This window comes from Rosa rugosa, chromosome 1 (genome assembly GCF_958449725.1).
Source record: "Rosa rugosa chromosome 1, drRosRugo1.1, whole genome shotgun sequence".
Lineage (NCBI taxonomy): Eukaryota > Viridiplantae > Streptophyta > Magnoliopsida > Rosales > Rosaceae > Rosa > Rosa rugosa.
The window spans coordinates 38,081,255-38,206,713 of record NC_084820.1 but is presented as its reverse complement, the minus strand read 5'-3'; the positions used below and the strand labels follow the sequence as shown (position 1 = coordinate 38,206,713).

The window sequence follows — 125,459 nt, the reverse complement described above, 5'->3', positions numbered from 1 at the left end:
GATGCTGGATCGATTGGAGGTAGTGGTGTAGTGAGATGGTGGCCGGAGCTGGAGTCTCCGGTGGTTGCAGAGAGGGAAGACGAGAAAGAGAGAGGTTGATGCATGGTTTAGATTTTTCTTGGGTTTGGGTCGGATTCAGGAGCTGCGTTGATTGGTGGTGGCGGTTTTGCGAGATGGTGGTCGGAGACGTGCTTTCCGGCAAAGGCACAGAGAAGGAGAGATTGTGCGAGAAAGAGAGGTCGGGGAGAGAGAGAGGACGCGGCCGAGAGTGAGGGAGAGAGTGTTTTGGAATTTTAGGGCTTTTTGTTCCTATTTATACTTGTACATGTGAAATGACAAGTCTACCCCTGCGACGAATTCGACCAATAATTGAGTCGGGTTTTGAGCTCGCTTCTTTATTCGTTTTTCATCACTAATGTTCTTAGTCGACTCCGTCGTATGCCCAAAACTCGAATTACTAAAAATTCAATTTGTATCTTTTCATAATAATCCCGACAATCTTTTGCTTCAATAAACCTTAGTAATTCTTTAGGCCCAATTGGAAGGACATTGACCCAAACTTTAATTTTCAGCCCAAACTTAATTCAAATAGCCCAATTGGTAGTCTCGATACCTAAAAATGTCCAAAATCGATTCCTTCACTAAAATCACCTTGTGCAAAAATCTTATTTTCGAAAAATTACCTTCTAAAAATTAAACAAAATTTTCGGGGGCTCACACGGACGGCGAGTGTGTGGCTATCAGATCCAGTTGTACTGTGAAAGGTATCGCAGCGTCTTTTGGGGGTGGTGATATCTCAAAATTCTTCGGGTCTGCCGACTCTCGTGTTCTACCGGCGACGACGAAGTCTAGGTGCATGGGTCTGGTGCTTGTGGAGCGTATTACTTTGAGATTGATCCTGAGTGATCAGAATTTGGCACTGACCTGGGTGCCGTTCGATCCTGGCAATGGTGTAGTTTTTAGGGTTGCGACCCACGACGATGGTGGCGGCAGCTTGCACGGCTGCAATGGATTGTTTGGGGTGCCCTTAGCAATTTCGCCCTACTGGGCCAGCTGGGCCTGGCGCTGGTTGGAGGGCCTGTTGTATGGCTGGATGTGGGTGGGCTGGGTCCTACGACTTTTTAGGGCCTGGTCTGCCTTTGGAATGGGGGTTGAGGGTAACTTTTCCCTTTCTATTTCCCCTATGGATTGGGTCCCTACGACCCATAGTATTGTTTAATTTTTGTTTGGATCACAAAAACCAATGCCTTAGTTGGAAACTTTTTATGTAAGCTTCGAGGTTTCTAGGTTTTTGTTAGAATAATAGTGCGTGAATTTACCAAAAGTTGGGTGTACTCAGGATTTCTTGGGATTTTATTCTTCTAGAATAGGGTTTCATAAGGTTCTAAGGAACGATTCTTTCTGTCGACCCCATAGGGGTGTTTCGTTTTTGTACTGCTTGCTGAACTTAATGAAATGGCTGACCTATTTCTGTAAAAAAAAGAGGGTTGTTGAATTCTTTTTCTATTTTCAATTTCTAGCGAGGGTTAAGGCTTCTATGTCCCCCCTTGACTAAGTGTACTATTTCGTTTCATTAGGTAGTAGAAATTTTCCTCGCACCGTCGAGGTTCCCTAAATAAAATGCAGAAACCCAACCTCAAAATAGTTGCAACATAAACAGTAATCTTCAAAAAAAAATTGTAAATAAATAGCAGCTTATTAATATAGAAACATAATAACAATTGAAAAACAAGACAAGCGCACGCGCAAGGCGCGTGCAGGAAGGCTAGTATATGTTATTGGAATTGCTTGTTTAAACTTTTAAATGGTTTCACTGTTTGCAGCCTGAGCCTACCAAACTGGAGGATTTTATTTAATGTGATACATGTGGATTTATGGATCGGCCTGAATCTGCACTCCCACTCCAGGAGTCCAGTGGTGAATGATTATTAGTCAACTTTGGCATCCTGGCCTCCTTATCCCTACTGCTCTACCGGTACTCCAAATATGCCAAGATTGCTTGCAGCATTTTTAAAATCGGAATCTGTCCTTGTCCAGGTCGAGCACACCAAAATCAAGAATATTATCACAAAAACAAAATCAAGAATGCCATATTTACACACTTGGTTTTTTCTCTTTTTGTATAGCAATCTCATCTTGCATTGTTTTGGCTATTGGGTACGTAGGAGGACATTCTCTCTCTCTCTCTCTGTGTGCGTGTCTATTTTGCTCTATCTAGTCCTTTCAATATGAACATGGACGGACAGAGTGTGAGACAAAACAAACTTCAATGGGTGCTCACTTCTGGCTTTTCTTATTCATTAAAGTTGCTATATCCGCTAAGATCCGGTTTGGAATAGTATAGCTTTTTTTTTTTTTTTTTTTTGAAAAGAAGAGGTCAACTTTTATTAAGAATAATAAGAATTACATATGGTCTTGCTCAGCTGCAATAACAGCAAGCAGAAAGGGAGGAGGAGAAAAATAAAAACATTCTCGAGATAACGAACTAGCAGATGCAGCCATCAGATGCGCTGCTTAATTTATTAGCACCTCTTCTAGTATAAACTACCTTCAAATTAGAGTGAGCTCTCAAGGTGGAGCCCAAATCATCATAAAGCCGCCCAAGTTGTGAGAAATTACTCCTCTCAGACTGGCACAATTGCTGCTGCACAAGATGAGAGTCAGTCTCCACTATGGCCGGTACCAAAACCTGATCCAAGACAAAATCAAAAGCTAGTTTACATGCCAATGCTTCGGCATGTTCAGCTGAAAGCAAACCACATAGCGGTTTCCCTCCACCTGCTATCATGGTGCCATTGCAATCCCGCACCACAAAACCAGCGCTACCTTTTCTTGAAACATGATCAAAACTGCCATCCACATTAATTTTATAGATCCCCACTGATGGAGCCCGCCACCGAGCCAATCTTGAGCTGCTAGTCTCCCTCAATGTCTGCCTAGTATTATGAACACGAAAATCCTGTAATCTTGTAGTAGCCTTAAGCAGAACATCCCAAGGTTGACCTTTCTTATCATCCCATACTCTACTATTTCTTTCCTTCCACACACTCCACAAAAGAAACAGAAGATCCCCCAAATCCTTTAACGATAAAGCCTGAACACAGATGCTCAACCACCCTAGCAAGTCACAATTCAAAGCTTGTGGACTGAAACAAGTGTGAACCAACACACCATTACCCTGTAAAACCTGTTTTGTAAAAGGACAATCACGACAAATGTGCAAAGATGTCTCAGTTGCACTTTCACAAAGAACACAAACCTGTGTTTCCAAAGGCACTCTTCTAGACAGTAACCTGTCCTTTGAAGGGAGAATGTTATGACAAACCCTCCAAATATGAATCTTCGCTGAACTAGGCATCACAACCTTCCATAATTTCTTCCAAAAATCGACACCAACAAAGAGTTCAAATGGACTTCTAGAATTAGAATGAGAAAAAGAGAATCGACAAGCAGTTTTTACCGAATACTTACCGTCCCTCTCCAACTTCCATACCAATCTATCTTCTACATTCCTTGAGCTTAGTGGTATGCTCAATATCGCTTCTGCTTCCTCCACAGAAAAAAGCCTATTAATTAGCTTAACATTCCAACTTCCAGGATTGGAGATCAGATCCTGTACCCCGACCACCTCCTCCAAGGCCGTTGCATTCACATTGGGTTTCCCACTTGGTAAGCTAGGCACCCACGAGTCCGACCAAATGTTTACCTGCGTCCCATTACCAATCTGCCAATAAACACTTTCTTGTAAAAGTTCCCTGGTAGAGAAAATACTTCTCCATGAATAAGAAGGAGAGGTATGTAATTCTGCTGTCCAAAAGGACTCTGTAGGGTAGTACTTTGCTTTATAAAGACGAGCAATAAGAGAGTTGGGGTTAGAAATCACCCTCCACGCCTGCTTAGCAAGCATTGCTGAATTGAAGTTTGAAAGGCTACGAAAGCCAAGACCCCCCTCTTCCTTCGGATTACACAAGGCATTCCATGTTTTCCAATGTATTTTCCTCTTGTCATTAGTGCTTCCCCACCAAAATCGGGCACACATCTGCTCAAGATCCAGACAAAAGTTCTGTGTTAACTGAAACACACTCATTGCATAGGTAGGTAAAGCTTGCGCCACTACTCTGATCAATATATCTTTTCCTGCTCCGCTCAACAGCTTCCCTTGCCAACAAGAAAGCTTCTTAGTTAGATTGTCCTTAATAAATTGAAAGGTAGCTGTTTTCTTCCTCCCCACATAAGTAGGCAGCCCTAGATAACGTTCATGAGATTCAACCACCTCAACACCTAGTAGACTTGACACTTCATCTTGCATAAAGTCTGACACATTCTTACTGAAAACCACTGAACTCTTATCGAAATTAACAAGTTGTCCAGAAGCTCTCCCATAAGTTTCAATAACATCCTGAATCTGGTAACAGTCCTCCAATGAAGCATGAGCATATAACATACTATCATCCGCGAATAAAAGATGATTGACGGCTGGAGCATCATGACATACCTCAATACCTGGGAGAAAACCCATCTCCTGTTTCTGTCTTAGCAAAGCAGAAAAACCTTCAATGCCAAGCAGAAATAGAGGGGATAGTGGATCCCCTTGTCTCGATCCTCTACTTAGAATAACTAAACCTCGGGGTTTTCCACGCACCAAAAAAGAGTATCTCACTGAACTAATGCACTGCATCACCATCTCAATCCAACCATGATTAAAACCAAACCGGTCCAGAACCTTTCTTAGAAAAGTCCATTCGATTCGATCATATGCTTTACTGAGATCGAGCTTCAATGCCATAAAACCTTCCCCTCCCTCTCTCTTATTATGAACAAAGTGGGCAATCTCATTAGCTACCAGAATGTTATCAGTGATCAACCTCCCAGGAACAAAAGCACTCTGATAAGGGGAAATCAGAGAGGGTAGAACCTGCTTCAACCTGTTAGCAATTACCTTTGAACAAATTTTGTAAATCACATTACAGAGAGCAATTGGCCGCAAATCCGACATGTGTTCCGGATTATTTACTTTGGGAATCAAGCAAATATGAGTAAAGTTGATTTGAGGAAGTAGTTGACCTGAATGCAGAAAATCCTGAACTGCCTCTGTAACATCTGCTCCAATAGTTTCCCAATAGTGTTGGAAAAAAATGGGAGGCATGCCATCCGGTCCCGGAGATTTAGTAGGATACATCTGGAATAATGCATCCTTCACTTCCTCTTGAGAATACGATGCACAAAGCTTCTCATTCATACCATGCGTGACACAAGGCTGTATAACTGCAAGAGTAGTCGCTACAGCGTCCAGATCAATGTTTGATGCAGTAAACATTTTTGTGAAGTAGTCAGTGACAACCTTTTCCATTCCATCATCATCATCACACCATTGACCTTGTTCATCATACAAACCCGAAATCGAATTCTTCCTCCTTCGATTTGCAGCTTTTCGGTGGAAATAGCTAGTATTCCTATCCCCCTCCTTTAACCAAGAAACCTTTGATCTTTGTCGCCAAAACAACTCTTCCTGTGACAGAAGTGACTGTAGACGACCCATCAAATCTTTCTTCTCATTTTGAGCACCCATCGTAAACGGTACCCCTAACAACTCCTCTAGACGTGCCCTTATGCCTAGCATCTCCTGCTGACGAGCCTTAAAAGTCTGCCTCTGCCAGACATTGAGTCGCAGGCGAGTGTGCTCAATTTTCTTAACAACATAATACATAGGGCTACCAACAACGTCAGTAGCCCATGCACTCTTCACTACCCCATCACACTCACCATGCTGAAGCCAAAACGCTTCGAATTTGAAGCGATGCCGACGTGACTGCTGGGGCAACTGAACTGCACTAGCCTGCAGCAATATTGGGACGTGATCTGAATCACTCGGCGGTAAATGTCGGACTCGAGCACAACCAAAGATATCGTACCAACAAGGGGTGCAGACCGCACGATCCAGTCTGAGTCTTGTCTCAGAATTCCACCACGTAGACATCACTCCTTGAAACCCTAGATCAAGAAGGTCCCCATATCCTAGGGCTTCACGAAACCCACGCATTTGTCGCTCTGCTCTTGGAGGTCCATCCAACTTCTCGCTATTATTAAGAATTTCATTGAAATCCCCAATAACAACCCAAGGCAAGGAATCCAGATCACGGAGGTCTCTGAGTAATTGCCAAGACTTATCTCTCTCCGCCGTTGTAGGATACCCATAAAACCCAGTTAGCCTCCATCTCGGATCTCCCGGACCACCACCAATCTCCAGATCAATATGGTGGGCAGAAAAAGTACGAACCTGCACATTAACTTCATCATTCCAGAACATCCCTAACCCTCCTGATTGCCCAACACTCAACACCTCCTTTGAGTGTGGAAATCCTAGCGCATGATGTAGATCACGGAAGCCAGAAACGCTACTGATTTTTGTCTCACAGAGAAAGACGATCTGAGGATGATTCTGAACGATTAAATCCTTCAACGCCCTCCTTGTTGTGTCATTGCAGATCCCCCTGCAATTCCAACTAAGTATATCCATGTCGAAGATAGACCAGAAACTTGCTTTCTAGAGCCCTAGAAAGTAAACCCTAGCAGAGCGCTAGGTCGTTATACTAATGTATTTTAGATGTTTCTCTGTTGTTGGAATAGTATAGCTTAAATCATAAGTAGTTGTAGTTTTTTAGTTTATAAAAGTTGTTTCATATCAATTTATATAAGCAACAACTTAATGGTTGTTATAGAGAAACTGAAATTGAGAGGAATTTGCTGTATATTCTCATTGATAATAGGGGCCTCTTTATATAGAGGATTACAATGCATAGAATCTCAATCATACAAGGAAAGTAATTCTACATTGATTAGGATTCTAGATCCTTCTAATTAAATCCTATTACCACTAGGTCAAGTAACCTAGAGTTTGAGCCAAAACACAAATAGAGATATCCTTAAACACTCCCCCTTGTGTTGTCCAAACGCGGTGCTTCTCTCGTTGCCTCGTTAAAAACCTTGCCGAGTAACAAAAACCCAGTGGGACAAAAATAACCTCGGTCGAAGGGGAAAAAGAGCAAAACACACCCTTCACGTTTCGAGGTGAACATGTAGACATCTCCCCCTGATGTCTGCGCCTCCCCCTGATGACTACGATCATGGGAGTTCAAATAATTTCCGCAAGCCAATTCTTGCCACATGTTTCTCGAACGTGGATTTGGGCAATGACTTAGTAAACAAGTCTGCCTCATTGTCCTCAGATCGAACCTGGTTCACTTTGATCTTGAGGAGTTTCTGTTGTTGCTAATTGTAGAAGAATTTGGGCGATATATGCTTGGTGTTGTCGCCTTTGATGTAGCCTTGCTTCATTTGTTCAATGCAAGCAGCATTATCCTCATAAATGCTCGTTGGCTCATCTGTGGTAGACTTCAAACCACAATTGCTTCGAATATGCGTAACTATGGATCGAAGCCATATACATTCACGAACTGCTTCGTGAAGAGCAATAATCTCTGCATGATTCGAAGAAGTAGCGACTAAGGTCTGTTTTGTAGACCTCCAAGATATCGCGGTTTTTCCCATGGTGAAAACATAACCAGTTTGGGAGCGACCTTTGTGTGGGTCAGAGAGGTACCCAGCATCAGCAAAACCTTCCAAAACACTTATATCGTTTTGGGATGGGGATAGGGGACGCAGTCCACCATGTGTGGCGTCCCTGCCACTTGATGGGTCCGAATCCATCTTCTCTCTGTAGGGATAGAACAAGCCCATATCGATCGTACCACTTAGGTATCGAAAGATATCTTTAACACTAGTCCAATGGCGTCGTGTAGGCGCAGAGCTATATCTAGCTAGCAAGTTCACAGCGAATGAGATATCCGGTCTTGTGCATTGTGCTAAGTACAATAATGCGCCTATTGCACTTAGGTAGGGCACTTCTGCCTCTAGCACTTCTTCATCGTCATCTTTTGGAAGAAATTGATCCTTCCTTGGATCAAGACTACGGACGACCATTGGGGTGTTTGAAGGCTTAATCTTGTCAGTGTTGAAACGCCTAAGCATCTTTTGGGTATAAGCTGATTGATGAATCAGGATACCATCTCTACGGTGCTCAAGTTCTAAACCGAGGCAAAACCGTGTTTTCCCAAGATCTTTCATCTCAAACTCGGATTTCAAGTGTTCAGCGGTTTCCCTTAACTCTTTAAGGGTGCCAATTATGTTCATGTCATCGACATAAACCGCTACTATTGCAAATCCGGAACTTGTCCTTTTTATGAACACACATGGGCATAGTTCATTGTTGACATATCCCTTTCCAATCAAGTAGTCACTTAGACGGTTATACCACATCTGTCCGGATTGTTTCAATCCATATAGTGAGCGTTTCAATCTAATCGCAAACGCGCTCCGTGGTTTAGAGCCACTTGATTTGGGTAACTGAATTCCGTCTGGAATCTTCATGTATATTTCCGTATCTAGATCCCCATATAGATACGCAGTAACCACATCCATAAGCTGCATGTTCAGTTTTTCGGAAACTACCAAACTGACAAGGTAGCGGAACGTTATGACGTCCATTACGGGAGAATAGGTCTCCTCGTAGTCGATTCCAGGGCGTTGTGAGAAACCTTGTGCCACAAGGCGAGCTTTGTACCTTACAATCTCGTTTTTCTCATTACGCTTTCTAACGAATACCCATTTGTGACCAACTGGTTTGGTGTTGGGCGGTATTGGCACAACTGGTCCGAATACCTTTCTTTTCGCTAGAGAATCAAGTTCTGCTTGGATCGCATCTTTCCACTTTGGCCAATCAGCTCTACGTTGGCATTCATCAACGGAGCGTGGTTCGATGTCATTGGTCTCAATAATCTCACGCGCCACTGAATACGCGAATACATCATCAATGATGATGGAGTTTCTTTCCCATGTCCCATGTACACTAGTGTAATTAACAGAGATCTCTACGTTCTCAGGGATAGGTTCTGACATTGAGGCGTCCCCCAATGATGTCTCTTGGACATAACCATAATCCGGAACATTCTCATGGGACGGATTTTGAGTATCGATCATCAAAGGATTTGTTTGTGCCTCATTCGCTCTCTTTCTAGGGCGAGTATCCTTCGAACCAATCGGTCTACCGCGCTTTCTTGCGGGACCTGCGGCCATAGATGCCACATCATTGCCTTGTTGGGCAATGAGGCCATCTCCTGGTGTCACAGGAGAGGCGTGATGTCCAGTATTTGGGACATCGATCCTTGCAGGCACGTTTGCAGCAGGTATGTGTGATCTCGTCACTTTGGCAACATCAGAAAATGCATCAGGCAGAGTGTCTACTACGTTCTGGAGCTCGATTATTCTTCGCACTTCAAGTTCGGACTGTGCGGTACGGGGATCGAGATGAGACATAGTGGGGACAGACCACGAAAATTCCTGTCGTTCCTGTTGAACATATGTGTTCTTATCTCCCCCTAACGAGGGGAAGACTGTCTCATCAAAGTGACAATCCGCAAATCTAGCGGTAAAGAGATCGCCTGTCAAGGGTTCAAGGTAGCGGACGATCGTTGGAGATTCATATCCAACATAAATGCCCATCCGTCGTTGTGGACCCATCTTAGTACGCTGTGGCGGCGTAATAGGCACATAAATGGCACACCCAAAAATGCGTAAGTGCGAGATATCGGGCTCGTACCCAGTCACTAGCTGTAACGCAGAGTAAGATTGGGTGGCAGTGGGTCGTAGACGAATTAGCGTCGCTGCATGCAATATTGCATATCCCCAAGCAGAAACAGGGAGGTTGGTGCGCATAACCAATGTCCGTGCTATCATCTGTAGTCGTTTGATAGCGGCTTCTGCGAGACCATTTTGGGTATGAACATGGGGAACTGGATTCTCTACATCAATCCCCAGTGATATGCAATAGTCATCGAATGTTTTCGATGTAAACTCCCCAGCATTATCAAGTCGAATTGACTTAATAGGATGGTCAGGGTAGTGAGCCCGTAGACGGATAATCTGGGTGAGGAGTTTAGCATAAGCAGCATTTCGAGTGGACAGTAGCGCGACATGTGACCAGCGTGTCGTCGCATCAACCAAAACCATAAAGTATTTAAAAGGTCCGCATGGTGGTTGAATGGGTCCACAGATATCCCCTTGGATTCTCTGTAAGAACGGAATGAGTATTTTGGGATCCTTTGCGTAGGACGGTCTCGGTCCTAATTTCCCGAAGGAACAGGCATTGCAGAAAGAGCGAGGGGCCTTAGAAGCAACCAATGAAGATGTTGGTTGGGTCTGAGCGTCTGTAGCGCTATTAGAAGCAAAGTGTGTGACTACATCTCCCATTATGGCGTTAGAGCCATGGAAATTGGTGTGTGTGGCGTCATGACCACTAGGAGGAACAACCATGGCGTCATGCTCATGGTTGGCGCCATTAATGGCGTCATCACATGGGACTTGGGCGGCCCTATGGCGCCCCAAGACGGTTGCAGCTCCAGATGCTGCAATTGTTGCGGTCTTGCTAAGTCCTGGAATCAATTTTCGATTCTTGCTTCTTCTCACTCTGAAGAATGGATGTCCGTGTGAAGTCTTTAGTATACGGAGCATCATATCACGACCAGGATGTCCTAGTCGGTCATGCCAAAGCCAATATGTGTCTGAATCCAAGAGATCTTCTCTTATGACATTGTGGGATTCAATTGGTCGAATTGTAGTGACATAAAGTCCACTAGATTGACACATAAGCTGCTCTAAGATGCGCTTTCTTCCGCAATCATTAGAGGTAATGCAAAGGAATTCTATCCCGTTCTCACTATGCGTTTCCGCATGGAATCCGTTGGCTCTAATATCTTTAAAGCTCAATAAGGTTCGATTTGCCTTAGGAGCGAAGAGAGCTTCAGTGACTTTAATCAAGGTGCCATTAGGCAAAAGGAATTGGGCCATTCCATGTCCTTGAACTAAACCTGATGGCCCAGCCATCGTAGTCACAGATGAATATGTAGGCAACATCTCCAAGAATAATTGCCTATGTCGTAGAAAGGTGTGCGTAGTCGCACTATCCGCAAGACATTGAAGTTCATCCATTCCTTGAAAAGAAAAACTCGTAATTAAAAAAAAGAGTCATAAAGAGAAGAACTCAACTTTTATTAATAAGCCAACGGAATTACATCATCGTTTCTTTAACCAAAGAAAATCTAATCCAATAAACTAGTTAATGCAAAACAATGGTAGTGTCTAACTCCTTTCGGTAATTCCAATGTAAATGTGACCAGGTGAGTAGAGAGATGTCGGTGGAGCGAGGCTTACTTAAGTACCACTTATCTCAAAACCTTCCTAGACATCACACTCACATTGAGTACGCCTACTTTGAAGAAAGATTAATAGCATTGGCATCTACTATAAAAATAATATGGCAATTGCCTACATCTCTTGGAAATAAAAAGACTTAATCAAAATCGCCAGTTTCTGGGTCTTGATCCTTGTAGTCTTCCACCCTTAGATCGAGATCTCCATCTTGATCTTCTTGTTCCATGTAATTTGCCTCCATTGCATCACGATACATCTTGTACGCGTTTGCAACGTTCTGGGATGCAGTACACTTCTTTGCCCAATGTCCACTTGATCCACATCTGAGACAAGCATCATTATGGTCAGGTTCCCTTGATCGAGGCGCTCTGGGAGCGTTTTGTTGACGGTTATTGCCTTTGGTGGCGGTACCACCATAACCGGAGGCTTGGCCTCTCTTTCTCTTCACACGTTTACCTCCACGGTTCCGTGCACGCCTATCTTGGCGATTTCCTTCCTCTTTAGGGCGAGAATATGGACCAGAACGTCCAGAATTATCCCTACTCTTAGGGTTTCGCTCCTTGCGTCCTCCCTTGGAGGCGCGACTATAATTAGACTCCGGAATTGACTTGGTTCCCACGGGTCTGGAGTTATAGTTCTTCACAAGTATGTTGTCGTGCTTTTCAGCTACGTTCAAGGCACCAATTAGCTCATGAAATCTTGTGATGCGTCTGGCATTGACATCAATCCGATAGTTTTTGGCTATCATCAATGCAGAGACGGGGAAGGTGGAGAGAGTTTTCTCGATCAACATCGTATCAGTGATGTTCTGTCCACAGAATTCCATCATAGACTTGATACGAAGTGCTTCTGAATTGTAGTCAAGTACAGACTTGAAATCACAGAAGCGGAGGCTAGACCATCTCACTTCTAAGTCTGGAAGCAGGGAATCACAGACATTGCCAAAACGGTGCTCGAGTTCTACCCATAGTCTTCTTGGGTCTTCCTCATTGAGGTACTCATTTTGGAGCGCGTCATTCATGTGCCTTGTCATGAGGATGATGGCTTTAGCTTCATTCGCCTCTCTCGTAGCTCTATTTGCTTCAAAAGCAGCAGCTTGTTGAGGAGTACGCACGTCCTGACTTGGCTCTTGGATCGTACTCAGGATCCCATCAGCCTTAAGATGCTGGCGCACATCACGGACCCACTTGTGGTATCCAGCGCCTGTTGTCTCTAGTGGAGCGAAGCTCAACTTGTTCAGGTTACTCATCCTGAAAAACAACAAGAAAATAGGGTTAGTTTCGGAGCGAAGAAGGCTACCACGAAAAACTATAAAATTTCTGAGCGTAGTCGCTTCCAAGAAATTAGGGATTTTCTGAGCGTAGTCGCTTTCAAGAAAATCCGATTCCAAGAGGGGTTTTGGATTAGATCGAAACGACGATGTATGTGGTCGATCGTTTTCTTCTCAACAAACTCTAAGTTTGGAGGACTCTACAAGCTCCAAGCTTGGAGTGAGCACGAACCCCCACAGTTCGGCTATTGGTCTCCCCTATGAAGAAGAAAGGGGGGTAGAAGAAGGGATGTTGGAAGTCCCTGAGAAAAAGAAGAAGAAATTGAAAAACTTCAAAAACGGGAACTTTTAGAAAAGTTTACCTTGAAAAGATGCCGGAATTCTTGACCGGAAAAAATGTTGGTTGGGCTGTGCAGTGATACTGCAGGGTCGCTGCGAGGATGTTGCGAGGACGCTACGGAGATGTCGCGAGGACTGTTGCGGGGATGCGACTGCTGCGGGGATGTCGCGAGGCCGCGAGGATAGTTGCGGGGATGCTGTGGAGATGCCGCGAGGCCGCTAGTGAGTCGCGGTCGCGAGGGCAGGCGAGCGCGCGCGAAGGTAGAAGGCAAGCAGTGCTTGCGGGTGCTACAGGGGCAGCGAGGCTAACCTGGTAGGGTTAGCGATGAGTTGCGACGCGGGGGCTGCAGGGGCAGTAGTAGCGTAGGCAAGAAAAATCTGGTGGAGCTTGATCAATTTCTGGGGTTTTGGTTCCTAAAGCTAGGGTTAGGGCTCGTGCTGATAACGTGTTATAGAGAAACTGAAATTGAGAGGAATTTGCTGTATATTCTCATTGATAATAGGGGCCTCTTTATATAGAGGATTACAATGCATAGAATCTCAATCATACAAGGAAAGTAATTCTACCTTGATTAGGATTCTAGATCCTTCTAATTAAATCCTATTACCACTAGGTCAAGTAACCTAGAGTTTGGGCCAAAACACAAATAGAGATATCCTTAAACAATGGTCTAATTTTTAAAATAAGTTGCGTTATTTAATTTTATCAAACAACTTTGGCTGCTTAACGTATAAGTTAGGCAGCTTTTTGCATAACATAAACGATGCCAAACTAGGTCTAAGCCATCTTATTAATTAAGAAATTGCCACTCATAAATTAAGTTTAGTGGTGAAATCAAACACCGTGTGATTGATTTGTTGAAAAGAAAAAGATTTTATATTAAATAAGTGACAAAAGATAATATAATTTAAAAATAAGTGACTCACACTCAATTGTACCGAGGTTTTTGAGTTAAAACCCGATATGAACAATATTAGCACAATAATGGACCTCAGGTCACACTTGTCATCGTTTAACATGATTAAGACGGATGAATTGGCCCAAGCCAATTTTGAGTTCGAATCTTCCCATTCCCGACCGAAGCCAAAGCCCAAGCGAGTTTTGTGTGTCTGGTAAGCGGCAACAAACACTGGAGAAGCGAAAGCAGGAGCAGGAATGTGGAGAGACAAGCCCCCCGGTTTGAAGATTCTGTGGGTCTGGACCCTTGGCACCGCCGCTGGTACTGTATTAACTCTACTCTTACCTCCGTCTCTTCTACACTCATATTTCATATCCTAATCAGGTGTTTGGTGTTGTTAGTTTTGGTTGCCAATGTGGTCAGGACCAGGGTGAGAGACATGGACACCCTTATGAACAACACTGAGGAGCATCATCAACAACAACAACAACAACAACAGGAGACCGCCGCCGACACGGAGACACTTTTGTTGCCTGAATCCGATCAAGTGATTCGGGAAGAAAAATCCTCTTAGCTAGCTAGCTAGGTAATTTGGCATCATTCCCAGTTTTGTATCTACCACTCTACCCTTCTCTACTATTGAAGAAGATGTCTTCAAATATCACGTTTGTGTGTCAGTTTGGATAAACGGTTTTACGGGCTTTTGACAAAGATTTTGTGTAATGTGTTTGTCGTACTGACATGACCTATTTCAAGATTTCATTTTGATTATGTTGACATGCTTCTTTACTGCAATGTTATTGTTGATAAGTTGCTTAGTGCTGGGAATGGGTCCAGTTAAGGATTCAGACTCAAATTCATAGTCTGGCTGTTCCCAAAAACTAATTACTCCTGCTATGTGAGCTGCTTCCTGTTGAGACTGGAGACAAGTCAATTAGGTGGATAAATTTAGAGCTGCCTGCTAAATTGGAATATGAATGAATGATTTTAGATTGTAGCAATTGTACTAGGTGGTGCTCTCACTTCACTTTATGTGCGAGTCCTCTCATTGTTTTTATGTTTATGAATAGAATAGTACATCAATTCAAGCATTAGTTGGATTGCATAGTGGTAGACTCACTAACTGTTTGTAAATCATGTGCTGGTTTGAATATCTTGTTCGGTTAGCAAGTCTTTAGCTTTAGTACTCAAATCTTATTCTAAAAGCAAAATTCATGTTGCCATGCTCTAGTGAAGAAATCTTCGTACTACTGAATTATTATATGCCACTGCTGTATAGAGTCAAGTTGGTGAATGCCAGCATAATTCTTAATCTTCTGTGTCAAAAACATATGCTTTTTCATTATTCTGGTTTTCCTGCCGTGGTAGTTTTTCATTAAGAGACTCTACAGAACGACTCAGATTTGATGAAATCCTAGATATTTAGCCAATTGCTCCATGTCTTTGTTTCTAGTATTCTATTGATTGCTCTATGTTAACATAGCGAACCCTTTATGTTAACATATTAGAGGAGAATCACCATCAATCACTCTATGTTAACTGTTAACATATAAGAGGAGACCTGAATTCCTCCATGCCTTTACAATGATTCATCTTGAGGGCTAGTCCTGAATCCACCTGGTAGTTTAGAGGCAGAGTAGAACCGTAGAACATCTTCCTTCGCTGAGTTCTTCCTTTTTGGTTCCTTTGCTTCCAACTGTGTGTTCTTGAATGCTTACTGACCAATGATACTGTATGACTTTTCATCCAGTATTATGCCAGACTTCAATGTGATTTATGTTTCCTGCAATTTGGGTGGTAATTGCTCATATTGGTTTGTGTGATTAATGTCTGACCCTAAGTCATGCTAGCTAAAGTAAAGAACTTACATTTGCTAGCTGGAAAATACAGCCTCTTGTCAGAAGTAGGGAAACCAACTTTTATAAGTAGACTGCAATTACGATCTCTTGTCATGGTTACTCAAAGGCATTGGTTGACACTTGACAGTGGAAAAGAGCCGGAGCACCAACATCCCAGCTCTATGTTTGATCAATGATTATCTTTCTCTAATCCTGAGAAAACATCTTCCTCTTCCCTGAATTTAGTTTTTTTTTTTTACATTTGAATGATTCCATTGAATTTTCTTGAATGTTATTGTATGATTCTTCGTCACATATTACAATCTGAAATTGTTGCTTAGTGAGCCTATTTTGATCTGCAGACTTCACCAACCAAATAAAACAGATGGTGAAATCTCAGCACACGTCATGAGAGATTCATGACTATCAAATTCAATGTTCTAAAAAACGGCCTAGGCGGCGTCTAGGCGCTAGGGGGTAAGGAACCGATCGGATTTTGGCCTAGGCGTTGCCCTTAGGCGTTGGGCTACTAGGCGTCCGCCTAGGCGGGGACTAGGCGCCCTAAACCCTAATTTATTCTATATTTTGACTATTTTTATATTTATAATTAATTTTTAGACTTTAAATATTTTTATTTATATTATTATAGGTCATAAAAATAATTTAAAAATAAAAAAAAATAAAAATCGCCTAGTCCCCGCCAAGGCCCCTAGGCTCTAGTCCCCGGGTCACCGCCCGACTAGCGCCTAGCGTTTTTTAAAACCTTGACCAAATTATAAAATCATGTTGCATAGATAACCCGATTTGGTTTCAACTTTGACACACTACTCAACTAAATGCATACAGAGAATTGAACGAATGGAAGAATTGTATGGTTACAGACAATTAGAGAGCAGTGTTTTTAGCCACTAGTTACAGAGCGATTACAAAGCACAAACATCCAAATATTACAAGCAAAAACGTGATATTAGATATATTTCTAATCATATAATAATTAATAAACGACTCAGTGTTGAATTTAAAATCTCTCACATTCTTATTTAAAAATGAGAGGTTTATGCCCGCTAGACCGATTATTATTGGGCTGTTTATATAAATTTTTAACCCCACCGAAAGTAACTCAACCATTTACTTACCCTCATTGCTCATACCAAAAAGGCAAAAAGAAAAAGAGAGAGAACTTTGGAGAAAAGCAAAAACATGGTGTTTTTACTAGCAAAATTGTTTTTAGGCCCTTACTTTTAAAAGGTTTTATGAAAATTTTATTTTCTGTCTAGTATTTATATGAGTTTAAATGCTACTATTCCATTTTTGGATGTCTGTTTTGATGGCCAGTTTGTCACCCATATTTTTTTGGGTGATAAATTGGCTATCTTATTAACATTCAAGACAATCAAATATAGAACCTCATTCAATATCGTAAATTATATCATTGAACCTATTAGATCTTAATTCTTTTGAAAATGAGATTTCAAGATAAATTTTTATTTCGATAAAAAAAGAAAGAAAGAAAATTTTCTATATTTATTTATTTATACGGTTAAGGTTAGTCCACCGTAAGCACAATCTTGATTGCAGAATAAAAACAAAGGATTGCCAAAAAAGGCAAGGTACAACACGTACAGTAACCCTTTATTTATTTTTCTGATTTAATTTTAGCATAATTCTTGGCTACGCCGGGCGTAGCGTACGCCCCAAACGATCCTTAATGGAAGGGCAAAAAAGTCATTCTAATTTACATAAACGACAAACGAGATGAAGTGGGTGAAAAATTTTAACTGAGGCAACCTCCTTCTCACGTGCCATTTCTCTAGCCTCTACTTGCAGTATTTTCTGAACAACCTCTTAACACTGATGCAGAACCACTTGGAGGCAATGAGCATGACAATGAACTCAGAAAGTTTCAAGCCCATTGCAGATATTAGATGCTCAAAAGAAACGAAGAATAAAATCCAAAGAGAAAGCGCAAAACTGAGATCGTCTTTGATTAAGAATATATGGTTTAGGACTTAAATGTTCGATCGAATTTTATGGGTGAACAGATGGACGGATTGACTTGAGATTATGATTTTGGATGAGATCAAACGACTGTAAACCATCTCCACTCTGCGATCAGCCGATCACTACAAAACCCAATTTTGATATGCTTCTCTGAATCTCTGTTTCTGCAACTGAAAATTATAATTCGAAAGACAAAATTGATCAAACTATACAAGTTTTCCGATAAAGATCAAAGTAATCAGACTTAAAGAAACACAAAGCATAGAACAAGAACCTGAAACTGAAAGAATCATTTTGTTTCTGAACTTCAATTTTGATTTGAAGGAGGAGATCTACTCTTGCATGTTTACAAATTTGAAGAACTGGGCTCAATTAATTTGGTTGTAACCTTAACCCCAGGCCCGGCCCTGGCCCAGGGCAGGCAGGGCGATAGCCCAGGGCCCCAAATGAGGCAGTAGATGAAAAAAAACAAAAAATCAAATTTGTATCTCTAAAATGCATCTCTCATACTTTCTGTTGTGAATCAAACTAAGAGAAAAAAAAGGAAAATGGAATTAATCTATACGCATGCAATGATTCTTTGGCTTGTATGTACAATTATACATATGCACACACACATAAATATAAAATATGTTTTTTTCCGGTTGTATCATATTTTTTTCATCAATATAAAATATGTTTGAATTTTTTTTATATAAAGGGCCCAATTTTATTTTCTGCCCCGGCTTGAATTTCTCAGGGCCGGGCCTGCTTATCCCATATTTGATTTCGAAAAGAAGAAAAAAGAAGGATGAGATCAAAGAAGAGCAAGAAGATACCCAGTTCATTGGGTTAGGGCAAGGGACTTGGCTTCTCTGCTATAACTATAGGGCAAGGCCTTTGGATGCAATCAAATAGAACAGCTTTATTTAATTGAAGACAGTTCGCATTGACTGGTCTGCAAAGGTGATGCTTTGGCTTAAGGCACGTAGCATTGATGGTGGTAGCATGGGATCGAGCCACCTTATGCCCTTTTGTTGTTTTTATCTTCTTCTTTTTTTATCTTTTTTTTTTGTATTTTTTGTTTTGCTCATTCCTTTTTGTTGTTTTTATCTTTTATTTTCTGTTTTTTTAATGTTTTGGTTTTTTGTTCTAATTTATAACAAACTGAACTTGTCACTTTATTTTATTTTTTTTTGTTTTTTTAACTTTATAATAAACTGAATTTGTTAGTTTTGTTTAAGGAAAATTAAATTGGGAGAGAATTGAATCGTGATTTCATTAATAATAGGGGCCTCTTTATATAGAGGATTACAAGACATAGAATCAGAGTTGTACAAGGAAAGTTAATCGTACAATTAATCGGATATCTCCGAGAATATCTCTAATTCCTAACCCTATTACAACTAGGTCAAGTATCCTAGAGTTTGGGCTAGACACATATTCTGGATTTACTTGAACACTCCCCCTTGTGTCGCCCAACCGTGGTACTCATCTCGTTGGCTCATTAAAAACCTTGCCGAGTAACAAAAATCCAGTGGGACAAAAATAACCTCGATCGAAGGGGAAAAAGAGCACAACACACCCTTCACGTTTCGAGACCATTCATGTAGACATCTCCCCCTGATGTCTGCATCTCCCCCTGATGACTACGGTCATGGGAGTTCGGATAACTTCCGCAAACGATGCTACCAATATGTTTCTCGAAAGTGGAATTTAGGCAATGACTTAGTGAGCAAGTCTGCCACACTGTCCTCAGATCAAACCTAGTTCACTTTGATCTTGAGGAGAGTCTGTTATTGCTGATTATACTTGGTGTGGTCGCTTTTGATGTAGCCTTGCTTCAAAACAAGCAACATTATCCTATATGCTCGTAGGCTTATCTGTGGTGGACTTCAAACCACAATTGTTCGAACATGCGTAATTATGGATCCAATCCATATACATTCACGAACCACTTCGTGAAGAGTAATAATCTCTGCATTGTTCGAAGATATAGCGACTAGGGTCTATTTTGTAGACCTCCAAGATATCACGGTCTTTACCCATGGTGAACACTTAACTAGTCTGGGAATGACCTTTGTGTGGGTTAGAGAGATACCCAATATCAGCAAAAACCTTCCAAAACGCTTGTCGTTTTGGGATGGGGATAGTGGACGCAGGCCAGTGTTGGCGGCGTTCCTGATGCGTGATGGGTCCGAATCCATCATCTCTCTGTAGGGATAGAACAAGCCCATATCAATCGTACATCTCAAGTATCGAAAGATATTTTTACACCAATCTAATGGCGTCGCGTTGGCGCAGAGCTATACTCTAGCTAACAAGTTCATTGCAAATGAGATGTCCGGTCTTGTGCATTGAGCTAAGTACAATAATGTGCCTATTATACTTAACTAGGGCATTTCAGCCCCTAGCGCATCTTCATCATCATCCTTCGGACGAAGAGGATCCTTTTCAGGATCAAGACTACGGATGATCATGGAGGTGCTTGAAGGTTTGACCTTGTCAAAATGCCTAAGCATATATCAACACGATGCTCAAGTTCCAAACCGAGACATAATCGTGTTCTCCCAAAATCCTTCATCTCAAACTCGGATTTCAAGTGTTCAGCGGTTTCCCTTAACTCTTTAAGGGCTTCTAATGAAGATCATGTCCAACATGAACCGCGATAGAATCTGAAACTTGTTATGGAAACGCACGGGCATATCCCTTCCCAATCAAGTAGTCACTTTAGTGAGCGTTTCAACCGTGCTCCGTGGTCTAGAGCCACTTGACTTGGGTAAATGAAGTTCACCATGAACCTTCATGTATATTCCGTATCTAGATCCCCATAGAGATACGTAGTGACCACATTCGTAAGCTGCATGATCAGTTATTCGGAAACTACCAAACTGACAGGGTAGTGGAGTGCAGTACGTGACATCCATTACGAGAGAATATGTCACATCGTAGTCGATTTCAGGGCATTTTGTGAGAAGACTTGCGCCATAAGGCGAGATTGCTATCTCTTTTTCTCATCACGCTTTCTAACGAAGACCCATTAGCCAATAGGTTTTATGTTAGGAGGTGTTGGCATCATTGGCTCGGAAACCTTCCTCTTCGTTAGAGAATTCAACTTAACATGGATCGCATCTTTCCATTTAGGCCAAATTTCTCTACGTTGGCATTTATTCATCAACGGAGCGTGGTTCGATATCATCGGACTCAACAAACTCATGCGCAACGAAATGGGCAACTACATCATCAATTATGATGGAGTTTCCATCCCACGTCTCATGTACACTAGTGTAAGTTTCATAGAGCTCTATATTCTCAGGAATATGTTCTGACGTTGAGGCGTCCCCCAACGTTAACCATAATCCGGAAGATTCTCATGAGACGGATTTTGAGTCTTGATGATTAAAGGATTGGAATGTGCCAAAGTATCCTTCGAACGCACGGGCCTCTCATGCATCCTTGCTGGGGCCATGGCCTATAATGCTAGAATGCCACTCTCTTTGGCGTTAGCGCCATGCCTACCTCCGTGTAGGGTGGCGCAACGTCCTCTCGTAGGGACGTCCTTCCTTGCAGGCATATTTAGGGTTTAGGGAAAACTAAATTGCAACATCAGTCCAACATCAGTCCCATTGCAATATCCATCGAAAGTCTTCGATGTAAACTCTCTAGTATAGTCAAATCTAATTGACTGAATAGGATGATCTAGGGAGTGAGCCCGTTGTCATATGATATGTGCTAGGAGTGTAGCATAAGCAGCATTACAAGTGGACAATGGCACAACACGTGACCAGCGTGTTTGCTTGTCAACTAACATCATGAGATATTTAAACGTCCGCAAGTTGGTTGAACTAGTCCACAGAATCCCCATGGATTCTATGTAAGAACAGAATGAGTATGTTCATTTCCTTTGCATAGGATGGTCTCAGTCCTAATTTCCCCAAGGAACAGGCTTTGTAAATTGAGCGATAGGCCCTAGAAGCAACCAATGAGGACTGTGGTTGGGCCTGAGCATCTGAAATGCTATTTGAAGTAAAGTCAGTGATTGTAGCATCACCTGGGGCGCCATCACTATGATGGACGCCATCCATGGCGTTATGGATAGGGACTATCCCAGCCCTAGGCTGGTGGTGGACGGCGGCAGTGCCAGAGGCAGCGGCGGCGATCACACTTAATCCAGGAATCAACTTTTGATTCATGCTTCATTTCGCTCGAGAGAAAGGATGTCCATGTGAAGTCTTTTGTAGACGGACCATCATATCATGACTAAGATGATATATCCTGTCGTGACAAAGCCAATATGCGTCGAAATCCAAGAGATCTTATCTCATAACTTTTATTGGATTAATAGCTCGAATAGTGACATAGAGTCTACTAGAGAGACACATAAACTTCTCTAAGATGCTTCTTTGTTCGCAATCATTAGAGGCATTGCAAGGGAACTCATTTTCGTTCTCTACATGCGCTTTCGCATGGAATCCGTTGGCTATTCATAGGTGCAATTTGTCCTAGAAGCGTAGAGAGTTTCTGTGACAGTAATCAAGGTGCCATTTGGCAAGGGGAACTTAGGCTATTCCATGTCCTTGAATTAATACTGATGGCCCAGCCATCGTAGTCATAAAGTCATTGTTTGGACCCAAAATGAACATTTTGGCCTGACAAGGCATGTGTTGGAGAAATTGAGCCAATGTCAGTGGCTCAAGCTATATATTGTCGACAAGCTCGAAATATATATTTAGAGGCTAAATAAAGCCTACTATGGAAGTATGACAATTCAACTTTAGCATATTTTCCTACTTCGGCTAGGAAAAACCGAGCTAGACAAGGAAGGAGGGATGGCAGACTAACCAAATGAAATCTAAATGTGCTGAAACTTTCCAGATCCATTCTAGAAAGCCCAAGGATCATTTCTTATGAAGAGTGCAAGAGCTTTTTTTGAGTGGAAGGCCTTCAAACAATCAGCCCAATTTTCTACAGAAGCAAAACTGGAAAACTGGACCTGTAAGAGGTCCAGCAGCATTTTCGGCCCAACCACATGGAATAAAAATCTGAAAATTTGTCAGGATGATCTACACTCATAGTGGAACATTTCATATGAAGAAGTCGAAGGCATATAATGAAGTCTTGTTGGAGAAATAATTGAAGGAATAAAGGGGCAGAAACTGACCTAAAACCAGCTCAATATTCACATGTTCATGTTTCCTACCCACATGAAGAAAGCTAGATGCTTTTCTTTTTTTCCTTGGATATATTTTTCTACAACAATCTCTTTAATAGATCATTATCACTTCCATGTTTTTGCACCTTCATGCCTTGCTTTCATTTCATCATTTCTCTATCTTTTCCATATTTTACAAATCACTTTCATACTCCACTTTCATTATTTTTCTTCCACTCATCATTTCACTCTTCTTTTTCTTCCCTATATAAACACCTTCTCCTCTCATTCTAACACACACATTCACATACAACAACAACATCTCTAAGATGATCTAAGTTCTCTCTAGAGCAAACCTCTCTAAGAGCAACTCCTTTCCTTCTCTTTCTCTTAGCGGTGATCACACTCCTAGTCCTAGTCTTCTCAGAAGCCGACTTTCAGTGCCACCAAACCCTCTGTCAACGTGCTTCAGTCCTAGTCTCCTCAGGAGCCGACGGTAGTGCCGCGACCACAACGGTTACAGAACCAGCCAAGCAAGGGTAACGCCCTAGCAACCCAGCCAAGCTAAAGTCACGCTTTAGCAAGATCTCAACATTTCCCGGTGATGTCACTCTGCTCGATCTACAATATTGAGTATCGATTGTGTTAACAAGAAGAAACTTCAGCAAAATCCTCACCACGAGGCAGAAAGAATCCCCACGACGAGGTTGGTGCTCTCCTCGTCCACAATTGCTTGAAAGAAGTCAGGTCAAGGGACACCCCCAACGACCGCACCCGAACGGTGCTGGCATGCCCGCGCAGAAAAGAGACTGTTGACCAGCTGCAGCAAAATTGGAGCCAAACAGTCATATGCTCAGAATCAAAATGGAGTCATAATGAAAAAAACTAGAAATTTTATTCATAAGCCAATGGAGTTACATCATCGTCTCTTTTACCAAAGAAAATCCAATCCAAAATGCTAGCTAATGCAAAACAATGGTAGTCGTCTAACTTCTTTCGGTAATTCCAAAATAAATGTGACCAGGTGAGTAGAGAGATGTCGGTGGAGCAAGGCTCGCTTAAGTACCACTAATCTCAGAACCTTCCTAGACATCACATTTACTTTGGGTGAGCCTACTTTGAAGAAAGACTAAACCATTGGCATTTACTACAAAAATATATGGCAATTGCCTATCACATCTCTTGAAAAATAAAGACTTAAACAGAATTGGCGATCTATTGATCCCAGCCAGATTTGTAGTCTTCAACCCTTCACTCTAGATCATCTTCCTGTTCCACATCGTGAGCTTCTCTTGCTTCACAATATGATTTGTATGTGGTGACAATTTCTTCACGAGCTCTACAAATGTGTGCCCAATGACCTGATACTCCACATCGAGAACATGCATCTCTTTGCTCAGACTCCATTGATTGAGGCGCTTTGAAAGCATCATTTAAATGGCTCTTAGTGTTGGTGGCGCCACCAACATGGCTAGAGGCGTTGCCTCCCTCTCTCTTTCCACGTTTACCTCTTCGGTTCCGTCTTCGCTTATTTTGGCGGTTACCATCCCAAGTAGAGCGATTATATGGACCAGAACATCTAGAAGTATCCCTAAGATTAGGGTTTCGCTCTTGGCGCCCTTTCTTAGGGTTTAGGGGCGCAACTATAATTGGATTCCGGAATATGCTTTGTTTCCACAGATCTCGAATTATAGTTCTTCACAAGGATGTTGTCATGCTTTTCAGCAACATTCATAGCTCCAATGAGCTCATGAAACCTTGTGATCCGTCCTACAGTAACATCGATTCGATAGTTCTTAACAACCATCAATGCAGAGACAAGGAAGGTAGAGAGAGTCTTCTCAATCAACATCGCATTTGTGATCTCTTTACCACAGAATTCCATTAAGGATTTAATGCGAAGGGCTTCCTAGTTGTAGTCAAGAACTGACTTGAAATCACAGAAGCGGAGGCTATGCCATCTCACTTCTAGGTCAGGAAGCAGGGAGTCACGGACGTTGCCAAATCTTTCTTCGAGTGAGACCTACAGCCTTCTGGGGTCTTCTTCATTCATACACTCGTACTGGAGCGAATCATCCATATGACGAGTCATTAGGATGATGGTTTTCGCCTTATTTGCCTCTAAGACTGCTCTATTTGCTTCCAAAGCTTGAGCTTGCTCAACAGTTAGCATGCCCTAGCTAGGCTCGAGAATCGTATCCAGGATTCCATCGGTCTTGAGATGCTGGCGGACATCACGAACCCACCTGTGATATCCAGAGCCAGTTGTTCCCAATGGAGCAAAGTCCAATTTGTTCAGGTTACTCATCCTGAAAGAGAACAAGAACAAGGGTTAGTTTCGGAGCGGAAAAAGCTACCACGAAACATATAATATTTCTGAGCGTAGTCGCTTCCAAGAAATTCGATTCCAAGAGGAGTTGGATTAGATCGAAACAATGATGTTTGTGGTCGATCGTTTTATCTCAACAAACTCTCAGTTTGGAGGACTCTACAAGCTCCAAGCTTGGAGTGAGCACGAAACCCCACAGTTCGGCTTAATTTGGTCTCCCCTATGATGGAGAAAGGGGGGGGGGGTAGAAGAAGGGAGGTTGCAAGTCCCCGAGAAAAAGAAGAGAAAAAGAGGAAAAATTCAAAAACGGGAACTTTTAGTAAAACATACCTCTTAGGATTGCAGAACGTATTTGGTCCTTGTCGTAGGATTGGAGACGAGCTTCAGTCCTAGTGCAAGAAAGCAGAGTTGTAGGATTGCAGAGTGGTCGCGGAGTAGTGGAGTCGCGGGGTCGCAGAGTCGCGAGGTCGCGAGGTCACGGAATCGCGGAGTCGAGGGGTCGCGGAGTCGCGAGACAGGGGGTCGCGAGGTCTCTGCGAGGGCAGCGAGCGAGAGTGCGTGAGGACAGGCGAATGTTCGCGGGGGAAGGTGAGCATTTGCGGGGAAAGGCGAGCGTGCGTGGGGAAAAGCGAGTGTTTGCGAGGGCAGAAGGCAAGCAAGGCTTGTGGGCGCTGTAGGAGCAGCGAGGCTAACCTGGTAGGGTTAGCGTTGAGTTGCGATGCGATGCGGGGGCTGTGGGGGCAGTGGCAGTGCCGGGGAGGCTAATCCGGTGAAGAATTCTTCGATTTTTAGGGTTTTGGTTTTTAAGGCTAGGGTTAGGACTCGTGCTGATAACGTGTTTAAGGAAAACTGAATTGGGAGAGAATTGAATCGTGCTTTCATTGATAATAGGGGCCTCTTTATATAGAGGATTACAAGACATAGAATCAGAGTTGTACAAGGAAAGTTAATCGTACAATTAATCGGATATCTCCGAGAATATCTCTAATTCCTAACCCTATTACAACTAGGTCAAGTAACCTAGAGTTTGGGGCAGACACATATTCTGGATTTACTTGAACAAGTTTAAATTTATTGATTATTGTTCACTTTTCAACGACATTACTGAAAATCTACATATTTGACATTATCATGTATTTATCGCGTATCAATAGGTACTGTTTGGCTCCAATTTTGCTGCAGCTGGTCAACAGTCTCTTTTCTGCGCGGGCGTGCCAGCACAGTTCGGGTGCGGTCGTCGGGGATATCCCTTGACCTGACTTCTTTTCAAGCGATTGTAGACGAGGAGAGCACCAACCTCGTCATGGGGATTCTTTCTGCCTCGTGGTGAGGACTTTGCTGAAGTTTCTTCTTGTTAACACAATCGATACTCAATATTGTAGATCGAGCAGAGCAACATCACCGGGAAATGTTGAGATCTTGCTAAAGCGTAACTTTAGCTTGGCTGGGTTGCTAGGGCGTTACCCTTGCTTGGCTGGTTCTGTAACCGTTGTGGTCGCGGCACTACCGTCGGCTCCTGAGGAGACTAGGACCGAAGCACGTTGACAGAGGGTTTGGTGGCACTGAAAGTCGGCTTCTGAGAAGACTAGGACTAGGAGTGTGATCACCGGTAAGAGAAAGAGAAAGAGAGGGAGAGGAGTTGCTCTTAGAGAGGTTTGCTCTAGAGAGAACTTAGATCATCTTAGAGATGTTGTTGTTGAATGTGAATGTGTTGTGAATGTTTGGTCGTGGTACTACAATCGGCTCTCTAGGAGACTAGGACCGAAGTACGTTGACAGAGGGTTTAGTGGCACTGAAAGTCGGCTTCTGAGAAGACTAGGACTAGAGTGTGATCACCGGTAAGAGAAAGAGAAGGAGAGGAGTTGCTCTTAGAGAGGTTGCTCTAGAGAGAACTTAGATCATCTTAGAGATGTTTTGATGTTGTTGATTGTGAATGTGTGTTTTTTAGAATGAGAGGAGAAGGTGTTTATATAGGGAAGAAAAAGAAGAGTGAAATGATGAGTAGAAGAAAAATAATGAAAGTGGAGTATGAAAGTGATTTGTAAAATATGGAAAAGATAGAGAAATGATGAAATGAAAGCAAGGCATGAAGGTGCAAAAACATGGAAGTGATGATGATCTATTAAAGAGATTGTAGTAGGAAAATATATCCAAGGAAAAAAAGAAAAGCATCTAGCTTTCTTCATGTGGGTAGGAAACATGAACATGTGAATATTGAGCTGGTTTTAGGTCAGTTTCTGCCCCTTTATTCCTTCAATTATTTCTCCAACAAGCCTTCAGAATGAGCCTTCGACTTCTTCATAAAAAATGTTCCACTATGAGTGTAGATCATTCTGACAAATTTTCAGATCTTTATTCCATGCGGTTGGGCTGGAAATGCTGCTGGACCTCTTACAGGTCCAGTTTTCCAGTTTTGCTTCTGTAGAAAATTGGACTGATTGTTTGAAGACCTTCCACTCAAATCTAGCTCTGGAACTCTGCATAAGAAATGATCCTTAGGCTTTCTATAATTAATCTGGAAAGTTTTAGCTCATTTAGATTTTATTTGGTTAGTCTGCCGCCCCTCCTTCCTTATTTAGCTCGGTTTCTCATAGCCGAAGTAGGAAAATGTGCTAAAGTTGACTTTTCATGTTTCCATGCTTCCATAGTGGGCTTTATTTAGCCTCTAAATATATATTTTGAACTTGTCGACAATATATAGCTTGAGCCACTGACATTGGCTCAATTTCTCCAAGACACGCCTTGTCAGGCCAAAATGCTTATTTTGGGTCCAAACAGGTACCATGTAAAAAAAAAATTAACTCTATTAGCATTCGTTTATGTATCAGTCAAAGGGGTCAACTCAATATATGCTCATGCTTTCCTAAGAGGAGCCAAATCAAGGAGAGATAAACGTCCTGATTTTTTTACATGTATATACACCTCGTCCCCACTAGCGTGTGAGCGCTGACGGATCGAGAAAAGAAGTTTCGAGGGAGTGGTTACGAACGTTTTAGTTTGATGGTTATTTAGAGTTTAGGATTGACTACGTGGATGAAGACTAAATCGATGATGAAAACATGTAAATTTTTTACCAAAACCCATATTTCGCCGCCTTGATCACATCCAACCGTCGAATTTGCGGAATTTCATTTCCTCCATCTTGTTCATTTTGGAAGGTAAATTTTTCCCTACAACCAATAAAAAATGCTAGACAACTTAAGTAAGCATATAAGGATTTTGGGTGATCCAAATAATCAAAATTGAAAGTTGATAGATTTGGCATTACCCATGTATCTAAAGAGTCATTACCCATGTATTGAAAGAGTATTATTAGGTATGTAAAAAAATTGACCATGTTGCCATTTGTGTTTCATATCAGTCAAAGGGGTCAACTCGATAAATGCTCATACTTTCCTAAAGGGAGCCAAATCAAGGAAATAAAAGTTCCTAATTTTTTACATGCGTTGATACATCTCATCCCCACGAGCGTGTGATCGAGCGTTGACATATTGAGAAAAGAAGTTGTGAGGGAGTGGTTACGAGCGTTTTAGTTTGATAGCTATTTAGAGTTTATGGTTGACCATGTGAATCGAGGCTGAAATGATGATGAAAACATGTACATTTTTCACCATAGCCATATTTCCCCACCTTGATCACATGCAACGGCCGAATTTGTCAAATTCTATTTCTTTCACCTTGTTCATCTTGGAAGGTATGTTTTTCCCTACAACCAATAAACATGTTATACAACATTAGTAGACATATAAAGATTTTGTATGATCCAAATAATACAAATTGGAAATCGATCGATTTGGCATTACCCATGTATGTAACACGTATTAATAGGTAATTGGCATGTAAAAAAACACTAACTTGGTGGACCTTCGTTTTCATATTGGTCAAAGGGGTCAACCCAATATACGCTTATGCTTTCCTAAGGGGAGCCGAATCACGGGAAGATAAATGTCATGAATTTTTTACAAGGGCTGATATACCTCGTCCCCGCGAGAGTGTGAGCGCAGATAGATCGAGAAAAGGAGTTGCGAGGGAGTGGGTACGAGCGTTTTAGTTTGATGAGTATTTAGACTTTAGAATTGACCTTGTGCATCGAGGCTGAAATTATAACGAAAAATGCCAATTTTTTACTATAGACATATTTCACATCCAATGGTCGAATTTGTCAAATTCTATTTCTTTCACCTTGTTCATCTTGGAAGGTATACTTTTCCCTGCAAGCAACTAATAAACATGCTAGACTGCATTAATAGGCTATAAGGTTTTGACGTTTTGTGCAATCCAAAATTTTAGGACATTTATCTCATTGTGATTCATCTCTCTTTATGAAAGTATAAGCTTTATAGGGTTGGTCGCTTTAGGCGAAGTCGAAACGACGATGGACTGCGTTAATATTTTACGTATACATATTACTATGCAATAAACACATAATTTTTTTTTAATTTATCGATTTTTAATTTCATTTTTTCTTTGAATTTTACATTATATGGAAAAATATGCCTAATATGGAAAAAGTCCATCTCAACTATTGAAATAAAAATGTTGGTTATAAAAATAATTATGCATTTTAATATAATGCAAGTAATATGTAATTTATTATAATTTACTATAATTTTCTATAAAAAATGTCTATAAATTTTTTTGGAAAGTTTTTGGGGCTAATTATTATGAATTTATAAAACTTAAAAATTATGTAAATTCATTATAAATAAAAGAAAATTCGCAGTGCTATCTGGACCATTAACTCCAATCACTGTCTAATCTAAACCATTGATCCCAGGTATATAGTGACTTGATCTATTTCAAAAAAAAAAAAAAAAGGGCTTGATACGGATGAAAGTCTTAAACCTCCCAGATACTCGATCCGTTTCTTGTTGTCCAACTCAGGACACCCAACCTCGCTTCGTCTGGGTCTTCCAGCTGCGCCGCTCAATTTCGCCATTGAAGCTCGTCGCAGGTACTCTCCCTTCCAATCTCAATCTGCGCCAGTTTGTAATGTCGTAAATTTTTGTTTTTTTTTTTTCAATCTCGGTTCGATTTGCATGTTTTTTTTTTCAGTTTTGGTAGTCACTGATTTTGAGATTTTTTCTTTTTGTGTTTATGAATTAGGGAGTTCATACTTGGGGCGATTTGGATGAAGGCTTCGGGTTTCAGCTGATCCGTGAGAATCTGCATTGTTGAATTGTGGATGAAGAAAAAGATGAATGTTTAGCCCAGCCCAGACGCACCCATTTTAATTCTTCAATAAATATCAGTGAGCAAAGCACCACAGTAAGGCTTTTCCCCATTCTTTCTCTCTCTGTCTAATCAAAAAGGGGTTCTCAAACGCGCCGAGCCTTCCTCACCGCCTCCGACTCTCCGATCCCTCTTCGACTTGGTTTATGAGGTACCCTTTCTTTCTCTGTATCTGCTTTGCGATCTCTTTGCCTTTGCTTCCTTTTCTCTTCTGTAAAGTTTGCTGCTTTTGATTACATGTTATTGGGTCACAGATCTGGTTCTTTATCTAATTGGATTCTTTCAACTATTTCGAGAGAAATATTGATTCTTTTGGTTGTTTTTCTTGATGGGTTTTGCTTGTATCAGGTTATTAGTTCAATTTATTGAACTTATCTTGCTGTTTCCTATCTAATTTAGCTCTGTTAGGTTGAAGTTGATTTGGGTATATCTGGATTTAAAGAAAGGACACATCTTTGATTCTTTGAAACTTAATTTGAGCCGAAGATGGGACATTTTAAATGTCGTTGGTTGTTGTTTGTTCCCTTCTTCATTCTGATCCAGTTTATTGTGGTATGAAATTGAAATTGGATTTGAATTATGGATTAGAGTTTACATCTGATGGTTCTTCCAAGTATTTTGTCAATCATTGGTGTAGTTGTTTGTTGTTCTTCCTTTTCCGTTAAAGAACTTTATTTGGGTTGTGAAAGTTGTAGCTTATATATATACAAGTTTTGGCTATGCACTGATGAGTTTGGATGTGTTTTTGTATTCTCAGCTCGAAGGAGAGACCCACTCTCGGGTGAGTCTTGCTACATTTTTATGTTTTTGGGATATATACGTTAACTCATGACAATATTGTATCTTAAATTGTATAGCAATCTGGTTTCCCATCTATCCAAAAAAATATATAAATTGAAGCTTCGGTTGAGATGATGAAGTATATGCTTTATCATCAACAGTCCAAAACCGAAATCGCCATAACAAACCGAATGACAATGTCGGCTTTGGACTCTGGTTGCCCCAACCCTTGGTTATGAAAATTTCTTTGGCTCTAAGCCACAAAGCTCAATGGGCCAAGGGTACCTTCAAAACTCAACCCATTGGAACCAAAATGTTTAAATTCTCATCCAAAATTCACTAAACACCACCACCACCCATTGCAGGCCATCGGAGACTGCAGATCACTACACAAACAGCAACAGGTAGCAGTTTGAATCCCTCAAACTTTCCATTTTTATTTTTTCTGCAACAATTACTTAATCCATGGACGACATATTCGGAGAGTCTCTGAACTTCGAAGAGATCCACATCAAGCAAGGCTTCGACGAAGGCCACAAAGACGGCCTGATAGCCGGAAAAGAGGAGGCCAGGCAAGTGGGCCTCAAGGTGGGCTTCGAGGTCGGCAAGGAGCTCGGGTTCTACAAGGGCTGCGTGGAGGTATGGAACTCTGCGGTCCGGGTCGACCCAACCCGGTTCTCGACCCGGGTCCAGAAGGGCGTGAAGCAGATGGAGGAGTTGGTGGAGAGGTACCCAGTTATGGAACCCGAGAATGAGAGCGTGCAGGAGATAATGGAGGATTTGAGGTTGAAATTTAAGGCAGTTTGTGCTTCTTTGGGTGTGAAATTGGAGTACAAAGGGTACCCGAGAGCTTCTTCTTCTGGGGCTAAAGACGTTGCTTTTTGAGTTGAATATATGTTGTTGTTGTAAAAGCTTAGAGGGTTAGTTTGAAATTGAGGTTTTGGTAGCTAAAGTTGAAAGCTTTAGTTATGGGATGTGAGTTAGCTTTTGGGTTGTGGGTGTTCATTACTGGTTTAACTCACTCATTTTCTCCAGTTCTACATTTTTGTTTGCTCAATAGTTTCAAATTTCGGTCTAAAGTAAAGTGACCAGTAATGTACACATCTTGCATCGTTTTCTTTGGCTATTGGGGTAAGTAGGAGGACATTCTCTCTCTCTCTCTCTCTCTCTCTCTCTCTCTCTCTATTTTGCTCTATTTAGTCCTTTCAACATGAACATGGATGGACAGGGTGTGAGACAAAACAAACTTCAATGGTGCATTAGTGCTCGCTTCTGGCTTTTCTTATTCACTAAAGTTGCTATATCCACGAAGATATGGTTTTGGAATAGTATAGCTTAAATCGTAAGTAGTTGTAGGTTTTTAGCTTATAAAAGTTGTTTTTTTTTTTTATTTTTTATTTTTATCAATTTATATGAGCAATAACTCAATGGTCTAATTTTTAAAGTAAGTTGTCTTATTTAATTTTACCAAACACTTTTAGCTACTTAGTTTATAAGTTAAGCAGCTTTTGCACTGCATAAGCGATGTCAAACTGGGCCTAAGCCATCTTATTAATTAAGAAATGACCACTCATTAATTAAGTTTAGTGGCGAGATCAACACTGTATGATTGATTTGTTGAAAAGAAAAAGATATTACATTAAATAAGTGGCAAAAGGTAATATAATTTAAAAGTAGGTGATTCACACTCAATTGTACCGAGGTTTTTATAAGTTAAAACTCAAGGGAAAAGTTCACCAACGGTGTCTGGACACTTAGGGGACTTTCAGAATGATACCTAAACTTACAAAGTTATCAATGTGATACCTGGACTCATTTTTTCGTATCAACATCGTACCTATGACCAATTTCCGTAACGGGTCCGTGACGGAAATTGGCCTTAGGTATCACATTGATACGAAAAAATGAGTCCAGGTATCACATTGATAACTTTGTAAGTTCAGGTATCATTCTGAAAGTCCCTCAGTGTCCAGACACCGTTGGTGAACTTTTCCCAATTTTGCATGTGCGATGCACGTGAGTCACTTAATGAAGACAAAAGGACCGATTTACCCTCAAATTCTTTCTTTTCTTTTCTTTTCTTTTCTTTCTTTCTTTCCTTCTTCTTCTTCTTTTTTGGTTTCTTCTTCCCCTGATTTGAATCATCAAGATTCAAATCATCTTGCTCGTCCGATTCCCACCGCCGATCGCCGATCAAACACCGCCGTTGCGTCTCAATCCACCTTCATGCACCACAGATGTTTCTGGTTACTTCAAATCCTATATCAAATTGAAATTGTGCATTGAGGCTTCACCGCTCACTCCGAGTTCATCCCCGCCGCCACCGCCAATGACTTGACCACCACCACTCTCGTTCTCTCCTCCGACCCCCTTTTATACATCATTGATCAGAAACTCAGACCCCGCCAGCCCTCCACTCTCAAATCACAGCTCCAATCCCACCCCTCCATCTTCTCCTTCGTTCCCGACATGCAACACCACCTCCACACCATCCTCACCTGCAATTTCATCGGTTTAGCCGACAACTTCGGCCTCTAGCCCAACTTCGATCAGAGGCAATTTTAGGCAGACAAAGATTAACAACTTCGGCCTCCACACCATCCTCACCTGCAAAAAATTCGAGCTATTCTTATTCACCAGCTTCGCCACTCCGCTACTACCCACCATTGTGCCTCGCCGATTAGTAGACAAAGAACTCGGAGCCTCCACCATCGAGAAATTGAGGCTCACGTTCTGCGTGTCCTGCGCGGCGGATATCGGCATCGTCGGAGAAAATGTTGTATGAACATAAATTTAGTTTGGGTTCCACGGTGGCAGCTAGTCGAGCTCGTTGATTTCGGCCTTGGCTTTCTTGATTAGCCAATCGACGACCTTGCTAGGCTGGTCGTATCCAAGCCAGTCCTGCATGTCGTAGAATTGAATGGCGGTGTGGGCGACGAGCCTGATACTGCGGTCCCTGGGGCCTTTGGTGGTGCAAACCTTGCTGTGGCGGTCCTTCCGGCCGGTGCTCCTTAGAATGTGGCCTTGAGCCTCCACGATTTCGCTAGCGGTGGAGGAAGAAGCAGTCCTTATCCCCAAACCCAATCGAGAAGCAGCGGAGGACGACGTTGTTGTGCGGTGGTGGAGGTTGTTGTGGTCAAGTCATTGGCGACGGCGGCGGGGACAAACTAGGAGTGAGCGGTGAAGCCTCAATGCACAATTTCAATTTGCTATAGGATTTGAAGTTGGGGGAACCAGAAACATCTGTGGTGCATGAAGGTGGATTCAGACGCAGCGGCGGTGTTTGATCGGCGATCGGCGGTGGGAATCGGACGAGCAAGATGATTTGAATCTTGATGATTCAAATAAGGGGAAGAAGAAACCAGAAAAGAAGAAGAAGAAAGAAAGAAAGAAAGAAAGAAAGAAAGAAGAATAAAGAAAAAAAGAAAAGAAAAGAAAGAAAGAATTTGAGGGTAAATCGGTCCTTTTGTCTTCATTAAGTGACTCACGTGCATCGCACGTGCAAAATTGGGAAAAATTCACCAACGGTGTCTGGACACTTAGAGACTTTCAGAATGATACCTGAACTTATAAAGTTATCAATGTGATACCTGGACTCATTTTTTCGTATCAATGTGATACCTACGGCCAATTTCCGTCACGGAGCCGTTACAGAAATTGGTCATAGGTACGACGTTGATACGAAAAAATGAGTCCAGGTATCACATTGATAACTTTGTAAGTTCAGGTATCATTCTGAAAGTCCCCTAAGTGTCCAGACACCGTTGGTGAATTTTTCCCAAAACTCAATATAGACAATATCAATCATACGATTGTGGTCGTTTAACATGACTAAGACGGATGAACTGGCCAAAGCCCAAGCGAGTTTATTGAAAGCGTTGTGTGTCTGGTAAGCGGCAACAAACAGTAGAGAAGCAAAAGCAGGAGGAAGAATGTGGAGAGACAAGCCCCCCGGGTTGAAGATTCTGTGGGTCTGGACCCTTGGCACCGCCGCTGGTACTGTATTAACTCTACTCTAACCTCCATCTCTTCTACACTCATCTTCATATTCATATCCTACTCAGGTGTCTGGTGTTGTTAGTTTTGGTTGCCAATGTGGTCAGGACCAGGGTGAGAGACATGGACACACTTATGAACAACACTGAGGAGCATCATCAACAACAACAACAACAACACAGCGCTGCCGCCGACTCCGAGACACTTTTGGTGCCTGAATCCGATAAAGTGATCCGGGAAGAGAAATCCTCGTAGCTAGCTAGGTAGGTAAAATATTGGCATCATTCCCAGTTTTGTATTTGACACTCTACCCTTCTCTACTATTGAAGAAGATGTCTTCAAATATCACCTTTGTTTGTCAGTTTGGATAAACGGTTTTACGGGCTTTTGACAAAGATTGCGTGTAATGTGTTTGTCATACTAACATGACCTATTTCAAGATTTCATTTTGATTATGTTGACATATGCTGCTTTACTGCAATGTTATTGTTGATAAGTTGCTTAGTGCTGGGAATGGGTCCAGTCAATGATTCAGACTCAAATTCATAATCTGGCTATTCCCTAAAACTAATTACTCCTGCTATATGAGCTGCTTACTGTCGAGACTTGAGACAAGTCAATTAGGTGGATAAATTAGAGCTGCCCGCTAAATTGGAATATGAATGAATGATTTTAGATTGTAGCAATTGTACTAGGTGGTGTTCTCACTTCACTTTCTGTGTGAGTCCTCTCATTGTTTTCATGTTTATGAATAGAATAGTTCATCAATTCAAGCATAAGTTGGATGTGCATAGTGGAAGACTCACTAACTGTTTGTAAATCATGTGCTGGTTTGAATTATATTGTTTGGTTAGCAAGTCTTTAGCTTTAGTACTCAAAACTTATTCTAAAAGCAAAATTCATGTTGTCATGCTCTAATGAAGAAATCTTCATACTAATGAATTATTATATGCCACTGCTGTATAGAATCAAGTCGGTGAATGCCAGCATAATTCTTAATCTTCTGTGTCAAAAATATATGCTGTTTCATTATTCTGGTTTTCCTGCCCTGGTAGTTTTTCATTAAGAGACCCTACAGAACGACTCAGATTTGATGGAATCCTAGATATTTAGTCAAATGCTCCTTGTCTTTGTTTATGGAATTCTATTGATTGCTATATGTTAAAAATAGCGAACCCTTTATGTTAACATATTAGAGGAGGAGCACCATCAATCACTCTATGTTAACTGTTAACTTATAAGAGGAGGAGACCTGAATTCCTCCATGCTTTTACAATGATTCATCTTGAGCGCTAGTCCTGAATCCTCCTGGTAGTTTAGAGGCAGAGTAGAACCATAGAACATCTTCCTGCACTGAATTTAGTTCTTCCTTTTTGGTTCCTATGCTTCCAACTGTGTGTTCTTGAATGATTACTGATCAATGATACTGTATGAATTTTCATCTAGTATTATGCCAGAATTCAAGGGAATGTGATTTATGTTTCCTGCAATTTGGGTAGTAATTGCTCTTATTGGTTTGTGTGATAAATGTTCACCCCTAAGTAATGCTAGCTAAAGTAAAGAACTTACAGTTGCTAGCTGGAAAATAGAGTCTCTTGTCAGAAGTAGGGAAACCAACGTTTTTAAGTATAGACTGCAATTACAATCTCTTGTCATGGTTACTCAAACGCATTGGTTGACACTTGACAGTGGAAAAGAGCCGGCGCACCAACATCCCAGCTCTATGTTATAATCACTTTCTTGAATCCTGAGAAAACATCTTCCTCTTCCCTGAATTTATTTATTTATTTAATTTTTTTTTTTTTTTTTTTTTTTGACATTTGAATGATTCCATTGAATTTTCGTTGATGTTATTGTATGATTCTTCGTCACATGTTACAAATTCATATATCATATTGTTGTTTAGTGAGCCTATTTTGATCTCAGACTTCACCAACCAAATAAAACAGATAGTAAAATCTCAGCACACGTCATGAGAGATTCATGACTATCAAATTATAAGATCATGTCGCATAGATAACCCGATATGGTTTCAACTTTGACACGAGTGTATTGTTCTCTCAACTAAATGCGTACAGAGAATTGAACGAAATGGAAAAATTGTTTGGTTACAGGCAATTAGAGATTTAGATAGGCAGATAGCAGTGGCTTTAGCCACTAGTTACACTGTTACTGAGTGATTAAAAAGCACAGACAGGTTCTAAATTCCGAGTAGAGGTAGAAGAAAACGACGGCGAGCCTGTGAGAAGAAAACGAGCGTTTCATCCCTGTCCGGCGGCGAGCCCCGTCGCCGTCGTCGGACGGGCTATTGTCGACTCCGTGTGAGTCTCTGTGAGGCCGGGTTCCTCGATCAGGGGAGATCGCAGTGGCTGTTTACGAGGTGAGGGAGGAGGAGATTGCGGCAGTTGGTTGGTTTTGGTCCGATCCTTGTTGGCCAGGTCGGCGGATTGGATCGCATGTTCGATGGCGGCTGTTCAGAGTGGCACGGCTTGGGACTGATCGAATCGATCAGATCTGGATTGGCTATTTTGGAGCAAATATGGGATGGCAGTTTATGGCGCTTCTCCATGGTGCGACGGAGACGGCGACAGCGCTTATCCACGGCTTGGATCCGATCTGGGGTGACGCTCCTCCTTGGCTCGATGGAGGTGGCGGTTCGGCGATGGAGCCGGGGCGGTGCAGTGGAGGGTCCGTCGGCGGTGGCTAGGGTGGTTTTGGGCCAGATTCGGCAGGCAGCTTGCTGTCTTCCTCTTCCCTGGATGTTTGCTTGGGCTTGGGCTCTCTTTTTGGGCCCAGCCTGGGCTATCTATTTTATTTATGTTTTCTGTTTTAATTACTTTAGTTATTTAGTTTTGTCGCGTCTTTGGCGTGTAATAAGTCTCTGCATGATTATTATAGGGCTAGTTTGGCTAAATGCCTGTGTGTGCACTCTAAGTGCCTTGTCTGGCCTAGCGAGGCGCCGATCCATGATTAAATGGGCGCAACCTCCTAGTGCCAAGATGAAACTAAGTGTCCCTGGATTTATTTTCCAGTGGCAACATAGTGGGAAAGCTGATTTTATTAGTAATCTATGGCTTCAAGAAGCTGTTACTTTCCGGTATGTCACCATTCTTGTAAAGCGAATAGAGTAGCCAGAAATGCACTCTTCGCTAATTGGTGCAGTTTAGAATACATATTCTTAATTGAGACGCCTGGTATTATCTCGGGCGATTCTCTTGGTGCTTACTGTTATTTGGGGTTTAGGCACTATGTCCCCCCATGTATTCTATGGTTTCATTAATGATCATGGCCTAAGGGTAGCCTGTTCTGGCCCTTCCTTCAAAAAAAAAAAAAAAAAAAAAAAGCACAGACATCCTAATATTAGAAGCAAAAATGTGATATTAGCAATATTTCTAATCATATAACAACTTATAAACGACTCCGTATTAAATATAAGATCTCTGACATTCTTACTTAAAAATGAGAAATTTATTCCCGCTATACTGATTGTTATTGGGCTGTTTATATAAATTTTTAACCCCACCAAAAGTAACTCAACCAACTACTTACCCTCATTGCTCATACCAAAAAGGCAAAAAAAAAAAAAAAAAAAATGAGAGAACTTTGTAGAAAAGCAAAAACATGGTGTTTTTACTGGCAAAATTGTTTTTTGGCCCTAACTTTTGAAAGGTTTTATGAAATTTTTTATTTTTCTGTCTAGTATTTATAGGAGTCTAAATGCTACTATTCCATTTTTAGATGTCTGTTTTGATGGCCAGTTTGTCACCCATATTTTTTTGGGTGATAAATTGGCTATCTTATTAACATTCAAGACAACCAAATATAGAACCTCATTCAATATCGTAAATTATATCATTGAACATATTAGATCTCAGTATCGTAAATTCTTTCGAAAATGAGATCTCAAGATAAATTTCTATATGTCCAAGACTCATGGTAAAGCAACCAAACATTAGAGAGAAAACAGAAGTAAACCCTAGAAACCCTAGTTTTTTCTCCATACTTTCTTAGCACCCCCGCCGCCTTAACGATGGTCGACAACGTTTCTGCATGCCTTGTCTCTGCTCTTACAATCTCCGACAAGGGTCGGGTGTCATTTGGGGAGGCCGGAAAGTCGACTCTATCCTCCCACCACTATGTTGTTGGCTGTCTTTTGGGTATGAAGAGGGTTGATCCAAAGGCTTTCATGGGAACCATGTCCACTATTTAGGGGCTCAAACAACGCTTGTCTATTAGGGATCATGGCAACCGCTTCTTCCTGCGTTTCACTAAGATGGAGGAGAGAGACAAGATCGTTTCCGGCGGCCCGTGGTTTTTTGGCAAAGCGATCAGGGATCATGGTAACCGCTTCGTCCTGCGTTTCACTAAGATGGAGGATAGAGACAAGATCGTTTCCGGCGGCTTGTGGTTTTTTGGCAAAGCGATGTTTGCTCTGTCAGACTATGATGGGTTGGGTGACGCTCTCTAGGTTCCCATTCTTTCATTCCCCACCTGGGTTGAGATTCTTGGATTTCCACCGGCCTTAATGACTGAGAAGGCGGTGGCTATAGTGGGTGCTGCACTGGGGAAAATTCTGCATATGGATAAGATGGGGATTCGACGTGGGACGAAGGCTAGTGCCCGGATCACCCATGCGCTCACTGATCCCATCAAGCAGGCCTACCCTCCGCTAGTTTTCGATTTTGACGGAGGAGTTTCAGCAACACTCAGGTTCAAATATGAACGTGTGGTGGGATTCTGTAGGGTTTGTGGAATGTTAGAACACCCAAAGGAGGGCTGTGCTGGACCTCTGGATGTCTTTGCGGCGGTAGTTTTCATGGAGGGAAAGGGTGAACCTAACCCTAGCCCTTTGGCTTCAGGGCTCTCTCTTTTGTCTCATGGTGCAGGCCCGAGCCGGGTTTTTGGTGTGGGGAGTAGCTCGGGTGTAGGACAAGTTCCATTTATGCTCAAGCCATCCTCTTTGTTGGGTTCAATGTCAAGGCAGTAGTGCGCCAGGTTGAGCGTCCGGTTGTGGGCGTCGGCTAAGGTGATGACGACTGGTCCACAACTCCAGGAGTCCAGCATTACCGGTGTGAAGCGTACTGCCTCTATGGCTATGGTGACTTACAACAAGCGGTCCAAACAACTAGCTCCTGTTGAGCTGGATTTTTAGCCACTTTTGGATCTTCTCCAGAAGGAGGGAACTTTGTTGGTGTCTCCCATGAAGAAGAGGAAGGTGGGCAGGCCAGCTGGGAGTTGCAACAAGCCCAAGATGGAAGATGAGAAGCCTTGGAAGGTGATAAAAGCTAGCTCAGGGTCTGACAATCCACCTTGGAAGAAGGGGGTGCCCAAACCTCTAGTGGGTGAGGTGAAGCGAGCTTTGGAGCTTGTTGATGATGATCTCCTCGATAAGGAGACCATGGATATTGAAGGAAATTAAGGTTCTACAACAAGAGGCGGTGGTAGTTGTTGGGGTGGAGATGGGGTCTTCCCCCACTAGGTTTTTTTTACAGTTTCTTGTAGAATAATGCAGGGTGCATTGTCTTCGGATTGCAACCCTATTTGCCTGGTTACTTTATTGGTGTTTATTCTTAGAGTGACATTCATCTAGACTAGTTTAGTCTAGGCAATGATTTAATATTGACGTAGCTCTTATGGGGTAGGTCATTGTCCAGAATTTTCTCAATAGAACATTTCACACATGGTTTAAAAAATGTGTGAGTATATTATTTACGATAAAAATATAAGTTTGACCAAGTATTAGTTATAATTTTATTTTATATTAATGATTGTTATATAGGTTCAGACACAACGACGAACTTTTAATACAGTATTTTCTGACGAAATCAACATTTTGGCTAATGGTCCTCATAAGGAGGCTCGAAGGTTCAAAGGATATTTTATCAATGGCTTTCGATTTCGTACAAAGAGTAGAGAGAAAAAAAAGGCCACCCAAAATTCTGGTATTATGATGGATGCTGACACTATGAGTTTTGCTAGTGCAAGAGATAGGAATCCTCGAGAAAGTGAGGAGAGATTCTATGGGGTATTAACAGATGTGCTTGAAATCCGCTATACCAATGACATGAAATTTGTCTTATTCAAGGGTGATTGGGTCAACAATCGAATGGGATTGAAAAAAGATGAGTTTAAATTCACACTTGTGAATTTTAATCATCTTATGTACAAAAACAATGTAGTAGGGGATGAACCTTTTATTTTCGCAGAACAAGCAAGACAAGTTTGTTATGTGCAGGACCCCTCTGATCCTAATTGGCATGTTGCATGTTCTTCACATGACTGTTAGAGATCTGTTTGATATGTATTCGAAGGATTCTTCTCGTCGTCCAATAGAAGTGCCTCAAGTTGAATTATACGCACAACAACAGTTGGATGAAACTGTATATCAAAATGATGCGGATGTTAGTTGGGTGAGAGAAGGAGTTGATGGAATAGAGGTGGATGCAAATGAACAAAGCATTGATGATGAAATGGAAGAATGCGATTGACCGATGTTTACTACGAACTTTTATTTGACATTATTTTTTTCTTAAGATAATATTGTGGTATAGTATTTTACATTATTGAATATTATTTGGCAGCGGACCTTTTCTTAGTGTTTCACATTGTGATTTATTGTATTTGGCTGCATATCATTTATTATTCTTATTTTTGTTCTTTTCGATTTAATGGTATTAATTTCATTTTTCATATATAAATTTGGTTAATTGCAATGTATTGTAATTGCTATTATTTAAAGTTTTATTGCAGACATCTTATGGCTAGAACAAGAGGTAAATCTATGGAGGAGTTGATTCCACCTACACCTGTGAAACCGAGAAAGACAAAACGTGGGTCTACTTCTGGTCCATTCAAACGACCTCGGCCTAACATATCTACTCAAAATCAACTAGAAATGGCACCTGTGAGACATAGAGTTGTTCAATCAGAGACACAATCACATCAGCATCATGAGTCAGGATCTAGACATGACTCCACTAGTCATGAGGAGACTCTGCCAACCCAATCAAATGAGCCAGGTTTAGTTTTAATAAAATTAGTTTGTTTTCTTTGTTTTCCTTGTCTAGTTACTTACTTTAAATAAATTGGAGTAGACCAAACTGAAATCCAAGGAGTTAAGAAAGGTCGGGGTGCTGCTTGTGAAATGGAAGAGTGGGGGACTGGAAAAATAATACATATTGAATTTGGTGCTAATTGGATGCCTATTAATGAAGATGGAAAGAGGTTTAGTTCCCAACTTGGAGTCTTGGCTCGAGATGGGCAGAAGGTTCCTCTAACATATACTTCATGGAGTGGCATGCCTCCTGATGTATTAAATGGCATTTGGAAAGATGTCAAGGTACAAAAACACTTCAAACAATTTGGTTTTGAACTTATATTTATACATTTATCTTTACTAATGGTTTGCATCTAAATGATTGTAGGACAACACCGATGTCCCAGATGAATATAAACATAGTTGCTTGAAGGTGGTTGGTAACAGATGGAGGGATTGGAAGAGTCGAGTCAAGACACGATGGTATGATAAATATGAAACTGATGAGGAACGACTAGCAATCACGCCTAATCAGGTTGTTAGAGATCAATGGATACTATTAGTAAAGTATTGGGGTCTTCCGGATGTACAGGTAAAGCGACTAACTTGCAAATTTTCATTATTATATAAATTCAGGAAAAAAATTATTATATTTAACTGTAGGAGCTGTGTGAGACAAATAAACTTAGCCGTGCACAAGGAGGAGCCCCTCATAGAACTGGTCGAAAATCTTTTGCTAGAATACGGAAAGAGGTATGTTTTATACCAATGAATTATATTTGAGTGTGTGTAATCTGATTTGTTGGATTTTTTTTTTGTTGACGACGTGCAATTGAATATTGATGATTGAGTTTAGGTGGAGAATATCGGTGGAGCTTAATTAATCTTAAATGTTTTTGTTGTTTTCTGATGGAAATATATAGATATCGAGGAAACTCAAAAAAGTGCTTTGGTAGGTTGTTGACATTAAGAAAACTGAGATAGAGTACTATATATATATAAAGTGCTAGAGAGTAAATTAAGGCCAGCTAGCTAAGGTTTATAATTATGTGTTGGTCATTTGCTCTTTTCAGCAACTTTCAGTTGGTAATTGGAGCATGCATAAATGCTTACCTTTGTTCAAACCTTGAATTTTTGAAACGGAAAATGTAAATTCTGGGAAAAGATGAAAGTAGGAATATTTTACCAACTCAGTCATTACTACATATATAGTAAACCAGGTTCACTATTGGTTGAGGCAAGAACTAGAAAACTTGATTTCACAGTTGCCTAGCTATATGTATATGCATGAATATGAACTTTCATGATTAAATTTTGTATTATTGATGCTAGCTCCATAGCTAATCTCTCTGCAACCATACTTTTCCTCTCTAGAACAAATTTAGATTATTATAAAACCTCACAAGCTGACAACATTTTCTTCAATTGTATGTACTTCCATTTTCAGTTTTGTTTCCTCAACGACATCTAATGAAATACTAAAGTGCTGACAACATTTTATTGCTATTAAGATGATGGATAGAGGAGAGAAAACTGATCGCTTGACCATGTTTATGAAAACACGAGCAAAAAAGACAAAGAATAATGAAGGCCAACAAGTCACTACTAGAGAAAACTCATTTTGGGACGAAATCAGTTTGTCTCTAAAAACTAAGAATTTGTCCCAAAAAAAAGTTCGGGACAAAATCATTTTGTGGCTAAAGTCGTCTCCTAATGCTCGTCCCTAATTATTAAAGACGACGGTTGATAAATTCTGTCTCCTAATACATTTGGAGAAGAAATTAAAACTGTCCCCTAATCAACAAAATTTCATCCCCGATTTTCATTCAGGTTGGCGGGAAAATTAACTATAAATGGCGCCAATCAAATGAATAAGGGACGAAACTCATTCCGTCTCCTTTTATTTTCAAATTTAGTGGCGCCTATCAGACGAATAGGGGACGATAAAATAGGCAAATATTGAATTTGACACAGATTCAGATACAAATGAGCAAAGACAAACCCCAATTCCATTATTATAGACGGAAAAAGTTCAAACAATAATAGGATAGCGTCATAGTTTAAGATAAGACCTTCTAAAGCACAACACACTAGCAACTTAATACAATGTTTATCTAAAATGCATATCTAACTCGAGTACAATATTGCAGCATATGCAAAACTTGAGGTATCACAACCATTTATTCTTGGCAGTGAAGAGGGCCCCCCACTTATGCTCTCCAGAGTTGGTCCTAACCAGCTTTGCCTTCCATCCACCATGTCATTGTAGTCGTCCTGAACATATTTTGATTGCAAAGAATCAGAATTTCATGAATGCATAGAACTGTAATAACATATCAAATGCCCAAACAAAACGAGGAAGAAACTCACCTTAGAAAAGTCCTCAACTAATGCATCCTTATCCTTCTCAACGACATTTAATTCCCACTGCAGAACTTTTATGAATTACCTGTGCCAGAAAACAATTAGACATGAGTTCAGCACGCTCAAAATCATGTACATAAACAAAAAAAACAAAAAACAAAAATATCAGAACTAGCATATTGTCTCCAGTACTTTTCCATCGCCAAAACACCAGCAACAACTCACTGATTAATATCCATATATAACTACTAGGAAACACTCATTATATTCACCTAAAGCATTCTTACCTAAGTCATCTCCAAGATGTCTACAATCACAGCCAAAAAATAGGAGATACTCAGGGATACCAGATACTCTAACCTGCAAATACAGAAAGGCCAAAAATAGGAAGCTAAGTTAAGCATTTTCTCATGTCAAATGGCCATTATCGAAAACAACTATTATACGCGAATTCATTTTGAAATCTAAATGACGCAGCAAAAATATCTTGTATAGTACCAAACTGCAGTGTAAGCTTGTCAAACAAATATATTTAATTTGTACCAGTAATAATCAGAGTTTTACATTATTATTACCTTATTAAAGAAAGACAACTCATAGACTCTGTTAATCCTGCATGAAGCAAACATGTATAATACTGTTAATACACCAGAGAAAAGAATCTACCTGAGAAAAAAAAATAATAAAATTAAATGGCAAGAGACCAATTTAAAGAACATAAATTATGCATATAACAATTAAAAGGGAAGTTACCCCCAATTTTCTCCTCAGTTCGCAAATATTACTGAAATCTCCGATAAGAGACCAAGGTTCATTGTTTTGAGAAACAGCCTCACTGTAGGCTTCAAAAAGAACTCTTGATGACTATTAGAAATACCAAAACACTTATCATAAACTAGAGGACTAGAACAGTACTATAGACTAGATGAAGACTGGAAGAACTCTGGAAATTTAAGAAGATGAGGTGCAAACCATTTCCCTAATATTCATGTCCATATCCTTTCAAGTCTCGCTCTCCATCGAACTCCAGCTCCTTTCAGAAGATGAAGTGCAAACCAGTTCCCTAATATATATCAAACATAATAATCAATTTATTATCATTCCACGGTTTCATACAATCATAATCATTTTTTTACATAACCACAGTTTCACTAGTGTAGTATTGTATAAATGGTTTCAAGAAGACAATGAAAACTAAGCATTCTGCATCCACACATTTTTGTTTCTTTGATTCATTAATCATTACCAAAACATTATCCCCATTATCCCAAGTACAGGACCTACTCGACTACTCCATCACAAGACAGAAGCTAATATGAATATTTGATATTACTCATATTAGTATTAGACATTTATAGTATTACAGCCTAACCCTCAATTGGTATCTCTGAGAAAAGTTATCACAATCTAATATTATGCTTCAATTTTTTATACCTTCGAATCGAACCAAAATGATATTCAAACAATAACATTCCATTCAATTTGAATCAGATAATCAACAGAAACGGGGAATAATAATCAACTATTCATTCAATTTGAAAAGACCCAGAAACATATAGTTATAAATGATTAAATAATGAATAGAAACGCCGGCAGACATATCAGAGGTTTGAGAGAAAGAGAAAGAGACTTACTTCCGAGTCTTCACCGACCTAAGGACAGATTGGAGGAGAGACAGATGGCGAGAGAGAAGAAATATGTCTGGGTTGAAAATATTATAAATCGACGCCCAGTGCCGAGCCCGCCTAGGCGGCCGCCGAAACCTAGAACGATTTCCTCCATCGCCTAAGCACTGTTGTTTTGTTTTGCCTGCAGAGATTTCTATCTTCATTACCTTAAATAAAATTTCTCAAAAAAAAAACAAAAAAATCACCTTTAATAAAAAATCAAAATATATCTTCTTTTTTTCTCATTTGTAATTTTACTTGTTTGTCCTTTTTTCATTGACATGGTTTTCATAGTATCTTTATAAGGGGTATTTACGTAAAAATAATTTAGCTGATAAATACTTAATTTCTAATAGATAAAATAATTAAAACAAAAGAATCCTACTACGCTAAACTCTTTTCATATAAAAGATGATCTAAAATTTGGATTTCCAAAAAAGTTCTCTTAGATTGTTAGTGGCAGTCAGCAATGCAATTCTCTTCTAGTCGAGCCACTAACCTTACTACGACATCAACAAACAAAGATTAGCAAAACCAAAACTTAAAAAAAGATTGAAATTCTGCAACATTGAAAACCCTAATTAGAGATTTACGGTACTAAATGAAGAGAAGAGAAACTAAGAGAGTCGAGATAGATGAGAGGGATTGCATGACAGAGACTTTGCTGCTAGGAGATATAGGTGTTTGGAGGTTTGTATGGGGAAGTCGCAGAGCAGTGATCGTCGAATAGTTCAAAGAACTAAGATCAATGGAGAGGCTAAATATATGTGAGATTGAAACTACATTGTTTCAATCCTAGTCAATTGCTATACACTTTGTTTTTGCCAAACCCTATCTAGATGAATATATATATATATATATATACAGTCCGGCTACACTAAGGATGTCCTTAGTTTTTCTTAGGTACGAATTTCCGGTTTTCACCCACTTTCCGATCAAATTTTCACATCTTAACCGTTCAGTTTTTAGGTCCTAATGTATAGATCACCTCTGCAAAATTTCAGCCAAATTGGTGATCATTAAGACATCCAAAACTGCAAATTACAACAATGTAAACGAACGGTTCCGGTTCGACAGATTCGGTTTGTTCGTGTAAATTGCAGTTTTGGACGCCTTAACGATCACCAAATTGGCTGAAATTTTACAGAGGTGATCCATACATTAGGACCTAAAAACTGAACGGTTAAGATGTGAAAATGTGATCGGAAAGTGGGCGAAAACAGTAAATCCGTTCCATAAGAAAAACTAAGGGCATCCTTACCTGAGAAAAATCATATATATATATATATATATATATATATATATATATATATATATATATATATATATATATATTCCGTTAACAAAAATTAGGGACGAAATTTTTCCCCTAACTCTTTTCGTCCAAAATTTGAAATTTGGTGAACCTAACCACTTAAATTTTACCAATTATTTGTAAAATCTAAAACGTATAGGGGACAAAATTAAATTTCGTCCCCAATTAAATTTCAAGACAAATATTTTTTGTCTCTAATTGAAACTTATTTGTCTCTAAATAGCGTCAGTGGAGAGTTTTGAAAAACAAAACTTTTAGGGACAAAATAAATTTTTTTGTCTCTAATCATGTGTTTGGGGGACGAAAAATTGGTCCGTCGCGAAAAGATTTGTCTCCAAAAGGGTTTTCTCTAGTAGTGAGTTGAGAGTTTTGATGAGGAGGCTGCTGCTATTATAGTAAGTAATTACCAAGTACAATATAATTTATACATATATATTATGTATTTATACATTCATATTAGTTTATTACCTTTTCTTTAACCAAATTAATTATTATTGACAGAGTCAATTCAATGATTATTTAGAGGAGAGGCCTGCAGATGAAGAAGATGATTCATTTCGAGAGGAGGTATTTACTAAAGTGATGGGAGAAGATACACATGGAAGTGTCCGCATGTACGGGACAGGAGTAACTCCATCTCAAATATTTGGTCAAACTTCGACAACTTCTGGAATTAATGAAAAAAGAACATTGGAGGACATGGAAAGAAACTATGAGTCCAAGCTAAATGATCTTAAAAGTGGCTATGAATCTCAACTGGGAGAGATGAAATCAAAGTATGATGATATGAAATCAAAGTATGATGATGTATCGTCACGATTGGATCTTTTAATGGCTCATGTGGGCATCCAAGTGAACTCAAGTGGCACTAGAAGTGATCAGGTACTTTCACCTTGTTTTTTGGTTATGTTTCAATCTTTATTCTTGTCTGGTCATGTGTAGAGTTTGCTAGTTCTTATTTTTACTTAAATTTAAATATATCCTTTGTCACTGTAATAGATTCCAGATGGCCAATTAGATAGAGAAGGGCAGCAACAAATGTCTTTGTCAACTTCAACATAAAAGAACAAGGTGTGCAATAAAATACATTCTTATAATAGAATTTGAACCATTAATTTCATGACTTTAATGAATATTTTTTTTTTTTCACTCTTGTTCATTCAGGTCAGGGGTGGCCTATTATTGGGTTATGCAAAAGGATGTGATCAAGATAATTCCATCAATTCATATGCTACTCTGTACTCATTAGATATTTAAAGATTTTCAGTGTTATTGCATTTGACTATTTGAATATGTATGACTAGAAAAATGTGTTATGAATCAATGGTTGTTTGCTTTTAATAATAATTCAATTGCGTAAATACATACCATATGACATGAAAGATGTCACAAATGATATTAGCGACGATTAAAAATAGATAATAGTATGTGTACAATTTTACATGCGACATTTGATGAATGTGTGAAATGAATTCAGGTAAAATATGACTTTTTACGTCAGAAACACCAAATGTCGTAAAAAGATGTCAGCCGAAATATGACCTTTTACGACGCTAACTAAACGTCGTAAAAAAAAAAATTAGATAAAATATGACTTTTTACGACGCTAACTAAACGTCATAAAAAATGTCAGATAAAATATGACTTTTTACGACACCAACCAAACGTCGTAAAAGTAATTTTTTGCGACGGGAAAAAATGTCGCAACATAGTGTAGCAAAAAAATTATGATATCCGACACCACTTTTTATGACGGACAACGTACGTCGCAATAACTTTATTACGACGAAAGCCAAACGTCGCAAATGCCTCTAGAGTATTTGCTACGCGTTTTTTGCCGACGCTTTGTTATCCGTCGCAATGCCGTCGCAAAAAAGCTTTTGCGACGGATTTTGTATTATTTGCGACGTTTTTGTACCGTCGCAAAAGATCTCTTTTTTTGTAGTGTTGCTTACCGTTTCATTATAATGGATTAACGCCCTCCCTTTAAAAAAAAAAAGAAAAAAGATAATTTCTATATAGATAAAAAAAAAATCTATATTTATTTATTTATACGGTTAAGCCTTAAGGGTAGTCCACCGTAAGCACAATCTTGATTGCAGGATAAAAACAAAGTATTGCCAAAAAAGGCAAGGTACAACACGTACAGTAACCCTTTATTTATATTTCTGATTTACATGTTATTGGTTCACAGATCTGGTTCTTTATCTAATTGGATTCTTTCAACTATTTCGAGAGAAATATTGATTCTTTTGGTTGTTTTTCTTGATGGGTTTTGCTTGTATCAGGTTATTAGTTCAATTTATTGATCTTATCTTGCTGTTTCCTATCTAATTTAGCTCTGTTAGGTTGAAGTTTGATTTGGGTATATCTGGATTTAAAGAAAGGACACATCTTTGATTCTTTGAAACGTAATTTGAGCTGAAGATGGAACATTTTAAATGTCTTTGGTTGTTGTATGTTCCTTTCTTCATTCTGATCCAGTTTATTGTGGTATGAAATTGAAATTGGATTTGAATTATGGTTAAAAGTCCCACCTAAAGTCTCTAACCCTAGTCAGCTCTTCCTTGTTCTCCACACATGTTCTCGGCCGGAAATGTCCGGAATCCGGCGTTGACCACCGTTGACCCCTTTTTTGTCCGTTTGCACACTTTCTTCTCCTTTCTTCCTTCAATTGAATCTCCACCAAGAGTTCGGAATTGGCCTTTGATTTATTCATACCAAATGTTTCTCCATGAGTGTAGATCATCCTGGTAAAATTTCAAAGCTTAGTTCACTGTGGTTTGGTCTGAAATGCTGCCGGAATTCGTACAGGTCCGGTTTTGCAGTTTTCATCTTTTAGTCAGAAACTTGGGCCTATCGTTTGAAGGCCTTCCACTCCGAACTAGCTCTTACACTCTTCATAACAAATGATCCTTAGGATGTCTAAAATGGATCCGGAAAGTTTCAACTTATTTGGAGTTCATTTGGTCAGTCTACCCCTCCTTTTTCCTTGCCTAGCTCGGTTTCTCCTAGACGGAGTAGGAAAATGTGCTAAAATTGACTTTTTAGTGCATTTCCAAGATTCTCAATCAATAAGAAAATCAAGTCTCATCTAGAAAATAAAAGAAAGAATATTCTCGAGACTCTCTTTTAAACTACATACTTATGAGTCTCCAGCAACCTCGACCGTTACCCCCATAAGCTATAATGGCAGATAGAATAGAGCTCTAACTGATCGTAACCACTCGCCCGACCAAAGGCGTGATTCCCGATTTCTTGCCTTGGTCACCATCTGCGACCTGTCACCATCTGTGACATATGATTTCCAGACCCCTTCTGGTCTTAGAATCAAACGTTAAGTAAGTAGTCAAACAGAACCAAGAAACAAAGGAATTTTAGGGTTTTCTGATATGTGTTATTTATCTTCTCCAAGAATGGAGTATATATACAAGATACAACGTGTCAGTGTCCTATTAGGAAACAAATAGAAGAGAATATTCCTAATAATACACAAGATATACAACCCTAATAATACACGGTATAACTCACATCAACACTCCCCCTCAAGTTGGTGCATACAGATCACGGATGCCCAACTTGTCGAGTGAGTCATTAAACCTTCGCAGCTTAGGGCATTGATTCATGAAATGTCCAGCTTCCTTGCAGTAGTTGCAAGTCATTTGGTTATAATTCTGATTCTGCTGATATCCCTGAGTCCGTGGTTGATACTGATTCTGAGACGGAACTAGGGTAGATGGGGATGTAGCATGGATTGCTAAACTAGAAATTTCAGTATGAAGGTTCTGAGCGGCAGCCTTGTTACCTTCATCTCTTCGGATATAAGCAAAAGCTTGCTCCAACGTAGGTGGAGTTGTAAGACGCAATAACTCATTCTTTGCCCCTTCAAAGTGAGGGTCCAGGCCAGCAAGAAAAATATGGACACGCATCTTGTCCTGCTCATTCCGATAGGAATTAATATCCGCTTCACAAGTCATAGGATTAGGGTTCCTCTGATCAAGCTCCTGCCAAATTGTCTTCAAATTTGCATAAAAGGTTGCAACAGGCTGTCCACTCTGAGTTATTTTGAAGGCTTTGACATTCAATTCATGAACACGAGCAAAATCACTCCCATCATAATATGTAGCAGCAACAGAATCCCAAATTGCTTTGGGAGAATCATAGTTAGCAAATAATCTCATCACCTCCGGAGTCATAGCTTTGAGAAGAATTCCCATCACATTATTATTTGCCGTATCCCATTCATCAGCCTTTGGACCTGCAATAGGTCTTGTGGCACTACCGGTAACATAACTCCACTTTCCAATTCCCTGAATATGGATCTTCATAAGTCTCTGCCATAACTGATAATTGGTACCATCAAGTTTGACACCAAAACTTGAGTTATCTGTAACATTCTGAACAGTTACTACTTCACGGGCCACAGAACTTGTTTCTCCCGACTCACTTTTGCCGTCAGTGATCTTCAAGTCCACCATCTCTTTCTTCCATAAATGCTAGATAAAGTTGTAATAAGACAAAGACACTGACCAATGAATATTCAAAGAAACAATGCGGTTGGCTTTATTAAAGTTGATCTTCTCCAAGAAACCACAGTGTCCAGCAATAATCAAGGCCAAATAGGGGGACCACCAATTAACAACCACAAACTAGAGTCAGCAATAATCAAGATCAAATAGGGGAGGGGGCCACCAATCAACACCACGAACTAGAGGTACTAGATGGACAAATTAATTCCCAAAAGAACAAGGACCACCAATCTCAAACCAAGCGGACCAAAAGAACCAGTAACCAAATCCAAAGAAAAGGGCCGAGAGACAAAAGATCAAAAAACAAACAACTTTTCTCGCAGCGGAAACTGAATAGCACAACCGAGTCCGAATGGATCTCGGCTCTGATACCAAGTCAAACAGAACCAAGAAACAAAGGAATTTTAGGGTTTTCTGATATGTGTTATTTATCTTCTCCAAGAATGGAGTATATATACAAGATACAACTTGTCAGTGTCCTATTAGGAAACAAATAGAAGAGAATATTCCTAATAATACACAAGATATACAACCCTAATAATACACGGTATAACTCACATCAACATAAGTCGCATCCGACCTAAAAACGTTACATAAATCTAATAGAAGATTTCCCCATCCCTGCTCACCATCTGTGACTCTTGGTACAAAGACCAATACATTTAAAATAAGTCACGCTTGACTCATAAATGTAACATAAAACTCAACACTTTTCAAACAATAGAAAACATCTTTTTCCACAATATTGTTTCCCGAAAAGTCACCTTCAACAATAATATGAACACAATCATGCATATTATTCATCACACATCACTCACAAGAATATATATATTTCACTTAGTTATTCACTCAGGAATGCCTACTAATACCAACTATAGTTTACAGTTAAATAAATAACACCCAAAACAATAATGGTAACTCCGTTCGTAAATGAACATTGTGAGATTACTCAGCTCTGAATCCTGCTGCGTCTTCAATATAGAACAAAGCAACACAACCACAAAATATCCGTCCAAGAGTACTTCGTCAAGTACCTAATCACATACGATCTCAACTTAGTATATAAATCACAAGCGATTTAAGTTCGAAACCCCCATTTTGAAATAAAATCCCCAACATTACGCCAATCGAGGCGAAACAACATCCGAGACTACCCAAAGTCTCCGGAATATTTCTACTATCGATATGACAAAACCACAAGTCTATTGAACGCTCGAATCCTCAAGGATAGAATCATCGAACGGTCTGAAACCGTAAAAATCATAACATATTCATACGATCTCCAAAAATTACGTATTATATATCAAAACGCTCGTATCGACAAGTTGGATCTAAGCCTGGATTGGTCTAGATCGTCTTAGATCAACCTTGCAAGATCGACCAATCGCTGCCGTCTGATCAAGCTGTGCCCCGTTGATTTTCAAACCTTGATCTTTCACTCCACAAGCAAAATTGTCCTTCAAGGCGGGTATGGGGATGATCAAGAGGAGGAGGAGATTCCAAAACCGAGAAGGATCGGTCGAGGAGTCGCTGGAAATTAGGAAAATCCGGCCGGATCCGATTGCGTTGATTGTGGCTGCTCCAATCTCCACTTTCCAAAGGTTGTCGTCGCCATCGGGCACCAGAGGGAGGACGGCGAGATTGCGGCGACCACGTCTGCGTTGGTCTCGTCGTCGGTAGACGTCGGGAATGGCTGGAAAACGCGGATCAAGTCACCGGGTTTGGGTCGGGTCGCGCGGGGGGTGAGGAGAGAGAACGGAGAGAAATCTGGGGAGGAAAATGAGAAAAGGAAATTTATGAGGTTTTATGAAAAAATCTCGGAAATTTTCCTATTTATAGAATTTTCCCAAATTTTCCCTCGCTCATAACTTTCTCATACGAACTCCGATTTCCACGTTCCACATGTCCACTAACTCATATCGACGCGCTCTACGACTTTTGTGAAGAAAGTTTTCGGAGAATCTCAACGTATAAAAAGTCAACATTTGCACCCCCCCCCCCCTAAAACCACACTTTTCGAATAATTATTCGTCCGAAAATAATTTCAATTCACATAAGACATATGAATAAAGCAAAATAACAATAATTCGTACAATTGGTCCCTTATTAATTACTAAAATTAAATAACGAAAATCCAGGTTATCACAAATACCAAGGTCAGATCCCACAGCTAGATAGAAGAATCCAGACTAGTTGTTACACCCCGTATGTAGAATTACAAGTTTTACAGGCCATTTGGATGGTAAACAATAATTTTTTTTTACTTTTACATTCATTTCGAGTTTTTAGGGGGCTCCAAAAAGTTTACTTTTCTTCTGTTTGTCTATTGAGAAAACTTCTCTCACGAAAATTGTAGCGGCCGTTAAACCGAGCGTGTAGACATGTAGCAGGGTAAAATCGGAGTCCATTTGAGTAAGTTATGATCTACAGACGTTAAATTTCTATTTTTGAAGAATTTACAGGGGCAAAACTGACATTTCACATGATTTATATAAATAGGAGGTGACCCTAGCAGTTTAAGGCACCCCCCTTTCTCTCACTCGGGCCGTAAACCAAGAGAGCCACGACCTGACCTGAAGAATTAACCTAGCAAGTCCACCGTCGTCCGGCCACTTCAGGCCACCGCACTGGTCACGTTGGAACCGCCTTTCCACGCCAGCCCGTCCTCTGCCCACCATTCGCCTTGATTGGTAGCTACAAAGGAGAATCCACGCAGTTTTGCTCGCAACAGTCTGTGAAACTCAACCCAGTTGCTCCGCCGTGCTCCGGCCGTTTCAGATGGTTCCACTTCATGGGTGTTGAAACTCTTGCCATGCTAAGTTCACTGGTACCAACCGTGAAGCTCGATTTGTGCGGAGAAAGGTGAATCGAAGAATTTTAGTTTCGGATTTCAAAATTATCGAGGTAAATTCCAACTCCCTTTATTGGAATTTCAACTTTCTTAACTATCACAAGTTGTTGTTGTTTTTGCAAGGAACATTATGATGTAGGTTTCGTTACCCGATTTGGGGGTTGAACCCCATGCGCCGCCACTTTTAGTAGTATGTGGCAGCACATGTCGCCATTTCTAGCCTCGTATTTTAGCCTGTTAGATAGAGCTTAACCTTATGAGCATGTTGATATAACTTTTGTTGAATTTGGTAATCGATCGGCAATTCTGAAATTTCGATTTGTGACGATCTGACTGTTGGATCGTCATGATTTGTCATGAGAATGTTAGAAAAGTTTACGGAACCATTGAAGTTTCCGACAATTCTCATGTAAGATTGGATTTTCAAATTACGAAACCCTTGAAGTTTCAGAAAATTCTTATGACGAAATTATCAATGGCGTTTTAGAGCTTCTTATAGAATTCAAATTTATTGTTTACAGTTTATTTCCGATAGGAATGTCGGATTTGAGTACTATTTATGATTTGAGAAATAAGTGTATTTTTGGGCGAGTACTAAATTGAATTCCGACATAAGTTGCGGATTTGATTTCCATTATAAATTTGGTTTTCGATAAATATTCTGAAAATGAGGTATGAGTAAGGTGTGAGAAATACTGAACATGTGATGTGGATTATAATCATAGTTCTCCCCTTGAGACGTAAGGGATTAGTTGTGGAGAGTTGATAATTCAGGCTGATGGTTGAATGTTATTAAGGAGGTTAATTATCATCAAGTGCATGCATGCCTTACCTGGTCAGCAGTATCTTCCAGGTAATATTCTGGTCGGCAGTACCCTCTAGAATATTCGTCTGGTCAGCAGTATCTTTCGATGCGTCATCTGGTCAGTAGTACCTTCCAGATGGCAGGAAACGGTTATTGACAGTACCCTCTAACCATTACCTCCTAGTAATCCAGTCGGCAGTACTCTCTAAATGACATGAGATAGTTAGTCAGTAGTACCCTCTAGCCATCGCCTCCTCGTATTCTGGTCGGCAGTACCTACCGATGCGTCATATGGTCGGCAGTACTCTCCAAATTGCACAAGATGTTAGTCAGCAGTAAATTATAGATATTTTCAGCTAAAGTGAGTAGTTGTATAGTGTAATCCGTCTTTCCGACATCTCCCATTTAGTGGTGGCCTAGTGAGTACTACTGGCGAACTGATCTTAGTAGCCGCCGGGTGAGTGCTACTTGTGACATGATCCTAATGGTGGTGAGTGCAACGAGTGAGATAACTCAGCTAGTAACTACTTAGTGAGTGCTACGGGTGAAGACAGACGTTTTCGAAGCAATCCTCTTTGGTGGTGTCAATGGCAATAAATGACTAACCAAAGGATCGATGTTCCTTATATTCCTCCTTTACTAGAACAAATTAAGAAACTATATAAAGCACTTATTTCCTAATAGTGCCAAGGTGATACACTGACGAAAGTGCTCGATCATTAAGAGACCAATGAATAAGTAGGGATACAGTCCCTTACAAGTACAGAGCAGAAACACACCTCCACCCACAAAGAACAGCAAAACTCGAAGTGATTATGTACAAGACGTACACCCTCCATAACAATTCAAGCCGCAGCAGATCCACTCAATTACCAGTGACTAATCCAAAAAAAAATTACCAGTGACTAATCCAGTATATATTGCACTTTAATCATGTATATACATACAAAACTTGCCTCCATTTAGATTAGCTGGAAAGTGCATGCTCTGCGAAATTAGAAACAGAAAGTTGGTAGTCAAATTAACCCTAGAAAAAATGATAACCCCTAGTTAGGTAGACGACAGCAACAACTTTGTGTAAGTCTCATTCAACTGTTTTACTGTTATTATTATTGAAATAAGGGAAAATATCATAAATGATTACTCAATTTTTACCTATTCGATACTTTGGTCACTCACCTTTTAAATATAGAGAAAAGTTCAGCTACCGTCCCCAAACTATTCTGCCAAGGCCAATTTAATACCCGAACTCTCAAAAGTATCAATGTGATACCCAAAGACCTAAATTGGCATCAACGTGATACTTCCGTCCAAAATTTCTGACGGCGTCTTTGTTTGTTGACGTGGCAAGCACGTGGGTAAAAAAAAAAAAAGGCAAAATCGACTTTTTACTCTTTTCTTGTTAATTTTCATTTTTTTTTTTGAAAAAATTTCAGCTACCATTCCCAAACTATGGTGCCAAGGCCAATTTGATACTTGAACTCTCAAAAGTATCAATGTGATACCCAAAGACGTATTTTGACATCAACGTGATACTTCCGTCAAAAATCTCTAACGGCGCAATCTGTTTACAGACGTGGCAAGCACGTGGGCCCTTAAAAAAAGTGAAATGACCAATTTACTCTTCTTTTTTTTGTTAATTCTTTTTTTTTTTCTTTTCATTTATTTTTCTTCTTCTTGTTCTTGTTCTTCTGGGATATTGTTCTAGCCAAACCGCCGCAAGCTCTGCTCCTTCTCCTCCACCCAAGAATCAAAGAAAAATGGCTTATGCTTCTTCTTCAACCTCAGTCCTCTTCTTCTTCTCTCGCCTCCTCCTCTCTCTCATCTCCTTCCCCTCCGCCCAAACCATCACCAACACTGCCATCATCCTCTCCAATTCCTGCTACAAATTCATGTTCTTCGCACTCAACTCCCAGCGGACGGACCCAAAACCAAAGTTGGGTGACACGATTAACAAAAAAAAAAAATCAAATCTTTCTGCACCTAGAAAACTGCTCTGGGCACCCAGAGACGCCCATGTCTTCTTCTCTGCCAAAACCGATTTCATTTTTCTCCGCCTAGCAACTTTCCTCTTTCGGGACAACCAACTGGGAAACTGGTTCGCTGCACACCAAATTCTGGTGAACCTTAGCTCCACCAACCATCTTCTTTCTTCGCAAAGACCGTCACCCATTCGCTAATAGAACCTCCATTCATCAAACGCCCTCCTCCACCGCCACAACCTCAACGTCATCTTCCTCCACCGCCACCGTCATTTTAGTAACAACAGATATCAGATACTCCGATTAAAATCACAATCACAAGGTCAAAGCAACATACAACTATGAATTCATGTATACAAGAACTAAAAACAAACCCAGCATAAACCAAAAAAGCAAAACCAACCCAGATAGCATTTGAGCACAATTAGATCAAGAAAAAGACTTGGCAGCTGGTACTTGGTATCTTTGGCTTCTCCCACACACTGTCAATTGCTCGATTTGGGTAAATGGGTCATTTCACATTTTTTTTTGGACCCACGTGCTTGCCACGTCAACAACACAAACGGGGCCGTCAGAAATTTTAGACGGAAGTATCACGTTGATGCCAATTTAGGTCTTTGGGTATCATATTGATACTTTTGAGAGTTCGGGTATCAAATTGGCATTGGCAGAATAGTTTGGGGACGATAGCTTAATTTTTCTCCAAAAAAAAGAAGGAGAAATGGGTCATTTCACTTTTTTTTTTTTTACCCACGTGTTTGCCACGTCAGCAAACAAACGGCGCCGTAAAAATTTTTGGACGGAAGTATCACGTTGATGTTAATTTAGGTCTTTGGGTATCACATTGATACTTTTGAGAGTTCGGGTATCAAATTGACCTTGACAGAATAGTTTGGGGACAGTAGCTGAATTTTTCTCTTAAATATATCACTTTGGTCACTCAACTTTAACTCTGTTATTCACTTTAGTCGATTACTCAATTTTTACCTATTCGATACTTTGGTCACTCACCTTTTAAATATATCACTTTGGTCACTCAACTTTAACTTTGTTATTCACTTTAGTCACTTCGTTAATTTTTTCATTAAAAAAAAATTATTTGCCACAATATTAATGATATTTCATCAAACCAATTGTGAAAAATTGAGAAATCTGTATTAGAATGATTGGGAGAAGTGATTAAAGTGAGATAAAATGCCCCTTAATTGGATGACTGAAGTGATTGACAGAGTAATAGTTGAGTGACCAAAGTGATATATTTGAAAATTGAGTGACCAAAGTGTCGAATGAGTCATAGTTGAGTGACCATTTGTGAAATTATCCCTTAAAATAATTCAAACCCCTTTTGATTTTACCTTGCTAGATGAGCACCAAATTTCTTGGTTGCTTGATGGTGACCAATAAAACAGATCGGAGCCCATATCTATAATACTACCAAACCACCTGCGTACTCTTCGCCACCTATAATATATATGTAAGAAGCTTGATATATATATATATATATATATATATATATATATATATATATATATATATATATATATATATATATATGCATTACTTTGATGCAAGGCAAAAGCTTCTTCTCCACATATATTTTCAGTTCCATTTGGTCCAGTGCCCTTAAAATATCATTTCCCATATTAATTGACAAGTCAGCATAGAACTCCATTCCTTGTTCCTATTATAGCAAGCCCAAGTTTACCATGCATGACATTAATTTGATAATTTCAAACTCCATTCGTTTATCTCATGATGGACTCGTTAAACATAAACCGAATACTAGTCGAAATTAATTATAGCCCTAGCTTTTTTCTGATAAATTTAATCCAAACTTTCTGTTACAGATGCATAACCAGCCGAGAACAGCCATCAAAGCTGAAGCCTTAATTGGCTAATTTTGTTGTAGAGTATACCATTACCACCTTCTACACGATATATTCTTTCTTAATTACGGCTATTGATGTAAGAGTAAAAAAAAACAAAAATCTGAAGAATAAATCATGAATTCATGATTTACCTCAACATTATGATATTTCAGTCCTGCCCGTGAGGCAATCAAATGTGACAAAATTGTAATGTAAAGACAATTTATATATATAACTCTTTCCTTTGATTGATTGTTAGAGCATCTAGCATCTCCATCCATCCATTCCAACCATGAAGAATCGTCGCTAGCTTTATAACTGTATTTCAATGGATATGTCTGGACTGTCGTCCTGTAACTAGTACATAGCCTTCACATCAAAACCACACCAATTTGCCCCACGTGACCACATATATAACTAATTCTAATTAATTATGCATGCTTCCCTAATAACACCTAACTATATTACCTAATACCTATGCTCAGAGCCGTGTCAAAATTTCGGAGGCTTTTTGTGGAGATGAAAACAAGAAAGTGAAAAAAGAAGTTTTTTGTGAGCAGAAAACTATTAAGAAAAATAGTTTTCTTCTTATTATATTGAGAAAAAATATAGTTTTCTTCATGCTATTATTAAATGTGATTAGAAATTCATCTTCATTTAATAGTTTTCTGCATATGTAAAATTTTTATTATATATTATATTGAGAAAAATATACAAGTTTTTTGTGAAAAAAGAAAGTGAGAGGTTATTAGAGTTAAGAGTGGTTATTCCAGACATGAGTACTAACTGCCTGAAAATAATTTTTTATTTTTTTATTTACCATACTACCACTCAATTATTAAAAATTATAGAAAATTACTCATAAGTGTCATTTTGAAACTTTAATTAGTCATAAGGCCACTTAATTTTTCTTGTACAAATAAGGCCACTTGCATCTTTAAATTATTTTTTTCTGACCATTTTACCCTTCATAAAAGAAAACCAACTGCATCCATTCATTCTCTCTATTGCAAAAACGAAAATCACTCTCTCTCTCTCTCTCTCTCTCTCCCCCCGGCGAGAAAACCCATCCTCACTATCTTGCTCAGCTCCGGCAGCATCCTTCCTCACCATCTCGTTCGGCTCCGACAGCACAGGACCGTCGGATGCGACAACTCCGTCGTCGATTCCGTTCTCCATTACCTTTCTCAGCCGGAGCTGGCCCGAACGGAGACGAGCAGGAGTAGTTCAACCTCAGATCTTCGAATCCAAAATGCAAACCCATCGCCGCGTCGACGCGAGGTGAGGAGGCTGAAGACAAAGCTTTAAAGGACGAGATCGAGAGCGCAAAGAGCTCTCAACGACCTGAGATTCATCGACACCGTCTTCCTCATCACCAGACCGCAACCACTTTAGCTTTATCTACCTGTAAGTTGAATCTTCGTCTCCGCCTTCGAAGGCAACTCCAACCTCTTCTGGCGGCTTCGACCTCGTTCCTACCGCCGAGATCTGAGATTGCATATCTGAGCTCCGATTTGCTTCTTTGATGCGGTGTCGTTGATGTCCCTTCCCACACCACCTCTGTTTCGTCATCACCGACCTTAATTACACCTCCGATTTGCTTTTTTGGTTTTGTTAATTATTTTTGTTATCGAAAAAAAATTAGACGGCATGATTAGAATTTGTTTAGTTTGGTTTGATTTGATTGTGATTTATTGGAATAAATGGGCTTGGATTTGTTTGAATTCATCTGTTGTGGAATTTTGCAGGGGAGAGAAAGAGAGTTGTGCTCTTGTGTGATGGGGGGATGGTTTTGTGGTTGAATTCTGTTTTCTGATGGTGTTGTGATGTATTTTGATTGATGAATAATGAACCATTTCTTGTATGTTATTTGTTGCAGTTAGTAATTCTCTATAACTGTTATAGCGACTTTTCAACATAGTGATAGTATCTTTCTATATCTATGTTAGTATTTTTTTGAACATGATGTCAATAGCTTCTATTTTCATTTTCATTATTTCAAGTTAGCAGCTCCGTGTAATTGTTCTAGTGGCATTTCAATATCGTGATAGTAGTTTTATATGTCTATGTTAGTATATTTTCAAGCTAATGTCAATAGATTTATTTTTTCAAATCAGTAGCTCTTTGTAACTATTATAGTGGTTTTCCATCATAGTGATCGTAGCTTTCTGTACCTATGTTAGTAGCTCTCTAATGTTAGTGAGAGTAGCTCGTTGGTGTTGGTGACAGTAACTTTTGTTGTTGGTGAAAGTAGTTTTTGGTGTTGGTGAAAGTAGTTTTTGGTGTTGGTGAGAGTAGTTTTCAGGTGTTGGTGAGAGTAGCATTTGTTGCTGATGAGAGTAGTTTTTGGTATTGGTGACAATATCTTTTGTTGGTGGAGATAGTAGCTTTTTCGTTTTGGGGAGCATAGGTTTTTTTGGTAAGGAGTAACTTTTGTTGTTGGTGATAGTAGCTTTTGTTATCTCGTCGGAGTTTGTTAGAAATCTCACCAGAGTAGCTTTTGTTGCTAGTGATAGTAGCTTTTGTGATCTCGCCTGAGGTGGCCGGGAATCTCATCAGAGTAGCTTTTGGTATTGGTGACAGTAGCTTTTGTGATCGCCGGAGTTCGCCGGAAGTTGGCCGGAGGTCGACCGGAGTTTGCCGGAAATCAGCCGAAGACCCGCTGGAGTTGGCCGGAGACCTCACCGGAGAGGAGAGAGAGAATGATTGTTGATTTTGTACTCTAGTGGCATTTATGTAAATATGTTGGTTTTTAATATCCAAAATATAATACCTTTTTTAGTCTAGTGGCCTTATGAGGGAAAGAAACTAGTTGGTGGCCTTATGGCTAAAAAAACAATCAAAGATGCACTTATATGTAATTAACTCTAAAAATTACTATAAGGTCTAAAGGTTTTATTGTCTTTTCACACCTACTTTGGCTAACAAAACATCTTCTCTTAATTATAGTATAGATTATTTGTATCAAGTATAAAAAGCTTCAAAATTAGGGGAGCCTGTTCAGTCGCCCTCATCACCACAGCATGAGAGCCGGCTCTGCCTATATTAACAAAACACAATTACAAATTGACATGGGTGTAATACACTAATCTATACTATTATTATGAGAAGAGAGTTTGCTCTCCAAAACTGAATTCTATGAAATATAATTAATCAATATGAATAGTATAGTAAATTATAAAATAGAGAAAACAAAAGAATAAGAATAAAAAAGATAGTAGAAAATGTGGTAGTTGTATGAAAAAGTTCCCCATTACAGTTAACTTTTCTCCACACACATAGTGAGTGGACCCGCTAGTACCATACAAAAAGAACGAATAAAAAAAAAAACATTGCAACTGACACCCTTACCGATAAGACACTTTAATACCTCCATGGCTCCATTATATTTATCTTTAAATGTGGAGACATTTTATTAATTTTATCACAAATATTTCCCGATTTAAAGTTAATGCGAGACTTTGGTGCATAAATTATGAAATTAAACTACAAAACAACACATATACCTTCACTCTAGTGAATTCATTTTGAAAACTCAGTCAATGTAAGTTTATCATGTGATGCATGCTCTAGAGGGAGTTCTACGGTCAATGTAACAATACATCTGTTAATGTCTAAAAGTCCGGCGGTAGCTGAATCTTAGTTAACGCTGATCCGGTGAGCGGATCGATACTTGTGGTGTTCTCAAAGCCTCCGTTACCTGTCAAGTAAAATACAAAGGGCGTCAGAGGGAGACCGCGTTGGGCGGTCTTCGACTCTCCGATGCCTAAGTTAGTCAACGTATTTATGTTGACAAAGTAACAGTAGGTAAGTATTGAATGCGTAATTAATGAGGAGAGAGGAGAGAACCTTTTATAGGTGAGGAAGAGGTTGATCTTCTCTTTGTTTTCGATGTGGGACTGATATGCTTCAGTTCCCAGTTTCAGAAGCTTCTGATGCCATCTTGGCACGGCGCGTGGCGGCGCGTCGGCGGCGATCTGGAGGTGGTCCGACGTTGGGGCTGTAGCCCGCCTGGCGGTGTGTCTGCATGTCATTCCTTTGGTTGGAATTAGTACCTTTGGCGGTACAATGAGCGTAGCCCATAAGAGCTAATTATGCTTGCAAATGTACATGTATGTACAAGTCCCCCAAGTCCCCAGTCAAGGAGGGCAATCTTGGTTGGGGAGTTGTTCGGCGGTTTGAAGCGTTTTCTTCCGCTAGACTTGCAAGAACATAATTAGCGTCAGTGCGTTGTCAACCGTTGGTTTTACTAAGCAAACGCTTTATACCCTTTCCGGTGGGCTCCTGCTAGGCCCCCCAGGGAGTCCCCCACTCCCCGGCTAAGATAGACCTCCGGATGGTCGGCAAATTGTTTGTTGAGGGGGAGCTGCACGGAGCAGAGGGTGTTGGGTAGCGAGCCCAATCTTTAGTACCCAAATGACGGGGGTCAACGTGCCTGATCAGGGCCGTCGTAGACTGTTGACAAGTCCCCGTGTCCCGTAGGGATGGTCTGACGGTAACGCCGCGTGGCGGTCATTGTCAGAGTGAGGCGTGGCCTCGGGATTCGCCGTTGGCGGATATCCCCCCGCTGAATGTAGCAGGAGGCAGCGTCCGGTGGACGTGACTGGCGGTATTTTGTTGAGCGATGGTGCTGAACAAAGTACGCAGCTAGCAAGCTGAAAAGGGGATTCCGCTAGAGGTGCGTAGCGGAAGATGCCCAGCTTGCAGGATGGCAAGGGAGAAGTTCCGCTGGCGGGGTTTCGCTCAGCGGAGACTTCATCACTTGGACTGTGACAAGGGAGAAGTTCTGCTGGCGGGGTTTCGCTCAGCAGAGACTTCGTCACTTGGAAGGTGCTAAGGGAGAAGTTCCGCTGGCGGGGTTTCGCTCAGCGGATACTTCGTCAGTTGGAAGATGACAAGGGAGAAGTTCCGCTGGCGGGGTTTCGCTCAGCGGGTACTTCGTCACTTGGAAGATGACAAGGGAGAAGTTCCGCTGGCGGGGATTCGCTCAGCGGAGACTTCAGACGGTTGGTGAACTCATCTCAAGCGGTTACTTCCACCAGACGCTTCGTCTGGTGGTGGTTGACACGTGTCCAACCCGTAGAGGGTTAGCGTGCGGAGGCTTGTCTCCTAAGCCTGACCGTCTTCTCGCAATTAATGATAGTAATTATGGCTTTCGTAACCGAGGCGACGCCTCGGTTAATCCGGAGAGTAAGTGGAGACTTGTGACACGTGTATGGCTGGTGTGTGATGTCGTTTTTTAGCGGACGGCGGAGAGCACGCTGATGTTGACATAAAAGGGGGGAAACCCAGCGAGATTTGACACTTTGGTAAAAGCTTCAAACTCACAGTCGTCGTCCTCTCGCTCTGTTCGTCCGAGACTGAAGAAAGAGGTTGCCGGAGCTTGGAGATACTGTTCCCGGAGAAACGACGATTGCACCCCCCTAAGATTATTGTGCACCATCGTATCGTGGGCTTCACCACCGAGGTTGGTATCTGGATTCCCTCTTTTCATGTTTCATTGGATCTGCTATTTTCTGGGTTTTGTTGTTTTTGGTTTTTTTGGGATGATTTCTGTTTTGCTTTGGCGTGTTTTGAGGTGTAAAGTGAGATTTTGGGGGGGGGGGGGGGGGTTGGGTTATGGTGGTTGGCAGATAGTTGGTGTTTAGGGATTTGCTAGATGGTCGAATCTGGGTTGAGTGCGTTTGTTCTTATTTTGGCATTTTCTGGGTAAATTGTTCTTGATGCTCTTGGCTATAACTGATGTAAGAATAGGCTAGATCTGTGTTTGTGCTAACTGGTGTGGGTTTTAGGGTTTGGGATGGCTAACGTCATAGAGATTTCGAGTAGTGAGGATTCCGGGTCTGACGTGTCGTTCAGCGCGGCGGATAGGATATTTATTGACTCGTTGCGTCCGTCTGCCCATGCAGGAACCTCACTGCCAGAACCGCTAGAGGTTAAGCCGCTACAGACCATACCTTGGGAAGTAGCCATGGGCCGTGCGTCACGTCCAGAGAGCTCTAGGGCGGGTGAGGCTGCTGCGGCCAAAGCTAGGCGCGATGAGCGTTTGGCGAGCAATAGCGCTTCCGCTTCTGCTTGATGGGATAAAAAGAGGGTTTGATGGTCAACGTTGGCAATTACTGGTGGTGGTTGGCGCTCCTTGAACTGCTACAACTTGCCGTCACGGTACAAGGTTTCAACGGCCGTTTTGAGAGCATTGCAACTGTTGGTATTGTGGCCGCTGTCCTCGTGGTATTTGCACCACTTGCCGGTGTTCCTGGGTTTGCCTGTTTTTGGGTACCTTGGAGGGGTGGTGGTGGGATCTGATCCTTGCACTGATTGTAGATGTCTTCATACGAGGCCGTCAGGACCGTGAAAACTGCATACCGCTGCAAGGACTCCGCCTGCTTGTTGCGGTTATCCCCATGGGTTGGGCGGTTGCCCTTGTTGTAATGCTGGTCCTTCTGCCGCTTGTTCTGGTGGTGGCCCTGCTGCCACTCCCTTTTCTTGTCAGTTGTTGGTGCTGAGGGGGTCTTGTTAGCGGTTTCCTGATGACTGGAGGATGGTTGTGTTGACTTTGTTGGAGTTGCTGGTGGCGGTGGGGTTTCTCCATATGTGATGAATTCCGCCTAGGCGTGAATGACCGCCTCACTCATGACGTGGTCATACGTCGCATTGGGATGACTGTAGTTGAGGTGATAGAGGAACGGTCCCTTGAGAAGTCCTTTCCTGAAGGCCGCTGATGCCATCGTTTTGTCTAGGTCACGGCACTGAGACGCTGCCGCTCGCCACCTTGTGACGAAGGCCTTCAGTGATTCGTCCTCCCCCTGCTTGACGCTGAACAGCTGACTCGTGTTGTGATGCCCGGCGGACAATAAGATGAATCGGGATAGGAAAGCGTGGGATAGTGCATGGAATGAGCTGACAGACCCCGGCGGACACTCAAAGAACCAGTTCATTGCCTCGCCATCCAACGTTTCGCTGAACAAGTGGCACAAGGTGGCGTCGTCGAATCCCTTGTTGTTGGTGACTTTCTTGAAGGTGTCCATGTGGACGAAGGGATTAGACACTCCGCCGTAATGCGACATCTTTGGGGTTTTTGCATATGCCGGTCTGACAGCCTGCAGAATTGCAGCGGTGAAGGGCCCAGGTCTGGAAGCGAAGAGCGGATTCTGAGTTGGCGCTGGGGCACCCGACTCCGCCCGGATCAACCTCTGCTCCAGTTGGTGCATCCTTTCCAATATCTGGGCGGTTGCATCGTCGGCGGAATCAGCCTGAATGATCCGCTGGGTTGGTCTGCGCCTCGGCACAGGCGGATTGCCCTCAGTCCTCGCCCTAGCTTCCGAGCGGTTGGTGTGCGGGAGTGATTCCTCCTCCTGCTCTAACATTAGTTGGGGTATGGGCGGTGGTCCCATTCCCAACAACTCGGGTGGGTTCAGCGGTACCTGCATCTGTATGACCGGCCCTGGTACCAATGTGCCGGTGCCGGGTCGACTACGCCTGGTGCTACGTGACTGCTCGCTCTGTGCTGGGCGGGCGGTGGCCTCCAGCGTCTTCTTTAGTTCCTCAAAACGTGTCATGAGCGTAGCCACCTGTCTTTGGACTTCAGCCTTCTCCCTGCGCTCCTCCTCACGCTCTCTGTTTGCCTTATGAAGATCCGCCAGTGCCAGCTCGTACATAGTGACGAGATCTTGGCCCGGCGGGTGGCTGCTGCTTGGATTTGTCTCACCGCCGGGGTTGGCCGGGGTTGTGAATAGTGCGCGGTTAACGCCTACCGCTGGGTTGGAGGGTTGGGGGATGGTGGACTGGTCCGCCTGTTCCTCAACGTTTCCTCCGCTACCGTTAGTCATAGTGGATGTGGTGGGATGACCTTTTGTTCAAGGATTCCCACAGACGGCGCCAATGTTAATGTCTAAAAGTCCGGCGGTAGCTGAATCTTAGTTAACGCTGATCCGGTGAGCGGATCGATACTTGTGGTGTTCTCAAAGCCTCCGTTACCTGTCAAGTAAAATACAAAGGGCGTCTGAGGGAGACCGCGTTGGGCGGTCTTCGACTCTCCGATGCCTAAGTTAGTCAATGTATTTATGTTGACAAAGTAACAGTAGGTAAGTATTGAATGCGTAATTAATTTGGAGAGAGGAGAGAACCTTTTATAGGTGAGGAAGAGGTTGATCTTTTCTTTGTTTTCGATGTGGGACTGATATGCTTCAGTTCCCAATTTCAGAAGCTTCTGATGCCATCTTGGCGCGGCGCGTGGCGGCTCGTCGGCGGCGATCTGGAGGTGGTCCGACGTTGGGGCTGTAGCCCTCCTGGCGGTGTGTCTGCACGTCATTCCTTTGGTTGGAATTAGTACCTTTGGCGGTACAATGAGCGTAGCCCATTAGAGCTAATTATGCTTGCAAATGTACATGTATGTACAACATCAATTGAACTTCGTTTGATATAGAAGTAGTCTAGTTTGATACAAATATAGAGTAGTTCCAAACTAGTTAATCAATACATGAAATTATTTTACCTCTAAATCGAATCAATTTACTTGATATATCGGTACATTAATATAATGTAGAGTGTAGATGAACCCTACTCGCAAATAGTTGGTAAAGTGAAAAGAACAATTTATTTGAAGAGTCTCTTTACCTTATTTCAAAAAGGGGAGCAAGAAAGTGATGATAATACACATTAACATGCATTACGCCCAATTTGGGGTGAATTATTGAAGAATTGGGTCAGGAGGGTCAGGGTAGGGCTAGGTTTGGATTGTTTTAGGGTTGGTGGGAATTGGGGACCCCTCTTTGAAAACGACCAATTGACAGAGAAGTTAGATTCCTAATTGCTACATAATCGCCAGTACACAGCCAACAATTATTGTTCTTTTCAGGGCCCATTTTAACATGTACGTCCTTGTCCACTAGGACCATCAAAAAAGATGTGTGTGTCCTTTTTAGTACTAATAACAAACATGTAATTTTCATGTAACCCCCGAATTAATAATGTATCTGGATCCATATATTGCCCCTAAAACTTTGATAATTTTTCTTTGGTCTCGATTTAAGTTGGTTCAAACACACTTGATCGATGATGAAAGTTGCCTCTTCAATCTTGTCGGGTAGTTCTATTTTGATCGAAATTTGGTATCTTTGATAAATTCGTAATGCGGTATTGAAGAGGTCTTCAAACTAAAATATGTTTTTCTTTAATTGATAAAACATATTTTCAAGTTTGCAGCGAAAGTTTGAACTGGTCGAAAACGTAACAGACTGCTCGTTTTACTATCCAAAACAGAAGGACCCAAACTTCATGGTTGTAGTTTTAGTGAGATCGAGTTTTATGGTTTTTTCTGTTTTTGACTATATAAATTTGTTTCCAAAATTACTTTTAGGTGATTAAAATTAGTTTAAATTCGAACAATTTGGATTTTTTGTATAACTTAATACACTTCCCAATTATTTTACATTTTAAATCAGATTTCATAAGTAGGTTAAATGATCAATATAGACATTTATCTATTAGAAGACAAAAAAAAATTGAATTGTGCATTTGTTCTTCCCTATATCTCTTCTTCTAAACTTAAACAATGTGAAACATCTTTCCTTCACTACACTTCACCTGAATTTCAATCATTGCCATGAATTTCCATACATGTGTATCTATTAAATTAAGAAATGAACTCATTTTATCTCCAAATTTTTCATTCATGAATGTCTTGATGATCTCCAAATTTTTCTCAAGTATCTTGTATTTTTACTACAACATCTTTAGAGCATCTTTAGCTGACTCTCTATCTTTACACCTTAGCTATTTTGGAGAGTATGTTTACCTTTTATCAATTTTAGCAGCTGCACCAGACTCATAAGTGACTGATCTCCATTTTAATTTTTAGCTATCCATCCTACTCCTAAATATAGAGAGTGGGATGAGACTCTCTATTATTTTTGTTAGTTTAAAACATTTTTTTTAAAGTTATTACTAGCTCAGCACATGTCAATTGGCTTTTATTTTTTTAAATTAAAAAACTTTGACTATCTTATCCTCATATAGAAATAATTTATTTATTAATATTTATATTATGTGAGGGCATATATGGTAGTTCAAAAATTTAACCATTCCCTGAAGAATTGACTTAATTATATATATATAAGATATGTTTATAAATACATTTAAATTATTTTTTCTTCATTTAATAAATAATATAAATTTAAAATTTGCTTAAATAGAGAGAACTGATGCAGACATATTGTAAAAATGGATAGCATTACTAAAGATGCTCTAAGTAGACTCTCTATCTTGGCTCCATAGCTATTTTAGTGAGCATGTTTAGCTTTTTATCAAGTTGCTATCTATTTTAACTTTTAGTTATCTCGCTCCTAAATATAGAGAGTGAGATGAGTTTGTCTATTATTTTTGTTAATTTAAAACATTCTTTTTACATCATTCCATGTAATTTATATACACATTTAAACAATCTTTTCTTCATTAAATAAATAATATAAATTCAAATCTAACTAAATTAGAACCTCCCACAATAATACATTTGAATGTTGAAATAAAAATCACTTTATAATACAAGGCAGTATAATTATTCTTTATAGTCACGTACATATATGGCTTCAATTTGTGTGGTTGAAAAAATAAGCTCTGTTGTTCTCGTGCATGTGACACTTGCTGTAGACACGACCAGCTTATGACAAAAAACACTGAAAATGACGACCGGGCTATTGTATACGATGCAGCAGAGAGACAAACTAGCAATCTTGCTTAAGAAAATGACTGTAGGTGTGTGTAGCCAAACAACAAATTTTTGGCTCATTCATTCATTGTTGTAAGCAGTACTTGACCAACAACAATCATATTGAATATACATAACACCCAGCTTTGGTCGAGATCATGATGTTCGTACTTCTCTCACCCTTTTTCTACTGTTTGCCTGTTACGACCTAGGTTGCTTGTTTCCAATTCAAGGTGCAGTGATCGAGTTAGCCAGATCAACTTTAACAGTATAAGTTTTGTATGTGTCGATCCCTTGCTTAACAATCTAAATCGATCTTCTTTCTTTTGAGATTGTGGATGACGTAATACTCTATTTATTCAAAAGAACAAAAGAAATATAAATTGATCATGTTTTCCTTCATCATAATCTATTTATATGATTATCGTCATGTAAGAAATGCATTTAAGATCAGTCTCTCCTATAATGATGCATGTCTATGGATATCATTGAAAATAGGAAAAAAAATGCGTTTTTTGTCATTTATAGCGGATGCTTGAATTTGATTTAGATAAAATCTAATATGCATGCTGAAATGATTTGATCATTCTGCTCGTCCCGTGAGGCTTTCAGACTCTCTATTTGACTCTTAGCAGACTCTCTATTTTGGCTCCTTAGCTATTTTAGAGAGCATGTTTAGTTTTTTATTTATTTTAGCAGCTGCACCAGACTCCTAAGTGGCTCTCCATTTTAAGTTTTAACTATCTCGCTCTTAAATATAGAGAGTGATATGAGGCTCTCTATAATTTAAAACATTCATTTTCAGTTAATTATGTAATTTATAAATACATTTAAACTATTTTATCTTCATTTAAAAAATAATATAAATTCAAAACTAGTTAAAATAGAGAGCACTGATGCTACTTTGGCTAAAATAGAGAGCACGTTAGCTACTTTGGCTAAATTTTAACTCAAAAATAGTTAACATTGCTAAAGATTGGATTGTAATCAAGCGAAGACTTTAATCAACAATATAGGATATGATGGAAAGAAGTATAGTAAAAAATGGAAAGCTACTGATGGTTTAGAAAATGGGAAAATGACTCGTACAGTGTCCCACCTTTCGGCTATTCTAAACTTTCGTACCTTAATTTCAAAAAATATCAGATTAGTATCTGAAGTTCTCACCCCGATCCAATAGTGGTATCTAGAGCTATTAGCTCCGTTACGGAGGCTGTCAGCTGGCATGTTTTGAAGGGTATTTTTGTCCCTTCATGTTTTAATCTATTATTTCTGTTTTTTTTTCTTTTCTCTAAGCTTTTTGTTTTTTCCTCTCTCTCTCTCTCTCTCTCTCTCTCTCTGCAACTCGACTCGTCTCTAATCTAACCATGTTCCCTTCTGAATCTGAAGCTCTTGCTTTTTTTGCCTCTTTCGCTTTCTCTCTCGTTTCTGATCATAATGAAGGAAATCGTGGGAAACCCTCTTCATCTAAAATGTCTGAACCACATCTCACTTATCTACAAATCAATTGAAGAATCCTTTGATTTTTATCAAAATGTTCTTGGGTTTGTTTCAATCACAAAGCCTGGATCATTTGATTTTGATGGGGCATCGTTATTCTGGTATGGAATTTGAATCGGCATCCATCTTTTGCAATCTTTTTTTTTTCTTTCCTTTTTTACAAAGAGGATCAAAGGGTTTCACTCCTGCCTCCATGGTGACTCGAACCCATGACTTCGTACATAGGTAGTGGGTGCTCTAACCACTGAGCTAACACCACTTCGTCTTTTGCAATTTGAGGAGCCGGAAAATATGCCCAAGAAAGCTGAAATTAAAACCGAAGTGGATTGAGAAGTGGAGGCAGCCGAGGATTGTTGGGTGAGTTATCAATTTCTTGTTGCCAAGATGGTTTCTGGAAGTTTGAGGTCTTGGGATTGTTGGGTGAGCTCGACTGCAATATATAATGAAAATCATGAACAACCAAACCGTTTCGAAAATCTGTTCTTTACATATTTGGCTCCAAGCTGATATATATGAAAATTTTCAACCATAAATCAACAATATGCTAATTCATAATTTTTATTTGTTTCATCATGTAAATCGAAGAAGTAATGGTGTGACTCATAAATTTAGTTTATGCAGTAGTTTGTTTTGATTCAAACCACTCTTATATGCTCCAATGTTTATTTAGGATGCTCTTATAAAGTTATAAGTGATTCCTATCGCTCTTAATCATTGATTTTTTTTTTTTTTGAAATAAGTAGTAATCAATTCATTTCAAAGCAACCCAGGCCAGAATGGCACAATACAGATCCCCTAATGAGGTAATTCACGTACCATTACACTTCAAAATTTCCGCTCCTTTATTCATAACCCTAGCAGAACTAAATCTATTCTAATGAAAAGATAATAGTGCATGAAAATTTCTTTTGCCAATGCGCTCAATTGCGGTGTGCCAGAAACTATCATTACCTAGATGTAAGGAACACACTTTCATTCTGCAGGCAAGAAAAGTAGACTAACAGAACCTCAAACTTTCTCCTTACCCTTAGGCCATGTTTGGTTGGTGGAAAGGAAAGGAATCAATTTCCTTTCCTTTGGGAAAGTGTTTCCGGAGGGGAGGGGGAGGGAACCACTTTCCCTCACTTTTTCCTTTCCTTTGGGAAAATGTTTCCCTTCCTTGGCTGTCCCAAACGCAGGAAAGGAAAATGTTTCCTTTCCCAATGCCCACTTTCCGGGAAACAAACATGGCCGGGTTAGGGCTAGGAGGCTTACCAGAATAGAGAACTTTCAGAACCTCATCAGCAGGAACCTTTTTTGTCTTTGGAGGGTTTTTGTTTTTCGAACCCAGTGGTGTACCTCTCTTCTTCTTGGATTACTTTGGTACAACATGCATTGGTGTCTTGTTTGAAACAAGTAGACCCCCCGGAGCTTTAATTAAAGGATTAAATTCTGTTTAGTCCCTGTATTATGACCATTTTTTCGTTTCAGTCCCTAACATTCTCAATTAATCTGAAAAGTTCCTAACGTCAAAATTTCCGTCTGATTGGTCCCTCCCGCGTCAAATTAGGAGTTGGCCTTAGGTGAAATGTCCAATATACCCCTCTGTTATTTCTTTTTCCTTTTTAATTTCTTTTTCTCCTTTTTTTTTCTTTTCCCTTTGTAATTTCTTTTTTCTTTTTCTTTTTCTTTTTCTTTTTTCTTTTTCTTTTTCTTTTTTAATTTCTTTTTTGCTTTTTTATTTTTTTTTTTTCCTTTTTAATGACCATCGTATCCTGCTGCATCGATAGCGCCACGTCGGGGAACCAATCCAGATCGACCCGAAACCCCAATTCTTGTTCTCCATGCCGGCGGCCCTTTTTAATTTCTTTTTTCTTTTTCCTTTTTAATTTCTTTTTTCCTTTTCCTTTTGTTGTTTTTCTTTTTTCCTTTTTCTTTTCTTTTTTCTTTTTTCTTTTTCATTTTTAATGACCATCGTATCATGCTGCATCGGTAGCGCCACGTCGGCGAACCAAAATCCAAATCGACTCAAAACCCCAATTATTATTCTCCACGCCGGCGACCATTTTCCTTTTCCATCACTATTCTTCTTCTTCACTTCTGGTTTTGGTCAACTTGACCATCAAAAACCATCATTTCAACCAGACCCAAAATCCAAATCACCATTTTGAGCAAGACCCAAAAACCTCAGGGTCTGAAAAAATGGTAGTTTTCAGTGAAAAGTTTCCAGATTGAGGCTTGATGTGGAGAGAGAAAGTGAGATTTGAGTGGGAGAGAGAGAAGTAGGCTGTGAAAACAAGAGGGGAGTGGTTTAGCGGCGAATTTCCGAGCTGATTGGGATCTGCTTGTGTTTGGGAGATGGCGTCGGCGATGATGGAGGCAAGGACGGATCCCAACAGAAGGAGATGGCTTCAGAGAAAGTGAAGAAGTGATCGATCAGCTCCTAGCCTCTTGCTTTTGCTCGATGTCCATCTCTGCACCGCCAAGCTAAGTCTTTGCTGAGTTTGGTTTCAATTTGGGGAGAGAAACAGATGGGTTGTGGAGTTTGATCGGAATGGGATTGGTGGGTTGAGGAAGGAGAAAGTAGGCAAAATGAAAAGAAAAAAAAAAGGAAAAAAAGAAATTAAAAAGGAACAAGAAAAAAAGAAGAAAAAGCAAAAAAGAAATTAAAAAGGAAAAAAAATGAAAAAGGAACAAGAAAAAAAGAAGAAAAAGCAAAAAAGATATTAAAAAGAAAAAAGGAAAAAAGGAAAAAAAGAAATTAAAAAGAAAAAAGAAAAAAAAAAGGAGAAAAAGAAATTAAAAAGAAAAAATAAAAATAAAAGGAGAAAAAGAAATTAAAAAGGAAAAAGAAATAACAGAGGGGTATATTGGACATTTTATCTAAGGCCAACTCCTAATTTGTCGCGGCAGGGACCAATCAGACGGAAATTTTGACGTTAGGGACTTTTCAGATTAATTGAGAATGTCAGGGACTGAAACAAAAAAAGAGTCATAGTACATGGACTAAACATAATTTAATCCTTAATTAAACCAAGAGCTTTTGCTGTAAAACGAATTGGAGCTTTCATTTTTTTTATCGGAGCATCGGAGCATCATCTAGCTTGATCTCCCCAAGTAGACTTGTGATCCCAGTCTTTTGCTTTTTGGGAGATGAGTGAGGGACGAGGGACGAGGGACGACCTTGTTTCTCCACCCTATTCAGATCCTCCTTACTCACAACTTGCTTCTCCTGAGTTTCTGCATTCGACAAATTAACCTGCTGCACATTCTCAGAATCCATAGTAGGGGTAGCAGTGACAACTACTTCCTGTACGAAAGGCATTTGCTCCTCAACCCACTCTTCATCCTGAGCTTCAAACTCCTGAACGGCCTGCTTCTAGTTCTCAACGGGTACTGCAGTACTCTTTAATTCTTGTGAGACCTCCATTTCAACATTTGTATCAATAAGCACTAAAGCTCTGGAATTGTCTACACTCCCCGAGTCTTGCAGAGCTTCTTTTCTGATAATAACAGGTTTTCGAGGCTTTGTTGCTTCCCTAGGGCCAAAGAGAGTATGAGAGATTCAGGGGAGGGTTGGGTCACCTTGGAAGCAGAAGCCACAATTGATCACATTTCGAAAAGGGTTGGGAAGCTCTAACTTGTTTTTTTTTTTTTTTTTTTTTTTGTAAGGCCCCAGGCTTCATGGCCGAGCGTGGAGCAGCCTTGCACTTGCCATCATCATGGAAAATCAAATTACAGTTCTTGCACATTCCCATCAGGTTTTCAAAACAGTAATCAATTTCTTCACCAATCCCTGGTGCAAGCTTTAGGGTTTTCTTCAAGAAGAAAGACTTTTTTAGGGCATGGGCAACCCTCACACGAATGTTTCCTGTGGTAGCAAAAAGCTTGTCGTCCATGTCAAGGTATCTTCCAGCAATAGCAGCAACATCTTTGATGGTTTCTGGCACCTCCAAAGTAGGAGGTATGTTTTTGATGCGCACCCAAAAGAACAACGATGTCATGTTAATAGTGTGAATCGGTGCCAGTCCATCATACTCATGGATAATCATAGGCGCTAGATTAAAATACCATGGCCCTCCCCAGAGCACACGATTCCGATCTTTCTTGAGATCAAATGCAAACACGAAGTTTTTCTGAGGTCTTTCCTGAACCTTGAATTTGCCCTCAAGAACCCAGACTCGACGAAATTGGCGTGTCAGGTCTTGCATGACAAAAGCCTTCGGGGTCAGAGGTCGAGCGAGAAGGAAAGACTGAGAACTGCACCTATTTGTTGCACCCGTCGTGCGAGAGATGTCCAGGACATCATGACCAGCCAGCGCCATGGATACCGCAAAACTGGCTGTGACTTCCTCGATATCAGACATGCTGGCTGAGGTCAAGTTGAGAATCGTTGCAGATCGGCGCAAATATCGCCGATTTAGGGTTAGGATTTTTCTGGAATGGTTTGTGTCAGAGCGGCTGCGCAATAGTCTCAGGATTACCATATGACAGAAACATTAGTTAAAAACTTTTTCTTAATCATTGAATTTTATCCTTAGAACGAAAAAGAAAAAAAAAAACCTTTAACCATTGCAAAGACAAAGATAATGATCACGAAAATAACAAAAAAGAAACAGCATATTAATATAAATTATCCAATTCAAATGTGATGACCTTTCTATGCAAAAGGTCAAACAAGAAGACATATTGCTAAAGGGACTGAACCAGCAATATTATAGAAAAAGATAAGAATAACACGAGCCAGTAGATGGTGATGGATGTAATAGCCTCTACCAAGAATGATAATATGTTTCTGTGAATTGATCTGCACCATTCGTTCATTCGAGTCAATTTGACTATGCACGTCTTTACTTAACGCTGGTGATCTTCTAAATTTGCAAGAATCTTAATTCAAATGGGAACATGACATCATAATCCAAGGGGGAACATAATCCCCGTCTGGTTATTTTGACACTGCAGTTACGTTTTTAATTATTTTAATTTTATATTTTATTTAGGTGCATATTGAATGAGAATTGAACGCCTTAATCTTAATCCAATTTCCAACACCCTCATCCTTTGAAATGAAATTTTCTCTGTGTCATGGGGCAATCGGTTGCTAGTTCGAGGCGATCGGTTGCCTCTTTTGCCATCAAGAACTTGCCTGCCACAGTATAAAGGTACTCATTTATCCCAAAAAAAAAAAAAATAGACAGACTTTTTCATATAACTATAACTAAAAGAAGGATGCCCTAAATGTCGGTGCCATAATCATATCTCAAGAAGTTGAAGTCGAAGCGGTTTGGCAATGTTCCCCAAATTCTCTGCGGCATACATACAGTCTAGATGGAACAATCTCCCCCCAAAATGCCCAACTAATTATCCCCTTGTAAAAAGATCATGAACAATAACATTCATAGGAAAGAACGTTTCAGAGAATTTGAATTGAACATTTTGTTGTGGTACCGATATCAAATGATGAGACAAAGATAGAATATATAAATCATTATGAAATTCTTATGCAGGAGTAACATAAATGGAACCGATTCTTTAAATGTGAAACGCCTCACCATTAGCATTAGTGACACTAGACACAAGCAAGGTTCTAAAAAACACTAGGCGCTGGTCGAGTAGTGAAGAGGAGATTGGGTCATTCCACGTTCTTGAACCAAACTCGATGATCCTGCCATCATAATCACAGAGGAGTGTGTAGGCAACATCTCCAAAAATAGTTGTCTATGGCGGAGAATTATGTGCGTAGTCGCACTATCAGCCTGACAATAAAGTTATCCAGAATCCATTCCTTGAAGAGTTGCTAGCAAGGCTAGCTCGTGCGAAGGCTGAGAGCAGGTGTTGCCTAGCGAGGCTAACCAGGTAGAGAAGGCTAGCGAGGCTAGCGGTGCAGGGGCTTGCGGAAGGTGAGCGAGGGCGCTGCAAGGCTAGCAGCGTGTTGGGGCCTATGCTGATACTTAGCGAGGCTAATGGGGCAATTTGGGTTTTGGGATTTTATGAGGGTTTCGACTATTGATTTAGGGTTAGGGTTTTGTCCTAGTAACGTGTTTAAGAAAAAGAGAATTCGAGAGAATACTGAGATGCTTTCATAAACGATTACATGTATAATATTTTGGAGTACAAGATATCCTAATTAAATATGGATTAGGAGATTTAGAATTTTCTAGTATATTATAACTAAAATAAGTAATCTTATTTAGCTAGACACACATAATTTGAGTTTTCTTCAACACAAGTATTAATTATTGTTTGACGATTTTATAAAGTTAGACGGGCATTGAGTCCGGTCCTACTTACTGGACTCGATACAATTACAGCCAGTTCATGATTTAAAACACACATATAAAGTAGCTATCCTGTTCGCGGGAAAGTACAAAAGAGCATTAAATAAGAGCTAGCAAACCAGAATTGACCTTTGATGTTATCTCTTCTACTACAAACTACAAAGCTAGAGAAAGAAAAGTATGAGATATCGATCAATTATTATCTTCAATAGAAGTACAAAGGTCAATTGGTTTTCTAGCACGACTTTTCATCATTTCTTCTTTTTTCACTGTACATATGGATGTACATAAGAGATGAGAGCTACAAAGCTGAGACGACTGTATCAATCCAATTCCATTTGCAATTCCAGCCCTGCCTGACAGCAATATTTTGGATCCACCTTCTATCTCATCTCCTTTTAGCTCCAAACAACCTTTTTGGAAATGAATTAAATAAAGCTCACGAGGCATTCTGAATAGATTTTCAAAAGCTTCAAAAAAAGGCCATCCACAAACCTTTTATATTTGGAAAAGAACTGAAAAATTATATACGTTGCAGCCCCATACAAAACAAAAACCTAAAAACAAATCTCAGAGATCTCAACTCAAATTGTGGTCGAGATCCAACCTCTCTCTCTTTTCACTCTCCCACTACAAACTACAAAGGAAAGCAACAAAACAAAACCAGCTCCAGCCCATTAAGCACTTATTTTCTCTCAGCCCTCAGCTCTCTCTCTCTCTGCTGTCCAATATCACTGGCCGGGAAAATTGTACTCGTCTCCGAGGAGTGCTCCTAGCACTGTCCTTCATATTTTGCTTCAATTTTTGCATGCAATAATATTATTAATTACGTAATTGCACCGCCCGATCGAGTAGTAGTATTAATTAAGGGTACGTATTTGGGGTTCTTGATGCTTATTTTATCGCCTTTGAGGGAGCAACACAAGGATGAAAACCGAGGAGGAGACCAGATGGAGAGTTTCTCAATCGGCGCCAACGTGGTGGACTTCTCGGAATTTTCCGGGGGGAACTTGCTTGACAGCATCGACTTTGATGACCTCTTCATTGGGATCGACTCCGAGATGGATGTGCTGCCCGATTTGGAGATGGACTCGGAGATGCTGGCTGAGTTTCCCGTCAGCGCCGGAGAAGAATCAGACTTGAATACATCGCCGGTATCAGTTGAAAAATGGGAGGAGGATAATAAAGCCAGCACCATGACCAGTACCGCAGAAGAAAGAGAAGACGATCATCATCAGAAGGTGGATTCTTCTGGTTCGGGGACTACAGAATTCAAGTACTCGAGCTCCGATAATAGCACGCATGGAGGATGTGGAGGAGGAGAGGAAATTGTTAGTAAAAGAGATGAAAGCGCAGGAGCAGTCAATAATAATACTTCATCGTCCCCGAAAGAAACTACAGATAAAGCTCGGAAGTCATCATCATCCAGTGCACAATCCAAGAGTGCTCACGGGAAGCGGAAAGTTAAGGTAAATTAATCAATCAATCTAGTACTAGGTTAGTAGCCTAGCTAAATTAAAGTAGTACCTGAGCTATAAAAGCAACTAGGTTATTTCTGACTGTTAGATGGTATGAAGCTCGTGCTACCTCTCCCTCCCTCATAAATTCTTGAGAGCAACACTTGTATACAATTTATCTTAATCTTCATGAAAGATTGTATACATATGCTCTTGACAAACTTGGTGATGAAGTACTGCAATCGATTCACGGGAATCTTATGCAGGAAGGGAGCGGAAGAGACGGTGTTTAATTAATTTTCAAGTCCATCTGTGAAGGGAAATAAATGAGAAAAAGTTGAGAGCGAGACACTGAAATGGATCCAAATTCTTTTCAATATTATTATTATTATTATTTTGTTTTTTTTTTTGAAAGTTTGTGGTGACTTGGTTTGTTATTTCGTGGGATCTGTGTACTAAAGGGTCACTACTGTTTCTCCCTTTGTTCTTGAATTGTGTGTAGGTGGATTGGACACCAGAACTGCACAGGAGGTTCGTGCAAGCAGTAGAGCAGCTAGGGGTGGATAAGGCAGTGCCTTCTAGGATTTTAGAGCTTATGGGAATAGATTGTCTCACTCGTCACAATATTGCAAGCCACCTTCAAGTAAATACCTAGATTAATTACGCATATGTATTATCTTTTTGTTTGATTTTCTTCAAGATTGATGATGCTATTTAAAAAAAAAAAAAAAATAATATCAAATAACAGTAAAGAGTTTTCTTCAAAGAGAAACAAATCTACTTGGAGGTTCTACAGAAGTTTGTTCGTTTCACGGTTATGGAAGTGGTCTCACATAGTCTCTTTCTAACTGTGGACTTAATTAATCTGCTTTGTGCACAGAAATATAGATCGCATCGGAAACATTTGCTAGCCCGTGAAGCTGAGGCTGCAAGCTGGACCCAGAGGCGGCAGATGTACGGTTCAGCTGCTGCTGCTGCTGCTGCAGGCGGTGGAGGAGTAGGCGTCAAGAGACCTTCGTCCGAAATGGGTCCTTGGCTTGCACCACCCACCATGGGTTTCCCTCCTCCCATGACACCCATGCACCAGCACCACCATGGCCATCACCCCCAGTTTAGACCTTTACACGTATGGGGTCATCCGACAGTTGACCAATCCATGATGCACATGTGGCCCCCTAAGCACCTTGCTCCCTTCCCATCCCCACAACCACCGCCTTCTTGGCCTCCAGCTCCTCCACCACCACCGGACAATTCATATTGGCACCATCACCACCAGCGTGTAAGTATTAATTCCCTAATTCTAATGCTAGCTTGAATGCACTATAATAACCCTTAATAATTTGTCCTCTTTTATTTTCCTAGCCGGTCATAATCCTTAATTCCTTAGTCACGGGTTGCAGTTCGGTCATCTTCCCCATTATGGTTTGGATAATACAAAAACAAAAATAACCAAGAGAAAGTTCTACTACAATCTTTCAGCTTACATCGAAGTTGGTCTGTATATCACGCATGGAGCTGCCTTATTTTAATGAAACTAGCTTAGCTTATTACTAGCTAATACATTCGTATACTGTAGACCTTTTTCCTAATCGTTGTATACAGCTTGCATTAAATGCGTCACGGGTTCATGACATATGATCGATCTGTAGTTCTCAATGTCTCTTTTTTGTACAAAGATATTTGCCTCAAATTTAGGTTCAAACAAAAATGTACTGAAGTTTGATATTCTTGTTTTGGTGTAGGTTCCTGCTAATGCAGTACTAACCCCAGGAACGCCGTGCTTTCCGAGGCAAATGGCTACAACTCATACTCCTCCTGCCACGGTAACCAATCATAATAACCTTACTTTTTGGAAGCTTTTACTGTGTACAATTTACATATTATTGAGGTTCTTTGTGCAAGGAATATTTTGGCTTATTTGGTCCAGTACTGTTTCAATTATTTGTTGCAGAGATTTCCCGCTCCACCTGTCCCAGGCATTCCACCGCAACCTGGCATGTACAAACTAGACCCCGGCGGGCTCGGTGCTCCTGGACAATCTGGACCCCATCCGCTTGTTGATTTTCAACCCGTGAGTACTCTTTCCTCTCTCCCTAATCTCATCAGCTTTCTTCCTTTTCTGAACTAAATGCATGGTTAGTCTGGGGCAACTCCTTGATTGAAATCTTTCGATCTTATTCTCATACGGGAAGTTTATAGGATAATATCCTACATGTTATATTTATGTTAAATGCACTAAGAGTCGTTGAAAGAATAGTTAGTCAAAGACCAAACTATATATAATTTAAACTTCAAAAGGACGAATCATGTAGTTAAGATTAAGACAATCAATTGCAAGCTCCACGTATGGATTTCCCATTAATGTGTGACCCAGAAGCTAATTATCATCGTAGAGAGCTAGTCTGATCTACTACTACTGAAATTAAATATTAGGCTAATGTATGATTATGTATCTAATATTGTAATGAGAGGAAATTGTAATTGATTGGTACTCAAGAAGAAATGTACGTACGTATTCCTTCACATGCAAAAGAGCTAAAACGTAATTTTATATAATCTGTGAATTTAGATGACAATATTTGGTTAGATTAACTAGTCGTTGTTTATATAATATTACAGTCAAAAGAGAGCATAGATGCAGCAATTGGAGATGCTTTATCGAAACCATGGCTGCCTCTTCCTCTTGGACTGAAACCTCCTTCCACTGATAGCGTTATGGGAGAACTACACCGACAGGGAATTCCCAAAGTACCGCCCTCCTGCGCTTGAACCAGCACCATGCACAAGTGCTATCTACTATGTTCCAGACAATTAATTACAGAGATGGAACCCCAAATTTGACGACATGTCCTGCGATCAGATGTAGCTACCTGCATCGATCTCATCTGCGAGTTTTTCTTCTCTCTTTTTTCTTTTTAGTTGTTACTGTTGATCCCATCATCTTTCCAGCTCTTCCCCAGTTCCCCATAAATATGACCAAGACTACTACTACTACTCCTTCATCGATCGGATCCTTCGTCACGTGTAGTTATAACTTGTATGAGAACAGCATCTTCGATGTATTACCATATATATATGTGATAATAAAGCGAACGATTTTGTAATTGGCACGTACGTGGTTATAATGGAGTAAATAACAACTCTCGGGTAAGTTTTACTGCTTCTATAAGCACGTAAGTACATGCTGTGATGGCTTTTGTCTGGGTATGGAAAACCAATTGACTAACCCTGGCCCAATCGATACACCCACGAGTAATGTGTCCCACTTGTAATAGAGATTTAACAGTACGGGAAGAACGTTAGGACACTATAGCGTTAAAGTTGAAAGAATTCTAGTTCCGGAAAATTTTACCATGTTCCAGGTGGGTTGAATTATGGGTCACTAAAAATTATATCGATAAAAAACTAAATTATTATTTTAGAAAAAACTGAAATTGGGAGAGAATGCTTTCATTGATAATAGAGGTCTCTTTATATAGAGGATTACAAGCATAGAGATAGAGTTATACATGGAAACATAATCGTACATTGATCGGATATCTACTAAGATTCTCCAAGATTGTCTCTAATACAAAAAGCATAGAGATAGAGTTATACATGGAAACATAATCGTACATTGATCGGATATCTACTAAGATTCTCCAAGATTGTCTCTAATACAAACCATATTACAACTAGAGCAAGTAACCTAGAGTTGAGCAAGTAACCTAGAGTTTAGGCCAGACACATATTCTGGATTTACTTGAACACTTCCCCTTGTGTCGCTCAATTAAGCGTAGTGCTCCTCTCGTTGCCTTATTAAAAACCTTGCCCGAGTAACAAAACCCAGTGGCACAAAAATAACCTCGGTCGAAGGGGAAAAAGAGCACAACACACCCTTCACGTTTCGTGATCAACATGTAGACATCTCCCCCTGATGACCACGGTCATGAGAGTTCGGATAACTTCCGCAAACCAATGCTTGCAACATGTTTCTCGAACGTGGATTTGTGCAATGACTTTGTAAACAAGTCTGTCACACTGTCCTGATATCGAACCTAGTCGCTCTGATCTTGAGGAGAGTCTGTTGTTGCTGATTATGCTTGATGTTGTCGCCTTTGATGTAGCATTGCTTCATTTGTCCAAAGCAATTATCATTATCCTTATAAATGCTCGTAGGCTCATCTTGTGGTAGACTTCAAACCACAATTGCTTCGAACATGCGTAATTATGGATCCAATCCATATACATTCACAAACCACTTTGTGAAGAGCAATAATTTTTGCATGGTTCGAGGATATAGTGACAATAGTCTGTTCCACAGACCTCCAAGATATCGCAGTCTTGCCCATGGTGACCACATAACCAGTTTGGGAATGACTTTTGTGTGGGTTAGAGAGATACCCACCATCAACAAAACCTTCCAAAATACCACTGTTGTTTTGGGATGGGGATAAAGGACGCAGGCCAGTGTTGGTGGCATTCCTGGTGTGTGATGGGTCCGAATCCATCATCTCTATATAGGGATAGAACAAGCCTATATCAATCGTACATCTCAAGTATCGAAAGATATCTTTTATACCAATCCAATCGCGTCGCGTTGGCGCAGAGCTATACAAAAATTGCTTGCTAATCCCAAGTGCAGGAGTCGCGTAGTAGTATAGACTCAGAAGTACGAGTGTCGTTTCCGCCGAGAGCAGTGAGAAAAATACAGAATGATGAATAAACTGAAAAGAAAACAATTTGAATGAGTTTAGTTGAAGAGAAAATTCAATAATGACAGAAACTAAGGTTTCGGGGTTCCACCTTAAATCACCTATGCAATGTTATCAATTCGATTCTTTTCCTTAAAACTTATTCAAGAGAACTGACACTAAAGATGAATCCAATTTAAGGTAGTTCAAACACACAAAACCCAATCAATTTCTCTATGAATAGTTCAAGTATAACCTGTACCTAACGGCAACAACCAATCAAGACACAATTCCAACGAAATTATCTATCAATCTGCAACTCTACTTAATCTCAAAAGCATGGATATTTTTACTACACAATAGGAAAAACATGGCTGATCCTATGAAATAGATTATCAAATACCCATCAATCAATCAAAAAGTAAAAGCAGAAATTAAAAGTGAACATCCAAAAATTGAATTTGCATTGAAGTTCTTGTCGAATCGAACTAATAAAAACTACATAGGAAATCCAAAGTTTCTCCCCTAGCCTTAGCTAGGAGATTAGTTCTGCATAAGAAAAATGAAAGCAACAAAATGATCCATGAGTTTGGAAGAGTAAAAGGCAGAAGATGAACAATGGTTCAAGAGAAAAGAGAGAGAAGAGAAATCTGCTCTAACCTCACTTTATAAATCTTGACTTTTGCCCAAGAAAATCTGAAGAAGAATCCAATCCCCAAAATACTAGGAGCCATTTGATGAAGTTTAATTGCTTTCCACTTCTTCTCAGAATCTGGTTTAATTGGGAGATCTTCTTCCGTCTTGAAATGATGTCCATCTTGATTCTCTGATTTCACGGAGATTGGGCTCTTCATACTTATTCAGTTTCCTTCACTCCCCCTTAATTAAGGGTTATTGATTCTGAGTATTTGGAGAGCTTGGGGTGCAGGAGGAGTGTCTTTAAAAGAGTGGAGAAAAGGATAGAATGCTGGTCACATGAGGCTTATCTCTTCTCCAAAGTTAATTATACATATTGGCAATTGACCACATAAGTCAACGTGTCCACCTCCAAGTCCAAGTGCAGCAATGGGCCTTTAATTGTCCAATTCCATCATCCAAGTATCAAACCTATTAATCAGAAATATGATATAATTAGATTAAATTAGGCCAATAAAATACTCAATAGCTAAGAAATTAGAAGATATGACTGCATTTTTGACCAGTTATCACACCCCCAACTAGCTTATTGCTAGTCTCTAGCAATTGACAGCGACTCAAGATGACTCTCCAACTCAAAGAATACTAAAAACCAAACTACCTAAGCCACTTTCGTAGGGATCACGATTGCATTTAGCATATGCAACAAGCCTTTAACTCCACTAAGAATTCCTTAGCAGACGAGTTATAGTCTCGTGAGGGTTTTCCAGAGATGATACCCACAAACATCAATTCCAAGAGAATACTACTTCCCATCATTAAACTCAGAGATACAAACCAAAAATATATGTCAACACAGAATCAAATCATCCAATATCATAATTTCAGAGAGCTAAAAGAAGACTGAGCAAGAGCTCCACACGTTGTCCAAATGCCAGACTCAACTCATAAACACCTAAAATTGCCCAGCCACAATCAGTACCATTCTAGGTCTCAGTTTCGACACAAACCAAATCATCATAAGCAAGCCTCAACTTCAACTCTCACATAGGATATATCACTCAGAATAAAATCGCTCAGAAGTTGGTTAGGTGTTTCTCTCAATGCATATGTGAGAAGAATTGATGTACATGGATGAAAAGAGTCTCACATATAGTCATGAAAAATAGCTTTTTCTGGTAAAATAAAATAGATCTCATGAAAAGATACCAATCACCATTGAGAATATCGGATTACACCCCATAGTTCCCTCTCTATCTATTCTCCAAAATTGTACCACACAACGCCCAAGATCATAGAGGTCTTATATAGGGCTGTAATGGGGCTAGGGACATGGCTAAACAAAGAACGGATATGATATTCAAAGAATTCCTGAGAAACTATTGGAGACCTTCAAATTATACACTAAATAATTAATCTTGCCTTCTATGAGTCTGCATCTAAATAATCTGCAATGAATCACGCATACTCATCTTCTCTCTCTAATTTGATTTTTTTTTTTTACTAGCAGCCCTTTTTATGTCATTTTTTCCTGCTGCACATTTTTTTTTTACTCCCTTCATTCATTAAATCTGCATACATATAGTACGTAAGACTGTGCACACATATTCACAGATTCCAAAAGCACAAAATTTCACCCTTCATTTTTTTTTTTTTTTTAACTTCCCTAACCATTTCTCCAACAATAGTACAACAATAATCAAAAGAAGAACATTTCTGTGAGTACATTTCTCAAAAAATAAGCGGATGGATTTGTATATGTGGCTCAACTCCAATACTGGAGCATGGTAGGAGAATATGGCTAAGAATGAAAAAGGCTTATTTTAAGGTTCAAAATGGTTATCTAGGGGATGATTGTATAGGACACAAGCATATATGGCAATGGCGGTAATCCTAAGTGCCTTAATCCCTTCCCAGTCATCATGTGGTCAACTTTTACGCTTCGAGAGACATTAAAGAAAGTTCTAGTGTAATAATCCAAGGCAATGAATTCTCGGTGATTGATCAAAATAGAAGAATAATGAGATCATTGAAAATATATTTAGCACAGAAAGAAAATAAGATTTCATATATAACCCTCAACAATAAAAGAATAGCTCAAATCTCACTTTGGGTTATAAGTCTCCACTTATTTTATGACTTTCCAGTCCATGTAAATTCCAAAACCTTGAACAATACTAACGTGGCTGAAACAACCCCAAATGTCATGAAGATTATCTCGCAAAATGACAACATGCAAAGCTAACGCTCATATCTCAAATTAACCACCAAAATCTCAAGTATTTCTCCATGCCATACAGGAAGTATCACTAATGTCTCATCATCGTATTGGGAAGTAAGCAACCTCAAAGGAATTATGACACAAACTATTTTTTTTTTTCATTTTTTTTGGACACTATGTGAACAGTGACGACTATGAACAGTAATCATAAACACACTAAGACAAAACTGACAAGTTGCTACTCCCCCCAACTTCAAATAAACATTGTCCTCAATGTGTCAATCAATAGCAAAAGATAACAGACAAGTTAATAAAAGGAAAGAGTGAGTAGGAATGAGTGCACCTAAAAGGAGATGTTCCCAAGCAAGACTCTGCAACTTGTTAGTGACCGGACAAGAAAAGAAAAACAAACAAAACTGAAAACAATGTTACACTTTACAACAGATGGACTGAGAGTCCAACAAGTCAATCTGCATAGATAGGATTCTCTAGAGAGATGGTTTCATCCTCTAGAACAATATTCTCCAAAAATGGTTTCAAACGCTGCCCATTGACTTTAAACACATTACCATTCTTTGAGTCCTCAATTTCAATAGCACCAAATGGAAAAACTCTTTTAACCACAAACGGACCTGTCCACCTAGATCGAAGCTTACCAGGAAACAAATGCAATCTCGAATTATACAAAAGAACTTTTTGACCAGGTTCAAAAGTTTTTCTCAAAATTTTCTTATCATGGAAAACTTTCATTCGTTCCTTGTAAATCCTAGAATTTTCATATGCTTCATTCTGAATTTCTTCCAATTCATTCAACTGAAGTTTCCTAAGAGAACTTGCATCATTCAGACCAAAATTAAATGTCTTGATCGCCCAATAAGCTCTGTGTTCCAATTCTACAGGTAAGTGACAAGCTTTTCTATAGATTAATCTATAAGGGGACATACCAATTGGGGTTTTATAAGATGTACGGTAAGCCCAAAGTGCATCAATTAGTCGTAAAGACCAATCCTTGCGGTTTGGGTTCACTGTTTTTTCCAAAATTTGTTTTATTTCCCTATTGGCAAGTTCAACCTGACCACTTGTTTGTGGGTGATAAGGGGTGGCCACTTTATGAGTAACTCCATATTTCTTCATCAAGGCCTCAAAAGGCTTATTGCAAAAATGCTTACCCCCATCACTAATAATAGCCCTAGGTGCTCCATGTCTAGAGAAAATATTTTCTTTCAAAAATTTCAAAACAGTTTTATGGTCATTTTTCCGACAAGGAATAGCCTCAATCCATTTAGATACATAATCAATGCCTACCAAGATATATAGATATCCAAAAGATGAAGGAAACGGACCCATAAAATCAATGCCCCAACAATCAAATACTTCAATGACTAAAATGGGATTCAATGGCATCATATTTCTAAGAGTTATCGCTCCTAACTTTTGACAACGCTCACATGTTCGACAATATACATTGGTGTCCTTAAACAGAGTTGGCCAATAAAATCCACATTGCAAAATTTTAGCAGCTGTTTTTTTTAACAGAAAAATGACCACCACATGCTTCATTATGGCAAAAAGAAATCACATCATGCATTTCATTCTCAGGTACACATCTCCTATAAATTTGGTCTGCACAATATTTAAATAAATAAGGATCATCCCAAAAGAAACTGCGTACCTCCACCAGGAACTTTTTCCTATCTTGTGCATTCCAATCCGGAGGGATTTTACCTGTGACAAGATAATTAACAATGTTAGCAAACCAAGGTAATTCCGAAATAACAAAAAGCTGCTCATCAGGAAAAGAATCATTAATAGGCTGCAAGTCAGGATTTTCATCAAAAACCAATCTAGATAAATGGTCTGCCACCACATTCTCTACTCCCTTTTTGTCTTTGATAGTGATGTCAAACTCTTGCAGTAGGAGAATCCACCTAATAAGTCGAGCCTTAGCATCCTTCTTGGTGAGAAGGTATTTTAAAGCTGCGTGGTCAGTGAAAACAACAATAGGCGATCCAACAAGGTAAGCACAAAATTTATCTAATGCAAATACTACCGCAAGGAGCACTTTTTCAGTTGTCGAGTAATTCATTTGAGCACTATTTAAAGTTCTACTTGCATAGTAAATGACATATGGTTTCTTATCTTTTCTTTGCCCCAAAACAGCCCCTATTGCAAAGTCACTAGCATCGCACATAATTTCAAAAGGCAAATTCCAATCAGGTGATTGCATAATAGGAGCAGAAGTGAGCAATGCAATTAATCTTTCGATTGCATAATAGGAGCAGAAGTGAGCAATGCAATTAATCTTTCAAAAGCAACTTGACAAGCATCAATCCAAACAAATGGAGTGTCTTTAGACAAGAGATTACACAAAGGTCTAGATATGGCACTGAAATCCTTTATAAATCTCCTATAAAAACCAGCATGTCCTAAAAAGGATCTAACATCTTTTATGCTCTTTGGAACAGGTAATTTAGCAATCAGTTCAATCTTAGACTTGTCTACTTCAATTCCCTTAGAAGAGACAATGTGACCAAGAACAATTCCAGAAGGGACCATGAAATTACACTTTTCCCAGTTCAGAACAAGATTTTTCTCTTCACATCTTATCAACACTCTTTCTAGATTAGACAAACATTCATCAAATGAATCACCAAAAACAGATATGTCATCCATGAAAACTTCAAGAAATTGCCCTACCATATCGCTGAAAATACTAATCATGCATCTTTGAAATGTGGCAGGGGCATTACACAAACCAAATAGCAAACGTACCAAATGGACATGTAAAAGTAGTTTTTTCTTGATCTTCAATGGCAATTTTAATTTGATAATAACCTGAGTAACCATCTAGAAAACAATAAAACTCATGGCCTGCAACCCTTTCTAAAATTTGATCAATGAAAGGTAAGGGAAAATGATCTTTCCTAGTTGCGGAATTAAGTTTCCTATAGTCTATGCACATGCGCCAACTAGAAACAATCCTCGTAGGAACCTATTCATTTTTATCATTCTTGATCACTGTTATTCCAGATTTCTTGGGTACAACCTGTGTAGGACTAACCCATTTACTGTCAGAAATTGGATAAATAATACCCGCATCCCACAATTTCAAGACCTCAGTTTTAACAACTTCTTTCATATTTGGGTTTAGTCTACGTTGTGGCTCCCTAGATGGTTTAGCATCCTCTTCTAAAAAAATCTTATATGTACAAACAAGAGGGCTAATTCCCTTAATATCAGCAATAGACCAACCCATAGCAGATTTATGGGCCTTCAAGACATTTAACAACATACCTTCCTGTTCAACAGTAAGTAAAGAGGATATTACCACAGGAAAAGTGTCGTTTGGACCCAAGAATGCATGTTTTAGGCCTACTGGCAGAGGTTTCAGCTCCAGTTTTGGCACCTCTACACTTGATGGTTTGCTCTCAACTCGCGGTGGAAGCTTCTCAAACTTAGGCGTCCATCCATTCACTCCTTGAACCTGAAAAGAATCAAAATATGAACTTATTTCAGCAATTTCAGCAGCATTAGAATCAGGTGAATTCATGAGGAAATTTTCTAAACTGTTCATGCATTAGAGTTCCAATAAAATCAACAAATTCACATTCCTCATCTCCATATGGCTGCCTAAACACATTAAAAATGTTAACTTCCATTGTCATATTTCCAAAACTCAATTTCATCACTCCACTCCTGCAACTAATGTTAGCATCACATGTAGCTAAGAATGGACGTCATAAAATAACAGGGATTTGATTTTCAGTGTGTAAAACAGGTTCCGTGTCCAAAACAAAGAAATCAACAGGATAATAAAATTTGTCCACTTGGACCAAAACATCCTCAATCATTCCCCTTGGAATTTTTACAGAACGATCAGCCAGCTACAATTTAAGCTTTGTAGGCTTAAGCTCACCGAGACCTAGCTGCAGGTACACTGAATAAGGAAGTAAGTTTACACTAGCACCCAAATCAAGTAAAGCACGATCAATAAAATGTTCTCCAATGACACAAGAAAGAGTAGGACTACCGGGATCTTTGTATTTTGGAGGAATTTTACTTTGAAGTACTAAACTAACATGAGCAACTAAAAATGCAGTTTTCTTCACATTATACTTTCTTTTCACAGTGCACAAGTCTTTCAAAAATTTTGCATAAGATGACACCTGCTTAATTGCATCTAACAAGGGAATGTTTATCTTTACTTGTCTAAAAAGATCAAAAATTTCATAATTCTGATTCACTTTCTTTAAAGGAAGTAAAGCTTTGGGAAATGGTACAGGCACAGAATGATTTTCAACAATTTCATTCTCTTTAGACTCATCAAATTCACTTTTACTCTTAGGTTTCTCTACCTCTTTAACAGGAGGTGCATTTTTCAATTGTTCTTCCATTCCTAAGAATAATAGAATCAACATGCTCAACTATTTCAACCGAATTGACACATTTGGGATTTGGCTCAGTATTAGAAGGAAACCTCCCTTTTTCATTAAAAGCAAGAGAATTGGTTAATTTAGAAATCTGATTCTTAATTTCCTTATTCTCTTCAACTATCTGACCAAACATAGAATCATATTTAGTGAACATTGCATCATACCTTTGACTTTGTTTTTGCTGCTCTTGCATGAATGTCTGAAGAGTGTCTCCCAGAGATGGTTTAGAATTAAATGTATTAGGTGCTGAAAATTGAGGGTTAGGGACACTTACCTGGGGGTGAGACTCATTCCTCCAACGAAAGTTGGGATGATTCTTTGTGGCTGGGTTGTAAGTCTCTGAATAAGGTGAATATTGTCGCTGAAAATTTCCCAATGCAGCGACTTGTGGCTCATTCATCACCTGCAAAGAAGGACAATTTTGACCAAAGTGACCAATCTCATAACAATAATCACAAACTTGATTACAACTAACCGTTTGAGGCACGTGAGATTTATTCAAACCAGCAAGTAAGGTCTCATATTTCATCTTCCAATGGTCTTCTTCTTTTAATTGAAAAATTCCTTTACTCACAGAAGGTGTGGAGGGCTTAGAGCGATCTGTGCTCTCAAAAGTAGAAAAGTCACTCCATTGGTGAGCCTTCTTAGCAATCTCATCTAAAAACACTATGGCTTCATCAGGATCTTTTTTCAGGAAATTTCCATTGCACATAGACTCAATAAACTTACGGTCACGAGGGAGAAGTCCCTCATAAAAGCAACTGGCCAACCGCCAAGTTTCAAAACCATGATGTGGGCATAAACTCAAGAGTTCCTTAAATCTTTTCCAAGTTTGATACAATGACTCATTTTCATTTTGAGCAAAATTAGCGATCTTCCTCTTTAAAGCCATTGTCTTATGATTAGGAAAATACTCATTGAAAAATGCTTCAGTCATTTCAGCCCAAGAACCTATAGATCTAGCCCCCAAAGAATACAACCAAGCTTTTGCCTTGTCCCGCAAAGAAAATGGAAAGAATTTTAGTTTGACAAAATCAACGGCTGCAACTTGATCATAAAATGCAGTAACTGCTTCCTCGAATGCCGTAACATGTACATACGGATTTTCATTTTCCAAACCATGAAATGCAGGAAGAAGTTGAACAATGGCAGGTCTAAAATCAATGTTGGGCATGTTAGGTGGTAACATGATGCAAGAAGGCTGAGCATTACGTGCAGGATGCAAGTAAGTCTGCAAAGTCCTAGGTGAAGGAGGTGGGGGAAGCAGATTATTGTTGAGCACATTATTCAGAACATTGTTTTTGTCATTGTTTACATTATTATTGTCATCATCTTCCATTTTTACAGATGATGCAGATGAACTCGAAGACTCAAACAAATCTCCAAACAAAGTTTAAGACTCATGCTTTTTAGCAAATCTACCTAATTGATCTTTATAACGCATAAGAATGAAAACAAACTAAACTAACTAACACTAACAAAATTAAAAAGAAAATGGAACGAATGTACCAAATGTAGAAGTATTCTGCGTGCTTCCTCAAACGCTCCCCGGCAACGGCGCCAAAAATTGCTTGCTAATCCCAAGTGCAGGAGTCGCGTAGTAGTATAGACTCAGAAGTACGAGTGTCGTTTCCGCCGAGAGAAGTGAGAAAAACACAAAATGATGAATAAACTGAAAAGAAAACAATTTGAATGAGTTTAGTTGAAGAGAAAATTCAATAATGACAGAAACTAAGGTTTCGGGGTTCCACCTTAAATCACCTATGCAATGTTATCAATTCGATTCGTTTCCTTAAAATTTATTCAAGAGAACTGACACTAAAGATGAATCCAATTTAAGGTAGTTCAAACACACAAAACCCAATCAATTTCTCTAGGAATAGTTCAAGTATAACCTGTAACTAACGGCAACAACCAATCAAGACACAATTCCAACGAAATTATCTATCAATCTGCAACTCTACTTAATCTCAAAAGCATGGATATTTTTACTACACAATAGGAAAAACATGGCTGAATATCCTATTAAATAGATTATCAAATACCCACCAATCAGTCAAAAAGTAAAAGCAGAAATTAAAAGTGAACATCCAAAAATTGAATTTGCATTGAAGTTCTTGTCGAATCAAACTAATAAAAACTACATAGGAAATCCAAAGTTTCTCCCCTAGCCTTAGCTAGGAGATTAGTTCTGCATAAGAAAAATGAAAGCAACAAAATGATCCATGAGTTTGGAAGAGTAAAAGGCAGAAGATGAACAATGGTTCAAGAGAAAAGAGAGAGAAGAGAAATCTGCTCCAACCTCACTTTATAAATCTTGACTTTTGCCCAAGAAAATCTGAAGAAGAATCCAATCCCCAAAATATTAGGAGCCATTTGATGAAGTTTAATTGCTTTCCACTTCTTCTCAGAATCTGGTTTAATTAGGAGATCTTCTTCCGTCTTGAAATGATGTCCATCTTGATTCTCTGATTTCACGAAGATTGGGCTCTTCATACTTATTCAGTTTCCTTCACTCCCCCTTAATTAAGGGTTATTGATGCTGAGTATTTAGAGAGCTTGGGGTGCAGGAGGAGTGTCTTTAAAAGAGTGGAGAAAAGGATAGAATGCTGGTCACATGAGGCTTATCTCTTCTCCAAAGTTAATTATACATATTGGCAATTGACCACATAAGTCAACGTGTCCACCTCCAAGTCCAAGTGCAGCAATGGGCCTTTAATTGTCCAATTCCATCATCCAAGTATCAAACCTATTAAATCAGAAATATGATATAATTAGATTAAATTAGGCCAATAAAATACTCAATAGCTAAGAAATTAGAAGATATGACTGCATTTTTGACCACTTTTCAGCTATACCTAGCTAAAAAGTTCATTACAAATGAGATGTCCGGTCTTGTGCATTGAGCTCATTACTATAATGCGCCTATTGTACTCAAGCAGGGCACCTTTGCCTCTAGCACATCTTCGTCATCATCCTTCGGACGAAGAGGATCATTTTCAGGATCAAGACTACGGACGATCATGGGGGTGCTTGAAGAGTTGACATTGTCAAAACGCCTAAGCATCTATCAACACATGCTCAAGTTCCAAACCGAGACATAATCGTGTTCTCCCAAGTTCCTTCATCTCAAACTCGGATTTCAAGTGTTCAGCGGTTTCCCTTAACTCTTTAAGGGCTTCCAATGAAGATCATGTCCAACAGGAACCGTGATAGAATCCGGCACTTGTCTTAGAAACGCGCGGGCATATCCTTTCCCAATCAAGTAGTCATTTTAGTGAGCGTTTCAACCTTATTGCAACCGCGCTCAGTGGTCTAGAGCCACTTGACTTCGTTAAATGAGGTTCACCATGAACCTTCATGTATATTCCGTATCTAGATCCCATAGAGATACGTAGTGACCACATTCGTAAGCTGCATGTTCAGTTATTCGAAAACTATCAAACTAACAGGGTAGTGGAGTGCAATGACATCTATTACGAGAGAATATGTCTCATCGTAGTAGATTTCAGGGCGTTTTGTGAGAAGCCTTGCGCCATAAGGCGAGATTACCATCTCCTTTTCTCATCACACTTTCTAACGAAAACCCATTAGTCAATAGGTTTTATGTTAGGAGGTGTTGGCATCATTGGCTTGAAAACCTTCCTCTTCGTTAGAAAATCCAACTTAACCTGGATCGCATCTTTTCATTGAGGCCAAATCTCTCTACGTTGGCATTCATTCATTAACGGAGCGTGGTTTGATATCATCTGACTCAACAAACTCATGCACTATGAAATACTCAAATACATCATCAATCATGGTGGAGTTTATATCCCACGTCTCATGTACACTAGTGTAATTTTCAAAGAGCTCTATATTCTCAGGAATAGGTTTTGATTGTAGAATCGCTGTAAATCTGTATGTAATTAGGATTTTATTTAATTAGGATATCCTGTAATTATGGAAAGATTGTTTCCTATTAGAGTTAGACTACTCCTTTGTACTTATATATATACCCTCATTGTGGGATGAATAGAATTATTGAATTAACCCTGAATTGAAGTATTCTTTTCTACTTGGTATCAGAGCAGGTTCAATCCTTTGAACTTGCGCTGCATCCTTTGAATCCTGAATCCGGAAGAACACCACAAACCGCTGCGTACCACCACCATTGAAATCAAACCATCCTGAATTTCAAACCACCATCACCCTACCTTTTTTCGAAAAAAAGAAAAGAAAAAAAAATTTCTTTTCCAAAACATTCATATCCATCTTGAAACCCTTGAAAATCCAAACCTGCTAAAATCATGAATTCCTCAATGATGCAATCAGAGAAACAGGCTATTGGGCATTCGGTGACTACCGAATTTTCTGTTATGGCTCAACGCAAACAGGGTCCTCCTCCAGGCTTCTCAGGACCTTCTCAACGCCGTCTTCTGGGTAAACCAAATCCATATGCAAACAAAAGGTGCATTATCTGTGGGGAATTAGGTCATAGCAAGGAGCGGTGCTATGAAGTGATTGGTTACCCTGATTGGTGGGACTTCACCAAGAAACCGCGAAAGAATCTGGGCAAGGCCGCTGTTGCTACTACAGAGGAAGTTTACCTAGACAATGCCTCCGCTAATGTAGCGCAGTCAGGTATGAAGGGTAATGTTACATTTAATAGTACATGGATAATTGATACAGGTGCATCTGACCATATGACCAATGACCCAAGTCTTGTGCAAAACCTTAGACGTTCCCCTCAAGACTTTGTCTCTACTGCTGATGGTACTCCAACTCCGATCACCGGAGAAGGTTCTATTGCTTTATCTGATACCTTAACCCTTGAATCTGTCTTAGTTGTTCCATCACTAGCTTATAATCTCCTGTCTGTTGGTCAAGTTATTTTAGCTCTTGCATGTATTGTGACCTTCTATCCGTCTTTCTGTGTGTTTCAGGATATTCTGACTCGACGGATTCTTGGTTATGGTGTTAGAAGGGGGAAATTATACTATCTGGATCTGACAGAGACTGGAAAGAAACAGAAGCATCTTTTGGGACAAGCTAATCAGATCAACGGGGTAGAGAATACGAAGGAAGCTGTATGGTTATGGCATCGCCGTTTAGGTCATCTATCCTTTCGTTATCTTAAGAAGCTGCAACCTCAATTGTTTTCAGTTGTTAGTGAATTGGATTTCCACTGTGACATCTGTGAACTGGCTAAGAGTCACCGTATTTCATATTCACCAAGCCTTAATAAAAGTCCTGTTCCTTTTATGAAGATTCACTCCGATGTCTGGGGTCCTGCGAAAATTCCTTCTCTTTCTGGAGCTCGGTATTTTGTAACGTTTATTGATGATTGCACTCGCATGACATGGGTGTCATTACTGAAGAATAAGAGTGATGTATTTGGAATGTTTACCGAATTTCACAAAATGGTGGCAACTCAGTATCAACAATCCATCAGAGTGTTTCAGTCTAACAATGGTGGAGAGTTTGTGAATGGCCCTATGATTGAGTTTTGCCGGTCACATGGAATTCGTCATCAAACCTCCAATTCTTATACTCCTCAACAGAATGGTTTAGCAGAACGGAAGAACATGCAATTGATGGAAGTTGTTCGTGCTTCCTTGTTTGGCATGAATGTACCTCGGTCCTATTGGGGCGAAGCAGTGAAATCAGCAGCATATCTTATCAACCGTACTCCTTCACGGGTGATTGAGTTTCAGAATCCTCATCAGAAGCTTCATACACTTTTGACCATCCCTTCTGTGCCTAATTTGGAGCCCCGGGTGTTTGGGTGCACAACTTATGTTCATATTCCCAAGCCTCAACGTAGCAAGCTTGATCCCCGTGCCCGTAAGTGTATATTTGTTGGTTATGCTGACTTCCAGAAGGGTTATCGATGTTATGATCCTCTTACTGGCACTATACATATATCTCTTGATGTCTCATTCCGTGAATCTGAGCCATATTACTCAGGGGGAGCTTCTCAGTCTTCCCTTCAGGGGGAGAGAGGTTATGAAGGGAATCCTTGTTCTATTATTAATTTTGATGTCTTTGAAGACTTGGAAGATTTGGAGGAACGATTTGAAGGTAGAAATTCCGAAACAGAAAATGCAACTGCCGAACAGAGTGTTGTAAATTCCGAAACAGAAAATGCGACTGCCGAACGGAGTGTTGTGAATTCCGAAACAAAGAATGCGACTGCCGAACAGAGTGTTGTGAATTCCGAAACAAAGAATGCGACTGCCGAACAGAGTGTTGTGAATTCCGAAACAGAGAATGCAACTGCTGAAACTGTCGAACAGAGCGTTGTGAATTCCGAGACAGAAGAGACGACTTTTCTGGATAGTTTGAAACAAAATCAAGACGTATCCGAAGCTCACACACAAGATATTCCCCCTTCTGCCCCACCAACTGAAGATCCCAGTCAGAATGATCCACCTCAGGTACCCCTAAACTTTAATGAGTCTTCTGGGTTAGAAAGTGTCGAACCTAGGAAATCACAAAGGGTTACCAAGGGAATTCCTAAGAAACAATATGAACCAGATATCAAAGCCAAAGCTAAATACCCTATAGCTAATTTTATGTCTAACCATAGGATTTCTGGGTCACATGCACTTTTTGTTGATCAATTATCTACTGTATCTATTCCTAGTAACGTGCAGGATGCATTGATGAATCCAAAATGGACAAAGGCGATGAATGAAGAATTGGAAGCTCTTCAGAAAAATGCAACATGGGAGCTAGTACCTATGCCGGTTGGAAAGAAGACTGTAGGATGTCGTTGGGTATTTACTGTGAAGCTTAATGCAGATGGAACTATTAATAGATACAAAGCGAGGTTGGTTGCCAAAGGATATACACAACGCTATGGGATTGATTATGAGGAGACTTTTGCACCTGTGGCAAAGATTAATACTGTCCGGATTCTAATCTCACTTGCAGCAAACAAAGATTGGCCCTTGCACCAGTTTGATGTGAAGAATGCGTTTCTTAATGGGAATTTGGAGGAAGAAGTGTACATGGATATGCCCCCAGGTGTTAAGAATTACCCAAGTGATGTTGGCAAGGTGTGTAAATTGAAGAAGTCTTTGTATGGCCTGAAGCAGTCTCCAAGAGCTTGGTTTGGAAGATTTTCAAAGTCCATGAAAGCCTTTGGGTACAGACAGAGCAATTCTGACCATACCTTGTTTATCAAACGCAAGAATGGTAAGATTACAGCTCTTATTGTGTATGTTGATGACATGATTGTTACAGGGGATGATCCGAAAGAGATGAATGAATTGCAAAAGTATCTGTCAAAGGAGTTTGAAATGAAGGATCTGGGACAACTGAAGTATTTTCTGGGTATTGAAGTTGCAAGGCCTAAGAAGGGGATTTTGCTTTCACAAAGGAAGTATGTCCTTGATTTACTTGCTGAAACAGGGATGCTGGACTGCAGACCAATGGAGACACCCATTGAGATGAATCACAGACTTGCTATTTATCCTGATCAAGTTCCAACTGACAAAGGGAGGTATCAACGTCTTGTAGGAAGGTTGATTTATCTTTCACATACTAGACCTGATATTGCTTATGCTGTGAGTGTTGTTAGTCAATTTATGCATTGTCCTAGTGAAGAGCATATGGATGCAGTCTTTCGTATTTTGAAGTACTTGAAGATGGCGCCAGGTAAAGGGTTACTGTTTCAGAAAAAAGATGAATTGGAAGTTATTGGGTACACAGATGCAGATTGGGCTGGTGATAAAACTGACAGACGTTCTACATCTGGGTACTTCACTTTTGTTGGAGGGAACCTTGTCACCTGGCGTAGCAAAAAGCAGAAAGTTGTTGCTAGATCAAGTGCAGAAGCTGAGTTCCGAGGTATGGCACACGGAGTCTGTGAAATGTTGTGGATTCGTAATGTCTTGAAAGACCTGGGTTACAAGCTTAAAAAGCCTATGGATTTGCATTGTGATAATACAGCTGCCATTGAGATTGCACATAATCCAGTTCAGCATGATAGAACAAAGCATGTGGAGGTTGACCGTCATTTTATTAAAGAAAATCTTGACAGAAAGGTTATTCGCTTTCCATTTGTAAACTCAGAGGAGCAATTAGCTGATGTTCTTACTAAAGGAGTGTCCAGGAAGGTATTTGACAGCTCAGTTGACAAGTTGGGCATGATAGACATCTATGCACCAACTTGAGGGGGAGTGTAGAATCGCTGTAAATCTGTATGTAATTAGGATTTTATTTAATTAGGATATCCTGTAATTATGGAAAGATTGTTTCCTATTAGAGTTAGACTACTCCTTTGTACTTATATATATACCCTCATTGTGGGATGAATAGAATTATCGAATTAACCCTGAATTGAAGTATTCTTTTCTACTTTGATGTTGAGACGTCCCCCAACCATAACTGTAACGTCCCGTATCTTAAATTACCAATTTACAAGTTAGTTGGACGGTAAACGACCGTTATTTTCACTTTTACTGTCGTTTAAGTACTTTTAGTGGCCCTAAAAGTTGACTTTTTGATCGGGCCAAAATTTGAGAAAATTTCCTTCATGAAAATTGTAGAGGACGTTAACCCGAGCGCGGGCATATGTGGTACGTAAAAATTGGAGTTCGTATGCGAAAGTTTTGAGTGATTTAAGAAATTTACTGTTCATGATAAAAAAATATATAAATTTGGAAATTTTACTGTGGTAGGTTTCCAAATCCGGAAACCTACCTTCCTCTCTCCTCTCCCCCGATCTCTCCCTCTTTCCTCTTCGGGCGGTTTGCTTTCCCCTTCGATTTTCCGCCGTCCGGCCATCAACCGGTGGAAAACCGGCCACCACGGGGTCGCCTCCTTCCCCTCAACACGCTGGTGCCCTTGGTTTTCAACAATTTGGCCGGAAAACCCCGAATCGAAGCAAGGAAGTCCACGGGGGCAGTTTGAGCTTTCCGGCGATTCCACCGTTTCCGGCCGTCCCCGACCACCAAATCACCATCGAAGGTTCGGTTTTTGCCCAGGATTGTTTTGCCCCTAGCCTTGAGTCACGATTTGCAGTGTGGAGGTCGAATCGACGATTTCAAATTCTAGGGTTCTTGAGTTTTTCTGGAAAAACTTCACCAGCCGGTTTCGACTGTTTCAAGGTAAAATTGGATGATGTTGTAGTTAGGAAGTTGGTTGGGTTTGTAGAGTAGAAGCTACTGTCCAAATTTGGTGGCCATTGGAGGTGGTGGCCACCGGCGCGTGAGCCCCACGCGCCACCACTGTGGGTGGCGCGTGGAGGCGTGTTGGGCTGTGTTTTAATTCCAGTTTTTAGCCCATTAAATCCTATAAATATTGTAGAGCTTGTATATGAAATTTGGTGAATTTTGGAGAAGCTTGGAATTAATTATGAATTTTTGAAGTTTAGGGTTTCGATTATCGAATTACGAGAATCAGGCCGTCGGATATCTCTCGGTTCTGCCTTGGAACCTTTAAATTAACGAATTGGTATTAGTAGTATAATTTGGGTTGCATCCGAGAAGAAGTGGAGATGTAATTATGAGGAATTGATTTTAGGAATCATATTAAATTGTTGAATAATTATTCACGGAATATAATCGTGTACAGGATGTCGTACCGGGCTCTGGCTCGATAAAGGAACTCGTATACGTGACCGTCGGAATAGTACTGTGAGTGGACTTTTGTTTTAAATAATGATGCATGCGTTTATTTTCTTGAATTAATGCTTTACCTAATTAATATATTACTTTCGAGCATACGAATGGATTTCGGAAATTTATTTCGGTTTATCTCGTGGTTTTGCTTTCAATAATGATTTTCTGAGATTGATTATGAATTATCTCGGTTATGACTTTCGGATATTAATTTTGTTATGCTCGGATTTGAAATTATGATTTATGTTGTTTTTCAATAAAGTATTTTCCAGGGTATTTTCCAAAATGGAATATTAGTTCATTATTGAACTTCCTTGCTTATTCATTATTGACCCGAGAATATTTTGGCGTGTGGGACACGCCGTTGATTTATTGATCTTTCCTATTTATTTATCGACTTTCGATTTTGGCATTGGGAATGCCTTGATGATGATTTTAGAATTTGTTTTGTTTCGGTTTACGGGGATTACGATTTATTATTATTTCTCGCCTTTTGCTATTGATTTGGAGATACTTTTGGCGTGTGGGACACGTCGTTGGAAATTCTTTTACGAGAGATGGGGGAAGCCTTATGTATTTTGGATTTACTGGATTTTCGGTTATGTTTCCCTGTGCCATACTGAGGGGTGATTTTATCATGCTAGCATTGATTTTCCGCCTTTGTGGCGCGGTGATGGGATCACCGTAGCCCTTCCGCCTTTGTGGCGCAGGTTACTGTCTCTGTGACAGTAATTCTGTAGCCCAGTATCCTATCGCTACACTTAGTGGCGTAAGGGTATATTACGGGAGTTATGGGAGTTCTTTAGCCTGGGAGGCTATCACCCAACCAAGCCTGAGTGGCTTATTCGTATGGCTATCATCTTCCCCTACTTATACTATTTTTGACTAGCGGGGACTAGTCTGAGTTTTCTTAACCAGCGGGGCTGGACTTATATTTTCGAGTATTGAAATTTCAATCTTTTACTCTGTTGTTGTGACTAGCGGGGCTAGTCGGTTTTCTGGAGTTCAACGTTTTTCGGGTTATTTTCTTAAGTGTTTTATAAATGTTGCATGCATCCGGATTTTTTTATATATCGAAAAATGTGGGAAAGTATAAAGTTTTATTTTGGTTTATTCATATTAAATTATTTATTTTTGTCCACTCACGCTAACGTGTTTTTCAATTACTTTCCCCTGGGCCCTTCGGTTTCAAATGCCCAGTTTGCAGGCGAAATTAGTTGAGGTCGGGCGTACATTGGAGTTGAGGCATAGTCAACAGCCTAGCTTCCGCGGTTGCCTTTGAGTTAGGTTGTCCTTATTTACCTTTCTATTAGAATTGCTCTGATTACCTATGGGATTTATGTTTTTCAAGTTGAGGTTTGTGTTATGTGAATTGGAGATTGGTGTTGAGTTGGGGAGCAGGGTGGCTCCAGAAGTATAAGGATGATTTGATTTAGAAGTGTAAATGCTTTCTACAGGTTTTGGGTAGCCCATTTTAGGGGAAGTTCCGCCAAATTTTTGGTCGAATTTCTTCTAAGGTGGGCCCCGCAGGGCCACTTCGGATTTCAGGGTGAAATCCGGGGTGGGTCCTGTCAATAACCATAATCTGAAAGATTTTCATGAGACGGATTTTGAGTGTCGATGATCCAATGATTGGGTTGTGCCAAATTATCATTCGAACCCACGGGCCTCCCATGCATCGTAGCTGGGGCCATGGCCTGTAACGCTAGAGTGACGCTCTCTACGGCGTTGGCGTCATGCCTACCTCCGTGTAGGGTGGCGCTACGTCCTTTCGTAAGGACGTCCATCCTTGTAGATATGTTTGCAACAGATATGTTTGATCTCGTCACATTAGCAGGGATCAAGATGAGACATAGTGGGGACAGACCACGACAATTTTTGTCGTTCTTGCTGAACATCCGTGTTCTTATCTCCCCCTAACAATGGGAAGACTGTCTCATCAAAATGACAATCCGCAAATCTAGCGGTAAGGAGATCACCTAACAAGGACATTAAGTGGCGGACGATTATTGGAGTCTCAAATCCAACGTAGTTGCCCATTCGTCTGTAAGGACCCACCATCGAGAGCTGTGGCAGTGCAATTTGGCACATAAATGGTACACTCAAATATGCTTAAGTACGAGATACTTGTACCCAGTCACTAGTTGTAATGCAGAGGTAGATTGAGTGGCGGTGGGTCGTAGACGAATTAGTATAGCTGCATGCAATATTGCATCACCCCACGCGGATATAAGGAGATTGGTGCGCATTACCAATATCCGGGCTACCATCGTAGTCGTTTCCGCGAGACCATTTAGGTGTGTTCATGGGAATATGATGTCCAACAACAGTCCCAATGCAATAACCATCGAAAGTCTTCGATGTAAACTCTCTAGCATTGTCAAGTCCAATTGACTGAATAGGATGATCTAGTGATACGCTATAAGTAAGCGCATAATTTAACCCTGCATGTAGTTGTTAGTATAGAATAAGTAGGGATCGTTCTAACCGGGGATTGAGGGTACACCTGTAATTGCAAAAACAATTAATTAATTAGTAAAAGTAAAAAGTATTATTTACAAAAAGAATATATACAAATAACGAAATAAAAGGGGGTTTAAGAATTAGAGTTTTGAAAATTAAAATAAATAAAAGAAAGAAAACGTAAAAACATATATACAAGGGTGGAACGCAAGGAACAAAAATCAAAACCAATTCCATGTAATCAAATTCGATTCAAACCCTATAATTGTTCATCTAAGTCATGAGAAAGAAGTTGATCATGTGAAATATTCGAAAGCAAATAATTTCCCATTTTTTACTTTTCAATGCTAATTAACCTAAGTGAAAGCACAAAGATTAATCCTATCAAACATGTAATCAAGCCCTAGAAAGCTAGTCAATCATGACATGTTTAACGCATGAAACACATAGAAAGGCTATCAACTCAAGTGTGCAACTTAGTATGAAAAAGTCCACCTAATTGCAATCCTCTTCAATTAAATTCGATTTTTGTCCAAAACCTTTACTACTTCGATTCAAGTTACACAAAACAAAAAGTTGATTTCATGTTCTTAAATCTAGCACCATTCATATCAAAACCCTAAGTGTTTCGAACCACATAAGATTAAAATACAAAAGATATCTATAAAGCAAATTTAATTAAACAAACTCACATAAGCAACTCTCGAATTACAATAATAGAATCTGAAAACTTTATTTAAACATAGAAATTGGGCTTAAACTTCGCCCTAAACGTTAGGTTAACTAGAAACAAGTTCATACAAAATCAAACAAGGAAACCAAAATGGTTACAAGGAAAAGGAACGAATTACACCGTGAATGGAGATGGAGATGGAGAGCTAGATGGTTGGATCTTGAATCTTGGAAGCAAGCCTTTAAGGTGGATGATGGAGGATATGATCTTCACGGCTCCTTCTTCTTCTTCCTCTCCTTGCTTGAAAACGCAGAACTTTGCAACTAGAGAATGGAGAGAATTTTTCTGAATGAAGAGGTGTTGTGGTGTTGTTCTTGTTGTGGTTGTTGGTGTTTAAACGTCTAGCATAAGGGGGTTTATATAGGGGAATGGCCAAGCTTTGCCACACAGCTTCGACCAATCACGTAGCGCCACGTCAGCTCTGTGTGTCATCCAACCAATCAAAAAGCTCCAAAATCAATCCCTAATATATTGTTGCTGATTTTCCCAAGATTATTTCTGATTTTTCTCTTAATTTTCGGCCAAATATCTAGGCATGAACCTAGACAATGTATCCGGACTCATTTTGGACCTTTTCTCCCTTAAATCTCTCCATGGCATTATCCTTAACATCCTCCCCTTGATTTTCTCCTGATTTTCACATTAAAATTGCAGATTTTATTCTCTAATTTCAGCCAACATATCTTGAGAGAATTAAGGAACGAATCTGGACTTGTTTTGAGCCTTTCTGCTTGTTGCAATCCCTTGAAACTCTCCCTTGATTTTCTCAATGTAATCTCCTTGATTTCCCATGCAAAAATCAGATTTAATCTCCCATAATATCTCCCACGTCATGTGGTCTCCTAGTGCCTTCAGGTTTCCTAGCCTCATCAGGATTCCTGCGTTGACTGGGATTCCTAGTCAGACCAGGAAAACTCCATTTCTTCATTTCAGCTCATTTCCTTGTCATTTATTCGAATGTACCTAGAAAATAGAAACTAAATTAAAAATGATAAAGTAAAGGAAATAACTAAGCAAAATATGAGGAAATAACTATTAAAACATCGCATTAAAATGCTCCTATCATCTGGGGAGTGAGCCTGTTGTCATATGATATGTGCTAGGAGTGTAGCATAAGCAGCATTACAAGTGGACAATGGCACAACACGTGACTAGTGTGTTTGTGTGTCAACCAACATCATGAAATATTTAACCGTCCGCAAGTTGGTTGAATCAGTCCACAGAATCCCCACGGATTCTATGTAAGAACAGAATTAGTATTTTCATATCCTTTGCATAGGACGGTCTCTCTCCTAATTTCCCTAAGGAACGGACTCTGTAAAACAAGCGAGAGGCCTTAGAAGAAACCAATGAGGATTTTGGTTAGGCCTGAGCGTCTAAAACGCTATTTGAAGCAAAATTGGTGATTGCAGCATCACCTACATTGCCATCACCATCCATGGCGTCATGGCCATGGGAGACGCCAACCATGACATCATTAGAAGGGACAACGACGACCCTAGGCCTGCGATGGACGGCGGCAATGCCAGAGGCGGCGGCGGCGGCGGTCACACTTAGTCCAGAAATCGACTTTTGATTCTTGCTACTTTTCGCTCGAAAGAATGGATGTCCATGTGAAGTCTTTAGTAGACAGATCATCATATCATGACCAGGATGACCTATCTTGTCGTGACAAAGCCAATATGTGTCTAAATCCAAGAAATCTGATCTCATGACTTCATTGGATTTAATATCTTGAATAGTGACATAGAGTCCACTAGAGAGACACATCAACTTCTCTAAGATGCGCCTTTGTTCGTAATCATTAGAGGTATTGCAAAGGAACTCATTTCCGTTCTCTACATGCATTTTTGCATGGAATCCGTTGGCTCGAATGGCTCAATTGGGTTTGATTTGCCCTAGGAGCTTAGAGACTTTCTGTCACAATAATCAAGGTGCCATTTAGCAAGCAAAATTTGGGCTATTCCATGTCTTTGAACTAATCCTGATGGCCCAGCCATCGTAGTCACAAAGTAATATGCTCAAATCAAAATAGACTCATAATGAAAAGAACTCGAAATTTTTTTGATAAGCCAACGGAGTACATTGTTTCTTAACCATTAAGAGAATCTAATCCAAATGCTAGCTAATACAAAACAAAGGTAGTCGTTTGACTTCTTTCGGTAACTCCAAAATAAATATGACCAGGTGAGTAGAGAGATGTCGGTGGAGCAAAGCTCGCTTAAGTACCACTTATTTCAAAACCTTCCTAGACATGATACTCATTTTCGATGAACCTATGTGAAGAAAACCTAAACTAATTGCATTTACTACAAAATATATGGCAATTGGCTATTACATGTCTCAGAAAATTAAAGACTTAAATAGAATTGGCGATCTATTGATCCTAGCCAGATTTGAAGTCTTCAACCCTTCACTCTAGATCACCTTCTTGATCGTCTTGTTCCACATAGTGAGCTTTTTCTTGCTTTACAATATGCTTTGTAGGCGGTGACAATTTCTTCACGAGCTCTACAAATGTGTGCCCAATGACCGGATACTCCACATCAGGAACATTCATCTCCTTTCTCAGACTCCATTGATTAAGGCGCTTTGAAAGCATCATTACAATGGCTCTTAGTGTTGGTGGCACCACCAGCATGGCCAGAGGCGTTGCCTCCCTCTCTCTTTCCACGTTGACCTCTTCGGTTCCGTTTCAGCCTTTTGGCGGTTACCTTCCTCATTAGAGCGAGAATATGGACCAGAATGTCCATAATTTTCCCTAGATTTAGGGTTTCGCTCTTGGCTCCCTCCCTTAGCGGCGGGACTATAATTGGACTACGGAATATGCTCTGTTCCCACGGGTCTCGAATTATAGTTCTTCACAACGATGTTGTCATGCTTTTCAACAACATTCATAGGTCCAATGAGCTCATGAAACCTTGTGATCCATCCTGCAGTAACATCGATTTGATAGTTCTTAACAACCATCAATGCAGAGACGGGGAAGGTACAGATTCCTCTCAATGAACATCACATCTGTGATATCTTTTCCACAGAATTCCATTAAGGATTTAATGTGAAGTGCTTCCGAGTTGTAGTCAATAACTGACTTGAAATCACAGAAGCGGAGGCTATGCCATCTCAATTCTAGTTCAGGAAGCAGGGAGTCACAGACGTTGCCAAATCTTTCTTCGAGTGAGACCTACAACCTTCTGGGGTCTTCTTCGTTCATATATTTGTAATGGAGCGAATCATCCATATGACGAGTCATCAGAATGATGGCTTTCGCCTTATTTGCCTCCAAGCCTGCTCTATTTGCTTCCAAAGGTTTATCTTGCTCAACACCTAGCACGTCCTGGCTAGGCTCGAGAATCATATCCAGGATTCCATCGACCTTGAGATGCTGGCGGACATCACGAACCCACTTCTGATATCCAGAGTCAGTTGTTCCCAATGGAGCGAAGTCCAGTTTGTTCAGGTTACTCATCCTGAAAGAGAACAAGAAAAAGGGTTAGATTCGGAGCAAAAAAGACTACCACGAAAACATATAAAATTTTTTTAGCGTAATCGCTCCCAAGAAATTATGAATTTCCGAGCGTAATCATTACCAAGAAATAAAGGATTTTTTAGCGTAGTCGCTTCCAAGAAATCCGATTCCAATAGAAATTGGATTAGATCGAAACAATGATGTGTTTGTGGTCGATCATAACATCTCAACAAACACTAAGTTTGGAGGACTCTACAAGCTCTAATCTTGGAGTGAGCGCGAACCCCCACAATTCGGCTTTTAGTCTCCCCTATGAAGAGGAAAAAGGGTGGAAGAAGGGAGGTTGTAAGTCCCCGAGAAAAAGATGAGAAAAACGAATAAAAACTCAAAAACGGGAACTTATAGAACCTTTAAAACATACCTCTAAAATTGCCGGAAAATTCACAGGAAAAATCACCGGAAAATTGTCGGAGGGTTGTCGGAAAATTGGGATGGTGAGTGGTGGTTGTCGCTGGCCAGAGACAGTTGAAACTGGTCGGTGGTGGCCGGAATTACCCTAAAAACTTTTCTGTCTGGTTTTCTCCCTGCAGACCAGTCATTCAGGCAGTCGGTTCGGCAAGTTTTAGACCGGTTCCTGGAATGATCTGACCGATTTCGAAGGTTTTGCTACGGACTGTGTGGTGACCCAAGAGAGGGGTCCCACAACGCCGCGACCCCGAACCAATGAGAAACCGACATGTCACAGATGACATCCCGATAACTCATCAACCTGAAATCGCAAGGCCTTTTGGGTTTAGGTTGGTTGTTTACAAAACACTTTCTTGGACAAATCATTCTAGCAACCGAACAACGTATTTACAAATCACTAAGTAAATACAAGTATGAGAGACGCGCCCCAGGGTTACGGGTCTCCCAAAATTTTGTAAATAAGCAAGTAGTAAACAAATAAATAAATCAGTAAGAAAGTAAATAAATAAGGGACTTCAAAATCCGGTAAAGGACGAAGACCTTAATTTAATAAAGTCAAAGAGAAATACGCCAAGCCGGGCCATGTGCCTCCCCTGTACGCTCCCCGACCACATGCTCAAAACCTGCACACTGTTGTAGGGGTGAGCTTTCGTCCTCGCATGCCCAGTAAGGGCCGACCCAACCATGCTAGGTTTGAAAAATAATATAATTGAAAATATTTACTACATAATATTGTGCACGTTTAACGAAAATACTTTAAAAAGAGGCAACCACAAACATTTGTTCTCTTTTATAAAACATATGCAGCATGCTTCACACAACTTTGGAGCTCCGAGATACTTACCTGCCGGCTACTCTAAAACAATCGATGACCGGCCTGATTCGTCATCCTTTGAGAACCGGCCAACTACTTTGTAGTGCTTGTGACTACAAGTAGCTAAAGTGTCCATTTCCTGGCCTTGAGTGTCCTATGACTGGTTCACCGTCGGTACTTACATTTTTCCTCGACGAACATAGGAGCACAGCCCCCTCCGGAGGTTCACAGTTATCGACACCATGGGATCCCTAGGAATAAACGCGTCTAGGTCCCATTCACTTTCAGGTCACAAGTACAAACATACTGATAGGAGCACAAATTGTGACGTTTTTAATATGTATTTTCCCTCATTTGGCTAAGTTATTCTCTTAAAATTACTAACTCTAACATAGTTTCAGTTTTTAGGTAAAAAATGGAGAAAAGAGGTGAAAAAGAGCAAAAATGAGCATAAATGAAGGATAAGTCATTTTAGAAACTTTCCTCTTTCATTTTAGGAAATATTTCCTATTTTGTTTTAGGGAACTTTCTTCCTTTGGACTTTCCTATTTCAGATTTTCTTGTTTTAAAGAGAGTCCATCCCATTGAGAACTCTTGAGTGATGAAATCAAGGAAACATGAAGAATAAGAAGACTTGCATAAATCAGGAGGAATTCAAGGAGTTATCATTCACATAAATTTTTCTTATTTCGTGGAGATAAAAAGGGGAGTTTTTATTCAATATTTAACCTAATTATCTTATTTCATATTGATTATAGACTCTAATTAATTTCTGATTTTCTTGATTATAGGAGTTCATTGTGTGCACACCCTTGGAAGAAGAAATTAGTACAATTCAAAGGAGAGGAATAATGGATGTATCTGGTCACTATTCAAGGGAAAGAGGAGCATTGCATGATTAACTCTAGAGTTATCCAAGAGTCATTAAGGGGAAAAGAGATCAGAAAATTTCAAGACTCTGTCATGAGAAAATCAAGGAAATTTGGAGGAGAAATCACCTCTAGATGATTGGCCATAATTGCATCACAAGAGACAAGGATTCCACTATAAATAGCAGCAATTCTTGAAGCCAAAATCATCACTTCTTCACGCAAAATTTAGTTCATTAGCCTAGCTCTCTTCTCTCCAAAAACCCTCTCCAAACATTCAGAAAAAACCTCTTGCCGTGAAGAGCTTTAGGACTTCTCCAAGGTTGTTCGTGTTCTTGAAGGCCAAGCCCTGTGTTCTCTTGACGTTCTCCAAGCTTCCTTGAAGATCAAAAAGTGTAATCCATGGCCCTTATTTCTGTTTTCGTACTCTTTAGTATTGAATTTCAGATTTCGTTTATGAACTTTATTATTGGAGTTGGATTTTTGTTAAGAACGAGTTTATGTTAGTAATTTTCAGATTCATTTCTTTATGTTCTTGAGTTGTTTATGATATCTCTACAATCTTTCATGCCATCCTTTTATATCTTTAAGCATATGATTTTGGTTGAATAATGATGTTAATCTGCAGGTTAATAAAGTCAAATTTGTGTTCTAATTCACCTAATCGTTTTAGGGCAGAAATTGAAGTGGTAAAATGTACAATGGTCGAGATTATATGCTACATGTTTTGTGCATTTGTAACTTCTTATGGATGCATACATGTTTGAATTCAGAATTCTAATTGCACTTAATGATTCATATTTAATGTTGATGGATGCTCTTCAGTATTAACGTGATGTTTTATATGAAATCTTTTAAGTTATGGACTTTTCCTAACTTAGGAGATTAAAAAGAAGAATAAAAGTGGTACTCGATCTCTTCAGACTTGTACTTCGAATTCATTTATGATATTTAGAGTTGGCACGATTTTAGGTTGTATAGATTGAAACAATTCATTGCATGTTGATATGGTTTGAAAATTCTGATTTGAGTGTGAAGAAGTCGATCACATGTATATATTTATATTTTTGTTTTATTTCGTAGGAACTTAGAAACCAAATGTTGAATCCCCCTCCCCCCCTCTTTAATGTTTCTTGTGTAAATTGTAGATAAATACTTGTTAATACTTGTTTAAATAATTACTAATTTAAATTGAGCCATTCTTTGCAGGAGAACCCTCAATCCCCTGTTAGAACGATCCCTACTTGCTTATATACTAACGAATGACAACAGGGTTTTAAATTGAGTGCCTATTTTGGCCCTATCACATACAATGGGTACAGTATCTCAACATGCAAGTCTAGCCTCGGTTTTCGCAATCAGCAATCATCAGTTATGAAAACACAGGTATCACGAGGCATCGACTAATGAACAACTAAAAACGTACTTGCAGGCAACATACTATTATACTAGAGCATTCCACGTATGTCGAAAAGCATCTAACAAGGAAGGGACAGCTCACCCTACCTGGATATGGAGTGCTTGTCCACAATGAGGTTCGTTCTCGACTTTCAATACTTCATCTAGTTCCAAATGCACACGCATGAGTCCTTTATAATAAAATTAACCAATGAGTAACTTGGCGTCATTATAACTCAACTAACCGAGCAACCAAAGCATTTATTTAATTTCCTTAAAGTTCATCGGATTATCCTTTAATCGAACAATGATCTAGACCTTGTGTTTGTAGAATTTTCCTTTAGTTGATAAAATCTACTATCCATTCCCAAATAATCCAAATGACGTAGCATTTGAATCATTTAGGATATGGTGATTATACTTAGCACTTTGACCAAAATTTGTTTAGCATTTCTACTTTAAGAAAACAAACGAGAATTACCATTCCCAAATGATTACATTCTTACGATAATTCCGGGATATGGTGACCCTAGAATACTCCAATTTCTAACCTTGTTTATAATTTATAATTCCAACATTGTAAAGGTCATGGGTTCAACTCTCACTAACATATGTAAGGGGGTGGGAAAAAAAAGTAAAATCCATCAGTTTCATTATCGACTTTCCTTAACATTGTTCGCAACATGAACTCATTTTCATAAATGGTCCTTTCTCATTTATCAATTTCTTTCTATGTCAAACATAACCATTCACACATACATAATCTCGTTTGCACCAACTCATTCACATTCAACTGAGCACTATAAAGGTAAGCAACTATCCATTTCCACTCACTTATTTCGATTTCAAGTGAAACAATACAACCACAGTAAACAGAAACTCATTTCTTTCATCATGCTATTACCTTTCTCATAACCTTTCCTAATCCTTCATTTGGTAGCCTCGGCTTAACTTCCTTGACCTGGGTATTTATCTCCACCTCCAGACAACATGATCAATTAATCAATTCCAATATCCCAACAAAACTGAAAACATGAGTTTAAGGCTGGGATCCCTGACCTTAATTCAATCCTGTCGAGACCATAGTCTATATGACGCACCACAACTTGCTACCTTCCTCAGTTCTTCATTTTCCCCTTAAAAACTTAACAACAATAAGATCCAGAAGCTCTCCTTTTGATCTGAATTCCATCGTTTTTTTTTTTTCAAGTTCAGCACTCAAGAACACCAACCAAAGAACTCAAAATTAACAACCCATTCCAATCTGGACTAAAACTTAATCAATTAACCAAGAGGGCTTTGAGATCGTCTTACCGAAATAAGGAGAGGTCGTCGGCGACACTACATGGCGGCGTTGAGATGCTCACGCGCCAGCGGCGGCGCTTGAGGTGGCTCTAGTCGGAGATAGTGGTCGGGGCGATTGGGTTTTGGTGAACAAGAACGCATTGACTCCATTTATGGTGGTGGTTTGGCTCAATCATGGTCGGAAGTTGGAGATTGGAGACAGGCAATGGCGGGACTCTGACGTGAGGTGTGTTCGGTGGTCTTCCGGCGTCAGACGGTGCAAAGGCTTCGGGGTTTGGGCGAGTGGCTTGTTTTGAATCAATTCGTGGTGGCGATGAGTGGAGAAAGTGATCAGAAGTAGCCTTTCCGGCTAGGCATGGTGGCGGGAACTGTGGTGGTTGCATGCGGTAGCTGGAGGCGGTGCATGCCGGTGATTCTTGCTGGGTTTAGGTCATAATTTGGTCCTGGTTCGATTGGTGGTGGTGGTGACTAGAGGTGGTGGTCGGAGCTGGAGCCTCCGGCGCTTGCAGAGGGAAGACAGGAAGAGAGAGATCGGGGGGAGAGAGAGAGTGCGACGCGGCTGGGTGAGAGGAAGAGAGAGTTTAGGTTTTTGGGTTCCTAAGTTCCTATTTATACTTGCACATGTGAAATGTCGAATTTTCCCTTCCGACGAGTTACGCAATTCTGCTTCTAGGTTTTGGGCTCGTAACTTTTCTTTTCTTCATCTTTCGTCGACAACACCCTTTTTAAATTCTCGACTTTGCCTTAAGTCCAAAACTCAATTTCGTAAAAGCCCAAAATCCAAGACTTTGCTACAACTCAATTTATCGTCTTCGAAACTTCCACAAACTATCGCCTCAATAAGCTTATGTGACCTTCTAGGTCCAAATGAAAGAATCTCGGCCCAAACTTAATTCGAATAGCCCAATTGGTAGTCTCGACACCAAATTAATCTCCAAAGTCACTTCCTTCACTTAAATCACCTTGCGGAAAATCTTATTGGCGAAAAATTACCTTCTAAAAATTAACAAAATTTTCGGGGGCTCACAAACTGTTTGGAGCTTCCAGCAGCCGGTTAGGTATTTTTCTGGCCGGTTTTTGGGATTCCGTTGTCAATTCTGGACTCCTAGGATCAAGCTCTTTAAGGTATGAGGTGGAGGCAGAAAAGACTTCAAGGTCTTGTATCCGAATTTAGGGTTTGGATATTTGTTTCAGGGTTAGGGCTTCGTGCTGATAACGTGTTTTAGGAAAACTGAAATTGGGAGAGAATTGAGTCGTACTTTCATTGATATTAAGGGCCTCTTTATATAGAGGATTACAAGCATAGAGATAGAGTTGTACATGGAAACATAATCATACATTGATTGGATATCTACTAAGATTCTCCGAGATTATCTCTAATATAAACCCTATTACAACTAGAGCAAGTAACCCTAGAGTTTGGGTCAGACACATATTCTGGATTTACTTGAATAATCATCATTTTTTTTTAATCAAACCTAAATCGAGCGTATATCATTCATCTAAAGCCAGAATGGGTCATTATACATCATCCCTCTACCGACATGGGATAGATAAAAAGTTTGTGGTGGTGCCACAACGATATATAGACTAGGTCCACTCATTCAACAGTTTCATGCTCACTACAGTCCAAGGCCCACAAGACAAACCAAAACCCTAGGCCCAACACCAAGGCCCAGGTTTATTCCAAACACTACAGTCGTGCAATCCGTCGCACACCGCCACCACAACCTTCCAGCCACGTAGCCTCCATCGCGTAGACGATTGAACGACATCCTAGACAAGCCAACCAGACCCGATACACACTCAAGTAAGATCCCTGCCTCCACACCACCTCAAGACTCCATCATTGAAGCTTGCTATTGCTGCCGCCAAGAACCAATAAGTTCGCGTCGCTTCCCTATCAGTGTCCACGAATCAGATCTGACGATTTAGCAACCAAAACAAAGACCAGTGCTTATCGTGCCTCCATCAAGTCAAGTTATCTCAAGAACCAAGCTGTAGACGAAACCCCCGTCCCGCAGTAGCAAATGACAGCAGCACAACTAGGTCGTCGCTGAAGCCAGCCACCGCTGAACTAGCACCGTTTGAAAACTGGAAGTCGGCTAGTGTTCAGGGATGATGATTATTTGGATAGTAGGAGAAAATTAGGCGTTTGATAGGAAACCTAAATCATCATGGTTCGTCGTCATGGTATTTTATTTAAAATCTACTAAATCATGGAGCAAGAATTTTCAAAACCATGTGTTTCCCTAAAACACAATCTAAGCGCAAAAAACCTAAGTGCCACTCTTAAGGGTTGCGATGCCTAAAGCTTTAGCTCTTGATCTGAAGCATCCAACCATCTTGTTCAGTATGCTGCAGGGTAACATCTTGGTCTAGAACTGTAGAGGGATTGTTAATCAAGAATCGTAGAGAGCCTTCATTGATTTGGTTCAAGCAAAACAACCATATCTAGTCTTTCTGGCTGAAACCCTAGCCTCACCCAAATTGATTAACACTCTTACATCTCGTCTTGGCTTCTCTAGGAATATTTGCTTCCCTAAAGAGAGGGATTATTAAGGTATAGCCCTAATATGGAACTCGGACCTTTATGTTGTTATGCACTCTAAAATCAGCACATCATATTGATTCAGAGATACGTGATGCTGATGGCACTGATGTTTGGCGCTTTACCAGTATTTATAGTTTTACATCACGGCAAGACAGACACAAAACTTGGGCTTTGATTGAAACCCTAGGAATAGAAAATTGTTCTCTACCATGGCTAATGGCAGGGTCTTTAATGAACTCTGGTCGAGTGATGACAAGTCTGGTGACCCTCCCCGTGCCTTAGCCCCCATGACTCTATTTCGTAACACTATGAATGCTGCTAGTCTCTTGGATATGGGTTTCAGAGGTAGCAAATACACTTGGTTTGATAAGTTCACCAAGGAAAGACTTGACTGTGGTTTTCAGTCTATCAAATGGAGAGATTTGTTCCCTTTGAGCAGAGTTGTCACTTTATCTCCCTATAATTCTAATCACAATCTCATCCTTATGGAAGTAAGAATGGATAAAAGTCACCATCAGAAAACCACAAAACGATTTCGTTTTGAAGAGGCTTGGCAAGGCAATGAACAATGCACATATATTATTCGAAGAAATTGGTCATCACCCTTAACTGGCAATATGATGCAGCTGCTTGGTTCCAAAATCAAGGCTGTCGATCAACAATTATTGCATTGGCATAGAACTAAGTTTCAGAAATTAAAAAAAATGAGCTTAGAGAGGTGTAGGAAAAACTGCATAATATCATGAAGCAACCTTACTCCTCATGGCAGTACGAAGAGCAAAAAAGGTTACATGCTAGGCAAAGCCAACTTCTTTCACAGCAGGAGAAATATTGGCTCTAAGGATCAAGGGCAATTTCGTTAAAAGACGGTGATAGAAATTCTGCTTATTTTCATAGAAAGGCCTCCAACAGGAAAAGCAGAAATACAATCAAGGGCCAAAAAATGACAATGGTGAGGGGCTGAATCAACCAGAAGACATTAAAAAGCTACTACTTGAGTTCTATGACATGACATTCACTTCTGAGGGTGTGGATGATGTTGCAATTTCTACAATTTTTAGAGCTACACCAATAAAGGTTACTACACACATAAACATGACTTGTGTTCACCATATCCAAATGAAGAAATCAAACTGGCATTATTTCATATGAAGCCCTCCAAAAGTCCAGGGCCAGATGATTGTCCCTTTTCTTCTTTCAAAAATATTGGCATATTGTTGGTTTAGATGTCCATGTGGCTATCAAGAATTTTTTAGAAAAAAGGAGATTTGGAAACAATCCAATTTCACTCATATTTGCATGATCCCAAAAATTAAATATCCAACCACAGCAACTCATTTTCGACCTATAGCTCTATGCAATGTGCTTTATAGAATTAGCTCCAAGGTTATTGCTAATCGGTTGAAAAAATGGCTGCTTGATATTATATCTCTGGCCACTTCAAAATGCTTATGTACCCGGAAAATTAATTTGTGATAACACACTTGTTGCAACTGAGGCGTCACATTTCATGTATAAGCTAAAATCTCAGGAAGAGGGTTTCTTCTCTCTCAAGGTAGACATCAGTAAAGCTTATGATCGTCTAGAGTGGCCCTTCCTTTATGCTATGCTCTTAAAACTTGGTTTTTCTACTAAATGGATTGATATGGTTATGTGTTTTGTGTCTTCGATTAACTATTCTTTATTAGTGAATGGAGAACCTGCCACAAAAATACATCCAACAAGAGGGATTAGGCAAGGTGACCCTTTATCACCTTACCTTTTCATCTTATGTGCAAAAAGTTTATTGGCCTTAATATCCCAGGTTGTGGAATCTAGTGCCATCAAGGGTCTGAAGATGTGTTCAAGGCTCCAATTTTACACCATTTAATCTTTGCATATGACAGTTTGCTTTTTGGGGCAGCTACCTTGGAAGTGTCAAACTTATAGAAATATCTTGAATGTCTGTGAAAGAGCTTCTGGCCAGAAGATAAACTTTCAGAAAAGTAATGTTGTGTTTAGCAAGAATGTGCAAACCAGTACTCGCTAGCTGCAGTGTTGGAAGTAAAGTGTGTAGATGAACAGGACAGATACTTGGGGCTTCCATTGAGAGTTGGAAAATCTAAAATTCAGATTTTTTAGTACATCAAAGAGAAGTTATCCAAGAAATTGGAGAATTAGAAATCTAAGATCTTAAGTTGTGCTAGGAAAGCAGTGGCTCAAACTATGCCTCTCTATGCCATGAATTGTTACTTGCTGCGAAAAAGTTTGTGTGATGACATCCATAAACTTTGTGCATCATTCTTTTGGGGTGACACAGATTCAAAGAAGAAAATTCATTGGGGCAGTTGGGAAAAATTGTGTCTTACAAAGTATGAAGGCGGCATGGAATTCAAAAACATCTGTGCATACAATCTAGCTATGCTTGCCAAGCAGGGGTGGAGATTGATTACAAACCCTAATTCATTAATTGCTCGTTTGTATAAGGCCAGATACTTTCCTCATAGTACTTTTTGGGAGGCAGATATTGGTAATGCACCCTCATTTTCTTGGAGGAGCACTCTAAGTGGCAGACCTGTTTTGAAAGCTTGTGTTAACTGGAAAATTGGAGATGGTACAAATATCAATATTTGGCATGACTCTTGGATACCTAACTGCTCTCGGTTCCTCATTCAAAAGCCTGTACATACCACTTTTGAGAAAGTCTCTGATCTTATTGATCCCTACACAAGATCCTAGATTTCCTCCTCTGTGCATACTATTTTTCATCCCATAATTGTTGAGAAAGTATTAAGTCTTCCTCTCAGCAGGCGCTCTTTAACAGACAAACAATACTGGAGCTTAACCAAAAATGGCTACTTCACTGTCAAAAGTGCCTATTGGATTGCTAGAGATCAAGTCCTAGGTAATGTACTCACTTCTACCTCTTCTGGTGATCCTTTCAAAGAACTATGGAAAAGGTTGTGGAGAGCCAGGGTCCCTGCAAAGTCCAAATTTGTGCATGGAGAGCTTGTAAAAATCTATTTCCTACAAGATCGAGATCGGCTAACAACTAAAGGCTATGTAGGTGAAGTTCATTGCCACTTATGCAATCATCAACTTGAAGGCAATGCTCATTTGTTTTCTAAGTGTCCAACAGCCTCACTTTTATAGAGTCAAGCCAGAGATTTTTTATAATCTTTTAAGGAGTGGATGTTAGAACAAGCTTTACATCTCGAACTTGAGATTTTTGAAAAGATTTTAATGGTTATTTGGGGCCTGTGGAGAAATAGAAATAACAAGCTATATGAGGACATGGTTCAATCTACCATTAATATTTTCTTAAGATCATGGCTTGAGGAATTTTATAAAGCTATAATGACATGTTCAACATCTAACAAAGCTGATGTGCACCGGTGGAAGCCTACTCTAAATGGTTTCAAGCTAAATGTAGATGGAGCCTTTCTAATGCAAGTACCAAAGGGAGGACTGGGAGGAGTTCGTCATAACCAAAATGACAAGGTGCTTGCTGCATTTGCTCAACCTGTACAACATGTGACCTCGGCTTTACAAGTAGAATTGCTTGCTATTCGAGCTAAACTTGATCTACTGCAGCAACTTAATATCTCTGGAGCTACTAGTGAATCTGACTGTCATCAGGCTGTGCTAGACATCAAGAATACTTCAATGGCATTGTCTGAGTTTGTAACCTTTTAGATGATATTCATCAATCCATGCAAGCTTTGACAATGTAACAATTAGCTTCGCTCCTCATACCTGTAACAAAGTGGCACATAGACTTGCCAGTATAGGCTTTGATTATGTCAAAAGTAGTGTTGGCTGCATTGCACTCCCAGTTGTATTCTTGACATTGTTTGGCAGGAGTATTCTTCTGCTTCTTAACTTCTATCAAATACCAGTTTTTTCTTCAAAAAAAAAAAAAGGATTAAATACTGTTTACTCCCTATACTTATAGGGTTTCATCGTTTCAGTCCCTGACCTTCGAATTTCACCTAAAAAGTCCCTGAACTCTCAATTTCCTCCCAATTGGTCCCTGCCGTCAAAAAAATAAGAGAGGAAGAGAAATTTTTTTATTTTTTATTTTTTTTTAAGTAATGAGGGTATAATGGACTTTTTAGGGGAAGATAACGGAGTTTTTGACAGATGTTTGACGACATGGATCAATTGGGAGGAAATTGGGAGTTCAGGGACTTTTTAGGTGAAATTCGAAAGTCAGGGACTGAAACGATGAAACTCTATAAGTATAGGGAGTAAGCAGTATTTAACCCCAAAAAAATCATGGTTCAATGTCGTAGAAAATAATTGGATTAGGAATACTGTCAAAAAGTACTAGCTAGCCAACCTCATGTATGGGAAACACAGTAAAAATGAAAACACATAAAATAAAAAATTTAAGAGTAATGCATTTGTCACATGAGTGATATGAAAAGATAGTTCACCTAGCATTATTCGAAATAAAAATAATTGCAACGAAACAGTAGCGAGCTACTTCCTTTTGGAAAGCAAACTACAATACAAACGAGTAAAGGCAATACCTTGTGCATACCCGAATGGACTAATTTTTTGCTGTTAGGGCCAAGTTTAGAAAGGGTGACTACATTGGAGTAGGAATAGGACTTAGATTAGGCTAGACTAAATTGCATTAGAATATGATCAATTCTGTGTTTGTTTTTTTAAATCGAACCCAATCAGGCGGTAATATCATTCATCTCAAGCCAGAATGGCCGTTATATACCCTTCCTCTGCCATCAGACCGAACAAGAAGATGTGTTAGTGCCCACAATGATACATCACTTATTGAACAATTCTCACAAAAAATAGCTTGAATCCTCCTTCGGTACTACTCAAAAGATTCGCTAGAAGCACAGAAAATGCATAACTCCCTAAAAAACTTAGAGAATTATTGAAAGTAAACTAAACTACTAGCATATATACAAGCTCAATTTACTCAGTCCCAAAAGAGAGCAGCTCAAGACCGATAAGACAACTAAGCCCCAGGCCAAAAAGCAAAGCCCAGTTTCACACAAATCACCATAGCCTGCGCAGTGCAAGCACACCGACATCCTTCCACAACCCACCTCGTCTTCTGGAAATGATGCACCCAACGCCAACAGAGCTTCCGTGATCCAAACAAAACGCAATCTTCACTGTAAAACCGCAAACCCAGCAATCTCAAATGTCAAAGAACTATAAGACAGTTTATCACTCATCTGGAAGCATCACAATGTCAATGAGGCAACGTTGGAGCAACACCAGAAGAGAAAAGGATCGCAAAAATCGGCTTTGATCACGACAGCGTCTTCCAACTTCTTAGGTCAAGAGCATTTTTGTGTGTTTGTTTTTTGACTAAGTAATAGAGATTTCTTTTAATCCCTAAACTAGAACGGCACTTACAAATAATCCCCATATGCTTGTACCCTAAATCAGTGGTCAAGCAGATAAAGGAAAACAGGTACCAGTCATTTGGACGATAAATGACAACTATCGTTACTTTTTACCTTATTTCGAACTTTTAGTTGACCAAAAATTTGACTTTTTATTTCATTCGTGTTTTGAGAAAATTACCATCACAAAAGATTTAGAGGGTGTTAAATCGAGTTCGTGGCACGTGGCATACTTAAATCGGAGTTCATTTGAAGAAGTTATGGTCTAAACACCAAAGTTACCTTTTCGGGAAACCCTAGTAGAAATAGCAAAAACTTACCATTTTAGCCGAAAACCTAATTTTCATTTTCTCTCAACTCAGACCTGACCTGACATGACCCGAAGGGTTCTCCACCGTCCGACCATACTAGATCGCCACATCGACGCCATTTGAAGTGCCTCCATTTGCTCGTTTGGTTTCCGGCCTCACTTTTTGTCAACAACCGGCCATCGAAGCGCATCGAAGACGTTTATCTACTTGGCTGCTCGTACGAGTTGACCGATCGGAACTCGTGATTCCGGCCACCATTTCCAGTGAGACCAGTTGGGTATTGGATCTCATGAGACGCACTTCAATCCCTCCAAACAGCTTTGGACAATTTGTACCGAGGAGGGAGAATTGAGAGTTTATAGAATTCGACCCAAATTTCAATTTGAGGAAATTCCAGCTAAATGGTTAAGATCCTGACTTTGTGTTAGTTGAGAAAGTTGTTAGGGTTGATGAGAGGAACATTGTGATGTATTTTCACGACCCAATTCAGAGTCAGAGTTGGCGGCGCGTGGGGCCAATTCTGACCATCTGTTTTAGTAGTTAGGTAGTGCTTGTTTGTACGAACATGTGGGTATGATTTGGTAAGTATACGTTAAACTTTGGTATCGATCGGAAATTTCCGTGTTTTGAATTTTCGGATTACGATTCAAGAAAATATGACCATTAGATCGCCTTCATTTTGCATTAGGTTGTTAAAAGAATTATGATGGCATACCCCTTGAAGTTTGAGCCAAATCCGATGTCATTTCGAATGTTCGATGAATTAGTTGGGCAAGTGATTTTCGAGTTTCGTTTTAGAATCGTATTTAACTTTTTGAATCTCCCAATTATTGTTTACGAATTATAATTGTGTATAGGATGACATATCGACCCATCACTAGACGAGGATCCTTACGCTTGGCTACTTTAGCCTTATACTGTGAGTGGACATTTTGTTTAAATAAATATATGCATGCAATGATTTCGCAAATATCGTTTTAATTATTTGAGCAAGTGATTTGGTTTCGGAATATGATTTGAGATTGTTGACTTGGTTTTTGGTTGTGATTTTTGTAAATGGATTGAGAATTGTTTCCTTCACTGTCGTTATGATCTTCGGAATTGAAACTGCATTATGGATTTAAATGTTATCGAGCTTTCTGATAATTTTTCTGACACGTGAATATTATATGATTTATGAATTTTGTGAATCTCGCACTTATATATTTATCAATTTGAGAAATCTTACTATGTAAATAATCACATTTGTTATTATATTCTTGAGAATGATTTTTACTTAAAATGTTTTCTAGTAGAGTTAGGAACCGAACTCTCGTGCCTTGTTGCCATTATTGTTTATTGCGAGATTTTGAGGAAGCTCTATTGATTTAGTTTTCCGTATGTTTTCTTTTGTCATACTTGTTGGTGATAATATTACCATGCTAGCATGTTGTACTTGTTCCACCTTTTTAGGTGATGTGACTACTTCCTTAGGACCCTAAACCCTAAGAACTGAACGGCCGAGATGCCGATATGTGCTCGAAAAGTAGGTCCACAAATGATCCCTTAAATTGGCCCAAAAAAACTGATCCCTTAGTGGGAGGTCCTATATAAATATATATACACTCTTTTTTTTTGCCATTTTAATGAGTGAACCCACTTTTTGATCGTATTTCGGCATTCCGACCTGTTTAGTTTTTAGGTCCTAATGTATAGATCATTTCTGCAACTTTTCGGCCAAATTGATGATCGTTAGGGTATCAAACTAGATTAAATAAATGGATGAACAAAATTTGTCTAACCTAAACCGTTCGTGTTGATAATTGTAAATCGCAGTTATTGACAGGACCCGCCCCGAATTCCACCCTGAAATCCAAGGTGGCCCTGTGGGGCCCACCTTAGGAATAACTCTATTGAAAATTCAGCAGAGTCACCCCTAAAAATGGACTACCCAAAACCTGTAGAAACATATTCACACTTGTAATAAACCATCCTTATTCTCCTAGAGCCACCCTGCCCCCCAAATCACAACAACTCGACAATAAACAATAAGCGAGAAATAATAGATAGATATAATTCCATCGAAAATCCAATTTTTTAAAATCTTCCATAAATCTCAAAATCGACGAATAAAAATATACTTAATTCTTGGAAATCATATCGGAAAATAACTCATCGAAAATCATCATAAATAATAAATCCAAATCCGAGCATCGCAAACTCATATATGAAAATCATGATGGAAATTCAATCAATGCCAATATTTGCATGCATCATTTAAAATCAAAGGTCCACTCATAGTATACAGTTAATTAGGCCAAGCGTAAAGATCCTCGTCGAACGATGGGTCGGTACCTCGTCCTGTACAAAATCAAATTCCATAAACAAAAATTCGACAATTAAATACGATTCTAAAACGAAACCTGAAAACCCCTCGTAAGCCAACATCTCCATTTCTTCTCGGATTCAACCCAAACTTTACCACTGAGACCAATTCATTTATTAAATTATTATATAGCATAAACGAGGGAGATCCAATGGTCGGATTCCCCTAAATCGACAACCGAAACTCCAAAGTTCGAAAATTTACAATCGATATCAAACTTCTCCAATTTCCACCAAAATCATATTTACAAGTTCTACGACTCACAAGTAAATTATTTAGCTAAAAACAGAAAACCAAAACCTCTCCTACGCGCCGCCCATAATGGCAGCTCGTGGACCCCACGCGCCGCTAACCAACTCCGATCTGAGCCAAATGTCATCAACATGATCATCTCAACAATCCAAAAAACTTTCTCAACTACAACAAAGCTTAGAAATACCTTGGTTGACCAAAAATCGAGCTTGATCGGAAAAGGGCCAATTTGAAGAGTAAAATCTTCAAATCTTCGATTCATCCTCCACGCTTCAAATTGCTGCAAGAGACATGGAGGGATTTATCAGCAAAGAATGTGCTATCCAAAATGATCGGTTTCGTCGAAGATGGTGGCTGGAATCGGAAGGAATTGTCGAGAATACCAAACTGCTAAAGTACCGATTTTTGCTTTGATCTTCTCTTTTCCGGCCAAATCGCTGTGAGCTACCGCCGCAGACTTCAAGAGGAGGAAGAGGCGGTCCAAACCAGACCGGTGGCTCGCCGTCAGATGGCCGGACGGCGGAGTTATGCAGGAAAAACCGAGAGGGTCGAAGAGAAAGTGAGAGAGACAGAGTGCGCGGGGAAGGATAGAGAGAGAGAGAGAGAGAGAGAGAGAAATTTTACTGGGGTGGGTTTCTAGAAATGGAAACCTACCACAATAACTTTCCCTATTTAAACAAAATTACCATGAACAGTAACTTTAGTTTTTCGATCATAACTTTTGCATATGAACTCCGATTTAAGCATATCACATATGCATGGACTCGGTTTAACGTCCTCTACAACTTTAGTAAAGAAAATTTCTTAAAAACTGACCCAAACAAAAAGTCAACTTTTTGGTCCACTAAAAGAACCGAAACGACAGTAAAAGTGAAAGAAATTGTCATTTACCGTCCAAACAACTAGTAAACCGATAAATTGAGATACGGGACGTTACAGTTATGAATGCCTTAATGATTATCCAATTTGCTAAAAATTTGCAGAGATGATCTATTCATATGTACCTAAAAACTGAACTAACCGCCTCTATAGCTCGATAAAGCAACTTTACTGTCTAGCCACCTCTCTCATCCTTGAACCCTAGGCGGCTTCCAGCCTCCAATAGCTGCTCGTCCGGCAATGGTTGACCTCAACGTTGATCTTGATCGCACTGATGTTGCTGCTACTGCCGGACGGATGTTGAATTCTAAGACTGGTCTTTGAGATGGCTTGGCAGAAGGCTAAATGGTAAGGCTTGGTTTTGTTCTTGCTCAATGCATCGATGTGGCTGACCTTCTGTACACTGATGGCAGCGCGGCGCGAGCATCATCAGTAGAATTTGGTGGCAATTTGGAGCAGGATTTTGGTACACTGATAGCTGGATTTTGGTTCGGGTTTGGCTCTTCTTTTCCGAGGTGTCATCTGTCCTCCCGATGGTAGCGGGTCGTGGAGGCAGGGGTCGAGTCGTGTGGTGGTTGCGTGGCGTGTCATGGAGGCAAGTTGAGAGGAAGACGTGCAGCGGCCACCGGGCAGTGGGTGCACGAACCTGGTTTGCACAGGGTGAGAAGAGGGGAATGAAGCTGGGCCTGCTGTTTGGGTCTTAGGTTGGGCTATACGTGGGCCTTTTGGGCTACTATTTACAATAATTCCCTATTTTTTTAGGGAGCTATGCTTGTTAGTTCCTTAATGAGCGCTAACGAGTGTAGTTTGGTGGTTTTTGAGCCTGCTGATTATGATGTTTCTTTTTATATCTTGATAATGGAAGCTTCTGATGCACCGCAATTGAGCGCATTGGCAAAGGAAGTTTTCACACAAAATTATCTCTTTGTAGGGTAATGTTGTAGTTTGTTAGGCTCCTTGATTAAGTGAGCTTCGATGTCTTAAGCGAATAGTGCATGATTCTCATTTTCTGAGAATTTTGTAAGTGCCATTCTAGCCTGCAATTATCAATGAAATATTAATTTACTAAAAAAATATATATATACTTAAAATTTGAACGGTTAAGATGCGAATATGTAATCGAAAAAGTGAGTCTAATGAGCGATCTCTTAAAATAGCCAAAAAAAAAAGGAATCCTTCTCTAGAAGGGCCCTACACACACACACATACATAAGGAAAATTTTAAG

At 39.9% G+C, this 125,459-nt stretch overlaps 4 protein-coding genes, 3 long non-coding RNA genes and 1 pseudogene across 14 annotated transcripts; 6 read left to right on the top strand and 2 right to left on the bottom strand.

Moving 5' to 3' along the window:
* The first annotated feature begins 13,909 nt into the window (after window positions 1-13,909).
* Window positions 13,910-14,544, top strand: LOC133736729 (uncharacterized). The gene is made up of 2 exons (XR_009859690.1): window positions 13,910-14,094; window positions 14,175-14,544. It is a non-coding gene; the product is annotated as an uncharacterized LOC133736729 (long non-coding RNA).
* A 15,345-nt stretch (window positions 14,545-29,889) lies between these two features.
* LOC133724831 (uncharacterized) lies at window positions 29,890-32,185 on the top strand. 2 transcript variants are annotated; one of them, XR_009854069.1, is made up of 4 exons: window positions 29,890-30,026; window positions 30,179-30,455; window positions 31,062-31,085; window positions 31,450-31,560. XR_009854069.1 is itself a non-coding variant. In XM_062151705.1 (3 exons), exon 3 carries the CDS (start codon window positions 31,550-31,552, stop codon window positions 31,967-31,969), a length of 420 nt encoding a protein of 139 aa, XP_062007689.1. In that variant the 5' UTR covers window positions 29,890-30,026; window positions 30,179-30,455; window positions 31,450-31,549; the 3' UTR covers window positions 31,970-32,185. The 2 variants fall into 2 exon arrangements, 1 of the variants encoding a protein (XP_062007689.1); XM_062151705.1 differs by lacking the exon at window positions 31,062-31,085 and having other exon boundaries at window positions 31,450-32,185.
* Window positions 32,186-34,971: 2,786 nt separating this feature from the next.
* Window positions 34,972-35,545, top strand: LOC133737506 (uncharacterized). The gene is made up of 2 exons (XR_009859860.1): window positions 34,972-35,080; window positions 35,166-35,545. It is a non-coding gene; the product is annotated as an uncharacterized LOC133737506 (long non-coding RNA).
* Window positions 35,546-42,186: 6,641 nt separating this feature from the next.
* On the top strand, window positions 42,187-43,246 carry LOC133727369 (uncharacterized). Its single transcript, XM_062154966.1, has 4 exons — window positions 42,187-42,419; window positions 42,505-42,708; window positions 42,780-42,869; window positions 43,190-43,246. Exons 1-4 carry the CDS (start codon window positions 42,225-42,227, stop codon window positions 43,244-43,246), a joined length of 546 nt encoding a protein of 181 aa, XP_062010950.1. The 5' UTR covers window positions 42,187-42,224.
* Window positions 43,247-44,103: 857 nt separating this feature from the next.
* Window positions 44,104-46,315, bottom strand: LOC133736705 (uncharacterized). 7 transcript variants are annotated; one of them, XR_009859673.1, is made up of 7 exons: window positions 46,115-46,315; window positions 45,453-45,543; window positions 45,234-45,344; window positions 45,056-45,092; window positions 44,768-44,840; window positions 44,487-44,565; window positions 44,104-44,390 (listed from the first exon to the last, which is right to left on the bottom strand). XR_009859673.1 is itself a non-coding variant. In XM_062164301.1 (5 exons), the coding sequence occupies exons 1-4, from the start codon at window positions 46,309-46,311 to the stop codon at window positions 44,555-44,557; spliced, it is 318 nt and encodes a 105-aa protein (XP_062020285.1). In that variant the 5' UTR covers window positions 46,312-46,315; the 3' UTR covers window positions 44,104-44,390; window positions 44,487-44,554. The 7 variants fall into 7 exon arrangements, 1 of the variants encoding a protein (XP_062020285.1); XR_009859675.1 differs by having other exon boundaries at window positions 45,234-45,322; XR_009859677.1 differs by having other exon boundaries at window positions 45,234-45,315.
* An 8,213-nt stretch (window positions 46,316-54,528) lies between these two features.
* Window positions 54,529-55,472, top strand: LOC133736697 (uncharacterized). The gene is made up of 2 exons (XR_009859667.1): window positions 54,529-54,853; window positions 54,966-55,472. It is a non-coding gene; the product is annotated as an uncharacterized LOC133736697 (long non-coding RNA).
* A 23,021-nt stretch (window positions 55,473-78,493) lies between these two features.
* Window positions 78,494-82,520, top strand: LOC133724829 (probable transcription factor GLK1). Its single transcript, XM_062151704.1, has 6 exons — window positions 78,494-79,428; window positions 79,919-80,059; window positions 80,297-80,695; window positions 81,159-81,239; window positions 81,368-81,487; window positions 82,036-82,520. Exons 1-6 carry the CDS (start codon window positions 78,850-78,852, stop codon window positions 82,183-82,185), a joined length of 1,470 nt encoding a protein of 489 aa, XP_062007688.1. The 5' UTR covers window positions 78,494-78,849; the 3' UTR covers window positions 82,186-82,520.
* A 4,777-nt stretch (window positions 82,521-87,297) lies between these two features.
* On the bottom strand, window positions 87,298-94,220 carry LOC133724828 (uncharacterized; annotated as a pseudogene).
* Window positions 94,221-125,459: the final 31,239 nt, after the last annotated feature.

Coding starts and splice junctions, on each gene's coding strand:
- LOC133724831 (XM_062151705.1), top strand. CDS start 31,550: ATGGACGACATATTCGGAGAGTCTCTGAACTTCGAAGAGATCCACATC.
- LOC133727369 (XM_062154966.1), top strand. CDS start 42,225: ATGGAAGAGTGGGGGACTGGAAAAATAATACATATTGAATTTGGTGCT. Junction 42,709..42,779: donor GGGGTCTTCCGGATGTACAG/GTAAAGCGACTA, acceptor ATTTAACTGTAG/GAGCTGTGTGAGACAAATAA. Junction 42,870..43,189: donor TTGCTAGAATACGGAAAGAG/GTATGTTTTATA, acceptor TGCTCTTTTCAG/CAACTTTCAGTTGGTAATTG.
- LOC133736705 (XM_062164301.1), bottom strand. CDS start 46,311: ATGAAGATAGAAATCTCTGCAGGCAAAACAAAACAACAGTGCTTAGGC. Junction 45,093..46,114: donor AGGTCGGTGAAGACTCGGAA/GTAAGTCTCTTT, acceptor TGCTTCATGCAG/GATTAACAGAGTCTATGAGT. Junction 44,841..45,055: donor AGTTGTCTTTCTTTAATAAG/GTAATAATAATG, acceptor CTGTATTTGCAG/GTTAGAGTATCTGGTATCCC.
- LOC133724829 (XM_062151704.1), top strand. CDS start 78,850: ATGCTTATTTTATCGCCTTTGAGGGAGCAACACAAGGATGAAAACCGA. Junction 79,429..79,918: donor ACGGGAAGCGGAAAGTTAAG/GTAAATTAATCA, acceptor AATTGTGTGTAG/GTGGATTGGACACCAGAACT. Junction 80,060..80,296: donor ATATTGCAAGCCACCTTCAA/GTAAATACCTAG, acceptor CTTTGTGCACAG/AAATATAGATCGCATCGGAA.